At 42.2% G+C, this 126,925-nt stretch overlaps 3 protein-coding genes across 5 annotated transcripts; 2 read left to right on the forward strand and 1 right to left on the reverse strand.

The window, feature by feature from the left end:
- The first annotated feature begins 3,927 nt into the window (after positions 1-3,927).
- Positions 3,928-83,915, forward strand: DDR1 (discoidin domain receptor tyrosine kinase 1). Of its 2 annotated transcripts, XM_060759392.2 has the most exons (18): positions 3,928-4,338; positions 50,162-50,358; positions 53,184-53,286; positions 54,135-54,363; positions 56,608-56,755; positions 57,839-57,941; positions 59,702-59,888; positions 62,196-62,442; positions 63,340-63,492; positions 64,497-64,660; positions 66,181-66,379; positions 68,009-68,119; positions 69,308-69,552; positions 72,347-72,474; positions 73,653-73,853; positions 75,974-76,208; positions 77,807-77,956; positions 79,809-83,915. In XM_060759392.2, exons 2-18 carry the CDS (start codon positions 50,280-50,282, stop codon positions 79,947-79,949), a joined length of 2,823 nt encoding a protein of 940 aa, XP_060615375.2. In that variant the 5' UTR covers positions 3,928-4,338; positions 50,162-50,279; the 3' UTR covers positions 79,950-83,915. The 2 variants fall into 2 exon arrangements, with proteins under 2 accessions (XP_060615375.2, XP_060615376.2); XM_060759393.2 differs by lacking the exon at positions 68,009-68,119 and having other exon boundaries at positions 3,932-4,338.
- A 1,181-nt stretch (positions 83,916-85,096) lies between these two features.
- LOC132766757 (uncharacterized) lies at positions 85,097-99,384 on the reverse strand. Of its 2 annotated transcripts, none has more exons than XM_067463341.1 (6): positions 99,214-99,384; positions 93,625-94,081; positions 92,208-92,303; positions 89,318-89,551; positions 88,957-88,979; positions 85,097-86,677 (listed from the first exon to the last, which is right to left on the reverse strand). In XM_067463341.1, exons 2-6 carry the CDS (start codon positions 94,051-94,053, stop codon positions 85,507-85,509), a joined length of 1,953 nt encoding a protein of 650 aa, XP_067319442.1. In that variant the 5' UTR covers positions 94,054-94,081; positions 99,214-99,384; the 3' UTR covers positions 85,097-85,506. The 2 variants fall into 2 exon arrangements, with proteins under 2 accessions (XP_067319442.1, XP_067319441.1); XM_067463340.1 differs by having other exon boundaries at positions 99,052-99,384.
- A 3,303-nt stretch (positions 99,385-102,687) lies between these two features.
- Positions 102,688-115,578, forward strand: LOC132766755 (zinc-binding protein A33-like). Its single transcript, XM_067465527.1, has 7 exons — positions 102,688-102,945; positions 105,313-105,938; positions 107,634-107,729; positions 110,279-110,512; positions 111,065-111,087; positions 113,206-113,546; positions 114,706-115,578. Exons 2-7 carry the CDS (start codon positions 105,513-105,515, stop codon positions 115,227-115,229), a joined length of 1,644 nt encoding a protein of 547 aa, XP_067321628.1. The 5' UTR covers positions 102,688-102,945; positions 105,313-105,512; the 3' UTR covers positions 115,230-115,578.
- Positions 115,579-126,925: the final 11,347 nt, after the last annotated feature.

Here is a 126,925-nt window from a genome sequence, read left to right on the forward strand (position 1 = left end):
CTCTGCTTCTTGGCAGGGGGTTGAACTGGATGTCCCACAAGGTCTCTTCCAACTCTATGATTCTAAAGGCACCAGAACCTGTATGAATCTTATCTGTAATGGGATCTGATCATCCATAGGTTTTGTTCCATAGTGGGTCCTGGAACCAAACTCCAGCAGATACCAAAGGAACACTGTTCTAGGAACATTTGCCATTTGGAGTGGCCCCAAAAGGAACTTTTCCAAGTTCTAGCCCAAGCATTCACATAACTGACTAGCTTATATATAATTTAGACTACTTAAATGTTTCCATTTTAGCTTCTATTGTTCCTTCCTCTGTATTATAGGATTTGCAGTTTAAGGAGGAACATTTAGAATTCTCTCCAAACACCAAACTATAAATCCCATCATTTGATACAGTATGGTAGAAATATGGTAGTGAAAGTACGGGGTTGTTATTGTTGGAAATCACAACCTTCTACAAGCCTCCTATACTAGTTATTTGTTATGTATATAATCCATATTGCTTACGATATTGTATGTGTGTGTATTGGTATGCAGTTTTTCCTTCACTCTGTGTTGTTTGAGGTTGTGGGAGAGACTGCAGACCATGTGATCAGATCTGGGACTATTCAGACTGAGACTCCATTTAGAAGTCGGTTGTGTTTAGGTTGTGTTCAGCTTGCATTAGGAGAATATGCATTAGACATAAGACAGAGAAGAAGCTGCAACAGAATGCCTTAGAGAACTTTCTGTTTAAACTTTAAACTGATAAGCAATGTGCCTGTATGCTGAATACATGAAGTTTGTAAAATAACTATTTTATTTTTTTTAGCAAAGTCTACTTATTTTTTGTCCCTTGAGATTATGGCTTAAAAGCAAATATATTTTATGGGAGAGTAGATGTTTTGGGGCAATTGACATAACACTTCTGAAGATTTGCTATGTATTTTGTACATTGGCATAAGATTTGTTCCTAACAGTTCAAAGAGACACCCAGGTATATCAGTCTAACAACTGAGAAACCTATTTTGCCCTGCAGTCACTAAAGAGAAGATTTTTAGCTCTTCTCAGGAAATAATACTGTACAAAAAGGTTATGATTTTCCAAATGGTAGTGAATGCCAATTAATCTCCAAAAGTCTATGGAGATTTTGGTTTTCCAAAAGGTTGTGATCTCAAAGGTCGTCCTTTTCCAAAAGTTATAAGCACATGGTGTGAAAGGGGCCTTACATCTGTGTTTGTACAATGCGATCTTACCCTAAGGGCAACAGATTGCATTTTATCTTGGATGCTAAGCAGGACCAATCTTGGTAAGTACTTGGGTTGGAGACAACCAATAAATACAGGTGCTGTAGAGTATATTTCAGAGAAAGCCACTAGCAAAACCATCCCTTGCCTAAGAAAACTGGATGAAATGCATGAGGTCCCCATAAGTCAACTGGTGACTTAAAGGCACATACACACTTTGTAATACTTTGGTGCCCCATGTTAAGGCCATGGTTTCTGCCCATCAGATTCAAAGGCCAATGCCAAGTAAGCAGAAACTTTTAATTCTCCCTTCCTTGAAAATGAAAAGAAATGGATATTTTTCAAGGGGCTTACATGGTGTTTTCCACACTTCACTAATTTTGATTTTTCTGCACTTTCTAGACTCCTTGTTCAGCAGTAAGGTCAGAGTGAGATCACATTTTTGTTGTATTCACACATGAACAATGACTAACAGTGTAAGGAACTTTGGTCGGTGTTCTGCAGAAGCACATGCTTGATGTGTTATAGGATTCACTAGCATTGAGCCAAGGCTGTTCAAGGAGTGTGTCCAACTGCATTACTTCTACAGTGTAGACAAATTTAATGGTTTTTAACTGGGATTTTTAAAAATACTATTTATGTTTAATCCTGTTTTATTGTTTGCATATTTGTATATTTTAAATCGTATGCTGATACTTTCATGTTAAGCTGCTTTGAGTCTCCTCCAGGAGAGATAAAGTGGGGAATAATAATAATAATAAGGATTTTTTTTATGTACTATGTGATTTATGCACGACTTGTAATGGATTTGTGTTTGTTACCTCATGGACCAGCCCACGCCAGAGATCCCTGTCAGCCGTCACCACCCCCAGCTCCTTCAGGTTCAAGCCAGTCACTTTAAGGATACATCCATCCTGCCCTTAGTTGGCCCCTCTTCCCTTTTCCTTCCATTTTCCCAAGCATAATTGTCTTCTCATAATGTGGCCAAAAGACTTCATCTTTGCCTCTAATATCCTTCCCTCCAAGGAGCAGTCAGGCTTTATTTCCTAAAGTATGGACTGGCTGGATCTTCTTGTGGTCCAAGGAACAGAGTAGTAAAGCGCAAGGGCAGATGTCTTCACTGTGTCTGGTTGTGATCTCCAGGTTGTGCCAGTCAGCTTCGGTATGATTTTTTTTCCAGCGCCCCCTTTTTGCTTGATATTCTGGCAGTGCTTCTTGTAGGTCAGAAGAGAGAGAAGAATAGGGAGAGGGAGGGAGATGGGGAAAGCGAGAGGGAAGGAGAGAGAGAAAGAGGGGGAAGGAGAGAGAAGGTGTAGAGCAGTAGTTCTCAACCTTCCTAATGCTGTGACCCCTTAATACAGTTCCTCATGTTGTGGTGGCCCCCAACCATAAAATTATTTTAGTTGCTACTTCATAACTGTCATTTTGTTACTCTTATGAATCATCTTTTTTTTTGTCGTGTCAGGAGCTACTTGAGAAACTGCAAGTTGCTTCTGGTGTGAGATAATTGGCCATCTGCAAGGACATTGCCCAGGGGACGCCTGGATGTTTTGATATTTTTTACCATCTTTGCGGAAGGCTTCTCTCATGTCCCTGCATGAGGAGCTGGAGCTGATAGGAGCTCATCCGCGCTCTCCCCAGATTTGAGCCTGCAACCTGTCGGTCTTCAGTCCTGGCGGCACAGGGGTGGACCAAATCTGGCATAAATCACTGATACGCCCAAATATGAATACTGGTGTGGTTGGGGGGTGGATTGATTTTGTCATTTGGGAGTTGTAGTTGCTGGGATAGTTGTAGTTGCTGGGATTTAAGACGTTGGCATGCTGGCTTATACCCAAACAGGTATACTTAAGTATACTTAATCAAAGAGCATTCTGAACTCCACCAATGATGGAATTGAACCAAACTTGGCACACAGAACTCTCATAACTAACTGAAAATACTGGAAGGCTTTGGTGGGCATTGGCCTTGAGTTTTGGAGTTGTAGTTCACCTCCATCCAGAGAGCACTGTGGACTCAAACAATGATGGATCTGGACCAAACTTGGCACGGATACTCAATATGCTCAAATGTGAACACTGGTGGAGTTTGGGGGAAATAGGCCTTGACATTTGGGAGTTATAGTTGCTGGGATTTATAGCTCACCTACAATCTTACAAACTTACAATCAAAGAGCATTGGCCCAAACTTCCCACAAAACCCCCATGAACAATAGAAAATACTGTGTTTTCTGATGGTCTTTGGTGACCCCTCTGATACTCCCTTGCGACTCCCCCCCCCACAAAGGTACCGACCCCCAGGTTGAGAAATGCTGGAGTAGAGGGGGGGATAGAGAAGGAGGAAAGGAGGAGAAGCTTTTAAGCAGAGGCTGGATGGCCATCTGTCAGGGGTGATTTGAATGCAATATTCCTGCTTCTTGGCAGGGGGTTGGACTGGATGGCCCATGAGGTCTCTTCCAACTCTATGACTCTATGATTCTATGAGAGAAAAGTAGGAAGCCCTTGCCAACAGCTGAGCGAAAAGGCGTAAGTTCCTTTCAGAGGGAAGGGAACTGTAAGCTAGCTGGAGAAGGAAGAAAGAAAGAAAGAAAGAACGAACAAGGGAGAGAGAGAAAGGAGAGAGGAGCGTGGGGAGGGGCATCCCTTGGCTTGCCAAACCCACCCAGAGCCCAGCCTTTCGGCGTCCGAGTCTCCGCCCCGAAGCGCCTGTGAGGAGCTCTGAGTTGGGGAGGGAAAGAGAGAGGGAAAGAGGGAGGGAAAGAAGGAGGAGAGGAGAGGAGGAGGGCGGCGAGGGCTGGGTGAGCTCAGTCCGGAGCAACTGGCCGAGCAACTTCGCAGGAGGAGGAGGCGGAGGAGGAGGAGGGCTGGCTGTGCCTGGCAAGGAGACCCGAAGCGGAGAGGGGCTGCTCCTGGGACCCCATTTCCCCTCCACACGGCTTCCCCCCGGCCTCTTTCTCTCCCTTTCTCTCCTTTCTTTCCCTTCTCCGACTGGATTACAAAAAGAGCCAGCAGCAAGGGATTCCTGCCGGGAGTTAATTTGGTGTGGATTGGTTCTCTCTCTCTCGCTGTCTCTTGCTCCAAAACGCGGCTTCAACTGGGAGTCAAGAAAGGTAAATAATCTGCCTAATTTCGCTCACCTTGAAACGCGTCTCCTGTGCTTTGATTCGGGAGGGGGGGGGGCATATCCAAGCCCCAAACAGAGCCCCCCACTTTCTGATCTCGCTTCGGCTTGGAGCCAGAGTCACCTGCTCCTTGGCAGAAATGGGATTTTGGACTTTGGTGGAAATCCATTCAAGGAGAAAAGGGGTTCGAGTCTACTCTTGCCTTTGAGTAGCTGTTGAGTTTTCTCCAAACTCAGTAGAGTGCCCCTGAGCACAAGCAGAGTGCCTTTCTCCACCAATGACAGGCTTCAGGAAGGGTTCAAAGTGCTTTTGACTACACATTGGCATAATATAAGAGTAATAATAGCCTCTGACCATGGGCAGAGTGCCTTTCTCCACCAAGGTATGGCATTATGAATGTTTCCCAGCACCTTTATCAGGATGATTTATATGTTACTTACCTCTGACCATGGGCAGAGTGCCTTTCTTCACCAAGGTAAGGCATTATGAATGTTTCCCAACACCTTTATGTGGACATTGCACAACCACCACCATCATTTATATGTTACCATGAGCAGAGTGCCTTTCTCCACCAAGATATGACATTATGAATGTTTCCTAGCACCTTTATGTGGACATTGCACCACCACTACCACCATTTATGTATTACTTGCCTCTGACCATGGGCAGAATGCCATTCTCCACCAAGATATGACATTATGAAGGTTTCACAGCATTTTTGTGTGGAAATTGGCATGATAATCATAATAATGATGATGATAGTAATAATAATTTTTCTTTGTTACCTGCACCATGGGTAGATTGCTTTTCTCCACTAAGATATGATGTTATGAATGTTTCCCAGCACTTCTATGTGGACCATCATCATCATAATGTATGTGTTACTTTCTTCTGACCATGGGCAGAGTGCCTTTCTCCACCAAAACATGACATCATGACTGTTTCCCAGCCCCTTTATATGGACATTGCACTACCACCGCCATCATTTATGTGTTACTTGCCTCTGACCATGGGCAGAGTGCTTTTCCCCACCAAAGTATGACATCATGACTGTTTCCTAGCCCCTTTGTATGGACATTGCACCACCACCACCATTGATGTGTTACTTGCCTCTGACCATGTGCAGAGTGCCTTTCTCCACCAATGGCAGACATTATGAAGGTTTCACAGCATTTTTGTGTGGAAATTGGCATGATAATCATAATGATGATGATAGTAATAATGATAATAATAATAAAACTTTATTTACATACCGCTCTATCTCCCCTGGGGAGGGGGGACTCAGGGCGGTTTCCAAGCAACAACATCAAAATATACAGAGTCACAACATGAACAAAAAATAACAGTAACAGCAACATAAGCATAATAATTTTTTCTTTGTTACCTGCCTCTGACCATCCACCAAGGATGACATTATGAAAGTTTCCCAGCACCTTTATGTGGATGTTGCACCATCATCACGATGATTTATATTTATTTATTTATTTATTATTTATTTCAAAGTTTTATATACCGAGCTTCTCACCTCATAAGAGGGACTCAGCCCGGTTTCCAACCATAAAAACACATACAATCGGTAAAACATCAAAGTACACATTACAATAAAACATTAAAAAGCATATATATTTAAAACTACAGTGGTCAGTCGTCATACTAAACTCGAATATCAAATATACACCGTCTTCCATCCAGATCGTTGCCTCATTCTTCGAAAGCCTGTCTCCATAACCACGACTTCACCTGTTTCCTGAATGTCAGGATTGTTGGGGCGGTTCTGACCTCTGGAGAGAGTTCCAGAGTTGTGGGGCCACCACCGAGAAGGCCCTGTCCCTCGTCCCCACCAGCCGCACTTGAGAGGCCGGTGGGACCGAGAGCAAGGCCCCTCCAGACGATCTTAGTAATCTTGATGGTTCGTAGGGGAGAATACGTTCGGAGAGGTAAACCGGGCCGGAGTTGTTTAGGGCTTTATATGTTTCCTGCCTCTGACCATGGGCAGAGTGTCTTTCTCCACTAATGGCAGACATTATGAAGGTTTCACAGCATTTTTGTGTGGAAATTGGCCATGATAATCATAGTAATAATGGCAATATATTGTTTGCTACCTGACTCTGAGCAGAGTGCCTTTCTCCTCCAATGAGTGATATTATGAAGGTTTCACGTGATTTTGATGTGGAAGTTGCATAATAATGATCCATTTGTATTTGTTACCCACCTCTGACCATGGGCAGAGTGCCTTTCTTCACCAGAGGACGATATTATGAAGTTTTGAGAGAACTTTTCTACAGAAGTCAGCATAATAGTAATAATAATAGTGGTATTTTTTTGTGTTCGTTACTACTTCTGACCATGGGCAGAGTGCCTTTCTTCGCCACAGGTTGACATTATGAAGTTTTGAGAGAACTTTTCTGCAGAAGTCAGCATAATCGTAAAAATAATAGTGGTACTTTTGTGTTTGTTACCCACCTCTGACCACGGACAGAGTGCCTTTCTCTGCCAATGGCCATCCAGCACTTTAAGGAAAGTGCTGGTTAAACCCAAATAAGTAAACTGCCTTAATAAAAACATAAAACTATTAAAACACATAAATCAAAAGACTTGGGGATCAGTGTGTCCCCTTGTCCTATTTGATCATTGAGACGAAATGGTTTCTATATGCGTTTGGAGCAGTTTTCAGTTCATTCCTTGTTTCTTTTTACTAGATGGAAGGAAAAGGGGGTCTTTGAGTTTGCTGCCAGGAGATACAGCCAATGCATATTGATGTGGAGACACATGCCAGACAACGGTTGCATACTAATATGCTCATGAAATCCTTTCCTTGCAGTGTTTTGGTCACGTTGGAAGTGTTGTTAGGTGTGCCACACAATTACTTTCTGCAGTTAGGAGAAAGGTTATAATCACTTTGGCACTGAGGATATTTTCTGATCTTGGGGTGCATCTACATTAGAGATTTCATGCAGTTTGACACCACTTTACCCGCCTTTGTTCAGTTCAGTGGAATTGTATGCAGTTTTACAACATCTTCACTGCCAAAGAACGCTGGTGCCTCACCAAGCTACAACTCCATGTTTCCATATCATTGAGCCATAGCAGTTCAGGTGGTATCAAACTGTATTAATTCAGCAGTGTAGATGCACCCAAGATTTTCCCACCCTGTGAAGACTCAAGCTTCCATCCACTGAATAATAATCTCTTTTTTAATTTGGATTTTCTTTTGACCATGAGAGGTATCCCTCGGCAGGAGGAATTGGAGACCCCTGGCACAGGCAAAGTTGCCTTTGGCTTCCCATTTTTCAGGGATGACGCCAGCTGTTCGGGGAGGCAGGTGGGCTGCGAGCTAGCGTTTGTGCTTCCTGCATGTGTGCCGGGAATGCGGAGTGGCTCTCAGTCCCAGCTGAACAAGTGCCTTTGAGTAGTCCAGCAAATGCTGACTTAACAAAGACAGCAGCCAACCATCCCTCGGCATTGTTTCTTTTTAGACAGCGACCACACACTTAAATTTAAAAATTAATATTTGGAATAGAAAGGGGGGGGGGGGAGAACGAGGCTGGACGGAGTTGTTGTAAGATTTATGAGGGAGACAATATAGCGGAAGCACTTGGAACACTTAGGAAGTACATAGTATACAATTGTGCATTATTGTTATTGCTAGTAGTACGTACCATTAGACCTCAGTTCAATTACTTGTTGTTTGATGTCAGATCTGCTTTGATTTATGCCAACTCCGATAATGGAAAACCTGGTTACACTATGTAACAAAATGTGAAACGAATTTGGTTTGAAAGTGTTATTTCCTATTTAGTCGTGCAGTACTTAATTTGAAAGTAGTTGTTGTGCTCCAGAAACTTTGTATTTGTGGCTCCCACAAACTATGTTGAATTGGTTGAGACTCTTTTATCAGATATTCATTCAAAAACTATAGCAAAACGTGCTGCAGGATGTCCAGCAAAAACAAAGTTTTTGCAGTTTTGATAAACCTTTTCTATGTTTTTATGAGAGAACCTAGAAAAATAACAAAATGAAGTTCAACAGGGACAAATGCAAGATACTCCACTTAGACAGAAAAAACAAATGAAATGCAAAGATACAGAATGGGGAACGTGTGTGAAAAAGATCTTGGGAGTCCTTGTGGACAAGTCCACGAGGCAACAATGTCATGTGGTGGCTAAAAAAGCCAATGGGATTTTGACCTGCATAAATAGTAGGCCTGTCGGTTTTAGTTCGTTAATTCATTAATTCGTAATTAAATCGTTATTTTAACCATATCCGAAGCGATTTCAAAACATATTTTTAAACCCGGAAGGGTTTAAAAATATCGAAACAGCAGCCCCATTTTTTTTACGAGCTTCAGCTCGTGTCGTTAATGGGATGGAGGCTGCTGTGCTGACTGAGTGCTGCTGCTGGTGCCTGGGAGCCAATCCGGTGCTCCCAAGCACCCCAGCAGTGCACCGCGCCCCCCTCCTCCTCCTCACAAGCTCACAAGCGGCCTCCGCGCGCCATCCGGCTCCGGCTTCTGCGCCCTCCTCCTCCTCCTCCTCGCACTTCCTGCAAAACAGCTGGGAGGAGGAGGAGGAGGGCGCAGAAGCCGGAGCCCCCGCGCGCCATCCGGCTCCGGCTTCTGCGCCCTCCTCCTCCTCCTCCTCGCACTTCCTGCAAAACAGCTGGGAGGAGGAGGAGGAGGGCGCAGAAGCCGGAGCCCCCGCGCGCCATCCGGCTCCAGCTTCTGCGCCCTCCTCCTCCTCCTCCTCGCACTTCCTGCAAAACAGCTGGGAGGAGGAGGGCGCAGAAGCCGGAGCCCATTGGATGGCGCGCGCGCGCTCACCCAAGGAGGAGGAGGAGGAGGGCGCAGAAGCCGGAGCCCATTGGATGGCGCGCGCGCGCTCACCCGAGGAGGAGGAGGAGGGCGCAGGAGCCGGAGCCGGATGGCGCGCGGAGGCCGCTTGTGTGAGTTTTCAGGGCTGGACCATGTTCCAGAAGCATTCTCTCCTGACATTTTGCCCACATCTATGGCAGGCATCCTCAGAGGTCTGTTGGAACTAGGCCTGTTTGATCAAGAAAAAATTTCGATATTTAAAATACTAGGCAAATGGAGTTTAAAAAATGTTTTGTAAATATTTACGAATTTCCGTAAATAACAAAACATTTTTTTGGAAAGTTTTGTAAATATTTTAAATATCGAAACAAAAAAACACCCCAATTACGAATCGATTTTAGAAACAATTTTTTTCTTGATCAAACAGGCCTAATAAATAGTATAGTGTCTAGATCCTGGGAAGTCATGCTCCTCCTCTATTCTGCCTTGGTCAGACCACACCTGGAATACTGGTTCCAATTCTGGGCACCGCAACTGAAGGGAGATGTTGACAAGCTAGAATGTATCCAGAAGACTGCCACTAAAAGGATCAAGAGTCTGGAAAACAAGTCATATGAGGAGCAGCTTCAAGAGCTGGGCATGTTTAGCCTGCAGAAGAGAAAGCTGAGAGGAGACATGATGAGGGCCGTGTATCAAGATGTGAGGAAGTCATAGAAGGAAGGAGCAGGCTTGTTTTCTGCTGCCCTGGAGACTAGGATGCGGAGCAATGGCTTCAAACTAAATGAAAGGAGATTCCACTTGAACATTAGGAAGAACTTCCTAACAGTGAGAGCTGTTCAGCAGTGGAACTCTTTGCCCCAGAGTGTTTGGAGGCTCCTTCTTTGGAGGCTTTTAAACAGAGGCTGGATGGCCATCTGTCAGGGGTGCTTTGAATGCAATATTCCTGCTTCTTGGCAGAGGGTTGGATTGGATGGCCCATGAGGTCTCTTCCAAGCCTGTGATTCTATGATTCTTCTGACATTTCCTTCATCTATGGCAGGCATCCTTAGAGGTTGCCATAGATGTGGGCGAAAAGTCGGAGGAGAATCCTTCTGGAGCATGGCCATACAGCCCAAAAAACTTACAGCAAACCAGTGATTCCAGCCATGAAAGTCTTCGACAATACATTTTCACCCTTTGTTTGGTAATATATATATGAAAATGACATTTGTAACCCAGGAACTAAAATCGTGTTACATGGTGTTATCAACAATAACTATTCAGGTCTCGTAAACTCAGAACTGTGGCTTCCTGGATTTACTCCATCCTTTTGTAATGTGGCTGTCCATACATAGAAGATGGAAGTACTGGTAACCACGGAAAAAATTGTTTCTAAACTCGATTCGTTTTTAGGGGGTTTTTGCGTTTCGTTTTTTAAAAGAATTCCGAAATTTTCCTTTAAAAAAGTTCGAAATATACGAAATTTCATAAAATTACAAAACAATTACGAAATGATTTCGAAACAATCATGAATCGATTACAAAACAATTATGAAACAATTACGAAATAAATTGAAAAAAATCGTTTCGATTTTTAATTACTCCTGCATGGCTCAATATCTGATCGTAAGCTAATTTAAATACGAATTAATAACGAATTACGAAATTCATGAACGAAACCGCCCAACCCTAGGAAGTAGTATGGCATAGGCAATTCCAACATTTTTTAATGACGAGAAAACACACTAAATCAGACAGGGTGCATCTACACTGAAGAATTAATTCAGTTTGACATAACTTGAACTGCCATGAACTGCAAAGCTATGGGATAATGGGAGTTGTAGTTTGGTGAAGCACCAGCATTCTTTGCAGAGAAGACCTTGTAAAACTACAACTCTCCAAAATTGCATAGCATTGAACCATTGCAGTTAAGCTGGTGTCAAACTGCATTGATTCTACAGCATGTGTACGCTCTTAATCAGTTGCTGAAATGACACTTAGATCAATCCCATGTTTGTTGCTTTCCGTATTTAGTGGGTTAGGGACATAGGGCCCCTGTGAAAGTCAAAAACTGTGGATAAAGAAGTAGCTACATTTTTCCTGGAAATAATACCTCTCTAGGAATGTGTAGCTCTTTGAGCATAATTTCACTGGAAGCCCAACACAGAATTGCATTGGTGGACCTAGAGATTTCTAGAGAGGTGTTTAGAGGAAATTGATGAAAAAATCATATTGGAGGACCCAGAAATTGCTGGAGAATGCATAACGTATTTAATCAAAGCTGTGAATGATCAAATCTGCAAAAAGTCATAACCACCAGTGTGAAGAGTTGACTGTAGCATGGTTTTAGTGCTGGATTTGAGCCTGAGTATTTATCATATGTAATGAGGGAATGCATGAGATCATCCGGTAGATTTGGCACCCGTTGATGTTTTTCAACCACCTTGTCCTCTAATGAGTCAGCTTTAAGAGCAGTAAAAATGGACTTGTTTTGGACTTGCAGCTTCCAGAATTCCCCCTGGCTTAAATAGCTAGTGGCATGCATATTCGCTGGAATATTTTGGAAACACCAGAGTGAATCTACATGGTTGAATTAATACAGTTTGACACCACTGTAACCACCATGTCTTCTTGATATGGAATCACAAGATTTGTAGTTTAAAGAAGACCTCATAAAATAATTCCATAGTATTGAGTCATGGCTGTTAAAGTGGTGTCAAACCACATTAATTCTACTGCATAGATCAGGTACGGGCAAACTTGGGCCCTCCAGGTGTTTTGGACTCCAACCCCCACAATTCTTAACAGTAGGACTGAAGACTGACAGACTGGAGGTTCGAATCCAGGGTGAGCATGGATGAGCTCCCTCAGTCAGCTCCAGCTCCTCATGGGGAGACATGAGAGAAGCCTCCCACAAGGATGGTAAAACATCAAAACATCCGGGTGTCCCCTGGGCAACATCCATGCAGATGGCCAATTCTCTCACACCAGAGGCGACTTGCAGTTTATCAAGTCACTCCTGACATGAAATAAAAGCCAGTAGGCTTTTCGGAATTGTGGGAGTTGGAGTCCAAAACATCTGGAGGGCCCAAGTTTGCCCAATTCCTGATGTAGATGCACCCTTGGAAGCCACAAGTTGTGCTGGATCACATAGTGGTAGGTTTTTGCTCTATAAGAAAGTTCCTATAACTAATACCCATTGATAAACCTGTCATTCAGGAATTTGTCTAATCCCCTTTACTTTCCATTGATCATCTGAGAGAGTGAGCCTCATGCAGTGGTTAGAGTCTTATTCCACTTTTACACAGATATAGTTTTTGGATTCCACTTCCAACTATAAGAGGTGTGTATTGTTGAAGGCTTTCATGGCCGGAATCACTGGGTTGTTGTAGTTTTTTCGGTCTATATGGCCATGTTCTAGAAGCATTATCTCCTGATGTTTTACCTGCATCTATGGCAGACATCCTCAGAGGTTGTGAGGTGTGTCCTATACAATCCTGGGAAATGATATTTGGGGAAATACTAGAATATTTTGACTGTGTAGCCTAAGGTCCCATCTGCACTGCCATTATGATGCAGATTGAACTGCATTATATGGTCAGTGTACACCAAGCGTAGATGCATATAAGTTAAACTACATTATAATATAATAAACTACATTATAATAGTGACCATATGAAATCAGTAAAAGTTGTTCTCGATTGGCTTTGTGTTGTGTGTAAGTATGCAGAATGTGTCTCTATTTTCGGAGTCACATTCTATGTCTCATGATGTCAGACCACTCAGCATTGGAGATCCAAACTGGTACATTCATTTGCCTGAGATAAGTACCGGTAGTTTTCCCACTGGTGTTCTTGAATATGTGTTTATCTCCCATATAAATCAGTAGCTAGCTACCATATTGGAGAAAAGTAAGTTTGCTTCACAGTCTTGAGCATGTTTATTCGAGAAGCTGAGGACAATGGGGTTTACTGTCCATAATACATATTATGTCCTCAATTACCCTAGATTGCAACCTTCGGTTCACTTATATGGGAGGGACCAAACCCAGTGAAACACAACAGCAGGACTTACTTCATGGGTTTTGTTCCCTTCCATATAACACACCTTGTACTGAAGCCAACATGAGGTTTGCAGAACTGTGTGCTTTGTCCAGTTCTCACGGAGACAGATTGTTACTTGCTCTGATTGTCAGAAAAGCACAGTTTCTGATTATTTATCACTAGCCATCCCCTGCTACGCGTTGCTGTGGCCCAGTCTGGTGATCTGGAAAATGAAGTAATGAGAAAGTGTTGGTTTCTAATATATGTACTTTCTTTATGCTTGTGAGTAAACAGTATTTCTTGCTGTTTCTTTGTCAGTGTTGATGTGGAGATTGTCTGGTTTGCCTACTCTGGAACATGCAACATGGAAATTGTCCTTCTTTAGGGGTCCCTTTCAAATCTATGATACTCTCTGTGTGAATCATATATATCTATCTATATCTATGGCTGGATGGCTCTTTGTCAGGAGGGCTTTGATTATGTTTTCTTGCCATGGTGAAGGGAATTGGACTGGATGACCTTAAGTATGGGGGTTCTGTGTGGGAAGTTTGTCCCAATTCTGTTGTTGGTGGGGTTCAGCATGCTCTTCGATTGTAGGTGAACTATAAATCCCAGTAACTACAACTCCCAAACGTCAAGGTCTATTTCTTCCAAACTCTATCTGTGTTCATATTTGGGCATATGGAATATTTGTGCCAGGTTTGGTCCAGATCCATCATTGTTTGAGTCTACAGTGCTCTCTGGATGTAGGTGAACTACAACTCCCAAACTCAAGGTCAATGCCCACCAAACCCTTCTAGTGTTTTCTGTTGGTCATGGGAGTCCTGTGTGCCACATTTGGTTTAATTCCATCATTGGTGGAGTTCGGAAAGTCTCTGATTGTAGGTGAACTATAAATCCCAGCAACTACAACTCCCAAATGACAAAATCATTTTTTTGAGTGATGGTCACTCCTTGGGTTAGTTGGTGTCTTGTGGCCAAATTTGGCGGCAATTTGTCTACTGGTTTTTGAGTTATGTTAATCCCACAAATGAACATTAAATTTTTATTTATATAGATATCAGGAGCAAATCAAGGGTACAGTTGTAATATATTTAAAAAACACAGAGTATAAAAACTTGTCATTATATTAAATGTCCTTTGACCAGTAGCTGGACACTTGGAGTGCCTCTCGTGTTGCTGTAAGAAAGTCTTCCATTGTGCATGTGGCGGGGCTCAGGCTGCTTTGTAATAGGTGGTCTGTGGTTTGCTCTTTTCCACACTCATATGTTGAGGACTCCACTTTGTGGCCCCATATCTTAAGGTTGACTCTGCATCTCATGGTGCCAGAGCACAGTCTGTTCAGCGCCTCCCAAGTCTCCCAGTCTTCTGTGTGCCCAGGAGGGAGTTTCTCATTTGGTATCAGTTATGGGTTTCTAATGCGAATAGGCCAGTGATCCAGTCAGATATGCTTTAGGAGTTTGTGTTGCTGTAAGAAGGTCTTCCATTGTGCATGTGGCGGGGCTCAGGCTGCATTGTAATAGGTGGTCTGTGGTTTGCTCTTCTCCACACTCATATGTTGAGGACTCTACTTTGTGGCCCCATTTCTTAAGGTTGACTCTGCATCTCATGGTGCCAGAGCACAGACTATTCAGCACCTTCCAAGTCACCCAGTCCTCTGTGTGCCCAGGAGGGAGTTTCTCATTTGGTATCAGTTATGGGTTTCTAATGCGAATAGGCCAGTGATCCAGTCAGATATGCTTTAGGAGTTTGTGTTGCTGTAAGAAGGTCTTCCATTGTGCATGTGGCGGGGCTCAGGCTGCATTGTAATAGGTGGTCTGTGGTTTGCTCTTCTCCACACTCATATGTTGAGGACTCTACTTTGTGGCCCCATTTCTTAAGGTTGACTCTGCATCTCATGGTGCCAGAGCACAGACTATTCAGCACCTTCCAAGTCACCCAGTCCTCTGTGTGCCCAGGAGGGAGTTTCTCATTTGGTATCAGTTATGGGTTTCTGATGCGAATAGGCCAGTGATCCAGTCAGACATGCTTTAGGAGTTTGTTTCTTCGATATTTTGGGACTTGTGCTATCAGTCAGTTTCAAGCAGTCAGTTAACTGTAACAAGGAATGAGAGTGTGCTTGTGACAGCAACAAGGGTGCAAACTTGGAGGCACTCGACAGTCCTGTTTTGATTCGTTCAGAGCATAGGAGTTCATCACAGTTTGTTTTTCAGGGATGTAGTATTTAACTGCTAATGAAACTGGAATTATGATAATATTATTATTAATGCAATTGCTCTTTTCTACCCACAGATTCTGTATCCATGGATTCACCATCCATGACTTCAAGATATTCATATCTAGATATATCCACTTGTATATATAATCTTTATACAGGTAGTCCCCAAGTTATGAAAACAATAGGTTCTGTAAGTTTGTTCCTAAGTTGAATTTGTATCTAAGATGGAACAGGTACATTTTAAAAGTGTAACCCTCTCTCTCTCTCTCTCTCTCTCTCTCTCTCTATATATATATATATATGAATGAGAAAGAGAGGGAGCAAGAGAGTGCTTTGGATACTATAGGAAACACTCTTGTGGCATTTGTTTTGTTGTCTGTGCCCTGTCCAGAAGATTCCACCTCACTTTCTATCCCTGTGATATTTGGATTTCAAAAAATGTGGCTTGTTGTGGAAAGAAGGATTGGTGATACAGCTTCAGTTGAGACACCTTTTCCCATGAGAACTCTTCCAGGAGTGGATTTCCCCTTCGAAGGGTAGATGTCTCCCACTTGCTGTTGTCTCACCTCCATTCTTAACTATGAATTATTTGTAAGTAAGATTTTAGTAACTTGGGGACTTCTTGTATATCGTCTAAGTATTTGTCTAGATATAGATATGTGCGTGTATCTCTGTATGTACATAGATAGCTAGACAGACAGATATAGATGCAGATATATGTATATGCAACACATACTGTACAGTACTCCCAAAATTCAAATCTTCATTTTTTCCCCTTTATGTAAGGGATCCCATGTTACTATGCTATTTTGTCTAGTGGGACTTGAGCATCTATGAGTTTTTGGTATCTACAGGGGGTCCTGGGACCAAACCCCAGTGGATATCAAAGCTCCATTGCAATAAAACAAATAAATAAGCGGGCCTTGAAAATAAGTGTTATATTACACACCAGTGATTCTTAGTCTTTGGTCCTGTGGATATTTTGGACTTTGCCACCCAGAAGCCCCTGGACATGGTCAGGAATTCTGGAAGCTGAAGTCCCAAATGACTGCAAGACAAAATATTAAAAACCATTGGTGTAGACTCTTATAGTTCAGTATTTCAGCCGGCCATGTCATCTTCCAGGTTAATTCAGTTCTCTTCTCTTCTCTCCTTCTAGTGGATATATAGCATTTTGTGGCTAGTAAGCATACAGACTTATGGAGCCCCCGGTGGCGCAGTGGGTTAAAGCACTGAGCTGCTGAGCTTGTTGATCGAAAGGTTGCAGGTTCGATTCCGGGGAGCGGCATGAGCTTCCGCTGTCAGCCCTAGCTTCTGCCAACCTAGCAGTTCAAAAACATGCAAATGTGAGTAGATCAATAGGTACCGCTCCAGCGGGAAGGTAACGGCGCTCCATGCAGTCATGCCGGCCACATGACCTTGGAGGTGTCTACGGACAATGCTGGCTCTTCGGCTTAGAAATGGAGATGAGCACCCACACCCCAGAGTCAGACATGACTGGACTTAATGTCAGGGGACTACCTTTACCTTTAAGCATACAGACATCAAACCTGCCTGTTGGATAATTTAGGTGTTGGACTATGACTTTGGGAGATCAGAATTGGAATTCCTGCCCTGCTATAGAAAGGCATTGGATGACCTTAGCACTTCAAGTTATCTTGGCTTCAAAGGAAGGCAATAGCAAACGCCTTCTGAGTAAATATTGTCAAGAAAATCCCTGTGAAAAGGTCACCTTAAGTTGGAGTCCATTTGAAAACACAAGAGCAACGCATCATCACTTAGAAAGGAACACGTGATCACCTAGAAAAAAAGTAGTTTATGGAAGAAATAACCAAAAGCTTGCTGGTATCTCAGCTAAACTATTTTCTTTCTGTTCAATAAGCCAGCCATAACTGATTTGAGTTCAATAAGATATCCAATAAACTGTAAAGCTTGAAGGAAAATAACACCAAAGCACCCTCAATGGTTGTTCAGATTTTTCCCATCCCTCAATTGTTTCCAAATCCATCTGAACAAATTTTACAGGAATTGAACAAAATGTGTGAAGCTCAACATATAATTGCATCGAAGGATCTAAAGCAGTGGTTTTCAACCTGTGGGCCTCCAGGTGTTTTGGCCTACAACTCCCAGAAATCCCAGCCAGTTTACCAACTGTTAGGATTTCTGGGAGTTGAAGGCCAAAACACTTGGAGACCCACAGGTTGAGAACCACTGATCTAGAGATTCCTAGAGAACTGTTTCTCTCTGGAAATCTCTGTGTCTTCCAGCATTACTGGAAGAAGTTGAGAATAGAATCATCTAGAGATTACTAGAGAGAATTTTTAAATCAAATGCATGAATAATCACATCCGCAAAAGTAAAAACCACAGATGGTGGTGGGAAGACTCTGCTTCTGCAAACCTTGGGTTTCCCCCCAAAGCTTGTTTATGTCATACACATGGATGGTGTCACTTGGGCTGTATACACTCGAAAATTAGTGTACATCTACCTATTTGTTTCTCTGAAGACTTTTTACTGTCACTTTGTCAAACAGAGTCTCTGAAAACTGCATCCAAAAATAAGACAGTCTATGCCATTAATTTCAGTGGCATAACACAAAAGGAAATGGGATTGGGATGGAGGAGGGAAAGAAATATAATAAGACTTTATTTTTGTTTTGTCCTATCTCTCCATGGAGACTCAGAAAGGACTGCTTCTTAGATTATTGTTAGTATAATGACCAGCTAGGGTACTTGTGGAGTATATTGGTTTGCGGATTGGACTAGGAATTTGCAAGACCTGGGTTCAATTTCCTGCCCAGCCATGGAAATCAACTGGGTGATATTACAAGGTAGTAAAAAAGGTAAAGGTTTCTCTTGACATTAAGTCTAATCGTGTTCGACTCTGGAGATTGGTGCTCATCTCTATTTCTAAGCCAAAGAGCCACCGTTGTCCATAGACAACCCCTAGGTCATGTGGCCAGCATGACTGCATGGAGCGCTGTTACCTTCCTGCAGAAGCGGTACCTATTGATCTACTCGCATTTCCATGTTTTCGAACTTCCAGGTTGGCAGAAGCTGGGGCTAACAGCGGGAGCTCACCCCCGCTCCCCAGATTCAAACCATTGACCTTTTGGTCAGCAAGTTCAGCAGCTCAGCAGTTTAACCTGCTACACCAGCAGGGGGTCCCTACTTATGAGGTAGTAGTGCTGGCTAAATGCAACAAAACCCATAAAACAGTGATACTCTTTTAGGAATGCTAGTCAAAAAGCACAAAATATATCACATATGTTAGAGTTAATCACACTCCCTTTGCTTCAGAGGAAGGCAATGGTAATTCCCCTTCAAACCAATCCTGCAAAACAAATGTCAACAGTAATCCTGCGACATGGTTGCCTTAGTTCAGACTCGACTTGCAGGCTCATGGGAGCTTGTTAGAAATGAAGTACCATACATACTAATGTACAAGTTGACCTCATGGTTAGGTCAATGATTCATAGATATTTTGACCCAGTCTTTTGGGTTGATTTTGGACTGTATGCATGAGTATATAGGGTAGTTCAGTGAACAAATGAGCTTGGTGGTATCACGACTAAGTCAATGCCTTGGCTCTGCTTTATTTCTCTTGGTCGCTGGAGCTTGATGGAATAGCAATTACAAGGTGGCAGTTGATGAAGGATGGAGCCCAGGGGGGATCTGGCTTCTTTGCAGAGCTGATGGTGGTCCTGGTTTCCTTCACTCCATCTGCTATGTACAATGCAACCCTGAGATCTGTTTTTTGTATAGCAAGATTTTCCAGATAAAGGAACCTATGCTGTGATTTGTCAGAGGCCGAACCCTACATGTGTAGACAGGGAAGGCAAAATGAAATCAACAGTGCTCTTAGGCAACCTGTTGAATCGTTTCAAAATATTTAATAAGGGCTCTGTAATTGTTTTAAGTTGTCACTTTGAGATTTGTAGATAAAGCTGGGAGTATAAATATTTTTAGAAAGTCCTCGGTAGTATCCTAAAGGCACCAGATCCCATCTGATCTTGGACACAAAGCAAGGTCAACATTGTTTGGTACTTGGATGGGAGATTGCCAGCAAATACCAGGTGCTGTAGGCTATATTTCAGAGGAAAGAGCTGGCAAAACCATCTCTGAGTATTCCTTGCTTACGGCAGTACTATGAAGTTGGAGAAATCGTGCCTCCCTGTAGATGTTTATGGACAGTGTTTCCCAAGCCTGCAGAGGAAATGATAAGGGAAGGAAAGTTGCAGGTTAATATCTAGAGTGCGTCATCATTCCTGCTCCAGTACCAAGTATTTTTCACTTTGGTTTAAAGTTCCTAGAAGCATTATTTCTCATCAAGGATAAATGTTGTGTGCAAGAAAACAGCCTAGAAGTCCTGCAAGAAGAGAGGGAACTGATAGAAAAGGAAATCCTCACAACCTCCAAGGATGCTTGCCATAGATGCAGGCGAAACGTCATGAGAGAATGCTTCTAGAACATGGCCATATAGCCTGAAAAGACCTACAACAACCCAGTGATTCCAGCCATGAAAGCCTTCGACAATACAGAAAAGGAAATGTTGGAAATAGCAACCGTCCCAATCTACTGGTTATTTCTTATGTGTATAGTTCAGATTGCTTACTGTATTGTATATGTGTGTATCCGTATACAATTTGACCGTAACTCTTTGTTGTGGGAGGGGCTGCAAACCATATGATCTGAACTGGGCTTGTTCAGGGCTCAGATTCCATTTTTTCTTGAACAGTTTGCTTTCAGATGCTAGCAGGAACAATATGCCTTTAGAAGATTGTAGGAACGTGTTCAGCTTGGAGACTTAAGTAGAAACAGATGTATGTTTTAGAAGTTATTCGAAACAGACTACATAGACTCTATTAGAATATTAAAACAGAGATATGTTACCTACACAGAGAAACTACTTCAAATCTACTTGTTACTTGATTGATAAGCAAAGTACCTGTATGCTGAATACATGAAGTTTCTGAGTAAACTAACTATGTTACTTTTAAAGAAGTCTATTTTTGTCTCTTGAGAGCATGATTTAAAGGCAAATATATTTTAAGGGAGAGTAGATGTTTTGGGGCAGAGCTCAAAAACTACTCAGAGTAGACATTTTGGGGCAGAGCTCTGCGAGTGCAGCATTTTTCCGAATGAGGCACAGAGTGTTTGAGGACCAGGACATCCGTAGGGACACCAAGGTGCTTGTTTATAAAGCTATTGTCCTCCCAACCCTGCTATATGCTTGCGAGATGTAGACTGTCTACAAACGTCACATGCAACTCCTAGAACAATTCCATCAGCGCTGCCTCTGAAAAATCCTGCAAATCTCTTGGGAAGACAAGCGGACAAATGTCAGTGTGCTGGAAGAAGCAAAGACCACCAGCACTGAAGTGATGGTCCTCCGCCATCAACTCCGCTGGACCAGCCACGTTGTCCGAATGCCCGACCACCGTATCCCAAAGCAGTGCTCTGTTCCGAACTCAAGAACGGAGGGTTGCTGTAACTTAGAAATGACTTTTAGGCACATAGCAACAAAAGGATAAGTGGGGAAAAGGAACTGTGTGTTCCACGTTTGAAAGTGGAAGGAAGTTGATGGAGGAAGACAGAGAAAAAAAGGATGAGATTTTTGAAGCCTTCTAGTCAAGGCGGTCTAACTCGTTCTGTCACTATATAACTCTAAAACAAAATAATTAACTGAGTTTAGCTTCTCTATTAATAAAGACAGCATATTATCGATCAAGCAGTTCACCTTGGTAGGTTTCCTTGCAAATAATTGCTCCTTGTGGAATGTGTAGCTGAGTCAGCAAGCAGTCTTTGAAATGAAAACCTGAAGGGAATTTGGCCGGGAGAGTGGGAATACTTGGGACAAAAATGGAATTAACAGTGTTTGAGCAAAGAAGGCTACATACCTTGTAAGAGGACAACTCCCATGATTCTGCAGCATTGAGTCATGGTGATTAAAGTGGTGTCAAAATGCATTAATTCTACAGTGCGAATGCACCATCAGATTTTATTGTTTTGAAAAAGAAAAATACTAGCCCTGATTGTGCTGAAGACAAGCTTGAAAAGGAGAACCAAGAGCAATGTGTTGAATAGGTTTCATAGCTTTTTGCAGCTCTACAAGAGCAAGGAAATGAAGACAAAGAAGCACTCTGACGACATCTGATGCAGCAGTTTAAAAAGCTAATGTGATTCTAGGCTGCCTCAACAGGTGTGTTGTATAGTGTCTAGATCAGGGGTCCTCAAACTAAGGTCCAGGGGCCGGATGCGGCCCCCCAAGGTCATTTACCGGGCCCTCACTCAGGGTCAACCTAAGTCTGAAATGACTTGAAAGCACACAACAACAACAATCGTATCTCAACCGCCAAAAGCAAAACAACACTTCCCATTGAAATACTAATAAGTTTATATTTGTTTAAATTATTCTTCATTGTAATTATTGTATTGTTTTGTAGTGTTTTTTTGCACTACAAATAAGATATGTGCAGTGTGCATAGGAATTCATTCCTTTCTTTTCAAGTTATAATCCAGCCCTCCAACAGTTTAAGGGACTGTGACCTGGCCCTCTCTTTAAAAAGTTTGAGGACCCCTGGTCTAGATCAAGGGAAGTCATAGTCCCACTCTATTCTGCTTTGATCAGTTCTGGGCACCACAATTCAAGAAGGAGATGGACAAGCTGAAAAAAAGGGTGGCCAAAATGATCAAAGGTTTGTAAACCAAGCCTTATGATGAAGAGATGGACATGTTTAGCTTGGAGGAGAGATGACTGAGAATGGACATGATAGCCGTGTTTCAATATATGAAAGAATCTCACATTGAGAAGTAAGATAACTTGTTTTCTGCTGCTCTGGAGACTTAAGACACAGGGCAATAGATTCAAATGCAGGAAAGAAGATTCCACCTAAACCAGTAGTTCTCAAACTGTTTTTGACCAGGGACCACTTTGACCAAGGACCACTTTCCAACATTAGTAACAAAAGGGTTACGACTCAGTTTTTGGTCAACTTTAGATGTAGTTTGGTTATTTTGGGGTGTAGATTCAGAATATTACATTGGCTAGACCCCACCAGCTCTAGTTTCCTATACAGAACATATGCCATCCAGTAGTCACCATGTGCTTGCCAGAGAAAACCTTGGCACTATAAGAGAGTTTCGCAAGACCAGTCACTCTTATTGCAGTAGTATAGTAACAGTGACAGCATGGACCATATTTTAGTTCTTGAGGGCCTCTGGTGGTCCACGGACCATAGGTTGGGAACCACTGACCTAATCATTAGGAAGAACTTTCTTACAGCAAGAGCTCTTTAATAGAGGAATATGCTGCTTGAGAGTGTGGGTTGGTATCCTTCTCTTGAGGCTTTAAAGCAATGGTTGGATGGCCATCTTTTGGAGTGGCTTTGTGCTTTTCTTGCATAGCAGGAGGTTGGACTGGATGTCCATGATTCTATTCATGAAAAATCACAAAACAGCAGCCTTCTTGTTAAAAAATGGACTATCTCTGGCCACCAGATGTTCTCTTTTATAATAAATAACAACAAAATAGGATAAGAAATATCTTTTCATGGCTCTCTGCCTATGACCTTCCGCTCTGGCTTGATGCTCTCATTAGATAAAATTCTAAGATATATGAATTCTTGGGTTGACCTGGTATTGCAATTCTTGTTGTCCTCAGCAGGAAACTTGGGGCTTAGTATGATCTGGAAGGATTTAGCCTGAGGTCAACATACTGACCATAAATGTGTATGGTGCACCTTCGACATTAAGTTGATAGAATCCCTGTATAGTAGTAAGATGATGTTGGACCACACCAGGCATCAGTCCTGGTCAGGATGCCTAAAAAATATGGAATATAGGAACTATAGTTGAACAGCATTTAGAAATCTATTTACTGGTTTCATGGCCTATTTTCTCCAAACTCCACCAGTATTCATATTTGGGCATATAGAGTATTCATGACAAGTTTGGTCCAGATCCATCATTGTTTGAGTCTACAGTGTTTTCTGGATGTAGGTGAACTACAACTCCAAAATTTAAGGTCAATGCCCACCAAACCCTTCCAGTATTTTCTGTTGATCATGGAAGTTCCGTGTGCCAAGTTTGGTTCAATTCCATCATTGTTGGAGTTTGAACACTCTTTTATTGTGGGTGAACTATAAATCCCAGCAAGTACGACTTCCAAATGACCAAATCAATGTCCCTCCAACTTCACCAGTATTCACATTTGGTTATTTGTGCCAAATTTGGTCCAGTGAATGGAAATACATTCTGCATATCAGCTATTTACATCACAATTTACAACAGTAGCAAAATTACAGTTAGGAAGTAGCAACAAAAATAATTTTATGGTTGGGGGTCACCAAAACACGAGGAACTGTATTAAGGGGTTGCAACATTAGGAAAGTTGAGACCCACTGAACTAGTTGAAGGGCTGTATCCGTGTGGAGGACCAGAGCTTCAAACAGTTACTTTTTGAACCACGTTCCACAGCATTCCCTGCCAGGATGACTAGAAGGAGCAAGATTTTTATCATTGTGGTTTCTTACAGTTCTGTTTGCATACCTGGAATTTCAGTAAATACCTTGTAGGATTAACATACAAGGTATGCAATTTTGGAGGCATGAGATCCTCAACTCCTTTCCTTTTAAAGGATTACCTACCATGCCTCACCTCCCTTTTTTGCCCCTTTGAAACCATTAATTGTGGTCTCTTTGCACGCTACAATATATTTCCTCCTCTGCATTAAGATTATTGCTGCGAGCTGCGTGCCAAGAAGGTCTATTACAGCCAATCTTTCAGCACGGATGTATTTCTGAGAGATAGTATGTTCTTCTCAAAGTATAAATGGCTGAAAGAATGGAAAGCTGCCACATTCTTTTATTTTAAAAAAAATCTATTCGGAGGGTCCTTTCTCCTCCACACTGCCTTCATTGTGCTATCATGCTAGCTCTCCCATGTAGGGACAATATGCAGACTCTGGAGTCTATTGACTTGGGGGCTGGTGATTGGCAGCTGAATTTCCATGATAATTCCTTGCAGAAAAGGATGCTTAACTCTTTGTTAAGGAGTCCCAGGAAATCGTGTGACTTTCTCCCAGCTATCAGCTTCGGCAGAATTTGAGTCTTGTACTTTTCTTTTGGTGTTACACAGAACTCGTTTAAATAACAACAACAACAACAATAACACTTTATTTATATTCTGTCCTATCTCCCCAAGGGGACTCAGGGCGAATCACAGTACACATACAAACATTCAATGCCGTTTTTGGATAGACAGCACAGAGACGGACAGAACAGAACAGAAAGGACATCCAGCTTTTTCGTGCCTTGGAGGTTGTGCTTGAATCCAGCCACAGGGGGTGCTGTCGCTCTATCTTCTATGACGAACAGTCACCGGGACTTCCTCCTTCCTTTTGGTCGTTGGGCATTTTCTGGTCTTTTTCTTTATGGTGTTGTAAAATACCCCCCCCCCCCCCCCCCCCAGTTTTAGCAGTATCCAATTTCTGTACTTTCAGCTCAAGCTGTTTTCAAACTGCTTAGGTAAACAGTAAGCAGGGCTGACAGTCGGGAGCTCACGCCAACGCAGAGCTTCAAACTGGCACCCTTTCGGTTGGTAGATCTTATCATTGCTGGTGATTTACCATCTCACTTTGCCAGAGTTGTTCCCAGAAAGTTTCAGACTCATGCATCCTTTAACAGTTTTCTTCATGGAGATTGAATGGAATGATCACTTGGGAAGGACTGCTGTGTCAAAATAATTGGGACAATCCAAATGCAATTTTCAGGTGCAACCTGTCACCAGATGTTGTTTATCCTTCTCACAGGTCTTTAATTGGGAAAATCTGCATGTTAATTTAGTTATAGTGTTTTTTAAAATTTAGGTGTCTATTCATCCAAGGTGTCAGTCCAATGCTTTGGGAAAGGTGGCCTAGAGAGTTGCCCTGTTCTTTTCTTTGTTGGTGCTGCTAGTTGAGGAATCTGACAAGAAATATGTTGGAACTAGTCCTTGAGTTTTCCTTCTAGCAAGTAACAGCATCCTTAAACATTTGTGTTAAAATGTGAATTCTGTGACAGATACAGGTTGAGCATAACAACAACAACAACCACAACTACTACTACTACTGCTACTACTTTATTTTTCTACTCCTCCTTCATCTCCCTGAAGGGACTCGGGGTGGCTTATAGATAGCAGAAAGTGCCTAAAAGAGAGCATAAAATAAAATAAAAACATATAGCATATAAATAACAATTTAAAACTCAAAGCGCACAATAACCTATGGCAACAAGGTACTGTAGAACCTGGCCAAACTCTAAACAAAAGACAAGAGAGTGGAATACTGCAAAATTGTAGCCATGGAACAAGGGCATGTGAAGAAGTGCAGTGTTATGTCATTATTGCATAAACCACTAAGGACTAGATCAGTGGTTGGCAACCTGTGGGCCCACAGATGTTTTGGCCTTCAACTCCCAGAGATCCTAACAGCTGGTAAACTGGCTGGGATTTCTAAGAGTTGTAGACCAAAACACCTGGGGACCCACAGGTTGAGAACCACTGCACTAGATTCCCTTCCCCCCAAGTCAGGAATGACTTGAGAAACTGCAAGTCGCTTCTGGTGTGAGAGAATTGGCCATCTGCAAGGACATTGCCCAGGGGACGCCAGGATGTTTTAATGTTTTACCATCCTTGTGGGAGGCTTCTCTCATGTCCCAGCATGGGGAGCCGGAGCTGACAGAGGGAGCTCATCTGTGTTCTCTCCAGATTCGAACCTGCAACCTGTTGGTATTCAGTTCTGCCAGCACAAGGGTTTAACTCACTGCCCACCATTCTCAAAACATTCTAAAATACTTCAGAATTGCCCACGTACATAATTGAAATCGTGCTAAGTTTCTTTTTTAACGGTTCAGTGTACACAAACATTCATGTTCAGTTATTAAAAATGATTTTCAGGCTCTTTCTTTGGAAGCTTTTAAACAGAGACTGGATGGCCATTTGTCAGGGGTACTTTGAGTGTGCTTTCCCTGAAGATTTGGACTGGATGGCCCATGTGGTCTTTTCCAACTTTATAATTCTGTGATAATGTTTATACTTGGATCACATCTCCAAAATCATCCATGATTTATATATATGCAAATACAGGTATCCCAAAATCCAAAATACTTGGTCCCAAGCATTTCAGAGTAGGGATAGTTGAACTTGTACAAATTAACTACATGTGCATATAAATACTTTGTTACCAATGGTTTTTATATTGTGTTTCCCTGCCTACTACAGTACTATGAGATGCCTGAAACCAAGCATTTATACCGGCTGCACTCTTGCAACCTATATCATAATAATCACTATCAGTGACTGAATGTTTAACAATAAAATACTAGAAACTCTTAGAAAGAGTAGATAAGAAGCTTGCACGCTTATAGCATAGGTCTAAGGAATACTTCTGTTTGTGGAGGTTGGTGAGCAGATAATTCCTCAGACCACTTTCCCTATGTGTGAATCATACAGACACCTTGGCTGGAGTCATGCACGATGGGAGGGGATTTGAGCTTGGCTTTGTGTTCTTGGCACAAGGGCCAAGTGGTGAAGCAAAGAGAACTGGTGGTTGGCCAGATAGGTGTGTACCAAAACTCTAAAAAAAGAAATGGTGATATAACCGACAGTAGTCTAAATATATCCGTGAGCTAGCATGATGTATGTTGTTAACATAGTAATATCTGGCTATTGATTGATTGGTTGATTGATTGCATTTCTATGCTGCTCTTCTCGCCCCTGGGTCAAACTTATGCCACATGTGTCAAACTGGTTATTCCTTATGCCACATGTGTCAAACTCAAGGCTTATGGGGCAAATCCGGCCAGCTATGTCATTTTATGTGGCCTTCCAGATGCTGGACTACAGCTCCTCATTAAACATCATGACTAGATCGGATGGGAGTTGAGATATAGTAACATTTGGAAAGCTGCAAGTTTTTTTTCTGATTAGTCAGGAGAGTAAGGTTTGAATTGAGATACAAGGTTTGTGGATATGATATCTGACTTTCCTCAGACTCAGCTACAGGTATTACTGGGTTGCAGTTCCCATTATTCCCAGTCCACATGAAGGATATTAAAAAGGATGGGAGTTGATGTTCAATAACACCTGGGGATCCAAACTGGGTAAAAATTAAAAAAGCACAAACCACTGTAAAAAATATAGTTGGCTCTCTATCCATGGATTCTCCATTCATTCAGATTCGGAGGCAATCATAAGGTTGATGTGCTGTTCAGTGAAAATGCAGTATTATAATTATGTTTATGAATGTGGCCTTTTAATCATGTAACAACCAAACATAGATATCTGATTTTTGAGGTACAGTTTTTTTTATCGTGTCAGAAGCGACTTGAGAAACTCTTAAGTTGCTTCTGATGTGAGAGAATTGGCCGTCTGCAAGGACATTGCCCAGGGGACACCCGGATGTGTTACTATCCTGTGGGAGGCTTCTCTCGTGTCCCCGCATGGGAAGCTGGAGCTGACAGACAGGAGCTCACCCTATCTTGAGGTACACTAAGGTACAGTGAGATCATCCAGTGAAATATTTTTGCTGTAATTTAAGATATAGGCTAAAATACCTCGAAGGCACCAGATCCTATATGATCTTGGAAGCTAAGCAATATCAACCCTGGTTAGGAATTGGGTGGGGTCTGATAGGGGATATGTGATGTTGTAGGTTATATTTCAGAGGCAGAAACTGGAAAAATCGTCTTTGAATATCCCTTGTCTTAGAAAACCCTATTTATTGGGTCACCATAAGATAATATAAAAGGGTAAAGGTTGTCCCCTGACATTGTCCAGTTGTGTCCAACTCTGGGCGGTGGTGCTCATTTCCATTTCTAAGACGAAGAGCCAGCGTTGTCTGTAGATACCTCCAAGGTCATGTGGCTGGCATGATTGCATGGAGTGCCGTTATCTTCCTGCCAGAGTGGTACCTATTGATCTACTCATTGCTAGGTTTGGCTGGGGCTAATAGCGGGAGGTCACCCTGCTCTCCGGATTCGAACTTGTGACCTTTCAGTAAGCAAGTTCAGCAAGTCAGTGGTTTAACCCACTGTGCCACTGGGGACTCCTATAAGATAACATGGAGTCATACAATTAGAAGAGACCACAAGGGCGGCCTAAGCTAAACCTCTACCAGACAGGGACATACAATCAAAACATTGTTTAAAAGCATTCAAAGAAGGAGACTTCAAGACAGCTTATTCCAGTGTCAAACAGCTTTTATTGTCAGGAAGCTCTTCCTAATATTTAGGTGGAATTTCTTTTGCTGTAGTTTTAATCCATTGCTCCGCATCCTAATCTCTGGAGCAGCAGAAACCACTGTTCTGGAACATGGCCATACAGCCCGGAAAACTCACAACAACCCGAAGTGACTGTTAGTTTAATATTAAATCTCAGGATATACGTGTGTATGACTTCAAGTCACCTTTCATCATGTTTAAATATCTCAAAGGATACCATACTGAGGAGGGAACTAGCTTGTTTCTCAACTTTCCAAATGCGTTGACCTCTTAATACAGTTACGCATGTTGTGGTGACCTCCCAACCATAACACTATTTTTTGTTGCTACTTCATAACTGTCATTTTGCTACTCTTATGAACGGTCATGTAAATATTTGATATGCAGGGTGTATTTTCATTCACTGGACGAAATTTGGCACAAATACCCGATACACCCAAATTTGAATACTGGTGGAGTTGATTTTGATTTTGTCATTTGGGAGTTGTAGTTGCTGGGATTTATAGTTAACCTACAATCAAAGAGCATTATGAACTCCATCAATGATGGAATTAAACCAACCTTGGCACACAGAACTCCCATGACTAACAGAAAATACTGGAAGGGTTTGGTGAGCATTGACCTTGAGTTTTGGAGTTGTAGTTCACCTACATCCAGAGAACACTGTGGACTCAAACAATGATAGATCTGGACAAAATACTCAATAAGCCCAATTGTGAACACTGATGGAGTTTGGGGAAAATAGACTTTGACATTTGGGAGTTGTAGTTGCAGGGATTTATAGTTCACCTACAATCAAAGAGCATTCTGAATCCCACCAACAATAGAATTGGGCCAAACTTTACACACAGAACCCCCATGATCAACAGAAAATACTGTGTTTTCTGATGGTCTTTGGTGACCCCTTTGACACTCCCTCATGACCCCCCAGGGGTCTCGGACCCCAAGTTGAGAAAAGCTGTTCCAGAAGCATTCTCTGCTGACGTTTCTTACTTTTTGCATACTGGGGGGCAAAGAAGCAACTTTTTGTTAAGCTCCTTAGCTCCATAGTTTCTTCTATTTTGCCATAATAGCAAATTCTGATTTGCCACATATCTAATCTCTCTATTTGCATAATAAAATGCAATAATAATAATAATAATAATAATAATGGTTAAGGGGAGTGTATATACAAACCTGAGGCTTGTTGCTTCTTGTATGTCTAATGATCAAACTATATTTAACTGTACGCTGGAATATAGCCAGTGTCTGGCAACAACATAAATATATTTTTAGAAGTCAACAATATTTTTCTTTCGGAGCGAGTGTTTATGATATTGAGGGTTATTGACGCATCTAAGCCTGTAATTTCAAAATATTCTCTGATGAGGAAGTAAGGTATAGTAAAGATACATTAATTGGGATTAGGGACATAAGACCTGTACAAAAGTGGAAAAACCATGCATTAAAAAAATACTGGTTTTTTAAAAATACAAATACCTATTTAAGAATCTCTAGGTTCTTCATAAAGCTATGGTCAACATCCACAGTAAGATGAAGGTTATGTTATATGGAGGACCTAGGTCAGGCATGGGCAAACTTTGGCCCTCCAGATGTTTTGGACTTCAACTCCCACAATTCCTAACAGCCTCAGGCCCTTTCCTTTCCCCCCTCAGCCGCTTCAGCTGTGGGGGAAAAGGAAAGGGCCTTAGGCTGTTAGGAATTGTGGGAGTTGAAGTCCAAAACATCTGGAGGGCCAAAGTTTGCCCATGCCTGACCCAGAGCTTCCTGGAAAGAACATTATAATCAAATCTTCAAAACTCAAGCCGCACATGTATAGGGTCGACTATATTGGTTGCCTGGGTGCAAAAAAGAGAGGCGAAAGAAAAGTGGTTTATGTGTGTTCCTTAATTCTTTTTTCCTGCCTTTTGTATTCCATAGTTACTTCTCCAGTTAAGTTGCTTTTCCACCTGCCTTTAACTCCAAGACTGGAGAAAAACACATGGCAGAGCAAAAGCAGAGGACTGAACATTGGCACTACCCCAACTCTCTACTTCCGTGTCATCTCCACAAGCACAGACATGCAGCTTTGCCCCCTAGAAAAATGCACATAACTGGGATTCTTTTGCTGGCCTCTTTTCGGCTTTATTTGTGTGCCATAGAACATGTTTATTTGCATCTTGTCCTGGGAGAAAGACAGGATATAAAATTCATTAATAACTTCAGGTTTTTAAAATCATGTCAGAAGTGACTTGAGAACATTCTGCGAGTTGCTTCTGGTATGAGAGAATTGGCTTCTCTCATGTCCCTGCAAGCTAGAGCTGACAGATGGGAGCTCACCCTGTCACACAGGTTTGAAGCCGGCAACCTTCGGGTCAGCAACCCAATCTTCAGGTCAGCAGTCCAGCTGGCATAAGGGTTTGACCCATCGTGCTACCGTGGCTCCACAATAACTTCAGTCAGGCTGGCTAAAGTAAGCAACCAGCTATGGGTGAATGTACACGGCAGAATTAATACAATGTGTTGTTGAAGGCTTTCATGGCCGGAATCACTGGGTGGTTGTGTGTTTTCTGTGCTGTATAGCCATGTTTCAGAAGCATTCTCTCCTGATGTTTTGCCTGCATCTATGGCAGGCATCTTCAGAGGTTGTGAGGTCATCACAGCCTCTGAGGATGCCTGCCATAGATGCCGATGAAACGTCAGGAGAAAATGCTCCTGGAATATGGCCATGCAGGCTGGAAAACACACAACCGCCTCGAATTAATGCAGTTTGGCACCAGTTGACCTGCCATGGCCCAGTGCTATAGAATCCTGGGAATTGTAGTTTGTGAGGCATTAGCACTTTTTGACAGAGAAGGCTAAAGATTTTGAAAAACTACAACTCCCACAATTCCAGGCTAAAGACTTTGTAAAACTACAACTCCCACAATTCCATAGCATTGAACCTTGACAATTAAAGTGGTGTCAAACTGGGTTGCTGTAAGTTTTTCGGGCTGTATGGCCATGTTCCAGAAGCATTCTCTCCTGACATTTTGCCTGCATCTATGGAAGGCATCCTCTGTGAGGTCTGTTGAAAACTTGGCAAGTGATGTTTATATATCTGTAGAATGTCCGGGGGGGGGGGGGGGGGGGGAGAAAGAACTCTGTCTGTTGGAAATAGGTGTCAATGTTTCAGTTGGCCTTGATTAGCATTTAATTGCCTAGCAGTTTTCAAGGTGTGGCTTGTTAGTGTCTGGGGGGATCCTTTGTTGAGAGGTGATTAGCTGTCCCTGATAGTTTCATGTCTGGAGTTCCCCTGTTTTTGAATGTTGTTCTTTATTTACAGTTACGATTTTAGAGTTTCTTAATACTGGTGGTCAAATTTTGGTGTCAAACTGCATTGATTCTACAGTATGGATTTAACCTATGTCTCAGCCCAGCACCACACTGGAATATTGTGATGCATTCTGCTTGGAGAACCTAACGAGGACCACCATATGATAGAACCATCCAACCTCACTACCTCTGAGGATGCTTGCCATGGATGCAGGTGAAACGTTAGGAGAAATGCCTCTAGAACATGGCCATATAGCCTGAAAAAACCTACAACAACCCAGTGATTCCGGCCATTAAAGCCTTCGACAATACATTGACCCATCCGATTGCTTGCTTTCATATCAGTATTAGTGTTTGCTCTTGCATAGGGTCTAATTTTAGCTTCCTTTCGCTCCGTCCTTGTGCTTTAATGCCCCAGGCTCTGTTTTCCCATCCCAGTGTAATTCCAATATCAGACAGGCAAAGGGGAAAAAAGATTAAAAAGTTTCTTGGGTAAGTGAAGCAAGGGTGGGAACGCAGCCCTGACTTCCCTTTCTGCTCGCATGTCCCTTTTGATCCTAAAGTTAGATTCACCCACTTATCTTGTGTGCTAATAAGGGCAGACATGTGAACAAACAAACATGGTAGCCGCCTTCATGTCTAGGCTGGCTCTGAGATATGTAAAGTACTTTGAACAATCTGAAACACTTTGTAAATGCTAGTTAATCGTTAACCCTTCCCGAATCCTGCGCTCTCCATTCAAATCCAGACTTCTAGCCACTTTGCTAGAATGCAACAGGGAGGCGGGCGTGGAAAGAATGACATTTCAACCCTCCAGGAAACTGAGTGGGAAACATACTTTCAGGGTATTGTTTCCTCTGGAAATGCTTTTCCTTTCTTTTCCTGTTTTTTAAACCGAGCCGCCGAGGCTGTCCCTTTCCCCGTCTGAAGTCAGACAGTGCCGTGGTGTGAAATTCTGGCCGGACCAGAAATGGAGTTTCCAAACCGAATGCGAAGAGTACCTTCGCCACGGGACTGCAAAGGCAATCCTATAATTAGAGAAAGCATTGCTTGGCGGTGACAGTGCGGGGAGGAATTTTTATAGAAGTCACGTAATCCTGTGTGGATCACCCTCCTCAATGGCTTTTCCTTTCTCAAAATTGATTTTCCAGTCAGACAAACAAAAAGGTGACAGTTTAATAAGACGGAAATGTCAAATACGATGGAAATGATGAAATAGTTCTGATTTCAATGTGAAGTCGGGGACTGAAAAATATTTTTGTGTATGTAGCACCAGAAAGCAAAATGTGTATACAGTGGAGGCTGAAGATTAGATTCTGTGATCTGTAGACCCTAATACTTGGTTTTAACAAGAATATATATTCCCCAGGTTCTTTAGAAAGTCTCCATGTGGGATGCATTGTCGAATGCTTTCACAGCCGGAATCACTGGGTGATTGTGTGTTTTCCAAGCTGCATGGCCATGTTCCAGAAACATTCTCTTCTGACATTTCGCCTACATCTATGGCAGGCATCTCCAGAGGTTGTGAGGTCATCACAACCTCTGAGGATGCCTGCCATAGATGCATGCAAAATGTCAGGAAAGAATGCTTCTGGAACATGCAGCCTGGAAAACACACAGCAAGCCAGAATTAATGCACCAGTTGAACTGCCATGGCCCCAGGTTCTTTAGAAAGTCTCCATATGGGATGTATTGTCGAATGCTTTCACAGCCGGAATCACTGGAGTGTTGTGTGGTTTCCGGGCTGTATGGCTGTGTTCTAGCAGCATTGTCTCCTGATTTTGCCTGCTCTGTGGCTGGCATCTTCAGAGGATCTGATGGTGGTAAAGCAAGTAGAGTATATATATATACCTCTGGAATATCCAGTGTGATAATTTTAGAGTTCATGCATATAATAGCCATAGATCACATTTTTGGATTCTATGGAAACAATTGGTAGCAGAATTAGCCTTCTTTCCTACCTTCCTTTCTCTCACTCTATACCTCCCTCAATTCCTTATGCCTTCTCAATAACCCTGCTTACAAGTGTCAATCTATCTATCAATCAGACAGATTAGAAATACAAAATGTATACAAACAAAACATTAACTTTATATTTACACTATATCCACAGCCTGTTTAAAAGTGATCGCTGATTCCCAATCCTTTATTACAGTGGTTCCCTACCTTTTTTTGACCAGGGCCCACTTGCCTGGGGACAACTTTGATGAGGGCCCACTTGACCAGGGCCCACTTGGCCGGGAACCATTTTGATCAGGGCCCACTTGATCGGGGCCCACTTTGACCAGGGCCCACTTGGCCAGGGACCACTTTGATCAGGGACCACTTTGATCAGGGACCACTTTGATCAGGGTCTACTTTGACCAGGGTCCACTTTGACGAGGGCCCACTTGGCCAGCGCTCATTTTGATCAGGGCCCACATGACCAGGACCACTTTGATCAGGGCCCACTTGGCCCGGGAGCACATTGGCTGGGGACCACTTTGACCAGGGACCACTTTGATGAGGGACCAATCTCCAACATTAGTATCAAAAGGGGTGGGGCTGGTCAGCTCTGCAGAAAGGAGCGGAAATAAAATAAAATAAATAAAAAGGAAGGAGATTTGCGGACCAGATTTCAATTCTCGCTGCCCACTCCTGGGCATGTCCCACAGATTGAGAAGCACTGCTTTATTAGATACTTTAAGTAGCTGAAGAAGAAACTTTGTTAATGCAAGATGACGCATGCCAGTGCTAATGGTTGACTGATCTACAGTAGTCAAGTGTATCACTTTACCAAGAAGTTAGCAAAGAGGGAAATTGTTTGCCAGTATTGGGCTTCTAATTATCATAATCTTCATCATCATCATCATTAGTATTTATACCCCACTTCTTCTCTCCCAAAGGAAACTCAAAGCAGTTAACACTAAAATAATCTGTATAGGTTTTACATTGCAAAGAAATTATATTTATTTATAAGTAGCATCACTGATTGTCATTCCTTCTGTGAGCTGCATTTGCTTGGTGGGTCTCACAGCATGCAGTCCCATTTCAGCAAGTCTGACGTGCAGATAATAACCTAGAGGCAATTGTCAGCCACTGTGTCTCTGTTCTACATAAATTTTGCCGAAGTTTCTGCATGAATGACCCATAATAACGCTGAATGGCAGGGGTCACCTTCCACCACCATTCAAGGAAAAGAAGATTCTCCCTTGCTTAGTCGGCAAGTCCCCATTGAATGAATTGCTGTTAGGAACAGCCTATTTAAAAGAAATACAATTATGAATAATAATAATAATAATAATAATAATAATAATAGTAATACTACTACTAGTAATAATAATAATAATAATCTTTATTTATACCCAACCACCATCTCCCAAAAGGGACTCGGGGTGGCTCACAAAGCGCTCAGAGGTGCAAACACAAAATGCAATAAGTATAAACAATAACACAAAAGCAATAACAAGCAACAAACATCATAAAACCCCATTGGATAAAACCAATAAAATACAACAACAGCTGCAGGTATAAAACAAACTGCAATGTATTCACCACTATTTATTTTTTAATTCCACCTGTCTCGTCATGGGAACTCAAGGTGGATAACAATAACCCCACTAGATCATTTAAAAACAGGTAAATACATATACATATGAATACAAAGACTCAAAAATAATGAAATAATTGTGTCATAGATGCACATATTAAAATACAATTAAAATTACATTTAAAAGTTCCATTCATTGAGGTCTGTATAGCCTAGGGACGGTCACTATAGTGGTTTGGGAGTGGGACTACAACTGGATACCAAGTTTCGAGTCCTTGCTCAGCTACGGATATCCATTGGGTGATCTTGGGCAAGTTACAATCTCTCAGCCTTAGGAGAAGGCAAAGGAATCAGTTTTGATAGGAAAACCCTGTGACAAGGTCTCAATAAGATGTAAAACAACAACAGTTGATCTTAGGAAACTGTTCTGGCTAACAGATATACAATGGATTTTCTCTACTGTTCCATAACCTCCAACTGACTTGATTTTGCAGGCACTATCCCGATAGTAATTCTCCGCCATCCCTTTTTCCAGCTGTTTTTGAAATATGTCCCAGTTTCCCCCTTTTTCTCCCCCTTTGTCCCTTCCCAAGTTCTAAAAGAAGTAGGAATTACGTAGACCAAATCTTCCTCATCCAGAGTACTTCATTCTGTTAACTTCCCATTTCATCTTGTGGAGCCTCCGGTAGTGCAGTGGGTTAAACCGCTGAGCTGCTGAACTTGTTGACCGAAAGGTTGCAGATTGAAACCGGGGAGCGGTGTGAGCTCCTGCTGTTAGCCCCAGCTTCTGCCAACCTTGCAGTTCGAAAACATGCAAATGTGAGTAGATCAATGCGGGACGGTAACGGCACTTCATGCAGTCATGCTGGCCACATGACCTTGGAGGTGTCTATGGACAACGCCGGCTCTTTGGCTTAGAAATTGAGATGAGCACCAACCTCCAGAGTCGGACACGACTGGACTTAATGTCAGGGGAAAACCTTTACCCTTTACCTTCATCTTGTACTCAAGTTATAAATTAGGAAACAACAAACCAGCTTTATTTGGAGGAAGGAACTGGCAAAACCACCTGTGAGTTTTCCTTGCCTAAGAAAACCCTAGGAAACCCCTGGAGTTGCCATAATTTGACAGCGAACTTGGAAGGCATTTTTTTCCTCTTTTCCAAGTTTATAGTCTATGTCATGGGACTATGTCATGGGACAAGCTCTTCCGAGCAAATGAAGACAAGATGAAAGAGAAAGATGAAAGGGTGAGCCAATTAATCGCATGATATAGACGAGCATCGATGTTCTGATTGGCTGTTGGTTTATGCGGCTGGATCACGAGAGATTATGTCATAATTTCAGAGTTTCCAGTTCATTTTAGAAAAGAACGTGTTGGTACAATCGGGGCTGATCTTGTGACGCGTGGCACAGAAAGAGGAAAAAGCAAAGGAAAAAGCATTTGGAATCAATTTGGCCATAGTGGCAGGAGTAATATTAGTGCAGGAGTCATATTAGTGTGAAATAAAAAAAAGAAAGTAAATGGGGGAAGCATGAGTAAATATGAAATATTCTAGTACTGAAAACAAGTGTTACTAAATAAATATCCATGTGGAGTTTCTAAAAGTGTGTCACTAATTTTTAGCCTTTTTTGAGTACATCAAGCAAGCATTTGTGAAGAAGTGATATTCAATCATTGCTTGCTAAGGAAACGTGTCAGTTATGTGACTAAAGTAGCTCAGAGCTGGAGAAGTTATATAAGGGCTGAATGAAAAGTAATGCCTCCACCTTCATAACTCCTCAACAGATGGCAGTACTGGTATGTGGCAGGTACTGGCTTGTTCAGTAGACTCTCCTCTACAGTTCCATTTCAATGGGAAGCCTTAGCATTGAATGGTTGTGTTGTTAAAATGCGAAGTATGGAACCCTGTTGGTCAATGTGACTTAAGCAACATGCAGTCATTGAATTCTTGACAACAAAAGGTGTCACCACAAAGGAGATTCACCAGAAATCAAGCTGTTTATGGTGATTGTGTTGATGTGAGTACTGTGTGTCGTTGGGTGACTATGTTTAAAGATGTTGAGGTGGAAACATCTGACTTGTGTGACAGACAAAGCGTTGGACTCCTGTGACAGCAACCACTGAGTTTCACAAGCAAAAGGTTGACAGATTGGTTCAGGATGATCGTCGTATCACTCAGAGAGAAATTTCAAGCATAATTGGCATTTCACAAGAACGTGTGGGTCACATTATTTCTTTGCTTGGTTATAGGAAGATCTGTGCACGATGGGTTGCGGAAACAGAGTGTCAACTTCTTCCGTGACAGCTTCATGGAGATTTCTCTCTATAGCATGGACTGATAAAAAGACAAATAAATGGGTCCTAGAGCAAATCAAGGCTGAATTTTCCCTAGGAGCCAAGATGATTAAATGGAGACATTCATATTTTAGATATCTCACATGAAGACAGAACACATTAGAAAACAGAATGATTCTTGGAAAGGTAGAAGGCAGTAGGAAAAGAGGAAGACCACGTTCCTGGTGGATAGAATTAATTTTGGAAGGCATGGCCTTGAATTTGCAAGACCTGCACAAGCTATTGATGACTTGGAGGTCTCTCATTCATAGGGTCACCGTAAGTCAAAGTCAACTTAATAACAACAATAACTTAACAACAAATAAAAATAGTAAATAAACTTGACAGCAAAGCTTTATCCAAGGATTGAGTTTATCCAACTCACTCAAGGAAGGCATAGCGCTGAGTTTGCAAGACCCAAGCAGAGCTGTTGATGGCAGAGTGCCTCAGAGAGCTCTCATTCAAAGGGGCAAAGTTGACTTGACTACAGTTAGCAGCAACAACAAACATTATACTTGGATAGACTCAATCAAGGAAGCCATAACCCTGAATTTGCAGGAACTGCTGATAAGAGGGTAACTTGAAGGCCTCTCATCCATAGGTTCACCATAAGCCAAAGTTCACTTGAAAGCTGTTAAGAACAAAAACATGAGCTTTCTTCCCAGTTGTTGTGAACTTACAAAGTTCATGATTTTACCTCTGCATGTGTTTACACATCTCCTTTATAGCTAGAAAATTTTTTTTCCCCCTTTAGGTATGGTTTTTATGTGTTTTTAAAAATATAGCCTTGCATATCCATATCTTTCGCTCTCGCTGGTGAGGAATGTTCTGTGCTCATGTAGATAAAACATATTGCTAGAGGCCAGCTTAGCTCTAGCTGTGCATGCTAGAGGGTGTCAGGACCATGGGGCCAGATGAGGATGATGAGGAGCAGGGTTTCTTCCTAGCAGCAGAATATCAGCCTCAGGAAGAGGAACAGCCTGAATCTACTAAGGCTCGGTAGATCAGGTCTCTCCAGGAATGGAAACACCTGAGCTGGCTCAGGAGTAGGAGGAAGAACAGATGTTGGCTCGCTCCAGCTCAGGGTCGATGCCATACAGCTGTGAATGTATATATAGTCCAGTGATTCTCAACTGTCCTAAAGCCGTAACTCCTTAATACAATTCCTCATGTTGTGGTGATCCCCAACCATAACATTATGTTCATTGCTACTTCATAACTGTAATTTTATTGCTGTTATGAATTGTAATGTAAATATCCAATGTGCAGGATGAATTTTCATTCACTGGACCAAATTTGGCTCAAATACCCAATATGCCCAAATTTGGGACTTGTAGTTGCTGGGATTTATTGTTCACCTGCAATAAAAGAGCATTTTGAGCTCCACCAATGATGGAATTGAACCATTCTTGGCACACATAATCATAGAATCATAGAATCATAGAGTTGGAAGAGATCTCATGGGCCATCCAATCCAACCCCCTACCAAGAAGCAAGAAAATTGCATTCAAAGCACCCCTGACAGATGGCCATCCAGCCTCTGTTTAAAAATAACTCCCATGACCAGCAGAAAATACTGGAAGGGTTTGATGGGGATTAGCCTTGAGTTTTAGAATTGTAGTTCACCTACATCCAGAGAGCACGGTGGACTCAAACGATGATGGATCTGGACCAAACTTGGCATAAATACTCAATATGCCAATACTCAATGTGAAAACTGGTGGAGTTTGGGGAAAATAGACCTTGACATTTGGGAGATGTAGTTACACCTGCAATCAAAGAGCATTCTGAACTCCACCAACGATATAATTGGGTAAACTTCTCACACAGAACTCCCATGACCAACAGAAAAGAATGTGATTTGTGATGGTCTTTGATTACCCCTCTGAGACTCCGTCATGACACCCTCCCCCCAGGGGTCCTGACCTCCAGGTTGAGAAACACTGGTCTAATCGATTGGCCGAAAGAAGAAAATAGTAGCTGCAAAGGTTTATCAGGAGCTGCAAAAAAGGCTGGTGTTTGGAACAGTTGACTGCTGGACACAATCATTATTTGGTACTACAGCTGTGAATCCTGGGTGTCCTTGGACCTTGAACTTTTGGGACTACTCTTGTGGATATTGGACTTGTGCTTTAGTCCTTGGACTACATTTGGACATTAGACCTATGCTTTGAACCCTGGACTATGCCTTAGATATTGGACCTGTACTTGCTACAAACTTCTGTGTATTTAGACCCCTTGGAAGGGACATTGCAATTGGCTTGCTTGCTTCTGTTTACTGGACTGCTTTTGGTGTTAAATTCTGGACTGCCTCTGACTACTCTTAGTGCAGACTGCTGACAGAGGGCAGAAATATTTAAAGAATATAAAGGGAGTAGTAAGTTATGTTAAGTGGGGATTTTTTTTTTTTGGCCTGTGGAGCGGAGGAGATAAGTTCAGCCTGTCTGAGAAGCTGGCAGAAGTATTTGAGCAAATGCAAAGGGTTAGGCAGTTTATAAGACATTTTTTCATGGATCAGCAGTTTCTGGAGAAGACAAGAAGCAGTTCAGACTGGAAAAGAGATAGGGATTACTTGTTGTTGTACTGGTTGGGTGGATGCAGATACAGTTGACCGTGTTGTGCAAAGTCAAAGCATGCTCCCCTCCCTTTTGATCGTCTGGTTGCAAATAGAGAACAATAAGCTTTTGCTTAATGAGTGGTTTGGATCCTCTGTATCTAAAATTTATCTTGACATGCAAGTCATGCCTCCTTGGCAGAGCAAAGCCTGGAGCCGGTTTTGTTGGAATGAGCATAAGGAGGGTTGGAAAGGCGCCATTCTGGAGGGACACAGAGAAAGCAGAAAACATGTGTGACCGAAGTGAGAACAAGCTGTTAAATCCTCATACAGTTGGGCCAAAATCAGATCTGTTCTCACTGACATGCATATCTGCTCAACATATATATACTGTTTAAAAATCAGGTGAAAGTAATGGGGAGAGTTTTCAATTTGCTTTGTTTTTCTGTTGAGTATGATTTACTTAGTGGGCTTCCATGGCCAAGTGAGGATTTGAACCCTCATCTCCAGAGGCATAGGGTGCATCTAGACAATAGAATTATTGCAGTTTGATACCACTTTACCACCATGGCTCAGTGCTATGGAAGTCCTGGGAGTTGTAGTTTTGCAATGTCTTTTGCCTTCTTGGTCCAATAGTGCTGGTGCCTCACCAAACTACAGATCTCATGGTTCTGTAGCATTGAGCCCAGCGGATCAAATGGTATCAAATTGCACTCATTCTACAGTGTAGATGCACCCATTGTCCAGTGCTCACCATGCTGGTGATGAGACACTTTTGGCAAATGATTCAGCCTGCAATTTCTTGTAGATTTATCCAGCAGGGCAATGGAAAGAGATAGTGAGATTTGTGTGGGCCACGGTTGGTCTAAAAGGTGGATTTCTAAAGATGGTTGAAAGTCTAGCTCCAGTTTTTCAGTTTTTTGTTTTGCTCAAAAAGTTTTTTTGTGGCCTAGCACCAACCAATTTCCCAAGAAGGAAGGAAGGAAAGAAGAAAAAAGGAAGGAAGAATGAATGAAGGAAATAAAAAAAGAAGGAAAGAAGGGAGAGAATGAAGGGAAAGAAGGAAAGAAGGAAGGAAGGAAGAAAAAGGAAGTAAAGAAGAAAAAAGGAAGGAAAGAAAGAAGGAAGGAAGGAAAGAAGGAAAGAAGAAGGAAGGGAAAGAAGGAAAGAAAGAAAGAAAGAAGGAAGGAAAGAAAGAAAGAAAGAAAGAAGAAGGAAGGGAAAGAAGGAAGGAAGGAAAGGAGGAAGAGAAGGAAGGAAATAAGAGAGGAAAGAAGGAAGGAAGGAAGGAAGGAAGGAAGGAAGGAAGGAAGGAAAGAAAGAAGGAAGGAAAGAAAGAAAGAAGAAGGAAGGGAAAGAAGGAAAGAAAGAAAGAAGAAGGAAGGAAGGAAAGGAGGAAGAGAAGGAAGGAAATAAGAGAGGAAAGAAGGAAGGAAGGAAGGAAAGAAAGAAGGAAGGAAAGAAGGAAAGAAGGAGGGAAAGAAGAAGGAAGGGAAAGAAGGAAGGAAAGAAGAAGGAAGGGAAAGAAAGAAGGAAGGAAATAAGAGAGGAAAGAAGGAAGGAAGGAAAGAAGGAAGGAAAGAAAGAAGGAAGGAAAGAAAGAAAGAAGGAAGGAAAAGTTAATGTAGTTTGCATTAATATAGTTTCATACCACTTTAACTGATGTAGCTCAATGTTATGGAATCTTGGGATTTGTCGTCTGGTGAATCACCAGCCCTCTTTGGCAGAGCCAGGTGAAGACCTTGTAAAACTACAACTCCTGTGACTCTATACCATTGAGACATGACAGTTGAAGTGATGTCAAACTTAGATGCACTGCTAGACAATGTGGTACCAACCCATGGCATGTTATGAGGGGGAAATATTCCGGTTCTCCCCATCAGAAGAAGCAATGTTATGGAGTATTTAAAGTATTGCCTGCTCATGGAAAAACTCTTTTAACAGTGTAGCTGAAAGGCTTGGGCCCCAAATCCATCTCTTCAAGTGGGTCCTAGCTTAAAGTCTATTGAATCTAATGGTTAATTTATTGCTGGCAGCCAGTCAGGACCGTGGGGCATCCACTGGCTTTGCAGCTCCCCACCGCAGGCCAGTTAAGCTGGGCTGGCACTGGGAGTCCAGCTGCCACGCATTCCCACCGCATATCTGGGATTCCTTGCCTTCCTTGCCCCTTTCCTACATTTTGCCTTCCCTCCTTCCCGTCCAGAGATCCCTGGTTTGCAGAGGGTTAAAAGCCAGCTGGGCAAATTGAGGACACTCTTCTCAGCGGCAGGGCAGCCAGGCGCTCAGGAGAAGGGGGCAAAAGGAACACATAATTGGTTAGATGCCAAATTGCTAAGTACCAGTGCTTCATCGATACCCTATTAATCCTAGCCAGGTTAAATATGAGATAGACTTTTTAGCGGTATTCTTTAAGTCAAGAGCTTTGCGCAGGGACACCATTGCAGATTCAAGTGGATTTTAGTCTCAGGTTTTGGATGGGGGAATAGGAGGTGCATTGCCAAGTTTAAAGATCTTGCCATTGTTGTGTGTCTTGAAGTCATTTCGGATGTCTGGTGAGCATACTGCAGGATTTCCTGGACACGATTGAATCATAGAATCATAGAATCAAAGAGTTGGAAGAGACCTCATGGGCCATCCAGTCCAACCCCCTGCCAAGAAGCAGGAATATTGCATTCAAAGCACCCCTGACAGATGGCTATCCAGCCTCTGTTTAAAAGCTTCAAAGAGGGAGCCTCCACCACACTCTGGGGCAGAGAGTTCCACTGCTGAACGGCTCTCACAGTCAGGAAGTTCTTCCTCATGTTCAGATTGGGTTCGTTTTCCTTCCTCTGAGGCTCAGGGAATGTGATTTGCTCTCTGGTTGTAGAATAAACCATAACTCCCACTATGGTGAGTCTGTCCCCTCAAACCCCTCCAGTAGGTTGAGTTAGTCATGGGAATTCTGTGTGCCAGGTTTGGTCCAGGTCCATCATCGGTGGAGGTCACAGTTTCTCTGGTTGTGACCTCCCAAAAAAGAAGGCCAGTTCCCTCCAAACCCCTCCAGTAATCATTATGTGTTCCAGGTTTGGTCCAGATCCATCGGTGTTTGGGTTCACAGTGCTCTCTGGATGTACGTAGGTGAACGACAACTCCCCCAAATACAGGTGAATTTTCCTCAGAGACCTTCAGTATTTTTTGCTGGTCATGGGGTCTCCGTATGCCAAGTTAATTCCTGGTCCATCATTGGTGGAGTTCACAGTGCTCTTAGATTTTTAAAAAATCCAGCTAGAGGTAGCATGAGGAAGAAGGCTGAGCAGATATAAAAAAGACTTTGTAAAAAAGAGCATATTTGTCAGTGGCTTTGTTAACGGAGATATGCCTGCAATAACCTTTTGAGTTGAGGTGGATTATTCTAGACTTAAGAGATGCCTACCCAAGCACTTTAATTATTGTAAATACGTCCATCATGGTTATTTATCTGTTTGAAGAGCTGATCTTGTTTGGGAGCTTAATTGAAATTTTTCTTAAAGGTTACTCTTGAAGGGCCTTGAGTCACAGCAGGAAATGAATCCAATCTGGACAATAATCGGCAATATAGATGCTCAAGAGAAATAATCACCAAGATCAGCGCAAGAGTGGGGAGTGTTCTGCCTTTTATTAAAATGTTCAGTGAACCTCTCATGCACAGGGATGTCTGAACAAACGAGAGCAAATGAGTGCCGTCAAAGAATGCTTTGCTCTCTCTCTGCTATGTAGTTCAATGATTGATAGATAGGATTGGGAGTGTCCAAAGGTGACTTTCAAGCAGGCTGTCTTAGAGTACATCTACACCAGGTATGGGGAAAACCAGGTCCAGGGGCCAGACATGGCTCCTTGAGCTCTTTTTCAGGACCTCTTCTCTCTCACCATCATATCCTTCCTTCTCTCTTTCCTTCCTCCTTCCCTTCCTTGCTTCCCTCCCTCTTCCTCCCTCTCTCCTTCTTTCCCTTCCACTCTTTCATCCTCCTTTCCCTCTTTCCTCCTTCCTTCCTTCCTTCCTTCCTTCCTTCCTTCCTTCCTTCCTTCCTTTTCTCTTTCCTCCACCCTCCTTCTCTCCATTCACTTCCACCCTCCCTTACATCACCGGTGGCTGGGAGGGCCTTTATACAATTAAAACTCGTGCGCCAGCTGCGACCATATCTCATGAAGTCTGACTTGACCATGGTGGTCCATGCCTTAGTTACTTCTAGACTGGACTATTGCAATGCACTCTACATGAGGCTTCCCTTGAAGACGGCCCGGAAACTCCAATTAGTCCAACGTTTGGCAGCCAGACTATTAACTGGGGTGAATTACAGGGAGCTGCCAACCCCCCTGTTTAAGGAGCTCTACTGGCTGCTGTTCATCTTCTGGTCCCAATTCAAGGTGCAGGTTATCACCTATAAAGCCCTGAATGGTTTGGGACCTGCCTACCTTCGTGACCGCATCTCCGACCATAAACCTGTTCCTTTTGCTCTTTCCTCCATCTCAGGCAGGAATGAGGGAGAGAACCTTCTCCACTGTGGCCCCCAGCTTTGGAACTCGCTACCTGGTGAGATTAGGCAAGCCCCCACCCTAGCAGCCTTCAAGAAAGATCTGAAAACTTGGCTTTTCCGATGTGCCTTCGGAGAGTGACCATATATCCCATTTCTGTCCTCTCCACCTACAGTGTTCTCCTCAAGATGTACTTTTCCCCCGTCCTTAATATAGGCCTAACTCCACTGTTCGTCCTTTTCAGGCTCCTCCTGTACACATACACTCCCCCTCCCCCTATCTCATCCAGGGTTTTATCATTTTATCTTGTCATTTGGCCTGCCCATTGTGTTCAACTTTTCATTATGTTATTTTGCACTGTTTATTTTATCTTGTTACTTTATGTATTTTATTGTGATGTAATTTTTCGTTGTTTTGTACTTTATTTTGCTGAACTTTGTCTTTGGGCTTGGCCTCATGTTAGCTGCCCCGAGTCCCCTTGGGGAGATGATGGTGGGGTATAAATAAATAAAGATGATGATGATGATGATGATTATTATTATTATTATTTGAAACACAACAAGATGAGTCCACAGCAGACACTCTGCTGGCTGTAGTATTGGATCACACGTTGGACACTTCCCAAATGTCTAGGACTGTGTGATGCATCGGCGAATAATGCATGCAGATCCCAGTAAGGTGGCCTTCTGCAGCTGGCAGATGGTAATTTTGTCAGCACCGATTGTGTTTAAGTGCAGGCCAAGGTCTTTAGGCACTGCACCCAGTGAGCTGATCACCACTGGGACCACCTTGACTGGCTTGTGCCAGAGTCTTTGCAGTTCGATTTTTAAATCCTCATATCATGTCAGCTTTTCCAGTTGTTTCTCTTCAATCTTGCTGTCACCTGGAATTGCAACATCAACGATCCATACTTTGTTTTTTAGCACGGTTGTGAGGTCAGGAGTATTGTGCTCCAAAACCCTGTCTGTCTGAATTCGGAAGTCCCAGAGTAGCTTGACGTGTTCATTCTCTGTAACTTTTTCCGGCTTGTGATCCCACCAGTTCTTTGTCGCAGACTGATGGTATTTGTGGCACAAGTATTATTATTATTATTATTATTATTATTATTATTGTTGTTGTTGTTGTTCCTATTATTATTATTATTATTATTATTATTATTATTACATCCTTCCTTCCATCCACCCATTCTTCTCTTCCTTCCTTCCTCCTTTCCTCCTGGGGATGTTTAGCTGGGAGAAGAGAAGCTAGAGAGGGAACATGTGAACCAGGTTTCAAGATTTATAAGGGTGCCCCATTGAGGAGGAAGAGGGGGAAACTGATTTTCTGCTGCTCTAGAGACCGGGCACAAGGGAGCAATGGTTTCAAATGGCAGGGAAAGAGATTCAACTAAAAAGATTAGGAAGATCTTCTTGAGAGTAAGAGCTGATGGAGCGTGGCATAGGCTGCCTTGGAGTGTGGTGGAGTCTCCTTCTCTGGAGGCTTTTCCGCAGAGGCTGTCTATTGGGAGTGCTTTCACTGTGCCTTCTTCATGGCAGGGGGTTGGACTGGATGGCCCTTGGGGGTTTCTTCCCGCTCTAGGACTCTATATCAGGAGTAGGCAATACAGGGTCTAATAGATACACTTTTTCTCTCCTGTCCACCATCTCATCCTAACCAAGGCTAACTCTTTTGCAACTCTTTGCATTTCCCATCTTTCCTTCATTTTCTGTCTCTGAAAGAGAAAAGGAAGGCGAGGAAAGGGCAGGAGGGGATTTGGGGAGAACTCTCTCCCTCCTGGCCCACCCACCCCACTCTGGCCCACCATGCGGCCTCTAAGTTAGAAAGATTGCCCATGCCAGATCTACACTATAGAATTAATGCAGTTTAATACCACTTTAACTGCCATGACTCAATGCTACGGACTCCTAGGAGCTGTAAGCCCCTTCCACAGTGCCATATATCCCAGGATCTGTTCCCAGATTATCAGTTTATCAAATTTGATCCTGGGATATAGGACAGTATAGATCGAGCCATAGTTTGGTGAGGCACCAGCACTCTTTGACAGATAAGTCTAATGACCTTGTAAAATTACAACTCCCATGACTCCATAGCATTGAGCCATGGCAATTAAAGTAGTGTCAAACTATATTAATTCTATAGTGTAGATTTATCCCAAGTTACTATTGACTGGGTTCATTTTCATCATTGTTTTGGGCCCACTTTAACTGCAGCTAGTGGAGTCACACTACATTAATTCTACATTGTAGATGCACCATTACTCTCCTTATAGATCCTGCCCCACACTTTTCATAGCCCTACAATGAAAATCCTATAATCCTCTGATCTCCATCCCTAAGCAATACGGGAACCGCCTTGCACTAGATATCAGATGACTGGACCTCCTTACCCAATATTACCTACACTGGCTTTGTTCAACTAAAGCTCCTTCCACATAGCTGAATAAAATCCCATATTATCTGCTTTGAACTGGAATATATGGCAGTGTGGACTCAGATAACCCAATTCAAAGCAGATATTGTGGGATTTTATGCCTTGACATTCTGGGATATAGGGTTGTGTGGAAGGAACTGGGTGCTTAGAATCACAGGTGCTTTTCTTATATATCAGTAAAGCTTTTTTTCTGTTGGTGGTACTGAAATCAGTGTGTATCTTACAATCAAGTGCGTCTTAGAACCAAAGAAATACAGTAGTTGTCTCAGCCGGGATTTGCGTCTGCAATGCATCATGCAGGGCAGCCTCTGGGTACAAAAGGGGTGCCTGATCAATGCTGTGATTCATCCCCTTCCTCTTTCTCATTGGCACCCCCTACTATGGCTTGTCAGCTGCTGTTTATGGCCTTAGATGGGGCAGCTGTTGGGAGGGACATTCCAGTGACGGATTATGGGAGCAGCTGGCCCAGGGCCCTTGCACACCCACACGCTTTCTCTCCGCAAGTCATTGGTTCAGAAACAGAGGAGGAGGGCTGGGTTCCCAGGAAACTGGAATTTGGGATTCTTGCGCCAACTTCTTAGGGACATGCTGCAGTGCCGTGCAACTAGAGAATGTTGGAGTTTTAACATGTGGCTCTCTCAAGAGGGAATTGCCCTTGAAATGGGCAACATCTTGTTTGCTCCCAGTGATTAGCCCTACGAGGGTACATCTATGCTGTAGAATCAATGCAGTTTGACACCACTTCAATGTATTGTCGAAGGCTCTCATGGCCGGAATCACTGGGTTGTTGTAGGTTTTTTCGGGCTATATGGCCATGGTCTAGAGGCATTCTCTCCTGACGTTTCACCTGCATCTATGGCAAGCATCCTCAGAGGTACCTCTGACGATGCTTGCCATAGATGCAGGTGAAACGTCAGGAGAGAATGCCTCTAGACCACGGCCATATAGCCCGAAAAAACCTACAACAACCCAGTGGCACCACTTTAATTTATAGGAATGCTGAGATTTGTAGTTTGATGAGTCATCGGCAATCTTGCAGACCTAGTTAAAGATCTCGTGGCCACGAGATCTTTAACTATGTTTGCAAGATTGCTGATGACTCATCATTCCATAACGGCATAGATGAGGCATGGGCAAACTTCAGCCCTCCAGGTGTTTTGAACTTCAACTCCCACAGTTCCTAACAGCACTACAAAATAGTACTACCTAAAAGAATCCTACACCCTGTGTGAATGTGGAGCAGAACAGACAACTCTGCATCTCTATGCTTGTCCACTGTGCCCTGCCTCATGTACAGAGGAAGAGTTGTTGGAGGCTACAGACAATGCCATTGCTGTTGCCCGTTTTTGGTCAAAGGATATTTAGCTGCCTGCGCTCCTTCTATTTTTATCAGTTTCATGCTAATTTATGCAATGCTTTTGATACAAAATCTATATAAATAAAAATATAATGTTCGTTTGTGGGATTAACAGAACTCAAAAACCACTGGACGAATTGACACCAAATTTGGACGCAAGACACCTAACAACCCAATGTATGTCCTTCACTCCAAAAAAAAATTGATTTTGTCATTTGGGAGTTGTAGTTATTGGGATTTATAGTTCACCTACAATCAAAGAGCATTCTGAACCCCACCAATGATGAAATTGAACCAAACTTGGCACACACTTCTCCCATGACCAACAGAAAATACTGAAAGGGCAGTGTCCTTTGGTTTTGGAGTTGTAGTTCACCTACATCCAGACATCACTGTGGACTCAAACAATGATGGATCTGGACCAAACTCTACACAAATACTCAATATGCCCAAATGTGAACACTTGTGGAGTTTGGGGAAAATAGAATCTTGACATTTGTAGTTGCTGGGATTTATAGTTCACCTACAATCACAGAGCATTCTGAATCCGACCAATGATAGAATTGGGCCAAACCTCCCACACAGAACCCCCATGACCACCAGAATGGGCCACAGCAACACGTGGTAGGGGACGGCTAGTAATAAAATGATAAAAATAAATGTGCATTTTCCAAATATGTTCCTATCATAGGATGGTTTTTTAAATAGAAAGTATCAGAAACTCAGGGATGCAAGGATGCCCCACTTCATGTTGTATCCATTTGTATGTTTGGCCTGGCAAGTGCCATTCCAGGACAATCTGTGAAAGAACAATCCAACCAAATCCCCACTTGACGAGAGTGGAGTTCTCTTTGGGGCATCTGGTTAGCCTCTACTGAGAAGCAATGCACTGAATGAGACAGAGAAAGATGCTTTGTTTGATCCCGCATGGGCTGTTATGTTCTTTTGTGAACCCAGTGGGAGTCAAGCAGCCAAACCGCTGGGTGCATGGGAGCATTGCGTGTAGCTATCTGTGCTCTATCATGAGCACGAGGCTCTTGGTTTCATTTCTAATAAATCACTCCATTGTTTGACCCTCTCTGAGCATGTTTCACCAATATTTGACCTTATTGAACCGAGTTGTTTGTTTTGACTGATCAAATGACAGGCTCTCTTGTTTGGTCTTGGGATCTCCCACATGCCCAGCGCATGCCCAAACCACAGCTTTGGCTTGCCTCCCTCTTGGATGAGTGACGAAGACAACGATGTGTCACACTGCTTGCTGTCAGAATGTGTCAACCCTGTTCCCTTTCTGGCCCGGATAGGAAAGTGAAGACAATGGCAGGATGCTCGTGACTCCTATCTGTGGAATGTGTACTGTTCAGTTGCAAAGGGGAAAGGGTCTGAATCGGGAAAGGGAAGGAGCACGGATGCCCGCTCATGTTGAGTCACCCAACCATGGCTCTCTCAATGAGGTGGCTTACAGAGACCCACTTGCGGCTAACGGATGTTTTCTGCCCTTTCCTTACTTAGGCGACCCCTCGTTGTTCGAGTAAAATTGTCCAAGTGCGGTGTTCTGGGCGCGTGGGTGACTGCCCTTTCCAAAGGCATGACGGTTCTACTGTCGGTGTAGCCAGTAAGCCCAGCAAGGATGATGAGACCCATGATGCTTTGCTTGCTGCTCTTGGCCTCCCTTGGTGCAGCTGAACTGGAAGAGCACTTTGACCCAGGTAAGTTTGTTTGCCCATTTGCTTATTCAAAGTATACTCTGCATGCCAACACCTTAAATCAAGAAACAGCTTCCTAAGATCGACAGAGATATGTGCAGGAACACATCAGCAAGCAAGAATCCAAAAGTGGAAGGCTAAAACTCAGAACCTCAATCAGAGGCTGAGGCCGGATGAGAAACTCCCTCTTGGGCACACAGAAGACGGGGTGACTGGGAGGGTGCTGAAGAGGCTGTGCTCTGGCACCACGAGATAAAATGGAGCTACAAAGTGGAGTCCATGGCATGTGAATGCGAAGGAGAGCAAACCACAGACCACCTACTACAATGCAACCCACGCCCTGCCACATGCACAATGGAGGACCTTCTCACAGTGACACCAGAGGCAGTCCAGGTGGCCAGCTTCTGCTCAAAGGAAATTTAGCATAATGTCCAGGTTTTTTTTATTTTGTTTGTATTTTAAATACATGTTAACTGTACCTTCAATAAACAAACATGTGTAACATGCTTTTACACCTAGGTTGACTCCAGTAAAGTGCACTCTCGTGTTTCCAGTGACTTTCCCTTCTTGGAATTGATGATGTAGATGGGGGGGGGGGGGGGGCGCTCGGGGGGCTTCAGCCCCCCCCCCCCCGAAATTCATGGTGGTTCGCGAAAAGGCCTTATTGGTGCATTATTTAAATTGTTATGTTTATTCATATCATGATCTGATCACCATACTCAATATATCCCATATGCATGGGGGTATTGGGGTAATGATACAAAAGGTTTGCTAGGCTAGACCCTCTTTCACTCAGACTCAGCCCCCCCCCCCGAAACTCAGCCCCCTCCGAAACCCCCCCTGAAAAAAAATTCACCCCCCCTCTCTCCTCCCCCCCCCCCCCCCCGAAACGAAATCCTGGCCACGGGCCTGAGTCTACAAATACTTGTGCTACTCTCAGAATCTCAAAAGTGCTGCAAAATCCCTTTGGACGCTGATATTCCATTTTCTTTGGTATGAGAGCAGACTGCCATCTAGTGGCTGACATTGGCACAACAATATTAACTGTTTTGCTTATGCATGGCGAGATAACTACTTTTCTAAAAGCATGAATGTTTGTTTTTTTGGATATTGCAAATGTAGGATAGGATTTTAATTCCCCCTCCATCTTTTCTTCCCAACACTTAACTGCTACTAACTGGTGACTAATATCTAGATGCTTGTCCATTGCTATTAACTAAGGTCCCTTCCGCACATTGTATAACCCAGAATATCAAGGCAGAAAATCCCACAATATCTGCTTTGCACTGGGTTATCTGAGTCCATAGTGCCATATTTATTTATTTATTTATTTATTTATTAATTATATTTATAGCCCACCTTTCTCAGCCATGCGGTGACTCAAGGCGGGTTACAGATTGGCACAATTCGATGCCAGACATTCATAAAAGTGCAAGTAAAAACAATCAACATGACAATATAAAACATATAAAAAACATTAAAACATATAGTCATTGGTGTCATTCTGTTAAAAACATTTTCCAGTAACTTCGTCTGGCCATTCCATGTTCATCATTCATAGTTCCATGTTATCTATTCTGCTGCATTCTCAAAAGCTTGCTCAAAAAGCCAAGTTTTTACCTTTTTTGGAAAATCAGGAGGGAGGGGGATGATCTAATATCCCTGGGAAGGGAGTTCCATAGCTGTGGGGCCACCATTGAGAAGGCCCTGTTCCTCATCCCCACCAATTGCACTTGTGAAGCAGGTGGGATCGAGAGCAGGGTTTCCCCAGATGATCTTAAACTCCTAGATGGTTCATAGGAGGAGATACGTTCAGACAGCTAAGGTGGGCCGGAACCGTTTAGGGCTTTATATAGACTAAAGCCAGCACTTTGAATTCTAGTTCAAAGCCGATAATGTGTGGAAGGGGCCTTTTTGTTGGTAATTGTTAAAGACTTGTTGCTATTAACTAGTGGCTGGTAATTAATTTCCCAGCCCCAGCAACCAAGTATTTATTTATTTATGGATTTATTTCTTTATTTACTGTATTTATATACCACCTTTCTCAGCCTGAAAGTGACTCATGGTGGTTTACAACCAGCATAATTAAATGCCCCCAACAACATAAAATGTAATTAAAAACATTAACATATAATATCAACCACATAAAAACAATAGGAACAATAAGAACAATAAAACACAAGTCCTCAGCGTCTTGTTACTAAAATCATTTTCCATTCGCATCATCCAATCGTTTCGTGGATCTAAATTAGCCAGTTACATTGCATTTGCAAATGCTTGCTCAAAAAGCCAGGTTTTAACTCTTTTTTGAAATGTTAGGAGGGAGGGGGCTGATCTTTGGAAGCTTTTAAACAGAGGCTGGGTGGCCATCTGTGCAAGGTGCTTTGAATGCAATTTTCCTGCTCCTTGGCAGGGGGTTGGACTGGATGGTCCATGAGATCTCTTCCAACTCTGTGATTCTATGATTCTAATATCCCTAGAAAGGGCATTCCATAGCCGAGGGGCCACTGCTGAGAAGGCCCTGTCTCTCATTCCCGCCAATCGCATTTGCGAAGGAGGCGGGACTGCGAGCAGGGCCTCCCCAGATAATCTTAGAGTCCTAGATGGTTCATAGGAAGTAAATTCCATTAAGGTTATAATCCTGATTTAATGAAGGATAGCCTCACTTATTCAGCAATGTAATGGTTAGCTTTTAACCATTGTTATAGTTACATGGGTATTAAGAGCAGAGTAGAAATATTACTTGGTCCATTATGGGAAGACAGACGAGATATATATGAATGAAATATTAATAGCTTTCACTGTTTTCCTTTTCTCCCCCCTTACAGCTAAGTGCCGCTATGCACTGGGCATGCAAGATCGTGCCATCCCCGATGAAGCCCTCTCTGCCTCCAGCTCATGGTCCGACTCAACGGCCGCCAAACACAGCAGGTGATGAGGATAGTAAAGGCATTTGAACCACCCACCTATTATTTTATTGAGCACCCACAACTGGATTCAGTATTTTATTTTTAAAGTCTTTTAAAAACATTTTAGCGCAAGTCAGACCAGACATGGGGTGCATCTGCATTGTAGAATTTAAGCAGTTTGGCACCACTTTAACTATCATGGCTCAATGCTATGGAATCCTGGGAGACTATGAGCATGTGTGCACATATGCAGAAATGTGTATATTTTGAGTAATTTACATTTTTCAAAGAATGAGACTTCAGTTCAACTTTTTATTCATCTCTGTCGGATCCTGGTAGAGTTACTTTGGGAAGGCCTTTCACTTTCATGTGATGGTAGGGGACACAGGACTCCTGCAAAAGTGAGGAAATGTTGAATTAAAAAAACCCACTGTTATTTTACCTAAGAGTGCATCTGTCTAGGAATCGCTACATTATTTATTTATTTATTTATTTATTTACTTTGCTTATATACCGCTGTATCTCAAGCCCGAAGGCGACTCACAGCGGTTCACAAACAGTAAAAACAGTTATTATCTGGCAGATATTGTTGTGCTCGACGAGTTGTAGATTTTGGAAAAAAACGTATTAACCAAATGCACAAGTAACCAAATTCACAAAAGTTAAACCCACAAATGTAAGGGTCAATTGGATTGTTGTGTTTGATGCAAAGGGGATTTAAACATTAGCATAGAATCATAGAATCGAAGAGACCAGAAGAGCCACCCAGTCCGACCTCCCGCTATTCGGGAACACACAATCAGAGTGTTATGTTTAAAGGCCAGTCACAGGTTATTTATAATCAGCTTGTATTCTCTCTTTGCCACTCAGGTTAGCACTGAACGAGGGAGACGGAGCCTGGTGCCCTGCAGGACCCGTCTACCCTAACGATGCTGAGTATTTGGAGATCGATCTGCGTCGGCTGCACTTCTTGACTTTGGTTGGGACCCAGGGGCGCCATGCCAATGGCCATGGCAAAGAGTTTGCCCGTGCTTACCGGCTGCACTACAGTCGCGATGGACACCGCTGGATGCCATGGCGGGACCGGTGGGGCAATGAGGTAAGCAAAGGACTAAAGTGATTCAGCAAAGGCAGCTTTTCTTCCATTGATTTGTGAGTATTAGTGACATGGTTATTTATTTATTTATTTATCATGTCATCAACAACCAGACATTTGTATTACATTTTTAACAAAAACAAAGCAAACAAACTGACAAAATACAAAATTTGTGGGTTTGGTAGTTGATTAAATGTCCTTTGACCAGTATCTGGCCACTTGGAGTGCCTCTGGTGTTGCCGCAAGGAGGTCCTCCATTGTGCATGTGGCAGGGCTCAGGTTGCATTGCAGCAGGTGGTCTGTGGTTTACTCTTCTCCACACTCGCATGTCATAGATTCCACTTTGTAGCCCCATTTCTTGAGGTTGTCTCTGCATCTTGTGGTGCCAGAGTGCCTTCCAAGTTGCCCAGTCTTTGTGTGCCCAGGAGGGAGTCTCTCATTTGGTATCAGCCATTGATTGAGGTTCTGGGTTTGAGCCTGCCACTTTTGGACTCTCACTTGCTGGGGTGTTCCAGCAAGTGTCTCTGTAGATCTTAGAAAACGATTTCTTGATTTAAGACATTGACGTGCTGGTCCTTTCACTATTGGCTGCTACTTCCCGGTGGATGTCAGGTGGTACGATACCGGCTAGACAGTGTAATTTCTCCAGTGGTGTAGGGCGCAGACTCCCCGTGATAATGTGGCATGTCTCATTAAGAGCCACATCCACTGTTTTAGCGTGGTGAGATGTGTTCCACACTGGGCATGCATACTCAGCAGCAGAGTAGCATAGCACAAGGGCAGATGTCTTCACTGTGTCTGGTTGTGATCCCCAGATTGTGCCAGCCAGCTTTCGTATGATATTGTTTCTAGCACCCACCCACATGTCTAGTGACATGGTTTACAAGTCTAAATTACGATTCTCCAAGAGACATAGCTGCCAATGGTAGAGAAGAGTCAATATATGCTGAATGGAAGTTGAGCAAAGAGTGTCAACAGTGTCTTTGATGGTGCTAGGGGCTTGGATACTAAAGTCATATTTCTGGTCCATCCTACTGCAAACTGCAGGAGCAGGCTCCTGGGGGAAACTGCTTGGACAAGATACCTTTACAGCTTCCAAAATCTTTAGCCAGCATGACCAATTGGGGGAGTTGTCTAAAATTTAATTTTCCTATATTCTGGTCATGTGCCTCTGTACTGTCTGGCCCTTATTCATGCAAACAAAGTGTCACTAAAGCTAATTTTCTGTATAGAGCAGTGAGGTTGTGGAGTTTTATTTATTTATTTTAGTCAAAAGCATTCCTTATGAAAGCTAGTGTGGTGTAGTGATCTGAGTTTTGAACTCTGGCTCTGAAGACCAAGGTTCAAATTCCCTTCTTGCCCATGGAAACCTACCTGGTGATCTTGAGCAAACCAAACATTTTCAGCCTCAGAAGAACTCAATGGCAAAAACTGTCCTGGCAAGAAAACCCTGTGATATGTTTTTAGGGCTTCCGTTAGGCCTGTTCCTTCTTGCTGGTTCTTTCCAAAGCCCTTTGAAGTAGTGCTTGGAAAGTTTCACAGTTGACTAGTTCCACAATTAATTATTATTCCAATTAGAGCTTGCAAATAACTGGCTACAACTCATTAGAGCTGGTCCAGAGATAGGTTTACTTCTCTGTCTGGACTGGCCCAATATGTCTTATCGATAAGAGTTCTCCTGGCATGCAAGGCTGAGCTATTAGGTTAGATACCATTGACAAATCTGAGTTAGAGTTCCCAAAACCCATCTGCCAGTGCCCATGTTGACTATGGATTATGGAAGCTATAAGGAGCCCCCGGTGGCACAGTGGGTTAAACCCCTGTGCCAGCAGGACTGAAGACCGACAGGTCGCAGGTTCAAATCCGGGGAGAGGCGGATGAGCTCCCTCTATCAGCTCCAGCTCCTCATGCGGGGACATGAGAGAAGCCTCCCACAAGGAAGATAAAATATCAAATAATCTGGGCATCCCCTGGGCAACGTCCTTGCAGATGGCCAATTCTCTCACAACAGAAGCGATTTGCAGTTTCTCAAGTTGCTCCTGACATGACAAAAAAGAGAGGAAGCTATAGCCTAAGACAAATGTTTTTCAAACTGTGATGATTTTTCAGGGATTCTGACAGAGCAGTATTTACCGTGTAAAGAGCTTCATCCTGTTTTAAATCTTTGTCCCAAATTAGAGTTGTTTTTTATGGATTCTTAAGTGACCGAAAAATGATGCCCCTTCATGGCTACTCCCTGTCCCTTAGGTGATTTCAGGTAACGATAACACGAAGGATGTGGTATTGAAGGATCTGGGACCACCAGTCATCGCCCGATACGTCCGCTTCTTCCCACGTGCAGACCGCGTCATGAGTGTCTGCCTGCGTGTGGAGCTCTATGGTTGCGTTTGGAAAGGTGAGCCTTTCAACTTTTGTATTCTTCCCTAGAAATATGGTAACATTCAGCTGTTTGTGGAGTTCTCTAGTACTGTTCCAGGAAGAGGTCTCGTCTAATCCTTTGAAAACTGAGATGTAATAATTGGAAGGCTGGTATGCCTCAAAACAAAATAAAATGCTCCTGGGCCATCCTTATTTCCATTAATGTCTCAAATGCCCACACCCTCTGGGAAATTTGCATAAAAGCAAACAGTGGCTGGTTTTAGTGCTCTCCTTTTTGAAGTGTGTCCAACTTCCAGAGAAAACAAAAATGATAAGCTGACCTGGGACATCTTGGGGAACATGAAAGAATCTTGTGAAATGAGAAATCATTTTTGGTGTGATATGTGGGGAAGTGGGTGAGTCTGATTTGGCTTGGTGTGTGTTTTCAAAAGGCTTCTGTAGTCCAGCCAGCTACAAAATGTGTTTGGCCACTTCATATGTCACACCAAATCATGGTAAAACTTTACTTAACAGCATGAAATCATTAAGTTGGGTGAGACTACAAAAACCATTCAGTCTAGGCCTTTTCTGCCATGCAGGAATGCATAATTTGGCATGAGATTTATACAGAACCATGGTTTTCTGACCTTATTTTTTTTTAGTTTTCAAAGCATTTAGTTTGTTGCTGTAGTTGCTGAATTAAGTTGTTCCCAGTTGACACCAAAAATGTATTATGCCTGCTCTATATCTACATTGGATATGAGGTTATAGCTCAGTGTTAGAGCACATACTTTGCAAGCAAAAGTTGCCCAGTTTACTCCCTGGTGTGTCCGGTTCCAAAATGATCCATTTATATATGGTGGGAAAGCACTCTGTCCCAAGGCCCTGAGGAACCACTATTGGGATGAAGCTAGGCTAAAGGACCTATTGATTTTCACTCAGCACAAGGTAGTTTTGAAGTTCCAATTTTATTGACTAATATTTGGCATACATAACTTTAGTGTTTTTCTCTCCACATACCAAAATACCTTTGCCATACTTAAGAACTGCATCTTTCCCAGGTTCCCAAGTGGAATTTCTCTGCTAACTGTGTTATGTGTGTCTCCATCTTCCTTCACAGATGGCCTTCAGTCATATACAGCTCCACTAGGCCAAGTCATGCCTCTTGTCCCTGAACCTGTCTACCTGAATGACTCCACCTACGATGGGCACAGCGTCCACAAGTGAGTGAGTGGACCTGTTGTTCCATTCTGTCTCTGAACATGAATATTTGTACTGGAATCTTTAGCTTCAATGAGCAGGTTTAGATGATGACAGTAGTTCATAGAATCATAGAGTTGGAAGGGAGCACAAGGGCCACCCAGTTCAAACCCATTCTGCCATGCAGAAATACACAAAGAGAGCATTCCCAATAAATGGCCATCCGGTGTCTATCTAAAGACCTTCAGAGAAGGAGGCTTCACATAAGCAGAGATAGAGTATTCCACTTGAATAGCTCTTACCACCAGGAAGTTCTTCCTGCTATTTAGATGGAATCCATTTCCTATAGTTTGGATCCATTTTTCTTCCTCCTGGTTTCTGGAGCAGCAGAAATCAAGCTGGCTCCATCTTCATCCTTCCAAATATTTAAACATGGCTATTGTGACACCTCTTAGCCATAGTTGCATATTGAACTCAACCGTCACGTTGTAGCCTGGTAAGTTGACATGTTGTCATCTGTTGGCACAAAATATTAAATAGCCATGCCTTAATCTTCTCAGAGAACAGGGAGAACAGTCTTAGGTGGTCAGATAGAACAGGATAGAATAGAATAGCTTTATTTGTCATTGTGCTATAGCACAACGAAATTGTATTCACACACCACAAAACAACACACCCATCCCTTCACACCCTCAAATGGTGAATGGGGTTTATTTCAGGAAGTTTGTTGTATAAACTCACCAAAGAGAAGTCTCATATGGGAACAGGATAGTTGCATGATCCTCAGACAAGTTAGTACTTCAGCCTCACTGAACTGTCCAAAATGGAAATAATTGTGAGGATAGGATAAGATAAAGACAAGAAAGGGATTTGTACTCAAAAATTTGTAGGGCTGACAATTCAGAACATCCTTCAGTTACCCAGTGACCTCTGTATCTTCCGGTGGAGCAATAACATTTACAACCATATCCGTTTGGATGTATCTTTTTTCCGTATTATCACCCCCTGCCCTGCCCACACAACCAGACCTTCGTATACAGTTGCAGGCTTGGAAACCAAGGGTGGCTGACAAGTGACCTGTGGATTACAAAGAGCTGTTTTGATATCTGTCTGCCTGATAAAAACAATGAGGGAAAAGCCTTTTCCTTTTTCCTTCCATCCCAAAAGAAATGAAATGCTGTAATCCTGCCAGTCTATTCCTTATAATTTTATAATTCAGAGGACTTTTAAAGCATAACCCTCCCTAAACCATGTAAAGCAGCCAAGGGTAAACTTTGGCCCTCCAGGTATTTTGAACTTCAACTCCCGGCTGTTAGGAATTGTGTGAGTTGAAGTCCAAAACATCTGGAGGGCCAAAGTTTGCCCATACCTGATATAAAGCCACTGAAACGACTGACTTTTAGTAACTTTGACAACAGAAGCAACAATGTGGACATCAGGAGGTTGAATTCCCTAACAGTAGAAATTTGGCTTTTTAAAAACTGTACTGTAGCTTCATGGGATCAATCCATGTTGTTGTTCATTCGTTCAGTCGTTTCCGACTCTTTGTGACCTCATGGACCAGCCCATGCCAGAGCTCCCTGTCAGCCATCACCACCCCAGCACCTTCAAGGTCCAGGCAGTCACTCCAAGGATTAATCCATAGAAACATCCATTTTGTGTGGAATGAATCAGAATAATATTTGTAGGACATGTCATTTTGATCCAGCAGTGAAAGTCTAGTGAGATTCACTCTTTCTTCTTGTTGATCTGCTTGTTAACTAAGCCTTTCTTCCAACCACAGGTTGCACTTTGGGGGTCTTGGCCAGTTGACTGATGGGGTGGTAGGCCTGGACGATTTCACCCAAACCAAGGAGCTGCGTGTTTGGCCAGGATATGACTACGTGGGCTGGAGGAACAGTTCTTTCCCTGGTGGCTTCATTGAGATGGAGTTTGAGTTCGATCAACTCAGAGCCTTCACTTACATGAAGGTAAACACAGGGCAGAGCTGAACCTTTTTTGGAAAGCTTTGTTGGACATAAATAGGATGGCAGGATGAAGAACCAGTCTTGTCACAAGAAGCTGAAGTCAAATGATGTAGATGTCGGGAGAAGGAAATGAATCCATAGGTTCAGCTTATAAAGAAGGCTGCAGTTAACTCTAATTTGCAGATGTGACTTTTGGAAATGTGATTATTAATGGAATTTACTAAGATTAATGAATTAATATTTTATTTTGGTCAACGACTAGCATTCATTTTTTAAAATGCCCTTCTTGGGAACCTTTAGGTCCTCCAGTGCAACTCTTTGGTCAACATTTGTCAGATGTCCATGGAGTCATGTAGGAGGACCTAAAGATTCTTAGAAAGATGATCCTCTCAGGCAAAAAAAAAATAGCAATCTTTTATTTATAGATTTTCACTTTCAAGTGGTCCGGTGCCCCTGACTACAGCAAATATTAGGGGATGACTGTGAGAAGAGCAATTTCCAAACATTCAGCATTTGAGCATTCAGAAAATCCATGTGAAGATATTTATTTATTTACAGTATTTATATTTTGCTTCCTCACTCTTCAGGGAACTCACAATTCACATATACATGGCAAACATTCAATGCCATAGACACACAACATATATAGACAGACACACAGGCTATTTAACTTCCAGCTTCCTGAGGGTATGCTTTGAATTCAGGCCACTGGGGGAGCTGTTGCTTCACACAATCCACTTGTGACACTGATTGAGTACTTCCTCATTCTTTTGCATGCTGCTGGAGAGTTTTATGGCGTCGTAAATTAGTTGAATTAGCCTTCCCGCATAAGTGGTACCTAAATTTCCTACTTGACAGATACAACTGTCTTTCATGCTGCAAAGGTCGACAGCAAGCTAGACAAATGGTTGAGAGCTTACTTTGACCTGGGCTGACCTTGAACTCATAACCTTTCACTCAGTAGTGATTTTAATGCAGCTGACTCCCAACCAGTTGTACCACAACCCGATAGATAGATATTATAATTATATATTTTATATTAAATGCAATATTACAAATAATATTACTGTATAATGTTATAGTACAATGTAATATATAATATTAATATTGCGCTATGGTAATAATATGATATATTTTTACTTATAAGCTGCTCTGAGTCCCCTTCAGGGTGAGAAGGGTGGCATATAAATAGATAGATAAATAGATAAATAGATGTACAGACAGACAGATAGACACAGTTGATTATGGATTTGATGAAAATGTTTCACTTTAGGTATTTCTAGGTCTTGCAGTGTGACTCTGCAGTCAACTTCTGCTAAATGCTTCTGGAGATTTTAGAGACAATATATGTCTAGATCCCTTTGTCGTCCAGTGCAATTCTATGGTCAGTTTTGGCAGACCCTGACCATAGAGTCATGCTAGATGACCTAGAGCAGTGGTTCTCAACCTGGGGTCCCCAGATGTTTTTGGCTTACAACTCCCAGAAATCCCAGCCAGTTTACCAGCTGTTAGGATTTCTGGGAGTTGAAGGCCAAAAACATCTGGGGACCCCAGGTTGAGAACCACTGACCTAGAGGTTCTTAGAGGGATTTTCTGTCAGGGTTTTAAAAAAAGTGTTACATTTTATTTGAGGTTAAACCACTTTTGCAAGGATAGTGCTTCAATGACCCCGATCAATGTGGAGGGCTGATTGTAGAGAGATATTTCTTCATTTTTGTACATACACCAGTGAATGGCTTTAAAGAAGTTTCTCACTTGCTTTAAAGAGCTCTGAACACCAGAATCAAGACAGTAAATAAGGAACACCACTCAGAAACAGGAGAATTCCAGACAGGTAACAATCAAGGGCCAGATAACACCTCCCAAACAGAAGATTCCTCCAGGCAATAAAGGACAGGCTCCATTTATGTAGATACCCTCACTGACTCATTTTGCAGCTTCATGGCTACTCATGCTATTCAAGCTTGCTAATTACAACAATCACACTTGCTTTAAACAGATAAGGGTTCTTTCCCACCCTGGACATTCCACAGATCTATAGACACTCCACTTGCTTCATTGCCAACAGAACCTCTAAAGATGCCAGCTACAGATGTAGGTGAAACATCAAGAGAGAATGCTGCTGAAACATGGCCATACAGCCCGAAAAACTCACAGCAACCCAGCTTTGCCCTTTATCTGGTGCCTCTGTTCTTTTTAAAAATGTTTCTTGAAGTAGATCAGAGCTGTAGAGAAAGGTGTTGTTCTCCTGTGTCTCCTGAGTATTCCTCTCCCCTATTCACGTCTCCTGCACCATTGTTCCCTCTCCAGGTTCACTGCAACAACATGCATACGCACGGGGTGAGCATCTTCCGGAAGGTGGACTGCCTCTTCAAGCGCAGCCTGGCCACGGCCTGGGAACCCATCCCTGTCTCACAACAGCTTGCAGTCGATGTCAGGAACCCCAGCTCCCGGATCCTCACGGTGCCCCTGGAAGGACGCCTGGGCCTGTTTGTCCAGTGCCATTTTCATTTTGCTGGCGAGTGGATGCTCTTCAGTGAAATAGCCTTCCTCTCAGGTGAGCTGGTATTCCTTTGTCCCTCCTTTTGATATTCTCGTACTCCACAGCCATGGTAGCTGTTGACAGTCTCCCAATGAGGCAGTTTATTTATTTATTATTTAATTATTTACGGCATTTATATGCTACCCTTCTCACCCCAAAGGGGACTCAAAGCGGCTTACAATATATATATATATATATGTATATATATATACACACATACACACACACACACACACACACACACACGCAATATATTATATTATTAGCATAGTACAATATCAGTATTATATATTACTATATTGTACTATACTATTATATTGTAATATTATTAGTAATATTACATGTAATATAAAATATATAATTATAATATTGCATTATTAGTAGTATTATATTGTATTACATTATAATATTATAAATATTATATATATATATACAATATATTATATTATATTATAGAATCATAGAGTTGGAAGAGACCTCATGGGCCATCCAGTCCAACTCCCTGCCAAGAAGTAGGAACATTGCATTCAAAGCACCCCTGACAGATGGCCATCCAGCCTCTGTTTAAAAGCTTCCAAAGAAGGAGCCTCCACCACACTCCGGGGCAGAGAGTTCCACTGCTGAACGGCTCTCACAGTCAGGAAGTTCTTCCTAATATTCAGATAGAATCTCCTTTCTTGTAGTTTGATATTATTATTATTATTATTATTATTATTATTAGCATAGCACATAATTTATCCACTCTGGGTTTTCTTCAAACTTTAAGCAAGTGGTCTTCAGATTTAATTAAATTAAATTGCAAATCCTTGCAAATCCATGCTTGCTTTGCTTGCTGCTTTCCCTCTGCTTTATGCATGGTTTTCCTGTTCCTTTCTCCTTCATCTTTTTGTTTTTTGTTTTTTTACCTTGCAGACATTGTGGATGATCCCACTCTCTCAGCATCGAGTCACCGTCCCCCAGTAGTGGCTCAACCTCGGGCATCAGGCCGTGGCACTCCACTCTCCCCAGCCCTAGGATCGACATTGAATGAGAAAGCTGGCATCACCCCAAACCTTACAATCCAAGGTATGTATCCCACAAAGCTTGCATCAGACCCGAATCTCAGGCCCCATCTACACTGCCGTATAATAAGTTTCACAATACAGTATAATTGCATTGAACTGCATTATATGGCAGTGTAAATGGGGTCTCACCCAATACTTTAGAGTACAATCTGTATAAGCTGAGTTTTTCAGTATATTTTTTATGCTGGAAAAATACTTATACTTGAGTGAGGGTCCTGATGGGAAGGTGTGGGGGTGAAAGGAGACCTTTGCAGGGCTTATACCAACTGCGCACCTCCACCCCTTTTGGCACAGCAACCTAGCTGGGTTTCAGTGCCGAGAAAGGAGGAAAAGAAGATGTGAAGCCTCTCCTCTCCCCTTGGCACAGAAATCCAGCTGGGTTGCTGTGTCAAGAGGGGAGGAGAGGAAGGTGCATGGCTAATCAGCCATACACCTTCCTGCTGGGCCAGGCTTGGCCTCTCCTCCTGGTACAGCAACACAGCTGGGTTGCTGTGCCAAGAGGAGAGGAGAAGCTGCATGCCTTCCTCTTTTTCCCTCAGCACAGCAACCCAGTTGGGTCTCTGTGCCAAAAGAAGAGGACAGGAAGGTGCATGGCCTCTCCTCTTGGCAAAGCAATCCAGCTGGGTTGCTATGATGAGAGGAGAAGAGAAGCTGCATGCCTTCCCTCCCAGCACAGCGACCCAGCTGTGTCTCTGTTTTGAGAGAGGAGGAGAGGAAGGCATTCAGCTTCTCCTCTTGGCACAGCAACCCAACTGGAATGCTGTGCCAAGAGGAGAAGCTGCATACCTCAAGTAATGTAATTTTATTGGTATCTATTTTTATTTTGAAATTTACCAATAGCTGCTGCATTTCTCACCCTGGGCTTATACTCAAGTCAAGTTTTCCCAGTTTTTGTGGTAAAATTAGAGGTCTTGTCTTATATTTGGGTCGACTTACATTCAAGTATATACCGTAATTTGATGCCACTGTAGGACTTTATTTTTCTATTATTTCTTTTCCTCTAAGACCTTGAGGGCCAAGGGGGACCGAAATCGGGCCAGCCCATTGCGAAGGATGACAACAGCAACACCGCCATTCTGATTGGGTGCCTGGTAGCCATCATCCTACTCCTGCTGGTTGTGATATTCCTTATCCTTTGGCGACAATACTGGCAAAAGATTTTGGGGAAGGTAAGTGAGGCTGGGCTGGAGCAAACATCCTACAATGCTATTAGACTGTGGGCAACTTAGAGGTTCATAGCCAGTTCCATTGATGAAAATGGTGTTTCTTAGCCACATATCTGCTGGTAGAGAATCTTTCTTCTTCAGTTATTACTGTATATAATCATGTATAAGTCAAGGGCAGGTTTGGAGCCCCAAATTATGGATTTTGATATAATCTGTGGATAAATGGAAGATCATTCCATTAAAGGTGAAATTATCTCAGGGAACCAAGAACCCTTGGCTGCAAGTTGCTATTTTCCTGTCAGGCATTCAGAAAGGCCTCTCATTATTCTGTTCAAAGAAGAAGAGGATTTATTTTTTGATAAAAATAAAAATACAGTATTTCTTTTAGGTTGTCCTAGGATGGACTAAACTCTTACCTTTCACCGCTCTACTCAGATAAGGGGGTGGTTCAGGTATATCTATAGTTTCAGGTAATCCTGATTAGGTTGGGAACATACCCGATGCAGATAAAGAGTTCTTATTGTGCTCCCATTTTTCAGCTTGACCTAAGGTTTGGAAGTAACTCATTACTTAAAGGATTACAGTTATTAATCCATTACATTAGTTACCATGACCTGTTGTCCCAATAAGGTACAACAGGATTCTTTTTCAGGAAAAATGTAACACTCATCCTTCTTTTTTAAGGAACTAATAATGCTTCATATTCATTTAGGGAAGGGGAGCTAAACCGAATTACTATGTGGAGGCTGTAACAGATTTGGGTTGTTGCAGGTTTTTTCAGGCTATATGGCCATGTTCTAGAGGCATTATTTCCTGACGTTTCGCCTGCATCTATGGCAAGCATCCTCAGAGGTAGTGATGTGTAACAGATTTGTTTGTGTATATCTGCCTCTCAGCTACATTTACTATAGAGCACTTAAAACAGAGGTATCAAATTCATTTTCATCAAGGGCCACATCAGTCTTATGGTTGCCTTCAAAGGGCCATTGAATCCATGAATGGAGAATCTGTAGATACATTCAGCAGCAGAGTAGCAAAACGCAAGGGCAGATGTCTTCACTGTGTCTGGTTGTGATCCTCAGGTTGTGCCAGTCAGCTTTCATATGATATTATTTGTAGCACCCATTTTTTGCTTGATATTCAAGCAGTGCTTCTTGTAAGTCAAAGCACGGTCCAGGGTAACTCCCAGGTATTTGGGTGTGCTGCAATAATCCAGTGGGATTCCTTCCCAGGTAATCCTCGGAGCTCGAGATGCTTGTCTGTTCTTAAAGTGAAAAGCACACATCTATGTTTTAGACGGATTAGGAATCAGCTGGTTTTCCCTGTAATATACGTTACTGTATTACAATTTCCATCAGCTGTAGTCATGATGTCTAATATTGAGGAATACAGCAGTTATAGTCCAAAATCTGGAAAGTGGCATAAAATGGTATGTCAGGCTGAATTTGGCCCACTGGCCTTGAGTTTGACTGATGTGACTTTTTTGTTTGTTATTGTCTCTCTTCATTGACTATCTTTTGTAGGCTCAACGCCGAATCTCTGATGACGATCTGACTGTTCACCTCTCTGCGCCGAGCGACACCATTGTCATCAACAACACAATGGGTTCCCACAGACACTCCAATCGTTATGAGCGCATCCACTCAGGAGACACCGAATATCAGGAACCCAACAGGGCACGCATGAAACTGCCAGACTTGCCACACAGCACTGAGAACTCTGGTGAGGATGCAAATAGTGAAGGAACGAGCTCAAATGAAGGAACGAAGGAAGGAGAGTTAAACTATCGAAAAGTCAGAAAGTGAAGAGAATCAGATTGGGTTGGAAACAAGCAACAGTAGTTAACAAGAAACAGTGTGGTGTAGTAGTGATTTGAATGTTGGATTGTGATTCTGGAGACCAGGGTTTGATTCCCTACTTGGCTATGGAATGACCTTGGGCGAGTCATACATTCTCTTCCCCAATGACATAGCTTTAGGGTTGCCATAAATCGGAAACAGCCTGAAGGCACACAACAACAACAACAACAACAACTCTGTCAATGGAAATTCTGATCTAAGGAGCTAGAACTATTCAGATCTTTCACAGATGATTAGGGATGTATCTACATTGTAGAATTCATGCAGTTTGACGTCACTTGACTCAATGCTATGAAATAATGGGAGCTGTAGTTTTACAAGCTTTCTCTGCCAAATAGTTCTGGTACCTCAGTAAACTACCGGTCTCAGGATTCCATAGCATTGAGTCATGGCAGCGATGTCAAACTGCATTAATTCTATAGTAGATGCCCTCATAATTAGCACCCCTTTTGCAAACATGGAATACTTTTGGTAGTATGAGATCATGAATGATGGAGGCAGAGAAATGCATGCTTTTTTGGCAACCTTCAATAGCCAGGCTAACCGCAGCACCTTGTGATTCCAGAATGCTCATGCAATAACATCCCCGTGACATACATATAGAAATCTGTTACTTCTTGTCCTCAAAATTATAACACCCAGAAAATTATTTCTCATGCTGTGCCTACAATTTGACAGGATTACTATGGGACAAAACAAGTTGTGCCAAGAACTGAACCTGTGAGCTCTTTAGCCATCTCTGATCTCTCCTAATTTTTTTTAAATCCATGGTACATATAAATGGCATTTTCAATTGTTCCTCACACTTCTCTGAGAATAGGATTTGGTTTCCAGATCACTCCTCATTCTGGTCACTTCTCCATATGTGTCATAGTCCGTCAGTGTCCTTTTTAATGTGTTGTGTCTGGTTTGGAAACTCGAGTTGCATGTACACTGTACATTTAATGCTGTTTGACACTCCTTTAGCTATCATGGCTGAATGCTATGGAATCATAGAAGCTGTAGTTTTACAAGGCCTTTAGCCTTCTTTTCCAAAGAGTGCTGGTGTCTCCAAACTACATTTCCCATGATTCCATGGCAGAAAGTCATGGCACTTAAAGTGGTGTCAAACTGCATTAATTCTTAGTGTAGATGCACCCTTGGAAGAGCAATGAGTCAATGGAGATGAAATTCTTGAGAATCCCTTCAGAAAGAGAGGACTTAGTGAGCCAGGGCAGGTGATCTTTAATATCCCAGACTCAAAAGTCATTTCCTTCTGTCCAAGGTGCTAATGATAGGATGTGTCCATCATTTTATAGTGTGTGTCATTTGGTGTCTGTGTCTGGCTGCTCTGTTTGGGACAAGAGGCCTAACAGGGGACAGGAATCCCTAAAGCGCTGCCTCTTCTCTGTGTCACGCCTTCCCTTGCGTGTGCGTCTCTCTGTCCGTCTGTCCGTCTGTTCCTCATCCGTCCGTTTGTCTTCTCCTCCCACCCTCCCCATTCTCCCGACAGCTCTGCTGCTCAGCAACCCGGCTTATCATCTCTTCCTGGCCACTTATGCCCAGCCCATGGGAAGGCCTGCTTTCCCGCCACCCAGCCGGGTTAAGCCCATCAACACCAATGGTAAGGAGGGTGCCAAGCTTCCGCGTGGCGCAGCTGGGGACCTGGGTGACCCATACTCCACGCTAATCGGAGCCTTTTGCCTTCTGCCGTTTCTTTCCCTCCCTCCCTCAAAGGGTGCCATTTGTCTCCATTGCTCTTTCTACATCACATCTGTGCCCCAGTTCAATTCCCTCTTGTCTTTGCTGTGCATGGCTAACCCTTCTTGCTTAACTCTTTAGCTTTGCAGGTTCTGTGATGCGGCAACTTCTGGGGCAGATGGGATGGTTGGGGCAGGGCTGAGAATTTACACAGCATCTCATTGGTCCAAAGCCAACATGCAGCTAGCCTAGAGCTATAAAAGCAGCCACGGTTGGGGTGGAGCATATACCTGGTTGGTATAGGTTGAGTACCTCTTATCCAAAATCTTTGAGATCAGAAGTGTTTTGGATTCTGGAATATCTGTATTTGTGTAGACATGCATAGTGAGATATCTTGGAGATGGAACTCAAGTCTAAACATGAAGTTCCCTCACTATATGTCTTTGATTCTAAGATGCCATTGATTGTAAGCTGCACACAAAATTCAGTACCAACAGAAAAAAAAAGTTATATACACACAAACATAGATAGATCAGAGCGAGCAATCAATCCTGTGATGCTAGGATGCATCCTGCTTTTAATTAAGTCCAGTCGTGTCTGACTCTGGGGATTGGTGCTCATCTCCATTCCTAAGCCGAAGAGCCAGCATTGTCCATAGACACCTCCAATGTCATGTGGCCAGTATGACTGCATGAAGTGCTGTTACCTTCCTGCTGGAGCAGTACCTATTGATCTACTCACATTTGTATGTTTTCAGGTATACATTTTATACCTGAAGGTAAATGTAAACAATGATTTAAATAATCTTATGCATGAAACAAAGTTTGTGTACAATGATCTACCAGAAAGCCAAGATTTCGCTATCATAGCCACCCATGTAACCAACTTTTGAAATACTTCAGATTTTGGAATTCTGGATAAGGGATGCTCAGCCTGTAGTTGGATAGATGACTACATACCAGAAGAAGGAACTAGCAAAACCATTTGAGTATTCCTTGCCTAAGAAAACCCTGCGAAATTCATGCAGTCACTACAGATATATAGGTGACTTGAAGGCACAACATCCACACATGTACGAGCATGAACTCAACTGTGGTTTCTCTCTTTCCAGCTACAGCATGTGGAGCAGATTACATGGAACCAGAAACAGCTAATTGCCAGCCAGGCTTCCAGAACAATGTGCCACATTATGCCGAAGCTGACATCATCAACCTGCAAGGGGTGACCGGTGGGAACACATATGCCGTACCAGCAGTGGCAGTAGATGCTCTTACGGGGAAGGATATGGCGCTGGGCGAGTTCCCCAGGGAGCGACTCATCTTCAAGGAGAAGCTAGGAGAAGGGCAGTTTGGAGAGGTGAGGAGTATCAGGCAGCAGAAGATGAAGATTGTAAAGATTTATTAATGGAAGGACCATTCTTGGGTACATCTACACTGTAGAATTAATGGAGTTTGACACCACTTCAATTGCCATGGCTCAATGCTATGGAATCATGGGAGTTCTAACAATACTTTAGCCTTCTCTGCTCAAGATTGCTAGTGCTTCACAAACTACTCTTCCAAGGATTCCATAGAATTGAGTTATAGCAATTAAAATGGTATCATCCAGCATTAATTCTACAGTGAAAATTAACCTCTTGTCTTTCCAAGTTTTTTTTGGGGGGGGGGGGAGGGGGGAGAATGAAGGTCTATGCAGTTTAATAAAAACAATGGGAGGACTACTGTAGTTTTGGATGCTTTTATGAATTTAATCTGAATTGTTTTTAATACTAATGATGTTTAATGATGTTTTAATATTTGTATATTTTAAATTGCGTAGTAACACTTTAATGTTAGCTGGTTTGAGTTTCCTTCTGGAGAGAAAAAGCAGGATATAACAACAACAACAACGCTTTATTTGTATTCTGCCTTATCTCCTTGAGGGGACTCAGGGTGGATTCTAGTATACAACAGACTCAAGGAAACATTCAAAACAATGAAACACAGATACACAGATATCATCTCTGGCTTTGGGGGTGGTGTTCATCTCCCTTTCTAAGCCGAAGCGCCTGCATTGTCCGTAGACACCTTCTAGGTCATGACTGCATGCAGCGCTGTTTACCTTCCCACCAAGGCAGTACCTATTGATCTACTCTCATTTGCATGTTTTCGATCTGCTAGGTTGGCAGGAGCAGGGGCTTACAGTGAGAGCTCATCCTGTCCTGCAGATTCAAACTGCCAACCTTCCAGTCAGCAGGTTCAGCAACTCAATAGTTTAACCTGTTGCACCACTGCAGCCCCTAAACAAACATAACAACAACAACAACCACCACAATACTGCTATCCCAGAATTCCCCCTATCTGAAGTACATTTTAAATTCCCTTTTCGAAGTTCAGTGCACTTACTTATTTAACACATACTTGATTATTGTAATTCACATTTCTCTCAACATGGGAATTAAGGGGGCATACAGCAAAGCTAAGGCAAGATTAAGCTAAATACCTAGTAATAGAAAAGTTAAAATACAGTTAAATAGTGTTTCTTACTTAAATTCCATTTGTTTGAAAAGGTGTAATCTTTTGCAAACTCAGTATTAAGATAAAAATACAACGCATTGAGATGCACCCCTTAAAAAGACTCCCTGCACTGACTTATAATAATGATAGTTTGCATATGAAACTGTTGCTGTTTCTAAACAAAGCATTCCTATTACAATTGTTACTTCTTGCTAATATTATTTTGTTATGATTATTGTATGTTACATTTTAAAAGAGAGGACTGATGAGAAGACATTACACTATGTTTCACGATTTTCCCCCTGGGTTATAAATGTCAATTCCTAAGTGATTGTATCATAAAACATGGGAAAAGTTTATTAAACTGTAAAAACTTGGTTCTTTTGAGACACATTGCAGCACATTTTGCTATAGTTTTTCAATGAATATCTTATTGAGTCTCAACCAATTTAAGATAGTGTGTGGCATCCACAGAAACAAAGTTTCTGGAGTATAACAAGTACTTACAAAGTACACACCGCACAATTAAACAAGAAATAACACTTTCAAACTAGGAGCAGATTTTTTTCCAAATTTTGCTACATAGTGTTATTTCTTACACCAACACATTGCTTTCACTTTTGCCCGTTTTAAATGTAACCTTTTAACACAAGTGTTCCTTCCTCTCCTCTGTGTAACATATTACAATTCCAGTAGTTGTAAATTGCATCTTTGAAGCTCTACTTAGTGGCATTTTGGAATTTGCTACCCGGAGAGATTAGTCAAGCGCCCATCTTGGCAGCTTTCAGGAAGAACCTAAAAACCTGGCTGTTTCGGTGTGCCTTTAAGGAATGAATACAATCCCCACACCTTAACCAGCTTAGCACAATATGCCCATTGGTGCACTTTATCACATCATTCAATGATATTCACCCCATTGCTGTTCCCACTTGAAATCCCTCCCACCCGGCATACCACCCTACTCATCTATCTCACCCAGGGTTTTTTATATTTTAATTCTACCCTTTTAACAGCCCACTGTGCACATTTTTATTATTTTATTTCATTTCCTGTATTTGATTTTGTATTAATTTGCTTTGTTTATATTTCATTTTATGTTATTATTTGTTGTATGTATTTTATTTTGATTTGTTGTAACTATTGGGCTTGGCCTTATGTTAGCTGCCCTGAGTCCCTGTTGGGGAGATGGTGGCGGGGTATAAATAATAATAATAATAATAATAATAATAATAATAATAATAATCTGGAGGAGTAGTGGAACTGAAGCTGGGAAAATCCTGGAAAGCTTCTAGTTAGAATAGATGACAACACTTACCAAACCTGGGACTAAAATCTGACCTAAATCCCTCTAAAATGAATGAGATTTTGACAACTTATTCCCTCCTCTCCTGTTAAAGTATCTCAGGTTATCCTCATCCAACTTGACATCTTACAAATGTGTTAGACCCTAAGTCCTATCATTCCCAAGCAGTTGTTGTTGGATGTTGGATGTTGTCCAACACATCTGGTGGGTGCCACTTTGGATAAGGCACTTGTCTCTGAAAGAAAGGTCCCAGAGATGGGGGAACGGGGAAGGAGCCTGCCTCTTTCACAGCTGTAGCTGGCTTCCCTTCTTCACTGTTTCCTAACATTTCTTGGGGTTTATTTCTTCTAAGGTCCATTTGTGTGAGGTGGAGAACCCTCAAGACCTGCCGAGCTTGGAGTTCCCTTTCAATGTGCGCAAAGGGCGGCCTCTCCTTGTGGCTGTGAAGATTCTCCGCTCTGATGCCACTAAAAATGCAAGGTGAGTTTTTACCACTTTCTCTGCCTAGATAAAGAGTTGTGATTTATTTATTTACCGCACTTGTGCCCCATTCTTTTCACCCCAAAGGGGACTCAGGGCTGCCTCACAAAGACAAATTCAATGCCGTATATACATATAGGCAAATAAACAACTACATTGCCATGCTTAATGCTATGAAATAATGGTAGTTTTACAGGGTTTTTAGTTTTCTGATAAAGAGTGCTGGTGGCCTTACCAAACTACAAACTCACGTGATTCAATAGCATTGAGCCATGGCAATTCAAGTGGTGTCAAACTACATTCATTCTACAGCACAGATGCCTCCTCTGCTGTGTAAAGGGACACATGGCCTGTCAAATATCACAGAATGTGCATGCAGAAAGTCAATTTCTGGTTTTCAACAGGTATTTTTTAAAGTTAAACTTTGAGCTGGTTATTGGATTGTTAAAGTTGCTGTGTTGCTTCAGAGTGCCAAATTAACATGTATTTTAAAAGATAAACCAGCTGAAGATGTTTGGAAACTATTTGTGGATTTTTGGGTATAATATGAAATCATTTATGGGCTTAGTTTTTCCTTCTTTCATTTCAGTTTTGGGTAGTGATCAGAATTCTTTAGTTTCAAAGTGTATTGTCCTTCAGGCAGCCCTCCACATTTGCTGTGATTAGAGGCACAGGACTCCTGTGAAATGGAAAACTGAATAAAAATTGTTTTTTTTTTTACCTGAGAGAAAACTTCTCTAGACATTTCCAGGTCTTTTAGTATATCCCTGTGATCAACCTCCACTTTTAGTACATCCCTGTGATCAACCTCCGATAGAATTATATCGGAGGACCAGAAGAGTCCAAGAGAGGTGTTCTCTCCAGAAATGTCTAAACCCTCCAGCAAAACTGGAGGAAGTTGACTGTAGAGTCATACTGGAAGAACTAGAGATTCTTAGAGAACATTTTAAATTAAATCTGTGAATAATCAAATCTGAAAAAGCCAAAAGTGCAAATGTGGAGGGACAACTGTAGTGTGAGCTCTTGTTTCATATTTGAGGGTTGGTAGCGTGTTTTAATCATTATAGCTGCATATCTTCTTTCTGTGAATATGCAAATGTGCAGAGTTCACTGTAGATAAGATTTCCTCTCATTTCCACTCCTCACCTCACTGTCTCTTCTCCTTCCTGCCCACAAAGGAATGATTTCCTGAAAGAGGTGAAGATCATGTCGCGCCTCAAGGACCTCAACATTGTGCGGCTGCTAGGCGTGTGCGTCCGGGACGATCCACTGTGTATGATCACAGAGTACATGGAGAATGGCGACCTCAACCAGTTCCTCAGTGGGCACGAGCTGGAAGACAAGCTGGGAGGCAGCCCCAGTGGGAAACCAACTATCAGGTATTAACCCTGAGTGCTTAAAAGCAAAACACCTATATTCATAGTTGGGGTTGGAATAAATTTCAGCATGTTTTAATGTCGTAATACCTCATAAGACATTTAGGCATGAAATATAATACACCTTCCACTTTCACAGCAGTTAGGAGCACATGACCTCTGCAAAACTGCAAAAAGCATGAATAAAATAATATACTTTTAAAAAAACTTTAGAGCTGGGCTTGATATACTTTTTCCACTTGTTACTTGGCACGTTATATCTGTATTTTGATGGGTATACAACTGGGTTATTAAACCAATTGTTGTGATTTTTTAAAAAATTAATGACTGTTGCTACATAATGATGATGATGATGATGTCATCGTGCATGTGAGTAGATCAATAGATACTGCTCCAGCGGTAAGGTAACGGCGCTCCATGTAGTAATGCTGGCCACATGACCTTGGGGGTGTCTGTGGAGAATGCCGGCTCTTCGGCTTAGAAATGGAGATGAGAACCACACCCCAGAGTCGGACACGACTGGACTTCATGCCAGAGGAAAGCCTTTACCTTTACCTTTAGTCATCGGGTCATTGGTTGGGAGCTCCTCCCCCCAGCACTAACTGACACCCTGGAGCCAGAGTGAAGAAGAGTAGCCAGGAAGATAGAGTTCCACCATGTCTCCTGGGTCATCAGTTGGGAGCCCCTTTCCCTAGCAACAATATAGTAATATATAATACTAATATTTTGCAGTGCTAATATTATAATATAGTGTATACAAATATAATATTGATAATAATACTATAATGTAATACAATATAATACTAATAATACAATATAAGAATTATATATTTTATATTACATGTAATATTACTAATAATATTACAATATAGTGGTATAGTACAATATAATAATATATAATACTAATATCGTGCTGTGCTAATTATATAATATATTGTATACGCATATAATATTGATAATATTATAATGTAATACAATATAATACTAATAATAATACAATGTAATAGTTATATATTTTGTATTACATGTAATATTATTATTAATATTACAGTATAGTGGTATAGTACAATATAGTAACAAATAATACTAATATTGTGCTATGCTAATAATATAAAATATACATATAACTTGTAAGCCACGCTGAGAAAGAAGGGAAGCATATAAATGTCATAAATAAATAAATAAATAAATAATATAAAACTTTATTTATATTCCGCCCAATCTCCCCGAGGTGACTCAGGGCAGATCATTTTACCCATTCTATTTTACCGACACATTTTACTGTTTCTATTTAATAGAGGTCGCTTTTGTTTATTTTATATATCTGGTTTTATATAAACGTGTTATTGATTTTATATGTTGATGTATTGTATTTTATGTCTTGCATGGCACCGTTGTGTGGAGCAGAACAAACAGCTCTGCATCCGTATGCTTGCCCACCATGCCCTGCCTCATGCACAGAGGAAGAACTGTTTAAAGCTACAGACAGTGCAGTCTCTGTTGCCCATTTTTGGTCTAAAACAGTGGTTCTCAACCTGTGGGTCCCCAGGTGTTTTGGCATACAACTCCCAGAAATCCCAGCCAGTTTACCAGCTGTTAGGATTTCTGGGAGTTGAAGGCTAAAACATCTGGGCACCCACAGGTTGAGAAGCACTGGTCTAAAACTATTAAGCTCCTTGTGATCCCTTTGTTTTGTTGGTTTTAAGCTTATTTTATGCAAAGCTTTTGACACGAAATAAATACACTGTGTACTGGGTTGTTATAGGTTTTTCCGGGCTATCTGGCCAAGTTCTAGAGGCATTTTTTCCTGACGTTTTGCCCGCATCTATGGCAAGCATCCTCAGTACACCGTGTACTGTTTTGTAAGCTGCTCTGAGTCCCTATGGCATATTGTGGCAGGGTATAAATAAAGTTTTATTTTTATTATTTATTATCTTGATCCTGGTCATTAACAGAATATATATGTATATGTATATGTATTTGATTAGTTTCGTATGCTAAAGCCAAGCACTGTGCATACAGTAGCTTACTCCATGTCTGTACCTTTCTTTGGTCACAGTGCCTTTAGAGATTGTTCTGGACATGCCTCATTCTCTCTCATTCTCTCTCTCCTTACTACTCAGCTATCCAACCTTGATCCATGTGGGAGCCCAGATAGCCTCAGGGATGGCTTTCCTTGCCTCCCTCAACTTTGTGCACCGGGACCTGGCTACACGAAACTGCCTGGTGGGCGAAGGATTCACCATCAAGATTGCAGACTTTGGCATGAGCCGGAACCTCTATGCTGGGGACTATTATCGTATCCAAGGCCGGGCTGTGCTTCCTATACGCTGGATGGCTTGGGAGTGTATTCTCATGGTGAGAGATTGGAGCTGCAAATATTATCAGAGCAGGGGTGGTCCTGCTGGTACTCAGCAAAAAATCCCCCAGTGAAAAACTGGGGGATTTTCTAGCTCCCATTTCTCCAATCTCAGTGATTAGAAATCTCAATAGTCGACTGTTTTATGCTCGCATTCAAGAATGAAATATTCTACAGGTTTTTTTCTCCGAGCTGTGGGAGAAAGATGAACATTTTTCTACATTTTTCACTTTGTATGCACACATTCTGAATTGTTAAAGAAAAATATTGTGCACATAGATATATGCATTTTAGTGAAATTTTATGAAAATACAGTAATGTGGTTTTGTGCAAACAATGCTTTTTTCACACAGCAATGTAGCTGGAAAATTAGTTTTAGGTGGCTAATCGCAAAATGTTTTTGTATGAAAATTGTATTTTGCACCAAAATACTTTCCACAACTCTGGACTTTAGAGTCATTATCTAACATTCAATCAAAGCACCCTTGACAGATGGCAATCCAGCCTCTGTATAAAAGCCACCAAGAAGGAGCTTTCATCAGTTTGAACTCTAGATAGAAGAACAGTTTTCAATGATTCTGTCTCATGAATGCTTATGTCATAGTCAGCTGTGTATTACTGCCTAAGCTGTAATGAACTGGCATTCTCTTTAACTGATGAAGTGGCTGGCAGCCCACAGATGCTTATGACATATTAAGTTTAGTCATAATAAAAACTCATCCAAAAATCAGCAATGAAACTGACGTCTTAGGAAACTGGATTGTGTTACTTTTCTTATGAATTACATCATAAGAATGATGTGGTCTCTTATTCAAGACATTTAAGAGGCATGGCAGAAATAATATATCAAAAGGTTTTGCTTTGTGGATGACACCTTGGTGGAGCTCTGAGTCTCTTCAGGGAAATAGGGTGGAATATAAATTTATTATTATTATTATTATTATTATTATTATTATTATTATTATTACTATTATTAGAAACACAAGATGAGTCCACAGCAGACACTCTGTTGGCTCTTGTATTGGATCACACGTCGGACACTTCCCAAGTATTATCGGTGAATAATGCGTGCAGATCCCAGTAAAGTGGCCTTTTGCAACTGACAGATGGTAATCTTGTCAGCACCGATTGTGTTTAAGTGCAGGCCACGGTCTTTAGGCACTGCACCCAGTGTGCCGATCACCACTGGGATCACCTTGACTGGCTTGTGCCAGAGTCTTTGCAGTTCGATCTTTAAATCCTCATATCGTGTCAGCTTTTCCAGTTGTTTCTCTTCAATCCTGTTGTCACCTGGGATGGCAACATCAACAATCCATACTTGTTTTTTTAACATGACTGTGAGGTCAGGAGTATTATGCTCCAAAACTCTGTCAGTCTGAATTCGGAAGTCCCAGAGTAGCTTGACGTGTTCATTTTCTGTAACTTTTTCAGGCTTGTGATCCCACCATGTCTTTGTCACAGGCAGATGGTATTTGTGGCACAGGCTCCAATGAATCATCTGAGCAATGGTGTTATGCCTCTGCTTGTAGTTTTTTATTATTATAATTATATTACTTTTGCTCATTTTATTTTCACCCCCTTTTCCATTTCTCCTCAGGGTAAGTTCACTACTGCCAGTGACGTCTGGGCCTTTGGAGTCACGCTCTGGGAGGTGTTGATGCTTTGCCAAGAACAGCCATACAGCCAGCTGACAGATGAAGCCGTCATTGAGAATGCAGGCGAATTCTTCCGGCATCAGGGCAAGCAGGTAACTATGGAGAGGCCAGCCCAAAAAGCCTGTAAATATTTAAGGGCTTGTGTGCCTCTGAGGTTGTGATGGTATGCAAGACTTTTTTGTCATCCATATATCCAATCATATATGGAGAAATAGAAAATGGTAGGGTTAATTTTTCAGAGCTTGAGACCTTTCATTTGGAATGTAGCCTGCTGGGGGTTGTCAGTTGATCTCCTCTTCTTGGGTACCTGCCAGAGATGGCCATGGAAACAGCCTGTGAACAAGATTGGTTCTGGCCCTTAAAAGGTCATGAAACTGTGACTTTGGGGCTGCATTGGGTTTATGGTTTGCACCTTGTGTTGATTTGATTGTAGGAATGCTGCTAAGAGAGTGGAGGGACTGCAGATTTACCAGTGGTCTCTCTCAACAGTACAAGCAGCTTTTTGAAATTTACAAAAGGTACCCCCCTGCAAAGTGTGTTGCTAGTGTTGTTGTTGTGTGCCCTCAAGCCATTGTTGATATATGGCGATTTTAACCTACCAAGGTTTTGTTCAGAAGGGGTTTGCCATGGCCTTCCATGGTTGAGAGAGTTTGACTGATCTAGCATCACCCAGTGGTTTTCAGTGATGGAGCAAGAATTTGAACTCTGGTTTTCAGAGTCATAGCCCAACATTCAAACCACTACACCATACTGAATTTCAAAAGAAAGAAATCCTTTTCCCTAAATAGCTCTCATCACAACAAACTCTTTTATCAAAGAATTAGTAGGTTCGCAAAACAAGTTCCTGTTACCTTTCTGTGTGAGTGGTTGGGGGATTAGAGTTCTGGTCTAAACTGCTCAAACATGCTGCACTGGCTCTTGTGCATTTTTTTGTGTGTGTCAGAAGCGACTTGAGAAATTGCAAGTCACTTCTGGTGTGAGAGAATTGGTCATCTGCAAGGACTTTGTCCAGGGGATACCCTGATGTTTTTCTATCCTGTGGGAGAATTTTTTCACAGCTGTAGCTGACAGATGGGAGCTTACCTTATCTTGTGGATTTGAACCACTGGCCTTTGGGTCAGCAGTTCAGCCAGCACAAGGGGTTAACCCATTGCATCATTGCAACTCCTGGTTATTGTAGTGTGTGTGTGTGTGTGTGTGTGTGTGGTGTACTGTTGAGAGAGACCACTGGTAAATCTGCAGTCCCTCCACTCTCTTAGCAGCATTCCTACAATCAAATCAACACAAGGTGCAAACCATAAACCCAATGCACACACACACACACACACACATACATACAGGGCCGTAGCCAGAAAATTTTTTTTGGGAGGGGTTGAAATTTCCGGGGCGGGGGGGGGGGGTTTGAAAATTTCACGGGGGGTGTTGAAACCTGCCTCCTAGCTCACGCTGAAGCAAAGAGCACAGCAGGGGGCAAAGCAGCCTTCAATAGCCTGCAGCTCCGCCCCTGTCAACCACCTCCACCAAGTCTGGCCTCCTTAATGAGCGCATTCAACACACACACACCCAACTTGGTTGCTTCACTACATCGGCTATTGCTGCAAGTAATGACAGTGTGAATAAATTGTCAATATTTGCTTGAGATAGTTTACAGTTCTGGAGGGACTCTTAATTTTTTGCATCTCATAGCATGGGAATTTGGTTAACCAGTTAAAATTCATGGTTAACCAGGTTTTTTAAAAAAATCTGAAACATTTCAGGGGGGGGGGGGTTGAACCCCTAACCCCCCCCCCTCCTCGCTACAGGCCTGTATATATGTGTGTGTGTGTATATATATTTATATACACACACACACGTACACACATACACCAAGTTGATTGTCACAGTAGTCAAAAAAGTCTGTCAGCTTCTCTCCCTTACCTTGTGTGCCTTTCCGTCTGCCTCTAGGTCTATCTCTCCCGTCCTCCTGCCTGTCCCTTGGCTGTCTACGAGGTGATGCTGAGATGCTGGACCCGAGAGTCCAAGGACCGCCCACCTTTCCAATACTTGCACCGTTTCCTGGCTGAGGATGCCCTCAATATGGTGTGAACCAGCTTGGCACTGGACAGCAGCGACTACCTTAAGGAGCCAGACGATGACACAGAGACTCCTGGGAGCAGCATGTGGCAGGGTGGTGGGCGTAGTGCTCTGGAACTTACTCTACTGCAGTCCTGATGGGGGCATCGCCACATCCTCATGCTCGCCTGATGTCCTCACATCATCCTCCGCCTATCCCCAGTTTCTACTCACTCCATTTCATTTATTAGACTTTCCTTGGCCTGTTCAACTCCTTCGATCTCACGATCCAATCCAACACCTTGTTTTTTCTCCATTTTCCTGTTTGTATCTCAACCAGCAAACATACTTATTTTTATTGTGTGTCTTTGTCTAAACTAGTTCTGTCCAATCTTCGTGAAAAATTGTGTTCAACACTCAATTCATTAATGCACACACTATTCTCTGCATTCTTTATGTATTCTAATTTTGCAACACATCTAATTTTTCAATCCATCTCTTCTCTTTGGTTTCCCAAAGGATGAGTTGAGCCTTATTTAAGGGAACAGGGATGTCGTTGGCGATATGAAATCCTGGGAGCTCATCCCTTATTGGTTTGGAAAGCGGAATATCCAGCCAATAACGTATTTCTGATTAATTCATCACAAGCCTATTGGATATGTGCTACTTTGTGACTGATACAACACAATGGCTAAGTCTTTGAACTTGAAAGACTTCCGTTCAGCTCCTCAGTCCTTCCTTAGCAATTCGGAGGTATTAATACTTACCTACTTCACAGGACAGAAAGAGAGATCTGAAGCACTTTGAACAATCTGAATAGTTTTTTTAAAAAATGAATAGTTTTGCAGGCTTTGTGTTGTCATTTTGCCAAGGCAAATGGTGCAATGTCCTGATTCTGAATGGAGTTATTTTCTCCTGCTGTTGTTGTAAGTCCTGTGATACTTCCTTTGGCACTTCAGAACCGGAGGCTGTACTACTATGAGACAGTCCCCATCTTTAGCAGGGCATGAAACATGTGGATGAGATGAGAGATCCAGAGTTAGGAGAAGGAAGGGAAACTGAGGAATGTTTAGCCTTCCTCACCTGCTAAACCGTGAATGACTTGAATGTCCACAAAGAAAAACCTACTGAATTCATCTCGCTTGCCCTGTCTCTCTCTCTTTGCTCATTTCTTTCCATTTCCCTGGTCACCATCAGGGCAATCCTGAGTAAATCAACTTTACTGAGCTGAGTATATTTACTCACGGGGGAATATGTATAGGATTGCAACTTGAGGGTTGGATTAATGTTCTAATGCAGATACTTTTTCACACAGCAGTAGGTTGCAAGACTTGAAAATAGGATAAACCTGGAAGCACTTCAGTCTGCAATGGCAAGACTGCAGTTCTGCTCTAGTTGTAGATGGAATGAGCAATGGTCATCAGCTGAATTCCTTTTCATATCTCAGTGCCTTAGGCCTGGATCACATTAACTTTTTCTCTCACACAATTTTTAACTTTTCAGAACAATGCATTTTTTCTCTTTTTCTTCTTCTACCTCTACTATTTCCCCAATGAAAAGTCCTCTCTTAATGCTCTTTCCACCTGAGAAACTGGTACTAAAAATAATGGTGGTGGAAAGATTCCTAGAGTCTTTAAACATCTCCATATTGGGGACTGCATTTCTGCCTTTAGACTTCACTTACAACTGGACTAACACTGGCTAAATAGAATATAACCCTCGGGTTCATAAACACTGGGATTCACTGAGCACTGGATGCTTGGAGAGGCTGGAAGACGTAGTTTCAAAGGTACTTCACAAGCCCACTGGGGGCTGGGAGAACCTGTACTTGCTGCTCTTGAGAGGCAAGGGGATACCTCTTGATTTTACCCACTTTGACATGTTGGAGAGGCACCGATCCAGGCTGGTGAGATTTGACATGGCACAGAATGGACTTCAGGCTGGAAATGGTCACAGTCTAATCTTAAGAATGAAATTTAATATCCGATATACCAAGGGGCCAGCTTTCCAGTCTGGCTCCCCAATGTGCCACAGGCCTGTCCTGCCTGAAAACCTGTCCACCTTCTTTGTAACTTCATTTCATGTCTTTCTGCTTGGCTTTTGGCCATGATTCTGTGCTGTGGGCACTCTTTTATTGAGCTTCCTTGTTGCACTTCTTGTGGTCCTGCCAGAAGCTGCTGTTGCTGCCCCTGTTTGATGGGCCCATTTGCTCTGTCACAGAACCTTCAATTCTTGGAGTTCTTGGATTTGACAAGCTTGAGCACCCACAAGCACTGGATGATTACTGGGATGTATTGTCGAAGGCTTTCATGACTGGAATCACTGGGTTGTTGTAATTTTTTTTGGGCTGTATGGCCATGTTCCAGAAGCATTCTTTCCTGATGTTTCACATGCATCTGTGGCAAGCATCCTCATTGGTTGTGAGGATGCCTGCCATAGGTGTAGGTGAAACGTCAGGAGAGAATGCTTCTGGGACATGGCCATACAGCCCAAAAAACTTACTACAGACCAAATTGCTTTGATGGTAATTTTCAGCTTGGAAGCACCTCATCCCTCTTTTGTTATTTGTGCTTCAGGGGTATTATTTACACTTTATTATACAACTCCAGTTTTTTTGGATGTCTCAAACACACGCTGGTGAAATCTCAGCCAGAGCGGTGGTGGATGTGGGGTCCATGTGTTGGTTTTGTAGAGTGGCAAGGCCCAGCCCAGCAGCGCAGCCCAATAGCTTAGGTGGAGGACGGGTTTGTCTGGGTCCTTGAGTAGTCAGTCTGCAGTTGCAGGACCCTGTCTGCTCCTCACCCACCAATGTCACAATGGCATCCTGTCAGCCAAAACCACACACACACAAGCGTGATGTCTGGCTTCTCCTCCTCCTCCATCTCCTTTGGCTGCTGTGGCTGCTCCTTTTTCTTCTTCTCTGGCTGTGGCTCCTCTCTCGACCTGATTGTAGATATTGTACTGTACAAAGTGGCAGGGAAAGGAGGCACTTTCCCAAAGCAAATAGTGGGAGTTGGGGAAATTGATCTAAGTTTTGTGTTTTGCTTGCCTACTGTTTCATTGTGTCCCAGAGAAGGGTCTCCAAAATCAGCATTGTGCTCACAGCAGTGAGATCTGTGCACATACATACACAAGCTTCTGCTATTACCTATGCTTCTAGCAGATTATGAATGCAATAACCTTTCCTAATGTCAATTCCTCTGTTTGGTGAGAAGAACCAGACAGATATACTTTCCACCTCCCACCCTATAAGTTTTGTTTGGTTTCATAAATGAAACAAAACAAAGGGAGGAAAGGTGCGGTGTGACTGAAAGCTGTCTGTATCTTCAGACATCTATTAAAATGTAAATTTTGTTTAAGTTTAATAGCTCTAGGCAGCAGTTTGGGTGGTTGATTCTCAAATTATGTGCTCAAAATGTTCCAAATGATTAGAGCTAGCTATGCTTTGTATTTCAGCTTTTGGCGGGTACACCTGACTTGAAAATAATAATAAGAAAGCATTAATGACAATTCTGCCTATGTTGTACACCATTTTATGAAAAGTTTTGTCAAGCTGTCCAAGACAATAGCTTTGATCCTCTTCCATATTTACTTGGGTTCCATGAGAGAGCTTACATAGGGTTGCCACTACAATAATGACAAACTTTGGGTTAATTGAGAAATCTAATGTTTTGAATGTTTTGAACTGTGTGAAAATACTCATAACAAGATGTATATTTCTCCTTGAAGACGTTTCCATGGCACACAATGCCCAATGTCACATCTCTGTTTCAGTGACTGTTCTCTCCTCTTCGCTGACCCCGTTGGGTACCTTCTTTTGTGTGTGTGTTTCTCTGGGGCTACTTGTAGCTGTTTGTTTGTATTGTGCACCAGGATGTGTATATATTTGAAGAGCAGAAAAAAGATAGACAGATTTTTTTACACTAATATATAGATGTTTGGGGTTTTTTAGTCCTTTCCATTTATGTGGTGAAATAAAGCTTTGCATTTTGTACAGTACTTTCGTTTTTAGTTGTTCTTTGAATTTTGGCAAAAGAGGAAATAAAGAGCTAACCAGGGGCAGCCCCTTTGTAGCCTGGCTTTAGCACATCTGGTAAATCATCAGCAATGATAAGATCTACCAACCGAAAGTTTGCCAGTTTGAAGCTCGATTTGGTGTGAGTACTTGACTGTCAGCCCAGCTCACTGTTTACCTAAGCAATTCAGAAACAGCTTAGAGCTGTAAGTAGAGAAAAAGCAGGGGAGGTATTTTACGACACCATAAAACAATCAGAAAACGCCCAGTGACCAAAAGGAAGGAGGAAGTTCTGATGGCTCTTCGTCATAGAGGATGGAGTGACAACACCCCCCTGTGGCCGGATTCGACCACAACCTCCAAAGTGCCAAAAAACTGGACGTTGACAAAACATACCTCCATTCTTTTCTGTCTGTCTCTGTCCTGCCTGTCCAAAAATGGCATTGCATGTTTACTGTGTATGTGTACTGTTATCCGCCATGAGTCCCCTTGGGGAGATAGGGCAGAATATAAATAGTTATTATATTACTAGTACTTAGTAAATAGTAGGTGCTTTAGGCTATACATATTCAGAGGAATGTACTGGCAAAACCACTTCTGTATATTCCTTGCTTATGAAATTCATGGGGTCATCTTAAGTCAACACACAATTTAAAGACACGCATACACACATGTAATATAAATAACTTTCCTTTTCTTTAAAAAGCCTACTGCTTAATTCATTGGGGAATGATACTGCTTAATTCATTGGGGAATGAACAATGAATTAAGCAGTAGGACAGTAAATGAAGAGCAACACTCAAAAACAGGAATTCCAGACAGGAAACAATCAGGTCCAGTTAATACCTCCTAACAAAGGATTCCCCCAGGCAGGAAACAGCCAGGCTTTGAAGCTGCAAGGCCATTCAATGCTAATCAAAGTAGCCAATTGCAACGTTCACACTTGTCTCAAATAGGCAAGAGTTCTTTCTCCCACCCTGGACATTCCACAGATATATAAACCTCACTTGCCTAGTTTCCAACAGACCTCACAACCTCTGAGGATGCCTGCCATAGATGTGGATGAAATGTCAGGAGAGAATGCTTCTGGAACATGGCCATAGAGCCCAGAAAACACACAGCAACTCAGTGAGGGATGTTTTCAAATCAAGAGATCTTTCATCCATTTTTGTGTAACATTTTTATTAAATGTAAAACACAGACTATATCAGGGTACAGAACAGTACATCAAAAATAAACTATTAAAAACCAAGCAGATTAAACAGGGAAGAAAAGTGAAAGAAAAAGAGAATACATAAAACTACAATTAACACTGCCCTAATATTCGTCTGCACTAAGACATTATATTCTAAATACTGACAACTAACACACCGTAGGGCTTTGACCCTACTGTTCAAACTAGAATAAATAAAAATAACTAAAAAGAAGAAATATATTATTCTATCACCCAGAACCAAAATTACAGTATTTATTTGAGTCTAATGCACTGTCAAATCTAATGTCCACCTCATTTTTCAAAATTTGAAACAAAACCAAGTTTTCGCTGTCGAAATGGGCAAGAAATGGCAATTTGTTCTAAGGGCGCTTTGCTGAACTAGAGCCTTGACTGTCCCCACGACCTCCAGGGTGAGTTGCCCGGTTTCCTGAGGATGCTCCACCCCTTTTCTTCCCAGACTTTCGTCCTTGTCCTGAACTTCCTTGTCCTGGTGGGGGACCACTTTTGGGTTTGGGTGGCTCTCTGCTTTGGCCTGTACTGTTATCCACACTGGATTGGGAACTCCTCCAATCTCCTTCAGTCCTTGAGACATGAACCTGCTTGGGTTTGTGTGTCTCATTCTTTATGGACCCCACTCCACTTTGGCTACCTCCACTGGGTTGGGGCTTCTGTTTATTGAAACCACTCTGTCCTTGCCTCCCAGCTTGACCTCCTCTAGGTTGGTTTGGATCTCTCCTTTGATATTTCCAGCTGTTCTGTTGTGAATAGGTTGGGAACAGGCCTATGCTTGGTTGGGATCCCTGTCTGTTTGGGCTATTTCCTCTTCCTTGTGCAAAGCTGGAGTAAAATATCTGCCTCTGCATGCTACAAGACCGCATGGGAGGAGGCCTCCAGCAATGTACATTCCCCCGTCCTGGCATGGGATTGGTACTATAGAAAGTCAGTGGTTGGAAGGGAGGCATTTGGAAAGTGGGTGAGTGAAAGAGTGGGTTATTAAAGGCTCCTCCCAAGTTTGGTGCAGCATTGGAGACACTTCTTGGCATGGGTGTCTGTTTAGCAAGGGAGCTCATACCTGGAGCTGCAGTCCTGATTTCTGTGTTATTATCTGGTTCCTTGGCCACTGCTGTCTCTTTTTCCTCACTTTCCTCAAAGATGTTTCTATCTTCAGAAGGGAGAACATCTCCCTCTAAAGATGGGGAGCCATAAGGGGAGCTTGGAACAAACATCTCCTCAATGCTGATGCTTTTCAACATGTCCTTCAAGTTCTCAAAATCAAGTAATGTTTGCAATTCTTCAAGGGCTGGATTTACATGTACAAGCCCTGCATCTTCATCTTCCAAAACATCTTGCACTTCTCCATAAGCTTCCACCTTGTCACCAATGGCTTTGTCTTCCTTGTTTTCTTCAGCCTTATTTTCACTCATGTCTTTAAGTTCATCCTCACTCTCTTCACCCTTAATGAGCCTCAGGCCACCGTCAACTGCTTTGCTTTCTCTTTTGTCATTCTTTTCTCTAAGATGATCTGAGATTCTGCAGGGAAGGGAAGAGACAGTCCTTTAAAAATGTTTTGCATGATAAAAGGTCCAAGTTCAATTTCACTGAGTTTTCAGGCTATAAAATGGTATTGGATAGAGGGTCTGGAAACAGCCAGTTAGTATAGCCATTGACCATTTTAGCAGAGGAATTCTGGGAGCTGTACAGTTATCTTTTCACACTTGAAGTTTTGACATTTTCAGATTAGATTATTCATGGATTGATTTAAAATGTTAGATCATGGAATCTCTAGGTCTTCGAGTGTGATTCTATGGTCAACTTCTAGTAATGCTGGAGAACATAGACATTTATAGGTTCTCCAAAGTGATGCTATGGCCAGTGTCCAGCTGTAGTTGAAAATAGAGTAATCTTTGGAGAGGTGTCCTCTCAGGAAAAAATAGCAATTGCTTTATTCATAGTTTTTTTTTAAAAAAAAAATCATCATGGTCCTATGTCCCTACCCCAGCAAATGAGGAGAACTAAGTGTAGTCATAACAATAAGTTTTATACGCTCTGAGATGTATTTTTTTTTTTTTAGTATGACCATGGGTCTGATTAAATGTGCCAAAAAGCACATCATATTCAGTAGTCCCTCCACTTTTGTGGGTTTGATCATTCATGGTTTTAATTTAAATATTATCTTTAGCAATCTCTAAGTCACTGGTTCTCAGTTTGTGAGTCTCCAGGTGTTTTGGCCCACAACTCCCAGAAATCCCAGCCAGTTTACCAGCTGTTAGGATTTCTAGAAGTTGAAGGCCAAAACAACTGGGGACCCACAGACTGAGAACTACTGTTCTAGGTTCTCCAGTGTCACAATGTGGTCAACTTCAGATGGAAGAGTCACATTGGAAGACCTAGACTTTTCCAGAGAGAACACCTCTTGAGGAATCTGTGAGCCCTCTACTGTAATGCTATGGGGGAAAAAACCCACTTTTGTCAGGACACGGCATTCTGAACCTAGTGACTGCGGTGGCCTAACTGATTTTGAGACAGAGGTGAAGAACTTCTGGAATCCAGATGTTATGGACAATAATTATCTCACGCCCTTATCAATAGCCATACTGGGTGCAGCTCATGGGAGATTTGTCCAAGACTTATAGCTATCTTAAAGGTTTTGGGGAAATTGGTGGGACATTATAAGTTATTGAGCAGTATTTGTATGGGAGTGTTACCACTCTATAGTACTAAGACACTAATAATATCATGCTCATCTATTATAATTTGAACTCAAACTGGATTTGAAAGCTAGTTCCCTGACCCTGGAGTCAGTTGGTATGAATGGGTACTTCTAGCATATTCACATGTTCACTGCATTGGGCTATTTTAGGTCACATGGTCATGATGCAGCACTCTCTCCCCCCACCCCCTGCATGCATATGAATATAAACACATCTGCATATCCATATAAACCAATAGCCATTTTTGCTTTCCTGTCATTCTTAACACCCACCTGCACTCTCATTGGATAGCATATAGACCTCAGAAGTTACCAGGCCCATACCTGGGCAGTTATCTTAGCCCTCAGACATGTTTTTACCATCTCATGTAAAGGTGAATGCGATTGACTTTGCACACATCCTGCTCCATGAGACACCTCTCCTTTTTAATTGGCTCAAAAGGTAATTTGCTCTTATATAAAGTGAAACTGTAATGTGGGATTAAATGCTGATTTGTGAATGTACAATCTACTATCTTCAAATATATGAATATATTGATATCTGCATAGAAACACTGAACTTAAAAAACTATTGGCAACATCGCTCTTGCCAGATGTGGATACTCACATAAAACTCCACCTGTCTGCCCTGTCCTCCAACCAACTACCCCAGATTCTACCCCAATCCCAATTTGAGGCATAGAGCAGATGTCTTGATCCCCACCCTCCAAAGAAACAGCAGAATAAAACACATTGAAGCCTTCAGGCATCTAAAAATAGCTTTCATTTTGAAACCAGAGGGATGTCATGTGTTCAAAGAAGACTAGGGTTACGGTAAGGATTAATTATGTTATAGGAGTGGACAAAGTCATATTCTAAGCAAACCCAGGCTAGGAAGTACACCGATCACAAAATATATATCAGATCAGGGCTTTTTTGGCTGGTGTGTCTGTGTGTGTGGCTCCAATGCAGACCCCATGAAAGATTTGCCACTTCTACAAGCTTCCAAGAATGGTGACTGTCCTTCAAAACAAGGCATAGTGTTCCTCAATCCTCGACTGGAGCTTGATAAACTGGTTTCCAAATCCCTTATATATAGAACTAAACTCAAGACACTCACCTCTCCATCAGCTCCTTAGTTTCCTGTTGGAGATGAAAGAAAAGACACAGATGAAGTTTATTTTTGGAAGTGCCTTTCAAAACATGTGGATCTTGTGGAACACCTTTTTAAAGAGTATAGATATCAGAGACCCCAAGAATAAAAATTATAGCTTTCATGGGTGCCCTCAATTCGACCGAGTTTGGGCTCAGTCCAACTGGTTTTACCTGGCATAGGAAGTCAGAATTGCATGGATATTTGGATATATATGACACTGTGTTGATATTTGTGAAGATATAAACTTTGTCTATGTTGCCTTTGGATTCTTATATTAATTGTAATAGCAAACACAGGAATACACAGAAAAACCACTGGGACTAACCTTCAGGAAAGCAAATTCATTGGGTTCCTCCAAGGCAGCTTGGATGCTGGAAATTGACTCTTCATGGGATGACCCATGTTCCTTCAAATACTCCATATTCCTTTTCATGGCTGCTAGGTTGTCCTCCTTCATCTGTTTCACAGTTTCCATCATGTTTTGCTCTCTCTCATTCAGGATTTCCCGTAGTTCTTCAAATGCAATGAAGATCAAGCCATACAGATTTTGAGTTAGATCCTGTAATTGGAGCAGACAAACCACGTAGAGTTGATAAAAAGTGCTTATTATAGTAGTATTTGTCTGTTCTTATAATTTATGAATTACTTCATGTACAACAGATTAGAAACAAAACAAGCCGTGAAGTGTATGACCCCCTTATCCATGGATTTGATAGCCATATTCACCCACGTTCCAAAAAATGTTTCCTCCCTAGAATGTCCCTCAAGCGCAATTCTATGGTAGGCTTCCTGCCAAACTATAGTCAAAATATATGGTTTGCTATTATCCAGCATCAGGTACCCATGGGGGTGTGTGTCTTGGAACATATCCTACATGGATACAGGGGCCATATTGTATCTAATTCAATCTCCTCCTGGTTTTAGCCAAGTTGAAATCCTGCATAAGAATTTTTTGCCAGTCTTCTGTGAAGTCACACAGATCTGGTTCAGGTGAGCAAATGTATCCTGTACGAGTAGAATGCATTTCTCCTGAGATGGAAGAATGTATAACGACTGTTGGTTTTATTGATGGGTCTATGGACCATAATAAATATTGTTGTTGTTGTTGGTTGTGGTGGTGGTTCTGGTGAGCAGCTGGAGGATCTTCCTTTGTTCATCAGGACCACCTGAACTGCTCATGACAGTCCTGCTCAGAAAACTTCAGGATGGACAAAGGACAGAAAAGGATTCTCCTTGGGATTGCTGGTCATAAATCACTGACGGCTAAATTGGATTTTGGTTCAGTAAAACAGTCAATCAATCAATCAACCAACCAAACAAGCAAAGGATTGCCAGTGGAGAGCTTTTAGGAAAAGTGTGACATGGACCAGGACAGACAATGTTTTCTTTCATGTGGCTGTTTGAGTCAGTTATCACTTGCTGGCTACATAACTTGATCCAGGCTATAGAGGCCTGCAATTGTCCAAAGTTTAAAGTCCTGCCACATTTAACTGAGTCACATCATCTATGTATATCTGTCAATTATGACAATAAATCTACCTGGCAGATTTATTATGCAGCTATGAACATTTGGTGTATTGCCAGTACAGCCTCATGGGAGAACAGAGAGAAGAGTGGGCTAAGGGGATATTATGATTTATCAGCTGATGGAGGAGAAGCCCACACATCCTATCAAATGGAGGAAGAGACCACCTATTATTTGAATTGTGCTACCTTTAAATGTTTTATGCCATCACTATCTGTCAGATCTGACAATATCTGTGGAATAGCTTCCAATTATGTTATTTGAAATAAAGTTTCTACATTCTGAACTAACAAGCCTGTTCTTGACAGCAGTGGGGTGTGAAAAGATGGCAACTATTGACCCTTGAAACTAATGAAGTAGTTTCTGTCTAGTTGCTATCTCTCAGCCTGTGCTCCTCACAGGACTCTTGTGAGGGCAGAAAGCATATGCCACTATGAATACATTAAAGGAAAGGTGGGATAAAACAAATTAATTAATTCATTAGTTTTATTACATATGGGGAGGCTGAGGAGCTGGGGAAGTACAGCTGAAATGCCTGGAGATAACTGGTTGCATTCATGTGTAGGTTGAAGTCTTGAAGCTGAGTTGACACAATTAGTATGATTACCTTTTGGGATGAAGCAATTACACATTAGCTAGTTGTATTCAGCATATCAGAAATACTGTGTGGCAGCGACTGTTTGCTCAACAAACAGGTGAATGTGCACTGATGAGAAGATAGCGACACCATGTCCAAGGTCCAGAAAATCTAAGCCAGGATGCTCAACAAGCTGGAGCAATTGCCCCAGGAGGGAAAATGGCCACATTTACAGGGGTGTTCAGCTTAGAAAAAAAAGGGAAAGCAAGGAGAGACATGACAAAAGTGTGGATTGGCAGTAACTTTTCTCCCTCTCTGAAAATAACTAGTAGAAGCTATATGGTAGGAGGTCTGGGATAAAAAGAAGTACCATATATACTCTTGAATAAGTCGACCGTATGTGTAAGTTGAAAGCAGGTTTTGGGGCCAAAATTGTAGATTTTGATATGACCCGTGGATATGTTGAGGGCATTCCAAGGAGAGGGGAAAGTGCCAGTGCCGTCTCAGGGGAACAGTCGACATGAGAATATACATCACTTCTTCACGTAGCACATAGTTAAATTGAGGGATTCACTGCCACAAGAGGAAATGATGGCTGCCAACTCAGATGACTGTAATAAGAGGATTCAATAAATTAATAAAAGCTAGAACCATTGATGGCTAGTGGTTGAATTTCCTTTGTATCATCACTAGTATGGCTGTATATCCATTGCTGGGGAGCATGAAATGCAAAGGATGCAATTGTACTCATATTCTGTTCATGGTCTTTCTTCAGTCTGATCTAGCATGATTCTTCTTATGTTCTTAAGATTGGGAGTCCTAACCCAAGTTGTCTTAATAGAGCATCTTCCTAAATGGAGAGCTGAGCCAGTAACTGGTCAGAGTCTTAGAAAAAAACCCCCAAACACATTTCATGTTCTTTGGGTTCTTGTGTCGGAACATCTTCCATGATCCCAGCTAAAAGTAGCACTTGACAAACAGCCTCACTGTAACAGCAAGTCCCCATTTTCTTCCTGCTTCTAGGCATGTCTGCTGATGTCCCATCACCCACAAAGTTGTCTCAGGCTCTCACAAGTCCCATCATAGCTCTCTTGTCTCTTCCCTTAAATTTACCTCAAGTTCTTCTATTTTCTCCTGTTGATAGGACTGATGATTTGTGGCCCACTTCACCTGATCCTTCAGAGGCCCCAGAGATGCCTTCAGTTTATCCTGCATGGCAAACACATGCATAATAAACATAAAACAATTGGAACATAAAACATAAAACAAAAGTAAAAAATGGATGGATCCTTGTTCACTGCCACAAACCATGTTACTGTTTGAGGTTAACTACAAGATGGCACTCCTTCCTTGTACACATGATGACTGAGTGACTGTTGAATTTTAATTCAACTGTTAACAGTAAGCTTTGGCAGTTAAGTCTGATGACATCTATAGACATCCCCATCACAACACAATGACAATGGCTGCACATTAGTTCCTAATGTGCACTAGTATCCTATGCCACCCTATTTTTCTTTGGAATGAAACCATGTGAGGACAGATCGAACTAGGAGATTCAAATAAAAGTATACTTAACTAAGTATCTGATGTAGAATACTGGTCACAAAAAGCAATTTGCAAAGTAAGAAGAAGGAAACTGAATTTTTTCCTGCCTTGGCATCTTCTTCATTGAAACCCACCAATTGATTGCCTATGGGATCCACACTTTACCAGATAAGAACCCTGTGTAATAGTAATAGTAGTTATGGTTCTGCAGCAACTCCAAAAGTAGCTCTCCCTTCTCTGGGTGTGAGCATTTGTGAGTTATTCTCCAAATAATGTCATAGAAATTAAATACATGAATGAATACATACATACATAATAAACAAGTTGTGAAATACAGTAGGAAGGAGGGCAACCATCTTCATGCATGAACTCACAATACCCTGCAACTTCAGCACATTGTTTTATACTTATTGTTAGCTGCCTTGTGTCCCTGTATCTGGAAAAAGACAAGATAGCATCAAAGAAAGAAATATGAACATAGGAAGTCTATTCCTCAATCAACCTGTTGGGAACTTCTAGAATGGTGGTGAGGAATGCTCACCTTTACATGGTGTGCAATGAAGTTCATTGGGCATTCCTTGTCATTGTTCCAGGAGTTCCCAGCAGTCCTCTTGAGGAATAGACTTGCTAGGACTGAAACTCACCAGAAGTTGTCAATGGCTCTCTTGGCCAGAATCACTAGGTTGCTGTGAGGTTTTCAGGTTGTATGTCTACTGGAACATGGCAATACAGCCGGAAAAACTCACAGTAACTCACCAGAAGTTGACGTGCATCATGAAGACTTGCTAGTGATGCATTTACTGTGGGCAAGTCAGGAAACAATTAGGAAAGCTGGGGGACCACCGACATATTTTTCCATAGCAATGGGCCCTCAGTTGACAGACCTGGAATCACGACAGTAGTTCAACTCTTGGTAATATAACTTGGATTATAACACATTACAAACTTAACAGAAGCACCCCAAATGCTCACAGGCTCTTACCTGATAACTGTTCACAGCATTCTTGATAGGCAAAAAGTTGTGCCCTTGATGCTGAGGTAGATCCCGGCAGATCACGCAGACTGGGGCCTCATCTTGGCTGCAGAAGAGTTTGAGGGGCTCCTCATGTTCTTCACAAATATGCCAGCTCCCAGTCACACCAGATTGGCATCCTGCCTCCAACTTGAGGAGCCGGGCTTTCTCAGACAAGTTGGCCAAGACGCGGTTGTGAACGGCATCTTGGAGGTCGAAGGGATCTCGGCACTCAGGGCACGTTCCCTGAAGCTGCCCCTTGGCAAGGACACACCTCTCCAAGCAAGAAAGGCAGAAATTGTGGCCACAAACCAGCATCCGAGGGTCCTGGAAGATGGAGAGGCAAACTGGGCAGAGTAGGTCTTCAGTAATCCCAGACACTTCTCGGACGGAGGCCATTTCAGCTGATTTCGAGTTGTATCTATTCCTGAGATGGGAACCAACAAAGGCACTTGATGAAGGAAATACTGTATTTTATAAGATACCATTGATTCTAAGACACACACTGATTGCGGTATTGCCATCAACAAAAAAGCACATGAGATTCTAAAATGCAGATTCTATTTGCAGTAGTGATCTGAAGGCTGGACAAGGTCCTAGAAGACCGGGCTGCAAATCCCAGCTGAGCAAGTCACACTCCCCTTTAATCCAAAACAATGGCAATCCTCCTCTGAGTAAAGTCAAGAAAACTCTATGATAAGGTCACCACAAAAAAAAAAAAAAAGGCTGGGCAAAGTTTAGCTGGCAACTCCTCAGTTTGTTTCTGTAGCACCAAACAAGAACATATGACTCACCTAAATTGCCAAGCCAATATGGACCTTAAAAGACAAATAATCTGAAGATTTTCTGAGCTGAACAAAAAGGACAGTACTGATCACATAAAAGTAACATGAATTAAGAGTACTATTGTAATATAAAAAGAACATTTTAGGGGAACTGAACCACCTAAACTGGGCTTTACAGGCCAATGGATACTCCACCACAGACATCAGAAGAGCTGCAAGACTGAGAACAAGCCATAAGAGTAAAGACAAAGGTCCACCCAGAGGAAAAGTGTTCTCGCCATAGATCAAAGGAACCACTGATCACATAGGGAAGCTGATGGAGAACACAACATACAAACTATCTACAGACCCACTAAGAAAATCCAACAAATGCTATCTTCAGCAAAGGACAAGAGGGATGCTCTTACTTCTGCAGGAGTCTACAGTATACCATGCAGATGTGGTCAAGTCTACATAGCCACCACCAAACGCAGCAGCATTGCCCAGACACAAATCAAGGAACATGAAAGGCACAGCAGATTACTTCAACCAGAGAAGTCAGCCATAGCAGAGCACCTGATGGATCAACCTGGACATCATATTATTTGAGAACACAGAAATGCTGGACCACTCTCACAATGACCATGTTAGGCTACACAGAGAAGCTATTGAAATCCACAAGGTTGTGGACAATTTCAACAGAGCCACATGCACAATGGAGGACCTTCTTGCAGCAATACCAGAGGCACTCCAAGTGACCATCTACTGGTCAAAGGACGTTTAATAGAACACCAAGTCTGCAAACTTTGTGTTTTGTTTGTTTGCTTGTTTGTTTGTTTTTAATGCAATACAACCGTTTTGGTTAACTCCTGACACAATAAATAAATACATTTCAACAGAAAGGAAATAAACAAAATTTTGCTACTTGTATTAAAAAAACTCTAAAATTATAACAGTAAATAAAGAACACCCAAACACAGGGGAACTCCAGACAAGAAACAATCAGGAACAGCTAATCAGTTCTCAACAAAGGATTCCCCCAGGCAGGAACAAGCCACACCTAAAAACTGTCAGGCCGCCAAATGCTACTCATGGTGCCCAATTGAAACATTCACACCTAGCTCCAACAGACAAGAGTTTTTCCTCCCACCCTTGATTTTCCAGAGATATATAAGCCCAATTTTCCTAGTTTCAACAGACCTCACAACCTCTGAGGATACTTACCACTGATGCAGGCAAAACATCAGGAGAGAATGCTTCATGATTTAGATCCCTTCACTATCAGGATTTCAAATTGCAGAAAGATTTTCTGTGTTTAAATGAACAAAGCTTGCAATGAAGCCCACAGGATATTCAGAAAATATAAGGAAGTTATGTTATGTCGAAGGCTTTCATGGCCGGAATAACTAGGTTGTTGTAGGTTTTTTCGGCTATATGGCCATGGTCTAGAGGCATTCTCTCCTGACGTTTTGCCTGCATCTATGGCAAGCATCCTCAGAGGTAGTGAGATCTGTTGGAACTAGGAAAAAGGGTTTATATATCTGTGGAATGACCAGGGTGAGACAAAGGACTCTTGTCTGCTGGAGCTAGGTGTGAATGTTTCAACTGACCACCTTGATTAGGTTAAACCCCTGTGCTGGCAGGACTGAAGACTGACAGATCGCAGGTTCGAATCTGGGGAGAGGTGGATGAGCTCCCTCTATTCTATCAGCTCCAGCTCCTCATGCGGGGACATGAGAGAAGCCTCCCACAAGGATGATAAAAACATCAGATCATCCAGGCGTCCTCTGGGCAACGTCCTTGCAGACAGCCAATTCTCTCACACCAGGAGTCACTCCTGACACGACAAAAAAATAATAATAATATAATGGCCTGACAGTGCCTGGAACAAACTTTTGTTGAGAGGTGATTAGATGTCTTTGTTTGTTTCCTCTCAACAAAAGTTTGCTCCAGGTACTGTCAGGCCATTATATGCTAATCAAGGTGGTCAGTTGAAACATTCACACCTAGCTCCAGCAGACAAGAGTCCTTTGTCCCACCCTGGTCTTTCCACAGATATATAAACCCTTTTTCCTAGTTCCAACAGACCTCACTACCTCTGAGGATGCTTGCCATAGATGCAGGCGAAACGTCAGGAGAGAATGCCTCTAGACCATGGCCATATAGCCCAAAAAACCTACAACAACCCTCTCTGTAATTGCTGTATCAATTTTAATTGTATATTGTTGGCATCTAATGGTTGCCTGTTGTAAGCCACCCTGAGTCCTCCTCCAGGGGTGAGAAGGACAGGGATATTAATTCTCAAAATAAATAAATACAAGTTGGGTAATCCTGGGCTAACATTGTTGCTCAAAGCTACACATATATCATCACTTACTTTCAATCGATTCCTTGACTTGTTTTTAATTATCAGCAAAGCAGAAAACCTTTGTTTGCAGAAATAAGTTGTGGAGAAGAGCATAAGATAGCATATGAGCATAAGATAAATTTTGATTCCTCAAAATTTAGTATAAAATTGCTTTTTTACACCAAAACTCTTCAAAATTATCAGACTAAACACATCCTTATAGTTTCTATCATTTTGAAATTCAACGAGCTCTTTCTGGATTTCTTCTGCAATCTCTCCGACATTGGTACCAAAAGGGTTACATAACTGAGTATAAGCAAAAGAAACAAAAGCTGTATTGTCTTTTCCAGAACAACTGAGATTCATTTCAATCATCATTAAATAAGTCAAAAATTAATATGAATATCGAGGGCTCATGGTCAGTAAAACTACTGGAGTCACTGAATCATTAAACAGCAAAACAAAAGAATCTGCAAGACTGACGCCGGATGGCATGAGTACGTGACACGTGAAGTCAATCGCTTGCCCTACCCATGGCCTCCTGTGCTCGCCTGACATCCTACTCGTTGGTGCTGCTTCCATAGCAATGGATTCATTAAAATGAATAAAGGTTTAAAATTTTAAATGTTTTGTGGACCATATTTTAGTTCTTGTAGACCACTGGTAGTCCACGGACCACTGGTTGGGAATCACTGTACTAGAGCCGTGTTTCTCAACCTTCCTAATGCCGCAACCTCTTAATACAGTTTCTCATATTGTGGTGACCCCAACCATCAAATTATTGTTGTTGCTACTTCATAACTATAATTTTGCTACTGTTATGAATCGTAATGTAAATATCTGATATGCAAGAAGCATTTTCATTCACTGGACCAAATTTGGCACAAATACCCAATATGCCCAAATTTGAATATTAATGGGGTTAGTGGCGGATTGATTTTGCCATTTGGGAGTTGTAGTTGCTGGACTTTATAGTTAACCTACAATCAATGCGCATTCTGAACTCCACCAACGATGAAATTGAACCGAACTTGGCACACAGCACTCCCATGAACAACAGAACATTTTGGAAGAGTTTGGTGGGCACTGACCTTGCATTTTGGGGTTTAGGAGTTCTGCACAAATTTTGGCACAAACACTTAATATGCCCAAATGTGGTGGAGTTTGGGAAAAACAGACCTTGACATCTGGGAGTTGTAGTTGCTGGGATTAATAGTTCACCTAAAATCAAAGAGTATTCTGAATCCCAATGATATTGGGCCCAGGCATGTAGCCGGGGGGGGGGGGGGGGGGGCTCGTGGGGCTTTGCCCCCCCCCCCCCCCGAAATTCTCATGGTGGTTCGTGAAAAAGCCTTACTGGTGCATTATTTAAACTGTTATGTTTATTCATATCTGATTACCATGCTCAATATATCCCATATGCATGGGGGTATTGGGGTAACGATACAAAAGGTTTGCTAGGCTAGACCCTCTTTCACTCAGACTCAGCCCCCCCTGAAACTCAGCCCCCCCTGAAACTCAGCCCCCCCAAAACCCCCCCTGAAAAAAATTCAACGCCCCCCCCCCCCCCCGAAACGAAATCCTGGCTATGGGCCTGATTGGGTCAAACTTCTCACACAGAACCCCCATGACCTACAGAAGATACTGTGTTTTCTGATGGTCTTTGGCGACTCCTCTGACACCCCCCCTCCCATAACCCTCCAGGGGTCCCAAACCCCAGGCTGAGAAATGGTGTCCTAGAGTGAAGCCTAAAATGGGTTGACCCATTTCTTCTCTCCTCTCCCACCCCCAAAATTAGAAGACACACTTTGACTAAGATTATGGTGTGGCTCCTGGAAATGATCAAAGTTCATTAAAGGCAGAAAAATAATTAATTAAGCAAGCTACCCTCCCAATACTAAGCTTAAAAAAGGAGAAGTGAGGGAAAACAAGAAAGAATATTAACCTTGCAACAATCAATCCTATGCATAATTATTAGGAGTTGAGTTATGTGAATACAGTGGATGGGGATTGACTGGTAGGTAGACACTGTTCATGGTGCCAGTTGAGGGACAAGGAATGCCAGGAAGCTAAAGGACTGAGGAAAATATTATCCTTCTTGAAAGAGGAAGAATAACAGACTTGCAGATAAAATTTGGATAGGAAAGGGTAGAGGCAGGTTGTGCTTTGGGGAATGTGCAAACATTGCCACAAAGCTGAAGAAAGAAGGTAGTGGAGCAAATAGAAAGAGAAAGCAGAAACAGGACTCAGGAATTTAGCTAGAAAGGGACTTCGAATTGCAACTACCTTGACTGCCTGAACTGGTTCCTTACAATTGGCTATCGAAGAACAGAAAATCTCTGAAGATCCCAGGAAAAGCTGGCAGAAGTTGCCACGGTGGTGCATTTCATCATGGAAACTGAAAGAAGATTGAGCAAAGTTCAGTCAACATTAAGGGCAGTACCACACCTTTTGGAGATCAGCTTTAGAGACTTTCCAAAGCCTTCTTCCTTCCTTCGTTGCTTCCTCTCACTGATTCCAGTTCTGTGTCATGTCTTTGGACCACAGTCAAGCACAGTAAACCATGAAAACTGTGCGCACACACACTCACACAGAATGTCAACACAGTCACAAGAGCCTGCAAGAGATTGCAACACCCCACCCTCTTCTAGGTTTCGTTTTCCCTGGAAGAGGCACGGTTATGCAAGGGAAATCCCATCTGACTGTGAAATAATGCCACTATTGCTAAAGACATTCAGGGTTTAGTGCTCTCTACTTCTGCCTCAGAATGTTGCATTTCAATATCAACACAACAAGATGTGTGCCTTCAAATTGTTAAAAATTAAGGCAAACTTGTTACAGGGTTTTCTTGAAAAGAGTTGTTCATAGAATCATAGAATCATAAGAGTTGGAAGAGACCTCACGGGCCATCCAGTCCAACCCCCTGCCAAGAAGCAGGAATATTGCATTCAAATCACCCCTGACAGATGGCCATCCAGCCTCTGTTTAAAAGCTTCCAAAGAAGGAGCCTCCACCACGCTCTGGGGCAGAAAGTTCCACTGCTGAACGGCTCTCACAGTCAGGAAGTTCTTCCTCATGTTCAGATGGAATCTCCTCTCTTGTAGTTTGAAGCCATTGTTCCGCGTCCTAGTCTCCAGGAAAGCTGAAAACAAGCTTGCTCCCTCCTCTCTGTGGCTTCCTCTCACATATTTATACATGGCTATCATATCTCCTCTCAGCCTTCTCTTCTTCAGGCTAAACATGCCCAGCTCCTTAAGCCGCTCCTCATAGGGCTTGTTCTCCAGACCCTTCACTGGAATTCCACAAGTAGGACTTTCCGCTGTCGACTTTCCACAGAGATCTAAAGACATGGATGTTCCGCTGTGCTTTGGAACAGACAATTCCTTAGGTAGCTGGCCCCAACTAGGACCCAAAATCTTGCCTTCACACTGTACTATTGTTTTGTATCTAAAGCCATAATGACCTATTTTATATGGCTCTTATCCTGACTGTTGCCATATGACCCATGCACTTTATCCACTAGTCCTATCATCTAAATTGGTGTTGCACCTGTGACGAGAAATTGAAATTGAATTTTATCATTGGTTGTTGATTTTGATGCCTGTTTTATATATTGTTATAATGTTGTTGTTGGTTTATTGTGTCTTATATTGTTGATACATATTTTAATGTGTTACATTTTAACTGTGTTTGATCAGGCTTGGCCCCATGTAAGCCACCCCAAGTCCCCTCGAGGAGATGGTAAGCCGCCTTGAGTCACCTTCAGACTGAGAAAGGCGGCATAGAAATGCAGTAAATAAATAATAATAATGGAGGCGGTTACAAAAATAAAGCTATTATTATTCAGAGTAAGTTTGCCATTGCTTTGCTCTGAGGCCAAGAATGTGTGGCTTGCCAAAGTCACCCAGTAGGTTTTACGAATGAGCAGGGATTTGAACCCTGGTCTCCAGAGCCTTAATTCAATCTACAGCATATTAGTTGTAGATGTGAAATGCGGAAATGGAAAAGTTATTTCTCTTTTCCCCATCTGATTTCCTGATGGAAGAAATTTCAAAATAGATAAAACATGATTCACATGAAAAGCTTGAGTCATGCTGGCAGACAGGGAATGGTTTATTATGAATTATGGAAAGAGTGCGAGATTCAAAGGATGTATTATTTTAGTTAAACATTTGAGATAGGAATAGGAATGTTATAGCCTTCCAGATGTTGATAGACTGCAACTCTCAGCATTCCTCAGCCGACCTGAGTTCCCATGGGGAGATAGGGTGAGATACAAATGAAGTTGTTGTTGTTGTTGTTGTTGTTGTTTTTATAATTATTATAAAGTTATTGTTGATACCATATTGTTTTTATTGACCATACTTTTCCAATTACAGAGCTAGTTTACTGTTTTTCTTTGAAATACGGTAAATATTCAAAAACATTTAACCTACTGATACCTCAATTAATGTCATTTTATTAGTATGTATTTTTATTTTTGAAATTTACCTGCAGCTGCTGCATTTCCCACCTTCAGCTTATACTCAAGTTAATTAGTTTTCCCAGTTTTTTGTGGTAAAATTAGGTGTCTCGGCTTATATTCGGGTTGGCTTATACTAGAGGACATACAGTATTTATTGCATTATTGCTTTTCTCACCCCTGAGGGAGAGATATTTCTATATATTTCCATTTACAGAAAATTACATAACTTGGGTTGTTGTAGGTTTTTTCAGGCTATATGGTCTAGAGGCATTCTCTCCTGACATTTCGCCTGCATCTATGGCAAGCATCCTCAGAGGTAGTGAGGTCTGTTGGAACTAGGAAAAAGGGTTTATATATCTGTGGAATGACCAGGGTGAGACAAAGGAATCTTGATTAGCATATAATGGCCTGACAGTGCCTCGAGCAAACTTTTGTTGAGAGGAAACAAACAAGGACATCTAATCACCTCTCAACAAAAGTTTGCTCCAGGCACTGTCAGGCCATTATATGCTAATCAAGGTGGTCAGTTGAAACATTCACACCTAGCTCCAGCAGACAAGAGTCCTTTGTTCCACCCTGGTCATTCCACAGATATATAAACCCTTTTTCCTAGTTCCAACAGACCTCACTACCTCTGAGGATGCTTGCCATAAGGTAAAGGTTGTCCCCTGACATTGAGTCCAGTCATGTCTGACTCTGAGGTGTGGTGCTCATCTCCATTTCTAAGCCAAAGAGCCAGCGTTGTCCATAGACACCTCCAAGGTCATGTGGCCAGCATGACTGCATGGAGCGCCGTTACCTTACCTACTCACATTTGCATGTTTTTCGAACTGCTAGATTGGCAGAAGCTAGGGCTGTCAGCAGAAGCTCACGCCGCTCCCTGGAATCGAACCTGCAACCTTTTGGTCAACAAGCTCAGCAGCTCAGTGCTTTAACCCACTCGCCACCGGGGCCCCCCTAGACCATGGCCATATAGCCCGAAAAAACCTATAACAACCCAGTGATTTTGGCCATGAAAGCCTTCGATATTACATAACTTCCTTATATTTTCAGAATATCCTGTGGGCATCATTGAAAGCTTCGTTCATTTAAGCACAAAAAATCTTTGTGCAATTTGAAATCCTGATAGTGAAGGGATCTAAATCATGAAGGCATATATCAGCCTTTCCCTCTTCAGAACTTGGTGCCCAGTTTGGATAGTAATGGCGTTGAGACAGCAGGGCTGCAAACTGCTGCATCGTGCCTTAGCTAGTATTTCCTTGTTCATTAATAACTTTTACTATTTTGGCTGAGGTTGCGTGATTGTATGTCTCCCAGCTTTATGTTTGAAATGTGGAGTGCACGGTGCATGATTTTTCAACCTGCTCTATTTTGGAGCTGATAGTGTTAATTTGGCAAGAAAAGTGCCGAGTCAGATTTGCAAGGTTGCTGGCAGTTTGCAGAGGAAAGAGATGCCGCATCATCAGTATCATATGGATTTGAGCCTTGCTGCAGTTTGCTGGTACCAAAGTCCTTGCTTACCGCATTTACGCTCAATTGCAAATCTTAAGGGAAAATGGGAGGGGAGTGAGATGCTGAGAGGGGAAGCGCATCCCAATACATGAGAAGGTGGTACTTAACTTAGCCGGGGAGGAAAAGACCTGAAACTGACCCTCAAACTGGAAAAGAATGGGATAGAGAAGCTCAAGAGGAGGAAAAGTATTTCAGTTACAAGGGTAAGAAAGTGTTTTTGACTCCCTTTGTTTGGGATGTAATAAGATCATATCATTTTAGTCTTGCAAAAGAAATGGCTTGTACTTTCCGAGTCCCTTCGGGGAAAGAGGGCGGTCTAGAAATTAAGTTTTATTATATTGTATTATTATATTATAAGATGCAGATATTGTTCTAAATGAAGCCTAGGGGTAAGTAAACCCTATTGAATCAGATGGACTGGCTCCTGAGAAGAGCTATTCTTCACATAATTTGTGAGAAACTAGGGACATAAATGCAAACTCGGCACCCAATGAAATGAAACCCAGAGAGAAACAGAAAGAGTAAGATATAATTTTAAAGTTAGTTAAAGGGGACAAATAGCTAAATTTTGAAAAATATTAAATTTATATACATTATGGAGCTCTTTGAATGAACAAGGGTTGTGATTTCTTAATAGTTAATTGACTGTTTTGTGCTATTTTCTATTGATCTTTTTTTTAAAAGAAAAATCTTGAAAATCAAAGTTACTAGTAGATGACTTCGGGTGCATCTACATTGTAGAATGACTGCTATTTGTCACTACTTTAACTGCCATGGCTCAATGCTAAGGAGGCATGAAATCTGCAGTTTGGTGAAGGACAAGCAAGCATTTGGCAGAGAAGGCTAAACTCCCACGATTCCACAGCATTGAGCCATTACAGTTTTTTTTTGTGTTAGGAGAAACTGCAAGTCTGGGTTGTTGTAGGTTTTTCGGGCTATATAGCCATGTTCTAGAAGCATTCTCTCCTGACGTTTTGCCTGCATCTATGGCAAGCATCTTCAGAGGTTGTGAGGTCACAACCTTTGAGGATGCTTGCCATAGATGCAGACAAAACCTCAGGAGAGAATGCTTCTAGAACATGTCCATATAGCCCAAAAAACATACAACAACCCAGTGATTCCAGCCATGAAAGCCTTCGACAATAAACTGTAAGTAGCTTCTGGTGTGAGAGAATTGGCCGTCTGCAAGGACATTGCCCAGGAGCCGACAGAGGGAGCTCAGCCCGCTCTCTCTGGATTGGAACCACTGACCTGTTGGTCAGCAATTCTGCCAGCACAAGGGTTTAACCCGCTGTTCCATCAGGGGCTGCCATGACAGTTAAAGTGGTGTCAAACTCCTCATTCTACAATGTGGATGCACCTCTTGTGTTATCTAACAGTCCTTCACACAGCCATATGACCCAGAATTTCAAGGCAGATAATGATGATGACGATGATGATAATAATTTTATTTCTTACCTGCCTCTCCCTGTGGCTCGAGGTGGGTTACAAAGCAGATAGTCCACAATACCTGCTTTGAACTTGGCTATCTGTGTCCACACTGCCATATAATCCAGTTCAGTATGGATTTTATACAGCAGTGTGGAAGGGGCCTCAGTCAATGGCAATCATGTGGCTTTCTAGTTGTTATTAGACTGTCTCTGTGCCCACATTTCTCTCCTTTGGCTATGCTGGCTAGGACAATTGGAACATTCAGTTCAACAACTTCTGGAAAGATAGATGATTCCCATCCCTACACCAAATGGATTGGCAGCTGATGCAAGCTGGATGCCTTCTAGATGTGTTGGACTACAACAAGAATTGCCAAATGTTTCAGCCTCAAAGACCCCATCTGATGCTTTTTTCTGAGTTTTCTAGGATGGGCAGCATTCTTCCCCTCCTCTTCTCCTTACTCGTAACAGCATGCAAGCTAAGTTTATACACTGAACTAAAATTGCAGCAATTGAAGTAAGCTGAGGGCAATGAAGGGGAATGGGAAGAGGAGAGAGAAAGCATGACATTTTCAAAGCAGCTGAAAAGAACAAATGATTAATCTATCCAAAACATGGATTGTTGGATGGTACTGCACAGAAAAATAGATTATCGAAGGCTTTCATGGCTGGAATCACTAGGTTCTTGTGGGTTTTTTCAGGCTATAGGGCCATGTTCTAGAGGCATTTCTCCTGACGTTTCGCCTGCATCTATGGCAAGCATCCTCAAGGTGGTCAGTTGAAACATTCACACCATGCTCCAGCAGAGAAGAGCTCTTTGCTCCATCCCAGCCATTCCACAGATATATAAACCCATTTTCCTAATTCCAACAGACCTCACTACCTCTGAGGATGCTTGCCATAGATGCAGGCGAAACGTCAGGAGAAATGCCTCTAGAATATGGTCCTATAGCCTGAAAAAACCCACAAGAACCTAAAAATAGATTAATTAGGACTGTCCCTGACAAATCAAGAAAGTTGGAAGGGTATGTAGATAGTGCAGAGGGAAACTGAACTATGCAACTCAGTTCTTCATATTTTTATTAAAATTAATTAATGGGTCAATTTGATCATTTTTCCTGATATTTTTCTTAAAAACAGGGCATCCTAATTCATGGGCCATTGATGGTTTTGTTCAACTAAAGAAAGAATACAACTTGAGATACGTTTGAGCATCCCAGCCTGCAAGAAGACCAAATTTGTGGCCATCTAGGAGACACCTGAGGAAACACACTAATCTAGTTGGTTACGATCATTCCATACCTGGGGAAGAGAGTGGGCGTTTCTTCTGACATCTGAAGATGGCTTCTGTGCGAGAGGTTTCCAGTTTCACAGAGGACCTGCTCTGCCCCATTTGCCTCTCCATCTTTCGGGACCCTCACATGCTGGAGTGTGGTCACAGTTTCTGCGCCCCATGCTTGGAGCCCTGCATCCCCAAAGGCCAAAGGCGTGGGCTTTGCCCCGAATGTCGGCGCCCATTCGCCTTGCGCCACATGGCCATCAACCGAGCCCTTTGCAGCCTGGCAGAGAAGGCACGGCTTCTCAAACTGGATGAAGGACCCCAACTGGGTGCCACTGGAGGCTGGTATTTCTGTGAGGAACATGAAGAGCCCCTCAAACTCTTCTGCAGTCAAGATGAGGGACCTGTTTGTGTCATCTGTCGGGACTTGCCTCAACACCGTGGACATGACTTTCTCCCCATCAAAAATGCAGTTCAGGCTTATCAGGTGAGAGACTGGCACACTCTGGTGTCAGTGCAAAAGATATGGAGCAACAACTCCTAAACTTTGGTCTTTCAGTTGCTTTGGACTCCTAAAAGTTCCAGACACCTTGTCCAATGAGATTCTAGGAGCTGAAATCCAAAACATCTGAAGGAGCAAAGTTTAGGAAGTACTGACATGGAGCATAGTAGTTCAGATCAGAAGAGTCTGGGAGCTTCTCTTTTGAGATGACTGGGCAGGCGACAATATGGAGAGTGTCATTGTCCTCTTGGGGTGCATCTAGCTGTAGAATTAACGTGGTTTGACACCATTTTAAGTGCCATAGCTCAATGCTATGGAATACTGGGAGTTGTAGTTTGGTGAGGAACCAGCATTCTTGGGCAGAGACAGATGCACCTTATGTGGCCTGCAGTGTGGAGGTAGACATGGACTGTATCCACACTTTAGAAGTATAGCAGTCTGAACACATTGCTATGGCTCAATGCTGTGGTCGTGGAATAGAATATAGAATAACTTTATTGTCATTGTACATTGTACAATGAAATTAAATGTTTTTCCCATCACACATCACAAAAACAACACTGTTGTTTTGTGAGACATTTACTCTTCTGTGTCAGAGAACTCTGATGTCACAACAAAGTATAAGACCCTGGATTCCATAAGACAAAGAAGGCTAAAGTGATATTTAACTGCCACAATTCTGTACTGTAGATGGGAGGATAGACTTCTCAGTGACAGCTTTTGGGTTGTAAAAGTCCCTTCCAAGACTCACCAGCCCTATGACTGGCTCCATCCCCTGTTGTCCTTCTTTCAGCAGACCACTACTTTTTTCACTCAAATGGATTTCTGGTGATCAAGATGGGATTTAAACAAGATGCTTCTTGGCTTTTAAATTGATATTCAAGTAAAATTGTTTTTAATCTAACTTATTTATTTATTTATTTATCATGTCAGAAGCGAATTGAGAATAGTTATAATGTATAGAAAAACCATTAACAAAGTTAAAACGTGGCATTATACTAAATGTACTTTGACCAAAAGCTGACCACTTGGAGTGCCTCTGGTGTTGCTGTGAGAAGGCCCTCCATTGTGCACGTGGCAGGGCTCAGGCTGCATTGGAGTAAGTGGTCTGTGGTTTGCTCTTCTCCACACTCGCATGTTGTGGGCTCCAATTTGTAGCCCCATTTAATTCAGCTGTGACATAGGTTCATAATGTCCTTAAATGTGTTTTAATCTTTTAAAAAATAAAAGTTCCTGTTTTGTATTAAAAAAAAAATTGTGAGCCTCTCCGAGTCTCAGTTTTGAGGAACAAACGGACGATAAATCCAATAAATAAAAAAGGCCGAGATCCTTCATAGCTACAATGGCACAGCTTTAACTTCCCATCCAACACTTTTACTCATTTTTGGAAGTGCTCTTTACAACGCTCCATCCCAGAGCTCTCTAACTGGGACCTCATCAACACTGCTGTATAATTCAGCTTAAAACTGCATTTTATGCTCAGCATAGACTCATACAAGGCAATTCAATACAGTTAAAATGTATTATATGTGTCTATGCTGACCATACAATGTCATTTAAAACTGCATTATATGGCAGTGCAGATGGGGCCTGACTCTGTGGCCCCATTTAGACTGATCGTTTAATGTAGATTGAACTTCCCTAAGTGATGTTGGCTATTCACTCTTCATTTCCTTCTAGGACCAACTAAAGGCATCTCTAGAGCCCTTGGAGGATGGTCTCAGGCGTCTGAAAATGAGCCAGTGTCGCCAGCAAGAGAACATTATAGAATTAAAGGTATGCTTGAAACATTTCAATTGGTGTTGAATTTGATCTCCCCTGTTTCCTTGTCACTGCAAAATAGACAACTGTAGGTATTTTTCCGGATCTGTGTTATACCTGATATTTGACATTCAGCACTCATGATTCTGATCAGAATGAGGATGTCAGCTTGAGGTATTTGTTGTCTATATTCTTCAAGAAAATATTGTAGAGTGGAGTCCTTCTGTTCATAGTTTGTCAGTTCGCATTGTGGGTTACTTCATTCCATTCCCATATTCCCCTGTTTTTTGGTTCCTGTGTCCTCCTACAGTCTTACTTTTCATAATGCTACCTCCTTCATTCCACTATACTTTCAAGCTCCCCTCACCAAAGGAATGTTTCTTTTTCAATTGTTGGTCTCCTACTGATATGTCTCTTGTGTGTGGTGCTGTTCTGTTTCCATAAAGATCTATATAAAAGATGTTATTTTGGAATCCAAATCAGATCAGAGGAATCAATTCAGAAAATGAGAGCATGCATCATCTGAGAGACCACTCTTGTTTTCATATTTTCATTGCTAATACCATCAACAGTATCAACACAACAGCATGAACAGGGTTTCCACTTGTCTGGGATGAAGGAAGCTTTGAATAAATTGGAACGGCTTACAGAATAGCACTCTACATCCTGTCCAAAATAAAGTATATGAATGCATAAGGCAGGGTTATATGTTTATGTTATACCAACTTGTTTCCAATCCAGGATTTTTCTGTTAGTGTCTTGTGTTCTTCTATAGAGATGGTGAATGATTCCTGCTCAGCTTGAAATTTTTAGATGCACTGTGGTGCTCAAAGTCTTTGCTTGCAAACAGATCACTCTGGCAGCTACCAGGTGATGGTGATGAAGTTGTAGTGTGATGGTAAAGTGTTGCACACTGTTATAAACTCAGTGGAAATTAATAATCCATGATATCAAGAATAAACTCCAGTCTTGCACAACCATCGATAATTGTGCTGGTGATGGCACAAGAGTAACCTATTACTTTCATGGCATTTTGGTCAGGACCCCGAGATGTGTTCTGGGACTTAAAATGGATAACAGAGATTGCAGGCAATGGGGAATCCAGTGAGACTTCTTGTACCTTTGCACAACTGTTTTCCAGCAAGTGTCATCTGCCTCAACTATGTTTGGCTCAGTTTCTCCTCTGTTTCCAGTTCATTCTTCTCTGCCACCTTGGACCCTGTTATTTGAGGAGCAAAACAGAGTAAACTGGAGGAGGAAGAGGAGGAGGAGAGCTGGATGCACCAGAGACAGATGCTGTTGCCATCAGTTGTGCAAAGCAGGCAGTGGTGGCAAAGAGGACACCCTCCCATCTTGGTTGCATGGAGTCACTGTGCATCTCTTTGCTGAGCAAGGAAACTCTCTTTCAAGAGAGATGCATGGGACTGCACAACCAGGATGGCGTCTTCCCTGATTGATGTTCTACAGTAAGAAATAGAAATTATTAAATAAATATACATATGGGATGTGCATAACTACATGGCCTCCAAGAATGTATATACCAAGATAAGTACTAATTAGTAAGGTAGCTATGATGTGTTAAGGTACACTTCGTAATTACCATGTAGAAATAATACATCCTTTGTCTTGCTCAGGGTTTGTGTTTGGTGAGGCACTGACTCCCTTTAGTACAGAAGGCTTAAGACCTTGTGACAATGGTTCCCAGGATTCCATAACTTAAAAACGTAATTTTATTTTTTATACCCCGCCTCCATCTCCCCAAAGGGACTTGGGGCAACTTACGGAGGGACATGCCCAACAAATACAGGTTAAAATAAGTACAGAAAATACAATCAATAACAAATCAATAAATACTATAATCAGACAACATCATAAAAACAGTGTCATGGCTGGATAACAAAAGATGGGTTTGGGCTTGTGGTTCCTAAGTGCGATGATTCCTAGATAGAGCCAAGGGAAAAGTGCTACAATTGAAGGGCAGGCTAGGAGGCTGGTGCCCTTATACTATTAAAGTGCCCCTAGAACATGGACATATAGCCCGAAAAACCTACAACAACCCAGTGATTCCAGCCATGAAAGCCTTTGACAAAACTATTAAAGTGTTAAAACAGTTTTTGCTGCAGCTAAAATAAACCTTTGTGATCTACCACTTAGTGACCCTATTGGGTGGAAATGCACCAAGGACAAAACCCTATATTTAGAGATCACACCATTTCACTACCAATATGAACTAGAGGAGGTGGAGGCCAATCAGGTGCAGCCAAAGCAGATGCAATGATCAGTAAGGATTTTGATCCGTAGGGCAGTTTTGGGTCACAGATACATAAAACCACTGGTACCAATCCTGCAGATAGGGCAGTCCTACTATATTTCCATCATCTGTTCTAGAAAGAAAATATTTGGAAGCATAATCAATTAGTTGCTTGAATTAATAGATTATATGTTTCTGATAGCAGGTCCTGGAGAAATAGGTCTAGATCGATAGGTTTTCGACTTGCCTTTGGGGATAAATGTCGTTCATGTTTTAAGAGATCAGAACATTTTGTCATGATCTCTCCTTGTAGACCTGCTCTGAATCCTTGTCTGACCATGTGTCTGGGGAATTTGTGAAGATGCACCAACTGCTAAATGACAGAGAACTGGGTTTAAAAGAGGCCCTGGAGAACCAGCGAGAGAAGAACCTGGCCCAAATGGAAACCAAATTGAAGGAACTGAATGAGAAAGTGGCTTCTTGGTCAGAAACCCTCTGTCAAGTGCGGGCAGGACTTGAATGCAAGGACCACATCAGTTTCCTCAAGGTGAGAATGACCTTGTGCTTAGGAAGAAGGTCAATAATATCAAGCTTAGCCATTTAGATGATGCTTCATAAAATTGTAGGATTATGGGTTTCTGATTCTTAAAACAGAAGCTAAAGTTCATTTGTAACTTTGCTGAACTTTGTAACTTTGCTGAAATTTAACATCTCTGTAGCCACTAGTCTAATTTGTCCAATTTGTTTTTTTATTTTCCTTTTTAAACCAACACCCTCTTCTCTTCCTAGCAAGTTTCATTTAGTTTGTTTCAAACTTACCCAAGTAAATTCTGAATTTATATTTCTAGAAACAATCAGCTATTCTTTACCAAACAAATTTTTTCTCACCATTTCTATTTTGTTCAGATATCTGTTTTTTTTTTTGACATTCCTAACAACTGGTAAACTGGCTGGGAATTCTGGGAGTTGTAGGCCAAAAACATCTGGGGATCCACAGGTTGAGAACCACTGGCTTAGATAAATGGTGGCTTGCTACTATAGAGAAGAGCCATTTTTAGTTATTTAATCATTTTGTCCTTTTCTATTCCTTTCTCTCCAGGAAGCAAAGGACTTGCTGGAGAGGTGAGTAGTGTCTCCTTTCCCTTGTGTAGGGAAAGTAAAGCATTTTTGGATTGCCACAAGTTGAACAATCAGGATATTATTTTTGTTTTGTGCATCATACATGTAGGGATATAAGAAACTGTATTATACTGAATTAGACCATTGTTTTATCTAGTTCAGTATTATGTACACTAGCCTTCCTCATACCAGTAGCCAGTATATACGAGGGTTGAATAAAAAGTAATGCTTCCACCTTCGTAACTCCTCAACAGATGGCAGTACTGGTATGCGGCATGCACTGGCTTGTTCAGTAGACTCTCCTCTACAGTTCATTTTGGTGGGAAGACTTAGCATTGAACATTTGTGTTGTTAAAGCGCAAATATGGAACCCTGCGCAGATGGTCGGTCAATGCAACTTAAGCAACGAGGAGTCATTGAATTCTTGACAGCAGAAGGTGTCACCCCAAAGGAGATTCATCAGAGAATGCAAGCTGTTTATGGTGATTGTGTTGATGTGAGTACTGTGCATTGTTGGGAGAGTAAGTTTAAAGATGTTGAGGTGGGAACATCTGACTTGCATGACAAACAAAGAGTTGGACGTTCTGTGACAGCAACCACTGAGTTTCACAAGCAAAAGGTTGACAGATTGATTGAGGACAACCGTCGTATCACTCAGGGAGAAATTTCAACATAATCGGCATTTTGCAAGAATGTGTGGGTCACATTATTGCTTTGCTTGGCTATTGGAAGATCTGTGCATGATGGGTTGTGGAAACAGAGTGTCGACTTGACGACTTCAGAAAACTTGTTTATTGTTGGCAGAAATGTATCCAATTGTCTGGTGATTATGTGGAAAAGTGAATAGTGGTAGGTTGTTGTAGGTTTTTTCGGGCTATATGGCCATGGTCTAGAGGCATTCTCTCCTGACGTTTCACCTGCATCTATGGCAAGCATCCTCAGAGGTAGTGAGGTCTGTTGGAACTAGGAAAAAGGGTTTATATATCTGTGGAATGACCAGGGTGAGACAAAGGACTCTTGTCTGCTGGAGCTAGGTGTGAATGTTTCAACCGACCACCTTGATTAGCATATAATGGCCTGGCAGTGCCTAGAGCAAACTTTTGTTGAGAGATGATTAGATGTCCTTGTTTGTTTCCTCTCTGTTGTTGTGCTGTTGTAAGGTGCTCAGCTTGTGAAGGTTACAATCAGGGATTTCTTCCAGTTGTGTCTAATGCCTTTGCTGAATCTGAGATCTTTTCAAATAAAGCCTGTGCTCTGTCCCTGAGCTATGGGTCTTTGTTTCACACATTTGGCTCCATATTGTGAATATAGGGAAGCCTGACCTATGGAGTCATGGAGATGAACCACATTGACTTGCTCTTGTATCCTTTAAACCGCAGATCAGTCTGCAGAGATTAGGGGAAGATGTTTCTCCCAGTATGAATATAAACATCCCCTCCTAACATCTTGTCAACACAGGAAACAATGGTTTCTGCTACAGTTGAAAGTTGGCACCACTAACTTGGGGAGGCATGGTCAAGCAATATATACTTTTGGTATTTAATTTTTTAAAACCATGGATGGTTGAATCCATGGATACAGAATATGTAGAAATGGAGGGTTGACTCTATTTTGTAGGAGGCCTTGGTGGCGCAATGAGTCGGCAGGACAGTTGACCTAAAGGCCGGTGGTTTGAATCCGGGGAGCGGGGTGAGCTTCCATCTGTCAGATCCAGCTTCCCATGCAGGGACATGAGAGAAGCCTCCCATAGGATGGTAAAACATCTGGGTGTCCCCTGGGCATGTCCATGCAGACAGCCAATTCTTTCACACCAGAAGCGACTTGCAGTATATTCTCAAGTTGCTCCTGACACAAAAAACAAAACAAAAAACAAACCCTGTATTTTGTGATCCTTGGCCTTTGAAAGTTTTGACAGAGAATCCCTCTCTTAGTTATCAATAGTTAATACTAATGCTACTTGAAATTAAGTGCGCCCAGCCCTTGGCATTATACTGAAAACTGAAGCTCTCCAATAAATATGATTCAGGCTTGAAGGATAGTATGGATAGGGTGATGAATCACTATGTCAATAAAAACAGATACTACTAAACTGGCTGACTCTGAGGTGTTTTCCCCCTTCAGAGTCCGTAAGGAACAACGATCCCAAGGTGAAGAGGAAGAGGAAATAGAGGCTGAGATGATGGAAGAAGGTTTGGGGGCCAGCAGTGAAGATACAGATGAGTGTGAGAATGAGGCAGAGGAAGGTGGGCTGAGAGTCGATGAAGATGTTGATGAGGAAGAAGAGGAGGAGGAAGAAGAAGAGGAGGAGGAAGATGAGGAAGAAGAAGTGGAGGAGCAAGAGAGAACAGCAGAGGAAGAAGAAGAGGAAGATGGAGTTGTGCCTGTAGATTTGAACCTGGGCGAGTTCAAAGGTCCTCTGCAGTTCTATGCCTGGAAAGAGCTCTTGGGTGCAGTGCATCCAGGTGAGAGGTGCCTTCTGGGAATGGGGCTTACAAACCAAATGGCAAAATCCCCAAATAGATAGATTTGTGGTTGTCTTTTTCTTCACCTCAACATTTTAATCAGTCACATAGTCCTCAGGATACAGTCATCACACATGGATGGTTGGTAGGTCCTTCCTTTGTTGGATGGGGGTGGGGTGGGGGTAGGTGAAACCATTGGCACTGGTTTGTGAGTATGGGGATCATATTGTACTGCCAAACATAGATGTGTATGCATGTTTGATTAAGTCCCCTTTTATTTTATTCTTTGTGAAGCTCTATTGGCTTTCATACCATCCTACTTATTTTTCAAGCTTGTTGAACATGAATACTATAGAATCATGTAGGAAGGCCTAGCGATACCAGGCAATCATGTGTCTACTCTAGACTTCCAGCAGGATTCTGCAGTCAACTTGTGCTGGACATTTTGGTGTAAGCTCACTAAAGCTGGAGATGTTGAGCAGTGGTTCTCAACCTGTTGGTCCCCAAGTGTTTTGGCCTACAACTCTCGGAAATCCTATTCAGTTTACCAGTTGTTAGGATTTTTGGGAGTTGAAGGCCAAAACATCTGGGGACCCACAGGTTGAGATGTAGAGAGATCACTGATGTAGAGAGAACACTTCTCTTGGTTTTCTGCTGCTATAGAGACCAGAACTCGGAGCATTGGGTTCAAATTACAGGAAAGAAGATTCTAACTGAACATTAGGCAGAACCTCCTGACTGTAGAGCTGTTCAGGAGTGGAACTCACAGCCTCAGAGTGTGGTGGAGGCTCCTTCTTTGGAGGTTTTTAAGCAGAGGCTGGATGGCCACCTTTAGAGGGTGCTTGGATTGTCCTTTTCCTGCATGGCAGTGGGTTGGACTGGATGTCCATGGGATCTCCAATTCTATGATTCTGTGATTCTATGGTATTGCTAGTCCTCCTGAACGATTCTATGATATATTAGGGAGAGAAGCCCAAGCCATTGTTTACTTTAGGTAAAAAAATGATAAGGTTCCAGATTATACATTGAAATTGCATTATATGAAGTGCCCTGGAAGGGTCTTTCACATAATATCCTTGTCTACTGTATGTGCCGCCACAGATAATTAACATGTCATCTTTCATTGTAATTTTTTCTCTGTCCTCTTCCACCACATCAGTCCCAGCCTGCATCACCTTGGACTGCAACTCTGCTCATCCCAGCCTGGTCCTTGTGGAGGAAGCAACTGGGGTCAAGTTCAGTCCAGGCAGACGTTTTTGGCGACGAAAACCAGAACGCTTCACTGCCAGCCCTTGTGTGGTGGGTCGGAAGGGCTTCACTTCGGGGCGCTTCTATTGGGAAATACGGGTTGGGGATAGCATGGGGTGGGTGGTGGGGGCGGCTAAGAAGTCTGTGAAACGTAAGAAGCGCCTGAATTTCCAGCCCAAGGAAGGTGTGTGGGCTATTGAGCTGAAGGCGGGACAGTACCAAGCCTTGAGTGAGCCCCGCACTCCTCTCTCGGTCTGTGGGAGGATGGATAAGGTTGGGATCTACTTGGATTGCGAAGGGGGACAACTTTCTTTCTACAACAGCAGCAGCATGAACCATCTCTATACCTTCCAAGAATCATTCCATGAGGAGCTCCTTCCCTTTCTCAGCACCCAAGGGAACCATCCCCTCTCAGTTTGGGACCTGGAGCTCTGAGCCCTAGTTTCAGATGGTAGAGTTTGAAAGAGGAAATATTAGTTGAGGACAGGAAACAGTCTCGATTGTAAGGTAAAGTTAAAGGTTTTCCCCTGACATTAAGTCCAGTTGTGTCTGACTCTGGGGGCTGGTGCTCCTCTCCATTTCTAAGCAGAAGAGCCGGCATTGTCCATAGACGCCTCCAAGGTCATGTGGTAGGCATGACTGCATGACCTGGCAGCCACATGAGCTGGCATTGTCATGGACAATGCCGGCTCGTTAGCTTAGAAATGGAGATCAGCACCAATCCTCAGAGTCGGACACTGTTACAGTAAGTTGTAGCAGAACTAAGTGTGTGTGTGTGTTGAAGAAAAACCTTTTGATGGTAATTATGTGCAGCTGGTAATGTAGGTCAACCAGCAAGCTTGGGCCACACCCAGTGGGGTATAACTGTATGGGTTTTAGAATACAGTTCAGCTTTTGCTCTAAGGAGCTTTATGCTCAAAGGCTTTGCTGAGGGGAGCAGTTTGGAGAAGCTGTTATGCTGCTCTAAAGGGGGCTATGGTGGAATAGCTATATACTGAAGGTTTATGTTTTGCTCTTTCATTTAAATGAAGATGAAGATGCCTTATTCTAAGTTTCTTACAAGGACTATGTAATTTTTTTTGCATTGTTTGTTTTTGTATGCAGCATTGCAAGTTTGTGTTTCATGATCTCTGCTATTAAGAGTAAAGATTTTTCTGTTCATTTTTCCTCTTGCCTGTGTGTCTTTTGCCTGGGACGTTGGATAGAATCCGCTTGCTGCGCAACAGACACAACTGGACTTAATGTCAGGGAAAAACCTTTACCTACTGAAATGGCTATTTTTTGGTAAACCTTAGAGAACACTATATGAATATTTAGATCCCCTAACATGACCCTATGGTTAACATCTGCTGAAAGCTAACCATATAATTATACTGGAACACCCGGAAATTCCCAGAGAAAACACTTCTGTGAATAATCAAATCAGCAAAAGTCAAATCCATAAATGTGGAGGACTTTCTATAGTTTTATTATTACAGAATTATTATTATTATAGTGGTTGCACATAATTCTTCCCAGTAATACCACACAGAGAGATATACACAAACACACATAAGGACCACTATTTATTTTTCAATTCAATGCTCCTTGCTAGCTGTTCCTCTTGCCTGAGATTTTCAGATCTGATTCCCTCGTGCACTCTGAATATGTAACAATTTGTATGAATGAATATATTTATTAGTTGAACTGTATGCCTACCAAATTCTCCTCCTTCAAATGTGCCAAAATGTGAATTAAGTCAAATATTTGTGACAAGTAAGGCTGTGTGTTCTTCCTTCTCTAAGTGTATATACATTGAATCCCATTTAAACATATGTTCCGAATTGTTCTATTATTTCACTTAACTGTAATGTTCAAATGAACTCTGTCAGTGGCAATAAATGTTAGGTGCTTGGAGGAATTACCAGTGTTGTGTTTGGGTTTTTTGTTATTTGATATTTACATTTGCCTGGCATATTTCATCATATATTCTCATGTTTTTCAATAGCCACTAGTCCTCATTTAACCTCATAGCAATTCTAAATCCTATATCCATGAAGCCTTGATGCCAATTTTCAGAATTAATGCATAGAAGTAATCATAAAACTTAATGTGTACTACTATTATTGATAATAATAGTAATTGGGTTGCTGTGAGTTTTCCAGGTTGTATGTCCATATTCCAGAAGCATTTTCTCCTGACATTTTGTCTGCATCTATGGCAGGCATCCTCAGAGGTTGTGAGGTCTGTTGGAAATAGGCAAGTGAGGTTTATATATCTGTAGAATGTCCAGGGTGATAGTAAGAACTCTTTGGCCACCTTGATTAGCATTTAATGGCCTTGCAGCTTCAAAGCCTGGCTGATTGCTGCCTGGGGGAATCATTTGTTGGGAGTCTTAGATGGCCCTGATTGATTCTTGTCCAGAATTCTCCTGCTTTCTGAGTGTTGCTCTTTATTTACTATCCTGATTTTAGAGTTTTTAAAATACTGCTAGTCACATTTTGTTCATTTTCATTGTTTACTCCTTTTTGTTGAAATTGTCCACATACTTGTAGATTTTAGTGGCTTCTCTGTGTAGTCTGACATGGTGGTTGTGCGAGTGGTCCAGCACTTCTGTGTTCTCAAATAATATGCAGTGTTCTCAAATAATATGCTGTGTCCAGGTTGGTTCATCTCTGGTTGAGTTAGTCTGCAGTGCCTTTCATGTTCCTTGATTCGTGTTTGGTCAGTGCTGCCTTTGGTGGTCCCTATGTAGATTTGACCACAGCTGCATGGTATGCGGTAGACTCCTGCAGAGGTGAGAGGATCCCTCTTGTCCTTTGTTGAACGTTGCATTTGTTGGATTTTTTTTAGTGGCTCTGTAAATCATTCGTAGGTTGTGTTTCTCCATCAGCTTCCTTAAGTGGTCAGTGGTTACCTTGATGTATGGCAAGAACACTTTTCTTCTGGGTGGATCTTGGCCTTTACTCTTGTGGCTTGTTCTTGGTCTTGCAGCTTTTCTGATGGATTCCGCTAGGCAGCACTCAGCCAATCTTTGAAACTGCAAGGCCATTAAATCAAGGTGGCCAATTGCAACATTCACACATGCCTCCAAGACAATAGTTTTTTCTCCCACCCTGGACATTCCACAGATATATAAACCTCACTTGTCTAGTTTCCAACAGACCTCACAACCTCTGAGGATGCCTGCCATAGATGTGGGTGAAACGTCAGGAGAGAATGCTTCTGGAACCTGGCCATACAGCCTGGAAAACTCATAGCTATCCAGTGCTTATGGCCATGAAAGCCTTTGACAACACATAATAATAATTTATTTTTATACTTCATTTTTATCTAAAAGAGAAATTTAGTCTTTGTTAGGATTCAGAAAGCTACACGTGACCAAAATAGAAATTATATTCATGCAGATTTTTAAAAAAATGTAACTGCAAAGGAATCCAAGTAGCAGCAGGGCAGTAGCCAATAACCATGAAAACTTTGACCCATTCCCCACTAAAGGCATGAAAAGTACCTGATTTCTCTTGGCCCATCACCCAACAAAAATGAAAGACAGGTTCAATTTGTAAATCTTTATTCAATACACCCATGAGAGATGGAAGAAACAAATAAAACAAAATCAGGATTCAATCAAGACATTTGCAAAAATGATAGGTATTTACAAGCCATTCATACAGCCCAAGCAGGGGGTCACATTCATAGGAGTTGTTTCTGTCATGAATGATCACAATGGCTGGACTTCCATTACAGGCTGCTACTCAGATCCGACGGAGAGATGACATGCTGAATCCGGTCGCTGGCTATTTCCTCCTCTTCAGAGATAGCAAGCTGATTGCGTGCTTTTATCAGGCAGTCCCACAGCAGACCCATCCCACAAAGGAACATGATGCCCGGGACCAGGAGGAAGATCCGATAAATAAATAATGGACCTGGCATCGAAAAAAGGCATGAGGAAAGATGTAAAAATTCAGTCTCTAAATGTCATAACCCAGTTGAATGTGAATACAGTGAGCCCCCAGTGGTGCAGTGGGTTAAACCTTTGTGCTGGCAGGGCTGAAGACTGACAGGTCGGAAGTTCGAATCCGGAGAGAGCACGGACAAGCTCCCTCTGTCAGCTCCAGCTCCCCATGCGGGGACATGAGAGAAGCCTCCCATAAGGATGGTAAAACATCAAAGCATCCGGGCGTTCCCTGGGCAACATTCTTACAGATGGCCAATTCTCTCATACCAGAAGCAACTTGCAGTTTCTCAAGTTGCACCTGACACCATAATAATAATAATAATAATAATAATAATAATAATAATAATTTTTAAAAAATCAAGCCACCACACTGCTCTAACTAAGGCTTATTGTCGTTTTGTTGTCTCACTCAGTGGGAATAAGTCCCAATGCACTTATTTGAGTGAACATGTAGTGATTTTCCCATTTATATCCGACTATTTCACCATTCCTCTAAAGCAGCATTTCTCAACCTGGGGGTTGGGATCTCTGGGGGTTTCAGAGGGGTCACCAAAGACCACCAGAAAACATATATTTCTGATAATCTTAGGAACCCCTTTGGCAGAGAACGCTGAAGATCTCGCCGCCTGTCCTTCTCTTCCTTTTTGGAAACAGGCGGCAAATCTTCCCACCAAAAGCCCTCCTCTGCTGTGATTGGCCACCCTCTCAGCCGAGGGGAGGGCTGTTTCTCAGACTTCAAGTGGGGAGGGGAGAGCAGGCGTGCTCGGCACATGGCGGTGTGGTGTGCATGTGCAGGTGAGGGAGAGCATGCGAGGCTGGAGGGAGGTTCACGCAAGGAGGTAGGTTCACGCAAGTTTGGCAAAAGAGTGAGAGTGAGTGTGACATCAAGAGGGCAAGTGAGCAAATTATGTGTGCCAAAGTCTGTGTTTCACCAGAAAGAAGACAGATAATTTGCAACATGAAGAGTAAGGCAACCTTGTGCTGAAACAAACAGATGTATGTAAACTCGTAAGGAAGCCCCATTAACTATTCTATCTAGTTGGGTCCAAAGTCTAGAATGTAGTTTTTATTATTAGAATTAAACTGAGCTCATAGCTGTTTACTGGTTATGCTAATTTTGCTTACCAGGAACTTCAGGTATAACAAGTAAATGTGTTGCTCCTGTTGTTAAACAATTGGCATTTGATCCTTGCCCATCAATTGCTAATGATTTGGAGATAGATTCCTCATACTCCAGTCCTAACCTATAACCCAGCCGTCACTCTTGAAACAATGATTGAACTTCATTACTGGTTGTTGGTTTTGATGCCTGTTTTTATGTATTGTTATGATGTTGTTGTTGTTGTATTTAGTATTGTATATTACTGTGTTATGTTTTTAACTATGTTGATCGGGTTTGGCCTTATGTAAGCCACCCCGAGTCCCTTCGGGGAGATGAAGGTGGGGTACAAAAATAAAGTTGTTGTTATTGTTGTTGTTGTTATTTTACTGACACAAAAACAAAGTATGTCACAGCAAATGAGATCTATATGCTGGATTTCGTATCACAAAATCACAAATTGAACACTTCCCAAGCATCTAGGACTGTGTGATGTATTTCCAAATGATGCACGCAGATCCAAGTAAGGTGGCCTTTTGCAGTTGACAGATCGTAATTTTGTCAATGTTTATTGTTTCCAAATGCCAGCTGAGATCTTTTGGCACGGCACCCAGTTTGCCAATGACCACTGGGACCACCTGTGCTGGTTTATGCCAGAGCCTTTGCAGTTCGATTTTGAGGACCTGAGAACGGCTGAGTTTTTCTTGTTGTTTTTCCTCAATGCGACTGTCACCTGTATGGCGACATCAATAATCCAAACATTTTTCTTTTCCACAATCGTGATGTCTAGTGTATTGTGTTCCAAAACTTCTTCTTGTTGTTATTCTGAAGATGGTGCAGGCTTGTTTTCTGATGCTCCAGAGATTAGGACACAAAGAAATGGATTCGAACTACAAGAAAAGAGATTCCACTTAAACGCTAGGAAAAAAACTTTCTGACCATAATTTCCTTGGAGGGTAGTGGAGTCTTGTTCTCTGGAGGTTTTGAAGCAGAGGCTGGGTGGCCATCTGTTGGGAGTGCTTTCACTGTGTGTTCCTACATAGCAGAATGGAGTTGGATTGGATTTTTTTACAATCACATGATTCCCCAAGATACTCACCCACAGCTGTCATCAAGACTCGACTCATACAGGTCTTGTTGATGCCCGAGAGAACATGGTACTCCCCTTCCAGCTCCTTGTTCATGTGCGTGACGATGAGACCCATGGGGTGCAAGATGATGTGGTTTTTCAGGTCCCTGTTGAAATAGTAGGAGCGATCTCTGGTGGCGATAAGGATCCATTCACAGTGGGATGTAGAGGTATTCACTCTGCACAGGATGGAGAAACCCTCTGAACGGGGTACAGGGATGAGGTCTCTGGAGTCGAGGGGGATATGGCGGTAGATAGTGGGGCACATGTCAGGTACTGTGGAAAAGAAATTGGGTGGGTGACTGTTATCAACTGATATTCTTTGCCTATTCCAAAGTGTCAAAATTCACTTTTAACAGAACAGAATTGGAATTACCCTTGATACATGCAATTAAAACAGAATCATACTGAATTTGATACTTTGGAGGCTTTGCAGTAGTTTCCGTTTCAGACAGTAGATGCTGTGTTAACTGACACCCATGAGGATGCCAGATACATGTAGTTTCTGCATGTTTGAGAGTTACTATTAAAAATAGGCCCAACTAGGACTATATATACTATAACTATATACTACAACTAGTATATAGGAGCCCCGTGTGGCGCAGTGGGTTAAAGCACTGAGCAACTGAACTTGTTGACCGAAAGTTCGTAGGTTCAAATCCGGGAAGCGGCATGAGCACCTGCTGTTAGCCCCAGCTTCTGCCAACCTAGCACTTCGAAACCATGCAAATGTGAGTACATCAATAGGTTTCACTCTGGTGGGAAGGTAATGGTGCGCCTTGCAGTCATGCTGGCCACATTACCTAGGACGTGTCTATGGACAACGCCGGCTCTTTGGCTTAGAAAAGGAGATGAGCACCACACCCCAGAGTCAGACACGACTGGACTTAATGTCAGGGGAAAACCTTTACCTTTACCTTTATATCCCATACTATATTCTACCATAAACTCTGTGTTGATATTAATATAGAAATATTGTAATTGAAAACAAATAAAGACAAACTTAATTTTCATAATTTTACTGTATTATGAAAACAGCTTTGTGACTTCAGTGCAATTACTTCCATTTTTGCCAGTTGCTTGAGAGTTCTAGTTGCTTGAGTTCTGGTTAACTGAGAGTCTACTGTATTATTATTATTATTATTATTATTATTATTATTATTATGTTTGAATACCAACTTTCTTCCAAACTAGAGACTGTAGGTGGCTTAAAATTTAAAAAGAACAATATACCTAAAGGCCTAAAGTAAAAGTTTCCCTTGACATTAAGTCTAGTTGTGTCCGACTCTGAGGTTGGTGCTCATCTCCATTTCTAAGCCGAAGAGCTGGCATTGCATGCAGACACCTTCAAGGTCAAGTGGCCAGCATGACTGCATGGAGTGCAGTTACCTTCATGCTGAGGCAGTACCTACTGATTTACTCCGTAATCATAAGGCAACCGTAAGGGAATGTGTCTTCAAGTCCCTTATTTACTTAAATTTTATTTTACCTTTATTAAAACACATTTTAATAATTTGTACAAATGTCTGTAGGATAAAATACATCAGTATCATAGAGTTTTCTGAGGCAAGAATATTCAGAAGTGATTTTGCTGAAATATAGACTACAGTGCCTGGTTTTCCCATCCAAATACTCACCTGTTCTGACCCTGCTTGACTTCCAAGATTTTTGTGTGGATGCACCTTTAAGTCAGCAGTTGACTTATGGCAACCCCATAGATTTCGTAAGAATATTCACTAGTGGTTTTCCCTATTTCTTCCCTGAAACATCACCTCAGGCACCTGATATTTTGGGTGGTCTCCTATCCATGTACTAACCATGGGGACGAGAGACAGGGCCTTCTCAGTGGTGGCCCCTCGGCGATGGAACGCCCTCCCTAAGGATATTAGATTGGCCCCCTCTCCCGTCTAACTTTTTGAAAGAGAGTCAATACTTGACTCTTTGTGAAGGCATTTCCAAATGCAATGTAACAGACAGGAAAAATGTAATGATTGGATTATGTGATTGGACAATGTTTTCAATAGGAGACTCTAATGTTCATGTTTTTACTGATTTTTGTTATGGTTTTATTATTTGATGGTTTTATTGTATTGATATTGTGTTTTATGGTCTTGGTACCGACTGTAAACTATCCCGAGTTGCCTGCGGGCTGAGAGGGGCGGTATATAAATATAGTAAATAAATAAATAAATAAATAAATAACCAGACCTGATCTTTCTTAGCTTCCAAGGCCAGGCAGAATCTGGTGTCCTTTGTGCCAACCCTAAGTTCTATATTTAGTCCCTCATAGTAACCCTAATTGCCATAAATAAGAAGAGCTTGACAGACCCCTCTCCAGGGCAGATAAGTTGGTCTCTTACCTTCTGCCCCTCCACCAATGGGTCCAGCTCTGACCTCAGTGATCCAGAGCCCTAAAAAAACCCTTAATATTAGGATCAAGCTGGGGATGTCCCCATATAATCTGTTCCCCGCTTTCAGTAGAGATGTACAGGCCCACATCTCAGCAATGACCATGCGGCAGTTGGCCAGGGTTGTGAAGCTGAGGCTCCTGGACTGATGTCACAATAGAATCCCAGCAGAGATGGAGGTTGGAGTAACTGTCAACAAGAGAGACTTTATATATGTGTGTGATGCTTTTCACAACATCATGCCACTGGTGTTCCCCCTTGAATATGTATCACTTCGGGATTGTGATCCAGGAGAGCATGGTCTTGGGCTGGATAGGGGTCAGAAATGGTTTTAGACAGGGTACATCTGCACTGTGGAACTAGTGCAGTTTGACACCACTTTAACTGCTGTGGCTCAATTCTATGGAATCATGGGAGCTGCAGTTTTACAAGGTCTTTAGTCTTTTCTGCCAAAGGATGCTGGTACTTCACCAAACTACAACTCCCAAAATGGCATGGAACCATGGTAGTTAAAGTGGGGGTAAAACTGCATGTAGGTGCACCTGCAAATTTCCCAAGGGGGAATCCAGGGTACTTACAGGCTGGATCTACAGTGCCATATAATCCAGCTTCTGAATCCATTTTATCTGTTTGAACTGGATTCTATTTATTTATTTACTATATTTGTATACCACCCTTTCCAACCCTCAGGAGACTCAGGGTGGTTTACAGAGGCAACGATTCGATGCCCAAGAACATCATAAAACATTTAAAACATTAATACATAGTATAAAATCTAACAAAAGTAATAAAAACATAAGCCATTTGTGTCTCCTAATTAAAAACATTATGGATCTCGTCATCTAGTCGTTCCAAGTTTCTATGTCTTTTACATTGCATTTTCAAATGCTTGCTTGAACAGCCAAGCCTTGACTCTTTTCTGGAATGTTAAGAGGGAGGGGACCTATCTAATGTCCCTAGGAAGGATGTTCCATAGCCGAGGAGCCACCACTGAGAAGGCCCTGTCTCTCGTTCCCGCCAAACGTATTTGTGATGCAGGCAGGATTGAGAGCAGGGCCTCCCCGGACAATCTTAAAGTTCTAGCAGGTTCATAACAGGTAAGTTGGGCCATAATCATTTAGGGCTTTATAGGCTAAAGCCAGCACTTTGAATTGTGCCCAGTAGCAGACTGGCAGCCAGTGGAGATGGTGCAGCAGAGGAGTTGTATGCTCTCTGAGCACTACTCCTGTTAGTAATCTGGCTGCCGTCCGTTGCACCATTTGAAGCTTCTGGACAGTCTTCAAGGGCAACCCCATGTAGAGCGTGTTGCAGTAGTCTATACGAGATGTAACCAGAGCATGGACTACTGTGGCCAAGTCAGACTTTCCAAGGTATGGGTGCAGCTGGGGCACAAGTTTTAACTGTGAGTTAAAGCTTGTGTGCCAAGTCTACACTGCCATATAATTCAGTTCAAAGCAGATCTGGATTCAGAAACTGGAGTATATGGTAGTGTAGATGAGGCCTCATATAATCCAGTTCAATGTATTACACTCCATCCCGAAACTGGGGATCACAACCAGACACAGTGAAGACATCTGCCCTTGCGCTATGCTACTCTGCTGCTGAGTATGCATGCCCAGTGTGGAACACATCTCACCACACTAAAACAGTAGATGTGGCTCTTAATGAGACATGCCGCATTATCACAGGGTGTCTGCGCCCCACACCACTGGAGAAATTACACTGCTTAGCTGGTATTGCACCACCTGATATCCGCCGGGAAGTAGCAGCCAATAGTGAAAGGACCAAGGCAGAGACATCTTCAGCTCATCCCCTGTTTGGGTATCAGCCAGCACGCCAACGACTTATATCAAGACATAGTTTTCTTAGATCTACAGAGACACTCGCTGGAACATCCCAGCAAGCGAGAGTCCAAAAGTGGCAGGCCCAAACCCAGCACCTCAATTCATGGGTAATACCAGATGAGAGACTCCCCCCTGGGCACTCAGAAGACTGGGCAACTTGGAAGGCGCTGAACAGACTGCGCTCTGGCACCACGAGATGCAGAACCAATCTTAAAAAATGGGGCTACAGGGTGGAATCCTCGGCATACGAGTGCGGAGAAGAACAAACCACTGACCACCTGCTGCAATGCACCCTGAGCCCTGCCACATGCACAATGGAGGACCTTCTTGCGGCAACCCCAGAGGCCAGATACTGGTCAAAGGACATTTAACCAAATACCAAATTTGCAAAATCTGTATGGTTCCCTCCCCTTTTTTTCTTTTTCTTTTTAATCTCTGTGTTTGTTTTGCTCTGTTAGAATTGTAATACAATGGTTGCTGATGACACGATAAATAAATAAATAAAATCCCGAAACTTGGTTATTTGGCAGTGTAGATCCAGCCATAGAGACATGGGGTGCATTTTAGTACAGGTGAAAGATTCATTCAAGATGCATCTACATTGAAATTTGTAAAAGAAAATCAAAATACATTATGGTCAGGGGGCTTTTGCAATTGCCTTCCTCTAAAACTGAAAATGTATTGCTTGCCCAATGTTACCCAGTGAGTTTATTTGTCAAGCAACAATTGGAACCCTGTTCTCCCAGAGTCCTTTCCAACATTCATTCTGATCATACTTTGCACTTGCCATACAATCTCTTTCCTGTGTACTCTCTCACAAGGGATGCATCTACACTGTAGAATTAATGCAGTTTGATACTGCTTTAACTGGCATTGCTCAACATTCTGGAATCCTGGGAGTGGAGGTTTGCTGAGACACTACGATAGTACCAGAGTGGGTTAAAGACCTGCAAAACAACAACTTCCAGGATGCCATAGCATTGAGCCATATCAGTGAAAATGGTGTAGATTCATCCAAGGAGACCACTCATACTACAGAATGATTGCAGTTTGACACCACTTTAACTGCTCTAGCTCCGGCTTATGGAATCCTAGAACTTGTCGTTTGTTGTGCCACCGTAACCCTCAGAAGGATAACTATTTTACAAAACTACAAACACTGGGTTTCCTAAGCATTGAGCAATAGCAGTTAATGTGGTATCAAAATGCTACAATTCTGCAACGCAAATAAAGGCAAGGTCTGTCATTTGTCTCGCACTCCGTTCATTGACACATGCTTCTAGCTTGTCATCTGAAAGTATGTGAAACTGAAATGAGGAAAAGAGAGGCGCATAACTGCTGAAAAGAGAGAAAATGCCTCTGTCAATGTTTGACCCCAAATACTTGTCATCAAAACATGGCCTGGTTATTATTCAGTGGGGAAAGAAATCCTTTCTTCTATTACTATCCTGTTTTTGTTTTTTTTTCACATAAAGGGAAACAAAGTTTATTCAAGATGCTAGCTTTCCCATTGCTTTTTGGTTTTGTTTTTCTCATAGAGTGAAATACATTGTAGAGGTCAAGAAGTCTATGCTTGTTTATCCATGAGTTATGTGAAATCATCTGCCAAGAAAATCTTGCAATAGGTTCACCTTAGGGAAACCATAGGAAACACTTAGAAAGTATCTTCTTAGCTATGGAAATGGGAGAAAGCAGGAGGTAACACATGGGATGG

Source organism: Anolis sagrei, chromosome 2 (assembly GCF_037176765.1).
Source record: "Anolis sagrei isolate rAnoSag1 chromosome 2, rAnoSag1.mat, whole genome shotgun sequence".
NCBI classification, from domain to species: domain Eukaryota; kingdom Metazoa; phylum Chordata; class Lepidosauria; order Squamata; family Dactyloidae; genus Anolis; species Anolis sagrei.

What these genes read in the sequence shown, in the direction of transcription:
- DDR1 (XM_060759392.2), top strand. Translation starts at nt 50,280, where the DNA reads ATGATGAGACCCATGATGCTTTGCTTGCTGCTCTTGGCCTCCCTTGGT. An exon ending in TAAGCCCATCAACACCAATG is followed by an intron (nt 68,120 to 69,307) that starts GTAAGGAGGGTG and finishes CTCTCTTTCCAG; the next exon opens with CTACAGCATGTGGAGCAGAT. An exon ending in GATGCCACTAAAAATGCAAG is followed by an intron (nt 72,475 to 73,652) that starts GTGAGTTTTTAC and finishes CTGCCCACAAAG; the next exon opens with GAATGATTTCCTGAAAGAGG.
- LOC132766755 (XM_067465527.1), top strand. Translation starts at nt 105,513, where the DNA reads ATGGCTTCTGTGCGAGAGGTTTCCAGTTTCACAGAGGACCTGCTCTGC. An exon ending in ATGCAGTTCAGGCTTATCAG is followed by an intron (nt 105,939 to 107,633) that starts GTGAGAGACTGG and finishes ATTTCCTTCTAG; the next exon opens with GACCAACTAAAGGCATCTCT. An exon ending in CTTGGGTGCAGTGCATCCAG is followed by an intron (nt 113,547 to 114,705) that starts GTGAGAGGTGCC and finishes CCACCACATCAG; the next exon opens with TCCCAGCCTGCATCACCTTG.
- LOC132766757 (XM_067463341.1), bottom strand. Translation starts at nt 94,053, where the DNA reads ATGGCCTCCGTCCGAGAAGTGTCTGGGATTACTGAAGACCTACTCTGC. An exon ending in AGAAAATAGAAGAACTTGAG is followed by an intron (nt 89,552 to 92,207) that starts GTAAATTTAAGG and finishes CTCCAATTACAG; the next exon opens with GATCTAACTCAAAATCTGTA. An exon ending in ACTAAGGAGCTGATGGAGAG is followed by an intron (nt 86,678 to 88,956) that starts GTGAGTGTCTTG and finishes CCTTCCCTGCAG; the next exon opens with AATCTCAGATCATCTTAGAG.